General features: G+C 38.6%; 4 protein-coding genes across 8 annotated transcripts; all 4 read right to left on the reverse strand.

Annotated features, from left to right (window-relative positions):
* Positions 1-10,854: 10,854 nt before the first annotated feature.
* Positions 10,855-85,404, reverse strand: LOC104443950 (cation/H(+) antiporter 18). Of its 2 annotated transcripts, none has more exons than XM_039312790.1 (4): positions 85,385-85,404; positions 13,867-14,133; positions 12,383-13,384; positions 10,855-12,281 (listed from the first exon to the last, which is right to left on the reverse strand). In XM_039312790.1, the coding sequence occupies exons 2-4, from the start codon at positions 14,068-14,070 to the stop codon at positions 11,073-11,075; spliced, it is 2,415 nt and encodes an 804-aa protein (XP_039168724.1). In that variant the 5' UTR covers positions 14,071-14,133; positions 85,385-85,404; the 3' UTR covers positions 10,855-11,072. The 2 variants fall into 2 exon arrangements, with proteins under 2 accessions (XP_039168724.1, XP_010055811.2); XM_010057509.3 differs by lacking the exon at positions 85,385-85,404 and adding an exon at positions 15,762-15,947.
* On the reverse strand, positions 18,498-26,462 carry LOC104443951 (cellulose synthase A catalytic subunit 4 [UDP-forming]). Of its 3 annotated transcripts, none has more exons than XM_039312791.1 (8): positions 25,638-26,462; positions 23,518-23,616; positions 20,666-20,797; positions 20,345-20,557; positions 20,108-20,207; positions 19,842-20,014; positions 19,392-19,739; positions 18,498-19,273 (listed from the first exon to the last, which is right to left on the reverse strand). In XM_039312791.1, exons 1-8 carry the CDS (start codon positions 26,238-26,240, stop codon positions 18,689-18,691), a joined length of 2,253 nt encoding a protein of 750 aa, XP_039168725.1. In that variant the 5' UTR covers positions 26,241-26,462; the 3' UTR covers positions 18,498-18,688. The 3 variants fall into 3 exon arrangements, with proteins under 3 accessions (XP_039168725.1, XP_018729713.2, XP_039168726.1); XM_018874168.2 differs by having other exon boundaries at positions 19,842-20,023; XM_039312792.1 differs by lacking the exon at positions 23,518-23,616 and having other exon boundaries at positions 19,842-20,023.
* LOC104443952 (cellulose synthase A catalytic subunit 4 [UDP-forming]) lies at positions 62,096-69,852 on the reverse strand. 2 transcript variants are annotated; one of them, XM_010057512.3, is made up of 8 exons: positions 69,016-69,852; positions 66,886-66,984; positions 64,233-64,364; positions 63,913-64,125; positions 63,679-63,778; positions 63,418-63,590; positions 62,968-63,315; positions 62,096-62,849 (listed from the first exon to the last, which is right to left on the reverse strand). In XM_010057512.3, exons 1-8 carry the CDS (start codon positions 69,616-69,618, stop codon positions 62,289-62,291), a joined length of 2,229 nt encoding a protein of 742 aa, XP_010055814.2. In that variant the 5' UTR covers positions 69,619-69,852; the 3' UTR covers positions 62,096-62,288. The 2 variants fall into 2 exon arrangements, with proteins under 2 accessions (XP_010055814.2, XP_010055813.2); XM_010057511.3 differs by having other exon boundaries at positions 63,418-63,599.
* An 8,726-nt stretch (positions 85,405-94,130) lies between the features above and the next one.
* Positions 94,131-101,563, reverse strand: LOC120293597 (cellulose synthase A catalytic subunit 4 [UDP-forming]-like). Its single transcript, XM_039313289.1, is given in 9 exon segments — positions 94,131-94,786; positions 94,905-95,252; positions 95,356-95,537; positions 95,617-95,716; positions 95,855-96,067; positions 96,176-96,228; positions 96,231-96,306; positions 98,860-98,958; positions 100,961-101,563. Coding segments are annotated over 9 exon segments (2,235 nt in total). The 3' UTR covers positions 94,131-94,225.
* Between the last annotated feature and the right edge of the window lie 9,221 nt (positions 101,564-110,784).

Raw genomic sequence — 110,784 nt, forward strand, 5'->3', positions numbered from 1 at the left:
AGACAGCGTAAGCGAACCCGAAACTCACGTCCCAACTTAGTAAACCATGCAAAAAAATATGAGGGAACATGACAAAAGCAGGGCACAAAGAGAAGAATGTCTGCGGAGGTCCCTACCTGGCTCGAGGGTGGTGAATGGCGGGCGAGATCGATAGATCGAACAATGTCCGTTTGCCTCGCATGCCCCCGAGCCGGAATCCTTGGGAAATCGACACGAGCTGAACCAAAAACCAGGGAAACTCACCGCGAAAACTTGAATTCAAGGAAAAGGAAGCTGCGGCTTGGTGGTTCCGGCTTGGAGGCGCAAGCTCGCGTCAGGGGGTGGCTGAGCGATGTTCGGCTGAGGTGGATTCCGGGCCTCCTTCTTCGCGGTCACTCTTCGCTTCTACCCCTCTCCTTCCTTCAAGCTCTCTCGCCAAAGGCCCTCTCCAATCTCTCCCGGCCAAAAATCCCCCCTTGTGTTGCTGTTGTTGGTCCCTCTGGGCCAAAACCAACGTCGGAGGACATGGAAAAGGGGGGAAGCGTGAGCTCCGTTGCACTGGTTTGCGCTGAGGACGGCTGGGCGACACCCACCCGGGGCTAAATTTCAACCCTCTCGCTCAAACTCCCTCAGGCTCTCAAAGACCAGCCGAGAACCCCCCTCGCTTTGCGTCTATCTTCTCCCCCCTTCTCTCTCCGATTCTCCCTCGTTTTATACCCGGCCAGCAAGTGCGCATGGCCTCTGCGGCTGCCAGCTTGCCGGCCGAACTGCCCCCTCCGACTCGCGGATCATGCTGGTTGCCTGCAATCCCGATCCCCTGCTCCCGGTCGCTGCTCCATTTTTCTGTTCTCTGCAGGTCGTCGCGCGAAGGACAGCAGGAGGGAGACGACCGGTTCGTGCGTGGATTGGGCTGAAGGGAAAAGGTGGATGGGCCGAGCTGGTGGGCCACGTGAGGGAAAAGGAAAAAGAAAGGGAGGAAGAGGCCAGCCTAGGGTTTGTCTAAACCCAGGCCCAGCTACCCCTTTTCTTTTTCTTTTTTTCTTCTTTTTTTCTTTTTTTTTTTTTTTAATTTCGAAATTTTCTGATACTAATTTTTTTTGATAAATTTTTTTGATTGATTATAAGACTAGTGACACAAATTCTCCTAATGTCTATGTGTGATGCAATTTTAACGAAATTTTTTTTGTTGAGGGGTTGAAAATCAATCCCCAATTTTTCAATGCAATTAAGAAACACTTAAACAAATCGCCAAAATTTAGGTGTCAACAAAACTAAAATATTCATAAAATTCAAAAAAACCATACACAATGACACCAATTGTACTACCTAGGATAACTGACATCCATGTCACTGATTATTAGGTAAAATTAGCTCAGAAGACTATATCGACAAATTATTTAAAAATTTAAGATTAATTGACATAATTGAAAGCTTTATGATTATATTGTTGCGACCCGATCTCGCCGCCCTCGAATGTCAATGGTGGGAAAAGTTAGGTTTATGGGGTACTTGATCACGAGAGTTCCCTCATGAGATCACGAGCTCTCCCAAGCTCCTACCCTGCGTGACAGCGGGTTTATTTATGCGATCTAAGTATTTAACAACCTAAGAATATACAAGAGTCACCACTAGCCTTTTTTTTTTTTTTTTTTTTTTTTTTTTTTTGGGTCGGCTAGAAAACCCAATCGAGGGTCGGGAGAATTCCCTCGATTCCTATGCAACCAAATATCTAAATTTGGGACTTGGGTTACGCTAATATAGCTATTAGCGCCCTTTCGGTACCTAAACAATATGTTGTGTTTTTCCTAACATGTCCATGTGTCTCTTTTTACATTTTCGGGATCATCAATTTTATACTAAGTAATTATGCGTGGTGGATTACTTTCATTCTATTCTATTCCTAAAAAATGAAAGGAAGACAATCAATGAAATTGAAATTGCAAGACATGAAGTAAACAATCAATAAAAGCAGTAAACCTAATCATGCAATCCTAAAGAATATAAAAGAAAAAACAATTGTGAAAGAAAGGAAACCCACAACTCGTCGGGTTTTATACAACGCGTGGAACCTGAGACATATGTCGGGAAAACGAATGGTACATGATAAATGGTTGGAATGGACATCGACCTCTACCATCTTCACGCTTTATCCATGTTCAAGGCCCTAATCTAAACCTAATCTAAGAAACATGGATAACTAGGTACATACAAATGAAAAAAAGCAATCATCACATATCAAAACAATCAAAAGCGATACATCTTTTGTATTAAAAAAGAGTGACTAAAGTCACAAAGTCTCTGGATCAAATTCTAGGTGACATCCCAAGATTCAGCATTATTATGCGTCACACTTAAATCATTCATCTAATGATCACATGCAAAGCATATAACATGACATGTATTTATGATATATGATAGTGATTCTTAATCAATCCAAACCAGTAAGTGAATCAACTAAGGATCACTTATTCAAACACATGCACCATTGAATACACTCATGCAACATATATATTCAAGACAAATGAAGCAGTCGATATGTAACCCACATGATACCTAAAGCCATCTTGTAGACATTTGACAAAGGACGTCATTTCATGAAGGAAGCGTCTCAAGATTCCTAACGTATGAATTTCTAAAAAAATACTAGAACATGAACTAGTCAGTCTATAATAGAACAGGGCAACATGAAAAATAGGCATTCTACAACATATTGAAGGCAATTGGAAACATTTACTATCTCATTTCAAGACTAACAACAACTAGCCACAGAAAAGACAACATTTCCCTAATCGAATCAACTTCGAAAAAATCTAAAAGAATTATATGTTGTAGCCAAGAATATGTCAAGAAAACTTTCTTGATCCATTGACCTCCGAATCCAAGCAAAAATTCAGAAGAAAATCAGAAAACAGCAAACAACGACCACAGCAGCTAGTAGATCTCAAATCAAATTTCCAGCAAAGTGCGCAAACTTTCGAGATGGTTTTGAGCTAGCAAATGACTTTCGTTTAAGCCTTTTAATATATCAAATCGAAGTTTATCGAATGTAGATCGATTGTCCAGAACACATCAACTCAAGATTTCGAAGTTTATGACCTCAAATTTGCCATAGCAAAAACTAAGTCCTGAAAACCTACGAATTTCCAGAGAATGCAAATGACCACAGTCAACATATTGATCATCTATTATCCATTGCGTCATCTATAATCCATGATTTTAGCATGCAATCAGAATTGTAACAGAGCACACAAGACTGCAAATTGTGATTGTTTGATGACAAATTGTCATGAAATTGAGGCCATATATTCTCACAAGCACGTATGAGTTTACTTGATCAAAATAGCATCAATCCATAACCAAACTAGCCTCAAGTTGGAATCAAATGCACACCCAATCATGGGATATCAAGACATGGTCAGCATCAATGGATTGATTTTTAGTAAACTTTGATTCATCTCTGACATAATATCTTTTCCAAGCGAATACGAAATTCATCATAACACAATCTTATGTCACTACACATGCTTACTTAAGTAGAATAGCATCAAATGAAGGATCAATGGACATTAGTTCAGGGCCACAACATCTCAATAACAAAGATGTGAATGACGGAAAGAAAAGAAGAAACACAAGTAATGAAAACAACTAAATGCACAGAGTCCATAGTTAATGATTGTGGTCTTGTCAACCACTGTCAGTGAGCTTCTATTTCAAGAGGCAAGCTCTCACTCGATCACCGGCCATACCTCATACACAGTGATGATACATCAGAGTAACATGGACAGGGGAAAATGAGATATAATAGAGAAATCTGAGCATATAAGCAACGATTCCAACACTGAACTCCGTTTGTATATAAGACTCAATTAAAACCTGAGAAATCAAGACGCAATTTCCAACATGAGAATCATAAAGCCAATTCAATAACAAATGAGCATCGTATTCTAACTCAGTCGGCCACAGTAAGATTTCACAAGTCAAGAATGAGTTGAGTTGATGCATTACGACTTTCAGCTCAATGATCTAATAGAAACACACTCAAATCTAGTTCCAGCATTTCATCAAACATGTGATAAATCGACAATTCACTTTTATTACCATCACAACAACATTAGAGCAAGTTTATATCCTTACTAGAACCTCAATCGTGGCTGATTTTCACAGAAACGGTGGCAACAATTCCCAGTCTCTACTTCGTATATAAAACGCACAAGCACGCCTGACTAAGGAACCGATTTTGGAGCTAAGATAGAACAGAGTAGCTCGAAACAAAAACCTAACCACGATCCCAATCTTCTAACTCCAAGCCCGCAAAATCGTGGTGCCAAAAAACAAACTAATCCGCTCTAATAGATCGCTGCGACCTCAGTCTTTTTAAAGCAGAGAAATGCCGAGACCTAAAATCTAATACCGAGGACAACGCACCGAAACCTCAAGAACTCAAAAATGTCATCGCACCAGGAAGCTACGTGACGTCATGGAATCAAGAAAAATTCAGAAAGAGAGCGAGTTTTACCTCCTTCCAGTTGCCTAACAAACCAGCGCCTCCATTTCGGAGGTCGATTCTGCAGTGGCGGAAGAGAACTTGCGTCAGCGCACCGGACAAAGAGAAACAAAGAACCGAAGGCGATCTGCAATCCCGAAGCGAGGAACCGGGATAAGGAAATGATCGGAAACCGATGTCGCCGCCGCCGTCGCTGTCACCACCGCTGATCGGCTTCGGATCTGAGCCCCTCACCTCGAGCTCCTTCACCGGCGGTTACTCTGTTTTCTAGGGTTTTTAGAAAAGTGCAGACAAGGAGGTCGAGATTCCGAGAGCAAGAGTTCGTTCGGCCGTTTAGCCGAGAGAGCGGGAACCCAGGGAGAGAGAGAAATGAATCTCAAGAGAGAGATCCTTCGTCGAATGGCCCCCTCGCGCCAAAAAAATCAGCGAGCCCCTTTTATATTTTTTTTTTTTCTTTATTTTTTCTCTTCTTTATATATATATATATATATATATATTTATATATATATATATTTATGTTTTCTCTCTTTCTTTTTCTTTTTTTCGTTTTCCTTATTTCTAATTTTTTTATCTCTTCATTTCATTTTTTTTTATTTTATAATTTTGCAAAATATTTGTTTAAAATATCGACGAGAATTTCAGGTGTCTACATATATTAACGGCTGTATAATAAGTTTAGGACTTTCTAAATAATTATCTCATATATTTTGTTAAACTTATTATCTTGCCCCTCAACTTAAGGATTTATTTCTTTAACTTCTGAAAAAGGATCCCAACTTTTTAATGTTTTCAATAGGATCTTAAAGTACCTCTTATGTTGTCTCTAGCCAAATTCTCGCCGAAAAGTTGGTTACATGCTCTCGTTTCAATTGGCGATGCTCACTTGAGAGGGGCAAAAATCTTCCTATAAATTTAGGAGATCTACATTTTGACTCTAGATTTTACATAAATAATATTTCAAAATTTTTGTAATGTGCCCCTTGGTATTTTCAAACTCGCAATGTTCCCACTATAACAATTGTAAGATGAAAAACTAATTACAACTAAGGAAAAATTACACTCGAAACTCATGTCACCCCTCTATTAGCAAAAGGAGAATCATTCGAAGAAGTTGTTATTAAACCTTCAAAGAAGCGATTGTCCTCGCGAATACGTATAACTATCATGGCATTGTAAGTATACAACTGAAGAAACAATGAGGTCCAGAGTAAGTAACTAAATCTTATGACGAGTTATCACCACGATAAAATCCCTTATTCCTGCAAGAAATACAAGTTCTCACTTGGGCTAGCATGAGATCATAACAATTTCCATCATACGACATGCGACAGCACAAATAAAAGCACTTTAAAATTTTGGCGCTGTCGCGACCTCTTTTTTCGGCACCCGCAATCAGGTACGAGCGCCTAAGGAGGCTAATGGCTCGGCTGAATTTATTAAGCCCGGACTCTCCCATGTCCACCAATTCACGACTTTAATAGTTTAAGTTTTTTAACCTATAAATCAATTTTTAAAATGGAGTCGCCACTAATCGATTTGGGGTGGGTTGATTAGAAACCCAAGTGAAGTATCGGGAGAAATACTCACTCCCGCGCAAGAACCGCAGAAATTAGGATCGGGGACTTGATTACACTAGTTAATCACTAATGCCCTTTCTACCTAATCTTGTTTAAACCATGAGGTTTTTTGGATGTTCTAGGGATTTTCCATGCATTTTTGGGAGGAAAAACATTTTTGAGTATTTTTCTCATTTTTTGGACATAAAAGGGATTTTTTTTGGTATTTTTTGGTATTTTTGGGAAAATACAAGTCTTTTTGGCTTTTTTCTGAATTTCTGGCTTTTTTTCATGAATTTTTGGCTTTTTTTTGGATTTTTGGTATTTTTGGAAAATATGAAATATTTTTGATTTTTTTGATTTTTCGGAAAATAAAATATTTTTTTAATATTTTTGGATAATAAATTATTTTTTGATTTTTCTCGATTTTTTTAGAAAATAAAACATTTTAATATTTTTTTAATATTTTTCGATTTTCTGGAAATTAAAACATTTTTGATTTTTTTGAAAATAAATTATTTATTTATTATTTATTAGAAAAATATTTTATATTAAAATAATAAAACAAAACCGGCCCGGGTCGGATCCGCGGGTTGGGTCCGACCCGGGCCGGCGACCCAAACGCGGACGGGCCCGCAACGCGGGCCCGACTCGGATTTTTCTCCTTTTATTTTTTTATTATTATTTTTTTTATTTGCTGAAACGGCGTCGTGGCCCAAGAGCCCGTTTTCGAAAAGAACCGGGTCAACCCGCCGACCCGGTTCGGCGAAACCCTACCCGACTCGCCGACCCGGATTTCCGCCGCCTAAAACCGCGGAAACCCTACCCGACTCGTCGACCCGGCTCCGACTCCACGACCCGGTTTCCAACCTCCCTTGACCTCGCGGAACCCTACCCGACTCGTGGCCCGGGTCCGATCCGATGACCCGAGGCCACGACCCGGAAAATCGGGAACCCTAGGGTTCCCGATTCGCGGCGCCGAGGGAGGGGGACGGGGCGTCCCAGCGGCAGCGGCGGCGACGGCAGTGACACGAACGGAGGGCGGCAGCGGCAGGAGGACGTGGTGCGGCGGTACTTTACCTGTCCGTGAACGGCAGCTTGAACGGCGAATGGTGGCGACGGCGGCGGCTACGGCGGAGGGTGCCCGAACTCTGCTCCCTCCCTTTGATCTGGGCTCGCGAGCGTCGAGCCTCCCCTGAAGTCTCTCGGGGGAAGCTTGAATGCTCGCGGCTTCGATCTCTCTCCTCTCTCCGGCGAAGCCCAGATCCGAAGCCGCGAGCCCTCGGCCCCCCTGAAGTCTCTCAGTGGGGTGTCCAAGGGTCGCGACCTCGATCCCTCTCCGGCCGACCTTGGATCTCGGCGTGCTCGTCCTCGGCCCCCCGTTCTGAAGTCTCTCAGTGGGAGGTTTCGAGGATCTGCGGCCTTCGATCCTTCTCGGCGTGCTCTTCGCTGTCGGAAACGGGGGCCTATTTATAGGCGAGGGGCAGCCGGTCGGCGGAGCTTCGACCGCCGGTCCCCGTGCACCGAGCGGCCTCCGCCGGCCGAACCGGCATCCCATCCGACGCCAGCTGCTCCCTGCACGTCCTTATCCGACGCCAGGCCTCCAGCTGCCCCCCCTTTCTCACGCGCGTCGCCGTCCGTCCGTCCGCTCATCCGGCATCGCGCCCTCTGCGCGTGTGTTGCAGAGCGGGCGAATGAGGAAGAAGACCGAAAAGGGCTGGGCCGGAGGAGAAGGAAAGTGGGCCGTAGAGGCCCATGCGGAGGGGGAAAAGAGGGAGAAAAATGGGCTGCTGGCTTCTGCTTTTCTTGCTGTTTTATTTTTTGTTTTTTTCTTTGTTTTGTTGTTTATTTTGTTTATTATCCGAAAAAGGAAAAACAAAGATTAAAAGAAATTAAAGCCTAACTAACCAAAATTTTAGGTGTCAACAGGCGCTAGGACCTAATAGCATTCGTATAGCTTGATATCCATCTTCAAATGAAAATAATCTAGTCCTTCGAAAGGATCCAACTCCACCACGACGATCCCTCTCGTCATGAAAAAGTCTCCGGTGCCGCCAACGACCGAGAAAAACCTAACCTTGTCTGCTATAATGTCTGCGCCCATTATGTTCAATGTGCCCCGGTGCTCCGTTGAATTGAACACCAAGCTGAATCCAACCACGCATTGTAGAAAGTCTTCAAGTCCCAGATATAGAACCCCTGAGCTCAAGCGACCGGGGTCAAACGGAACACACGGCCTCTCGTCACCGGGTCGTTGAGTACAACCATCTTCCCAAAGAAGAAGTCGCCGAATCTGTCGATCTTCTTCGTGACCGTAGCCGACGTCGCATTGGCCGCATCGGCCCCGTTGAAGAGCTTGTCGTGCAAGAAGAGGACGAATCTCTTGCAGGGTCTGTCCTCTTTCAATATCGTCTTGGATTCGAAGGCGTGTTGGAGTGTGAAGAGGACGACGAAAATGAAGAAGAAATTGTGCGAAATGTTTCTCATGGTTAAGATGTACGATGGACTGCGCGTGCGAGCTCTTTAAGACAGCTTCTTGATGGAAATTAGTGAGGACTCACTTCAGTTTTTATAGAGATTAAGTGCAATGTCTTTGGAGGCATTGTTGCACTTCGTCTTGCAAGGTTTTTGTCATTGTGCATGCATACATTTTAAGTAAGATTCATCTCCGGCCATTTGCACATAAAGAATCTGTGTGCATCGTACTTTGTATAATATAAGATGTTAAGGTGCAAAAAGAGAAGGAAAAGATCTACGCAATATCTCTAGCTAATTCTAATGAAAATTTAGGTATCGACATAAGGTGATGATTCTTGAAGCTTTTATCGTGTGTATGTGGGGATTTTGCCTTTATAAGTCAAGTTCGTACATGTGATACGTTTCGATTGAACCATCACATCCTTTGAAAAACAGTGATGCTATATCCATACTTTTTATTATGGAATCATTTTGTTTGCACAAACGGGTATATTACTTTGAAAGGACATGTATTTCAACGATATGTGAGGACTAATAAATCTTTGCACTACTGCTCGTTCAATCGGAATGAGATGTAACCTAGACACTTTAAGGGAAATTATCCTGCCATGTGGCTGCTTTATGAAGATAGTTACAGATGAGCAACACTATCATTAGCACATTCGGAGTCGGTCTTCTCAACACAGTAATCCCGAGTGATTTCAAGCTAGCAAATGGTTTAAGCTCCATGTGGAGATTGCCCTGAAGGAAGCTACCATTCTCTTCTTGATCGTCGCCCCTTTCGCGATGCTTTATTGCGATGTTCTTCCCTTAAACCCTAACCAGGCATTTTTCTCAATTACTGCGATAAAACAATAGCCCTCCCCATAGAAATCCGAGAATGATTAGTTTTTACGTCTTCCCTTAAACGATCATGTAAGCTAATTGTTTACGATTCTAGGAAAACTTATTTCATAAATTGATTAATTTTTAATCATTCAAACATCGGAAATTCGGAAAATAACTTATTGGAAACAATTTTCTTTCAAACAATTGAACCTAAGGTTTTTAAAGATTGACCGGATCTTGTCTCAATCGCTTTAGAATATGTCCCAAGCATTTGCATGTGGGCAAACTGTCTTTCCAAGGAGTTGCTCCTTCAAGCTACTTACTGGACAAGGGAAAGCACGTTGTACAGATTTTTTTAACAAAAACGCTACATTCTAAGTTATCATCCATACCGACCAAAAAAAAAAGAAAAAGTTATCATCCAACTCCTAGAAGTCAACTGTTCTACAGAGCAAGTCTGCTGAATAAACAAAAGCATAGCCGTATAACACCTACAAATAGCTTGATTCTCATGTCAAGAAAGAGAATATTGTAATTCCACTCATTTTATTATTGAAAATAACATTTTTAATTTGCATGGCTAAAAAAAATGTTTAAAGGCACTCGTTACTCAAGTGATTAAATCATTGATAGCATAACTGTGGAGTATATTTGGAATTTCTATTATCTGGTCAAATCAAATTATTAGCCAAAAAAAAAAAGGGAGAAAATGAAGTATCAATTGACTTATTACTGCTGACGTGATTATGATTTATGAAGGATCCTACTCAAAGTACACATCAATTTATCTACTTTCACTTTCAGTTTCTTCATAACATATTTCATCAATAGTTAAAGAAAATGCCACAACAAGGGTGACATCCACTTGATATGATAATGCACAATTAATTTGCTTATGAAGTTCACTTCTTCTCTTTTACTTGGCAATCGCAACCGAATTAGTAATTATCGAGATATGAAATGGGCAATAAAGCGAAGAACAGCAATCCGTGAATATATGTTGTTCGACAGGGGAGGAGATGTTTTCACCGTGCGAATCAAGAAGAGCATGGGGAGGGCGCCTTTTGCACAATTTATTGAAACAATAGTATTTAATAGAAAATCAAGTTGATTGGTTATGTAAAGCTCTTTATTTTTCCATACTGCCCTCTTCATAGGAATGTGCAAAGTAAACTGTCCGAATCAAAAACTACCTGGACTGATTTGTTCCGATTTCTGATTTCTAAAAGTGAAACTGGTACTTATTTTTATTATTTCTTTAAAAACTTAGTAAAATATGAATTAAACACTATCTTGGTTTGATTCCAAGTAGTGAGAAAAAAATGGCAAAAATAAGTTACTAGTTCCATAGGACCTCATCGATATTGGGTACGGTTCTAAATTTTGGAAATTGGTTTTCCTAGTCCAGTTCTTAGTTCCACTTTGAACCGGACCAAATCAAGAATCGATCACCTCTTTTCATGACATTAGAGTTTCTCTTAATGTTGGAAAAAAAAGCCATAAGCCTACTAAAAGAAAACTTCACAAATTTGGCAGGCAATCATAGCTCACAGAATGCAAGGATTTCGATACTACAGCTATCCACCTCAGCAACTATGAAGGTAATTGATCACCAGAAGACATACAGAATGAAACCGATCAGTTCGAACTTTGCTACTAATTTTTCATCACCTCTTATTACACGTCCACATCGCGTTCAGCACCAGTTTATGGACAACCTGACCGAATCAATTGGCTTCCGACTCTTCGCCCCGCCCCGATCCGACATGCTCCACTGACTCCGAGTCGAGAGAAATCCCTCCTGCATATTGCTGAACCACCAACACCGAGGCCGTGGTGAACTCCGATGAAGACAGTAAGCTACCGACTGGCCCCAGCTCTGGGGTCTCGCTCTTTGTGTCCATCGCCGCAGCTATCTGGCCCTCCGGCCTCCGACCGACCAAAAACAGATTGCAGCGGCTAAATTCCTTGATCACGTCAATGGCTTCTCCTGGAGTTTTTACTTGTCTCTCTTCATACTTAATAGAATCCGCATCCGGATTCTTGAATTCAGTGAGGAACAACTGATCCCCTGACATTGACTTAGTGTGGGAAGAAGCCTCGTCATTGATGCCGACTCCGACAATTTCCCCAGCAATCTCAGGGTTCACGACGAACGAGACCACCGATAGACTAATCCCAGGATGCTCTGCCATACGCTTGCCATAAGCCAGAGCTTCACAATCATCTTGGCCCCCAAAGAACAGGACAGTGATGGTCGAGGAAACATCGCTTGCGGGCACGTGGGAGCCTCCTCCAAGCCCGCGGTCCACTAAGATCCCGACCGAGCATGGAGCGTGCTCGAGAACCTTCTTGTTGACGAACCGAAACTCGGTCCTTGTTGTCTCCATCACCCCATCGAGCCTCTGGTGCTTGTGGAAAGGCAGGATTATGATGGCTGCCCTTTTCCTCTCGGCACTGGCGCAGATATCCTCATGTATGGTGGACATCGGGGAAATCGCAGTCATTGGCCGGATCAACACATGGCTGAGCTGCCGGAAAGCCTCAAAAGCCACGACGATCTGGTTATCAGGGTCCTGCCCCTTGTTCCAGAAGGGAAGGCCATTCTTCCGCGCCTTGTGAACCATGAGAATCGCAGACGACCTCTCGGAGAGCTCCATGAGGTGCATGGCATAGACGCAGAGCCCTTCCCTCTTCTCTGTGCCGCGCGAGGCCTCGATGAGGTTGATGAACGTAGGGATATTCTTGATGCTGTGAAAGCAGGCCAAGATACGGAGCTGCGACTCGGGATTTTTCCTCTCAGTCTTTCTGTGCTTGTAAGTGCCTTTGCTTTTCATCTGCGCAGGCTTGTATACCGCCACCACTAGGGGCGTCGTGATGAAGGTCGTGAACACGGCCATCAGGACCATGATGGCGAACGTTTGATCATTCAGCACCTGCCAGATAGATTTTGCAACAGCAGAACACTCAAGAGAATAGCTTTAACCAAGTGCAAAATTCAGATCAAGATCGAACGAAACGAAAAGATTGATTTTACCTTCCTGTCTTTTCCGATATTGAGGACGATGAGCTCCACCAATCCTTTAGTGTTCATCAGGAACCCCAGAGCTAGAGCCTCCTTAAAGGGGACTTTGAACGCAAGGGTCGCAGCCAATGTGCCCACGATCTTCCCGAAACAGGCCGTGCATATAACCAGAACAAGGAGACCCCAGGACTGAGCGCCCCGGATCGCCGCTATGTCCGTCTTCAAACCACTCGATACGAAGTAGAGCGGAAGGAACAGGCCCGAAATGAGGTCCTCAACTTTCTCGACGAGGGCTACAGCAAATGGCCCCTCTTTCGGGACAAGAACTCCGATGACGAAAGCGCCGAAAAGGGCGTGAATGCCAATAGCATCAGTCGCGAAACCTGCGGCTAAAACACCTGCCAAGGTAGCGCATACATACATCTCGTCGACTGGCTCACCCTCGGGGCATCGCTTCGCCATCCACCTGAAAATAGGTGGGACTAAGAATATGCAGCCGACAACGAAAGCGATGCCGCACAAGAAAACCCATAGAGAAACAAGAGGAGAACGGCCGGTTCCTGAAAGTGAAATAGCCAGGGCAAGTAGAACCCAGGCAGCTACATCGTTGACGGCAGCTGCCGACATGGCCATCCGGCCAACGTCGGTGGTCAGAAGCTTGAGTTCAGCCAGGATACGTGCCAGAACCGGGAACGCCGTGATGGAAAGCGCGACGCCCATGAACACAAGAAAGGGCGGTCCATCCACCGATTTGGAAATCGTCCCCCGGAGGACGAAAGACGTGCCAATTCCCATTGCAAAGGGGAGGCTAATCCCAGCAGCCGCAATGCTCAGGGCTTTCTTGCCTGTCCGGCGGAGCGAGCTCGGGTCGAGCTCGAGGCCCACGAGGAAGAGGAAGAAGAGGAGGCCCAGGTTGGCCAGAGTGTCCAACACCGTGAGGCTTCTCGCCGGGAAGATCCTCTGCAGATAGTGGTGATTCCGACCCAGCGCCGAGGGCCCGAGCAGTATCCCTCCCTGCCATAAGCACGACGAGATGCGAAAGCGACATTACTCGTTCAGTGCCTTCGATTGCTTTAAAAAATGTCACGGACTTTCATCAACGAAAACACCATACTTTCACTTTCAAAATCTCCTGGGAATTTACCAAAGCATAGCGCTCAGCAGCGTTCATAACGATTTCCATTTCCAGGGTCAAAAGAAGCTCCAGACACGATCTAACTAGTCCTCTTTATCAGTACCATAAATTAAAGCCAACACTACCAATCTTCTTTCTCCAAATGAAAATATCTCTAGCCAAAATCCTTAGCAGATTAGCATGATTCGAAGCAAACAGAATCAACTCTCGCACTGTAATTCCGAAACGAACCAAGCCAAAGTTTTCATTTTTCCTTTAATAAGTAGAGCGCCATTCATTGAGAAAACCCGAAGATGGCAACAGGAAAATAGAGAAATTGAACAGAGGGAGACTCCACCGTACGGCGGGAGGAATAACATACCACGATCTCAGCAATGACGCGAGGTTGCCTGAGCGGCCTGAGGAGGAAAGCCAGGAAGCGAGTGACCAAGACGACGAGGCATATCTGCAGTATCGCCAGCGGAAGGGCGAAGTCCAGTGGGTTGTCGCCTTGGAACACCCCGTTCGAGGTGGCCTTCATCGCCGCCGGACACGAGGTCGCGTTCGTCCCGTTCGTCGTCGCCATCGCCCCCGGCCCTCCGCCGTCGCCGATCTCTCTCTCCCTCTCTCTTACCCACTCGAAGTCTCACTGCAGAAAACCGAAAATCAGCAGGCGATTTCACGTACAAATCCCGATGTAATCTCGAGAATTTTTAAAGGGTTTACGAAGAGCTTCATCGCCATCGCATGTTTAAGTGCCAACTAAGCTCAAAAGTAGGAAAGGCGCAACATTTAAGGTATCCAGTCTAATGCTAACTGAAAAGGAGGAAGTAAAGATGGAATTTTTCAACGAATTATGGAAAAATTTTAATATGACACTATTGGAACAAGGTGATACAGATAATCACTAATCACACCTTAACTTTCGAAATATGGACCATTTTTTTTTATCTCCAAATTCAAAATGCCGAACGAAAATAACAATAGGGCGATCGACGTGCGGACGTGGCGAGGCTCTTGCATGGCGTAGCCAAACGTGGCAGGTGAGAACCCATCGAAACCAAATCATAATAAATGCGGTGGGATCCGTGAGTTCCGCCAAAAGGAGAAAGAATTCGAAACCCATCCTGGCTCCTGCCTATTTTGAAGTGACATTATTACGTGCCGATTTATTTCTTTCTTTAAAAAAAAAAAGAAGAAGAAAACTTTAGGAAAGTCAAACGGCTATTTTTCAGTACCGAAAAATGAAAAAAGAAAAATAAGAAGGTAACCATAGTAGCTCGAGGGCGAAGTCAATAAAACATCGCACCAACGAGTTTTCTATCGCATCATGGGATGTCGATTTCAAAGACTTCTTCTAAGGAGCGAACGGGCCGCTCATGGGCCCCAGTTGGCCCCAATTAAATGAGAGGTGCGGTGCAGTTGACTTTGAGATTAGATGACAGCGTGACGTTCTTCTTTAATCCTAAGAAAATTGACTCGAAGATGACCCCACACATGCTTCCCGATAACACACGCTAGCATAAGCCCGAAGGGGGCGGCGTTCGTTCATGTTGGTTGGAGTGTCTGATGAGATGCATCAAGAAGAAGAAAAAAAAAAAAAAGAAGAGGAAAATCATTAGATAAATCAAATATATCAATGAATTAAATTTGATGGATCTCATGTGATAAAAAGTTTAAACTATGCTAGATTAAAATGATTGGAATATATTTAGTCACGAGTGATCTAGGAGATGGATATGGCACCGTGGCTTTTGTTTTTTTTTTGGGAAATCTTATTTTTTGGCAGATTATAAGAATCCGAAAATAAATGTGCTTCTAACTACCTGAGCTGCATACTTAGAGGCTACAGCTGAACCACACCCACGTAGTTTTGCTGGAATTGAATGTGCTTTTGCTTGATTGACGCCTTTGAATTTTAGACGCCTCGAGAGAGAAAAGGAAAGGAGAACCGCGTGGAAAAAAGGAAATAGTAAAATCTCGAACGATCGGAACCCTCATCCTCCGCGCTTCGTTACAAGAGAAAAAGAAGGTCTCCTTTATCCGTTTCGAAACGCCAAATCGAGTTGTAAGCCATGTCAACGAGCCACCCACAAGAGAAACCTCATCTCACTCAACAAGCAAGGGACGTTCTTTCCTCTTCTCTCTCTCTCTCTCTCTCTCTCTCTCTATTCTTCTACGTGAGTTTTCCGGGAAAAGAATGAAAATCAGCAAGAAAACATCTCCGGGAAAAGAATGAAAAACAGCAAGAAAACAGAGAGAGAGAGAGAGAGAGACCTGGATCAGTCGGACGAAGCTTCGCGGTGCCTTTCGCGGGTCGTGTGTTTTCTACTCTGGGCGAAAGGACGCTACCAGTAGATCACTATAGGCGCTCCGTTTCAGGTGCTACTGTGTATAGTAATGGCGGAATCTTGGCGGAGTTATAGCAGTGCGCAGAAAGGGGAGTGGATATGAATGGAGGAGGACGAGGTTGAAGACGCCCCGAACCCGAATTGCCCCACCCCCGTATTAATAGGATCTTCCTCGTCGCACCCAGAAATACCGATTCTGCCCCCTTCCTTCTTCTTCTTTTTTTTTTTAATTTCTTTTGGGTAATGATCCTTTTTTTTTTTTTTCCCGAATTTCGTTATTTGAATTTCTTGAAGGAGCCCCGCGATTTACTCCACTGCCTAGCGTGCTTATGCACAAGCGCAAGCAACTGCAAACGTAGGATTTGGATTTGGATTTGGACAGACACGTTAGGCACTTTAGCTAAGTAAGGAGCGAAGTATATTTTTATTCAACCTTGAAGTGTGTTTATCATTTATTCAAACCGAAATTATCTAGAGAAATTAAAACATAATTTAGATGAATACACACACACACACATATATATATATATATATATTTATCTCAAGATAGAAATAACAATTATCAGGCAAATAAAGAGATAGAGAGAGGAAATTATAATCTTCCAATCTAGAATAGAGAAGGCTATTTGTGTAAAATTCCTTTTATATGAGTGCGTAGGAGCTATTTGTGCATGAGGCACCAATTGTAGGCGAGCAATTGCTTCCTTGGGAGTAACCAATCATAATAATAATACTTGCGTGTCGAAGAAAGTCAACTAAAAAATTTATGACAACATAGAAGTTTGTCAAAGGAGTAACTTGAGACATTTCACACTCAGCAAAAAGATAAAAATAAAAGGTTTTCTTTTATTGTTTCTATGCAGAGTCCTCAAAAGCAATTTCTAAAAAATGCGGAGCTATATTGGGTCAAAGGGACTTCCCTAAAAAATTGTGAAATTACGGGAGAAAAGGTTATGTATTCAATAAATTACTCATATTTACACCATTCTAATCTTATGTGGTGAGCCCTTGACCAATTTCCAAGCGATTAGAATTTTAGAATAATTTCTTCACTTCTCGACGGTTGTTTCATGATAAATTGATTTGCTTATCGCAAATTATGAAATCTAAAATTATATATGAACACGCATGTTCATATTGAGACATCTTGAAAATTTCTATGCGTTCCCACCATCATTTGTTAAAATGAAAATTGAAAGCTCAAAAAGTAGGAATTATTCTATGCAAACTTTTAGTTTCTAATGGATGGACGGTGGATTTCAATGTTTAAAATAAAAACTTAATGAGTGATGCTAATGTTTCATGTTCGTGGACTTTGATAGGATCATCTTTATGGGACCAATCCATTTTAGGACCAATATAATTCACTCGATGTGCGTCATCAAGCGATGATGATCTAAATATATATATATATATATATATATATATATATATATAATTATTATTTATTATATATAATAATGGAGATGTCATTTGAAATTTCAGATCTTGATGTATGCACTGGGATAACTAATCATATTCCTTCTGTGAAAGTTTTAGCTGGCTCAAAAGTCTTGGCCTATGCTCAAAAGTCTTGGCCTATGCCTTATTCTTGATTAAGAGGACCTTTTGTTAAATGGTGCCTTGAGTACTTAACGTGGACTCCCATTCATAGAATAGTCCTTTATCAAACATTTAATATGAGTAAATCATCATAAGATTCTTACGCATTGTCAAGAATTTAAAATGTGGAATCTAACTTTTATAATTCTTAAGTATGTTAATTGCGATAAAATAAGTCCTATGGTACTTTCTTTGTTGTAGAGCCAACTTTATGTTACAATAGAAATACATTAACCTTTATCATGCTGTGCATCCACATTATGCGACCCATTGATATGGTGTCACCAATTGATAAAGTGCTATGGTTTAGAAAATTACGAAATAATTCAGGCTAAGTACTGTAGGTAGGTCTTTACTTAGGAGTTACTCAAGTGGAAACCCCATTTCAGTTATGTGAAAGTGGGGTACACTTTAGTTGATTGCTATGTTTTAGGGTTCATTTCAAAAAACTAGTTATAAAATGGATTACATATTAATACATAGATTCTTATTAAATGCTTAGGTGTAATGTTTTGATATGAGCCTCTTTTCTTTTTCTTTTTTTGGTAAATATTCATGATGATTTGCCACATCTGACATCACTTCGTACACTAAGATCATAAAGGTTTCTATTTATAAGGCTACATTACTATTTTCATTGTGATACTAAATTCATAGTTATGTAGTGACAACCACAAAACTTTTTATATTGTATCACTGCTACAGTTCATGTGGTTTGACTAAATCTTGACCATGCTTTTCTCTCTGATGTAATCTTCAATTTGTGCGATTCTTGCTCCGCCAAAAAGTTATTAATTTTATTTATTGATAAGTTCCTCGTGTTCTCTCAAGCTTTACCTAAAAACATTAAGAAAATAGAAATTATAGATTGGGAATGGAGAAGGCTTCCCACAACCACTCTTTGCCAAAAAAAGAAAAAAGAAAAAAAAAGAAAGGGAAATAGACCCCACAAATTTGTGGTATTAAATAAATCCATAACAGAACAACTAGAATTGATGATGTCAGACGCGACTATTTTATTCGATAAGAACGTATCTTGAAATAAATATAAATTACAAAATGAAAACTTAAATAAAATATGACATGACATACCACGCTTAACTTCATATTTGAATACAAACTCACAAATATTAATGTGGCTTCATCATATTATAGTTATATGGCATATAGAATCAAAATCTATATGTTTCTAGGTCTACATAAATTCGAATTATAATAATAATCATGACATATCAACACGAACTGTCACCCCTAATACCAAGAGTAACTTGCACGTCTACCATTCATCTCTCGGTACACAAGAAGAGCTGAACCCAACCACAGCAGTGCCGAGGAAAGTAGAGCCGACTGTACAGCGGCTGACAATGGAATGCGTCCTTTATCCGACCTTACCATCCCTTCAATCACAGGGTAGCCCATCACCAGGATGAAGAACGACAGAGCAATCTGCCCAAGCAACTTGTCCCAACCTCCCAAGACGAGCACCCGAACGATTCCTCCGACAAAGGAAGCCATGCTCAACATCACTAGAGCCACCATCGGGGCCAAGAACACGATCGATGTTCGGAAATCAAACACGCCCTTTTCGTACATCTCCATTTGCTCGTCATCGGCAACCTTGCTAGTAGGCAAGAAGCTCGCTCTCCTCACCCCGGTTTTCGTCAGAACGGCATTTATGCTCCCGTATAGATAAGTGGTCACCGAGTGTATCATCCATATCCGTTGCTCGTTTATAAACGTCCGGACCGAGTGACCACTCACGACGACCTCGTAGAGATGCTTGGAAAGTGAAGATAGGAAAACGAAGCAATACACGAGGAACAATGAGCTCGAAACCTGGCGTGCCAAAAGAATCGATGTTCATGAGTCATGATTATTTGTTACTCGAGTTCAATAGCATCAAAGACTTGATTGATTCACGGGAATGAAAAGCCTACATATGAGAATAGCTTACCTCCGGATAAATGGGGACGCCATTGAATAGACATATCTGGGGAATGATGGCTAAGCAGCAGAGAGGCAAGCAGTAGAGGGGGAAGAACGCAAGCTCGGTATAACACATGCTCTGAAGAATGCTCATTCTCCATGGTCCATAAATCGGAGGAGAGAATCTGGAGAACCCGACCTGAGCCCACCCGGAACTCCATCTTGTGATTTGAACCAGTAGGTCATTCAAATTTGTCGTGGAAGCCCCCAAAAATTGAGGCCGCGATGGGCAACAGTACACTGATTTCCATCCTTTGCAGTGCAAGGCGAAGCTGGTGAAGAAGTCTTCGGTCACAGATCCATACTTGAAACCGACCTGGAGCAAGAGCGACCACGAGCTAAATATAGAGGAAATGGAGTCACTAATTGCAGCAAATTACAAGGGTTTTGGTTATTTTGTTCTTTTGATTGTACTTGCCTCTTGACCCCATTTTGTTCCGTTTTCATAGTGACAAGAAGCTAAATGTTCGGTGTCTCTGCAGACTGCTCCCAGTTCGCTGAGAATGTTCTTATTAAGCTTGTCGCTCCAGTGAAGATGTTTAATAAACTCATTGGAATGGCCAAAGATTGCTTTCAAATCCATGAGATTAGCTGTAGTACCTTTCCAATCAGCAAGATAGTTGATTACATTGCATGGATTTGCTATCCAAGATCCTACCTTAACATATGGCTATTTTGACTTACCTTCTTGCATGGGTTTGCTGTACAAGGACTCTCTCTTAACATAAAAGCCAGTACCAGATATTAAAGGTCCTTGCAACCCGTCCATTCCACACCATAATATCTGAAAGAAAGCCAAAGTTATCGGTTAAAAATGGATTCATCAAAATAATTTCACATGTACGATTTGCTCAATAAGGCTGAGGAACTAGTAAGTGCATAATAAAAAATTTGATTACTATTATAGTCTTTTTCTCTCACCCCAAATGGCGATCTGTGTTTACTGTCGTAGATGTCGTTCTTGCTGATATTATGGAACGATTGAGGGAATTGAACGAATGAAAGCGATGGAGACAATGTCGGGTCCAAGTGGAAGCAGATTGCCCTCCTCGCCGAGGATGGGTCGTTGCAATACATGTCACAGTCCAGCACTAATACATACGGCGAGTTGCTTATCACCCCCGACACGCGAAGCTGTAAAGGAGGAGCAACATCGAGTAGTGTGATCGATATTACAAGTACATATTATATGTATTTATGCTGTTCTCTCCCCAGTGAAAATGCGAAACTTGAGTAGCATACCAGAACATTGAGAGCTCCAGCTTTGAAGTTATGAGGGTAAGAAGGCCTTTTTTCCCTGGAGACGTAAACAAGCAGAGGCATTTGCTGTTGGTCAGCTTGCACAACTTCGTCTGAGGAATTTCCATGGATCACCTGAAGAATAATTTCAATATTTTATGTCTCTTGATAAAAAAATCTTGACTAGAGCCTTTTCTTTTGCTAATCAAGTGGAATGGAATGGAACCAAAGAACTAAAATGGGTCAGAATCCCACGTGTCAAAATGGGTTCGAATCGTAAAGCGAATGTCCAAGATTAATGATCAAATCTGTATTTATGGAAAAGTTAACACTGCAAAAATTTCAAACTATATCCACTATGATATAAATACTCTGATCTTTTTTTATGTGTCATTAAAAATCTTAAATTTGTCCATAATGACACAAATACCCTAAACTTTCTTTTATGATATAATACCACGAATGAAATTGAAATAGATGGTATATATGTCACATATGATAAGCTTAGGTTTCTTCATAACACAAAAAAAATTGGGGATATTTGTGTTATAGTAGTCAAGTTTAGGATTTTTGATGATACAAAAAAAAAAAAAAATTGGGTTGTGTGCCACAAGGGGCATAGTTTGGCACTTTATTGTGGTATTTGTCCTTTATGGAACGAAAAGGAACAATTGCACAACATAAGCTTGTACTTTCGAAGTAGTATATGTTAATATAAACTTATATTTTGTTACAACTATTAATCATTTGGTTTTTTAATTAGCATGAGTAATACACATGGCTTTTGAGGTGTATTACTCATGCTAATTAAATATCTCTCTTACCCTTAATAGCTGTAAAACCGACAAATATATAAAAATGGGTGAAAATTAAATTAACTGAAATACTTATATAGAAAAATAAATATTTGTTAAATTCAATGAATATAGCCAAATTATTAGAACTAAATGAGGTATTTTAAGAAAAAGAATAAAAATTAAATAAAAGGCAGATTGTCTTGATTGGAAAAAGGTCAAATGACAAAAATTATTTACTTATTATCTATATTTAAGGGTTGAGCTAATGTAAAAAATATCGGCCAACAAAAAACTATAAAAAATCATAAAGAATGATTTCCTAGACTTGACAAAACATTAGTAAAGTTATTTTATGATGCATTTGGTAATTATACAAGATTTATATACTTGGAACAAGAAAAGAACATAAATGCATTCGGTACAACCCTAAAAAAAATTATTACAATTTTTTCATTTATTATAAAAATGTCAGTGGAGACTTAAACAATTCATGTCTGAATAAATTGGACTTTTGTAAGGATTTAACTAATCAAGATATTCTAAGATAGCCTCAGAAAATCCAATGTAATAATTAGTCAAAGATAGATGGTTGAAAATAGTAGTAGAGAGTCATACTGGTTTATAACTCACAATATGAACAAATTGATAATAAACCTTTGGGTATTACAATAAACAAATATATAGACCTTTTGAATTTTTTTAGCTGCAAGAAGAAGAGCAAACGTTGATTGGAAAAATGGGCAAGGACGAAACAACTGAGAATGAAGGCGATTCTAAAGTTGGTGTGCTTATTTGCATAAACTTATCAGACCTTCAAGCAAATGACATTGGAAATTCATGGAGCACAAGCTTATTAGACTACTATGAAAAAAAGACAAATGGTGATGCAAAAAATTTCTCAGAGCATCTAATTTTTATTAAAACAAAATTGCAGATGATCTTCAAAGATGTCTATAATAGAATCTTAAGGGAATGAGATATATTCTTTCAGTGGAGTTGCCAAGCTGTCATAACCTAGTATTGTCTTTTGAAGATAATGGCATTAAAAAAAAAATCCATATGGTAAAATTCTAAGAGCTTATTCAATTTTGAATCCAATTTTCACCAAATGATTTTCACATTTTTTTGTTAAATTAATTCCAAACTAGAATTAATACTAAAATCTAGTAAAACATTCAAAATCTAATTTCTAAATTTTCTCCTAAAATTTTGATTTTTATTTTATTTTTTAATGGGGACTTGGATTGGGTCAAGAGACCCGGTCAGGATGTGAGTCTTACCCAGACCTTATGTTGATTGTGTAAAGAGGAGCATTAGATTATGCTGAGGTTGTTCCTCTAAAATAACCTTATTTCTCCTTTTGTTCTCGAGAATAAAAAAGTAGATTTTTTTTTTTACTTCTTGTTTTTATTGCAAATCTATTCCCTAACTATTTTTATTTTATTTTATTTTGAGGAATAGAAAAATTAATCAACATACACAAACAAATTTATGTTCTTTTTAAATTATGGATAATAAAAGAATAGAAAAATAGATAAATACAAACATAACCAAACGCGCTATAAATGACTGATCAACATTTAAGGTGATTTAATAATTTTATTGATCAACCATATTTTGCATAAATGAACTATTTAAAAATACATAATGAGTATCCATTTTTTGTCCATTTGACTTTTTGGTATAGGCCTTTTGTCCTGTAAACTTAATTATTTCGTTTTTCTTAAAATATCCTAATAGTTTTATAAATATATCATCAATTTCTACCAACTATTACTTTTAAATAAATTTTGGTGAAATTACTTTCTCTCCACTTTCTTTATTTTGTCTCTTTTTTTTGTAGAAAAATAAAAGCTAAAAAAATTCTATCCAAAAAAATGAGATGAAAATATGCATTTGCCCCTTAATAGTCGCGTGCGCTACACATGCTAACGAAAAATATGGAAGCTTCGTGGGGATAACGTGTGATGGTTGAAAGTTATGGGCAAACATGTACTCCCCAAAGTTCCGTGGAGTTTTGTGTAATATCTCACCAAAAAAAATAATAATAATAAATACCTCAATGGTAGATGGATGATCCAGCCTCCCATCCCATGATTCACCATAGTTCCTGTTTCTATATCCATTTATATGCGCCTCGAACAATTCATACTTCTCCTTTAAAAAAGTAAATAATGAAGTTACATCACTTTAATCGACATATACCCTTTGTCGATTCCTTTCAAATCGGAGAATTATGGCTAATCGAACTTTGTTGCGAAAGGTTTTCCTGTCCCAGAATCGTACTTTGATTTTCTCAACCCAAAAGTCCTGCTTGAACCCATCTAAACATAGCCAGATCATAAAGAAAATCTGAAATTTTCAAGCCAAGGGGCGAGTCTAAGCAACTACTTTATGGCCTAGTATCCAACCGAACACGTCCATTAATTAAATCTACTTTGAACCAAGAAATATGCGTTAATGACAACATTAGGGACATTCTAGGGGTACCATAAATTTAGCAGATTTCTGTACTGAGTCGTGTGGCATTAGATATGATATGTCTTGATTAAATACTTAAGTAGTTCGGTCTTATAGCTTGGCCAGAGACGGTAGGGAGTGTGTCGTCGGAGAGCATCTTGGGCATGGGGCGTGAAGCGGGAGGGAGGTTGATTTTTTTCATTAGTTATAAAATACATCAGCATAAAGAAAAAATTTACTGGCTATTATATTCACTGTTGATACGAGGGGTTGGTGAGAGACTAGGTTGTTAAAGTCTTCAAATGGCAGAAGAATTACATTGGTCGAGTTATTTTCATTTATGCTTACTCTAATGGTGATTTTTTTTAATGGAAATCTCAAAATTTATAAAACATTTTTGGAAAAATGATTGTCTATATTGCTTAATAAATGAATGCGAAATATTTTCATCTCCTACAAAAATAATTAGGCATGAATTGTTGTCGATATTGAAGACATTATTCGTTGACTAATTTATCTAAACAATATAACTGATTCTTTTTTCGAAAAAAGTTTTTCAAATATTGAATATTCTGTGAAACAATCGCAAAGTTCTCTCTTTTTTGATATTGTGATTTTAGTGGACAGATTGCCCAATTCTAACAGCCCAACGAACTAGTGGAGGACTTACGATGAAGCCTATTTTTTCTTTTTTTTTGGCGGGGGAGGGGGGAGGCGGTCAAATACGATGAAGCTTCAATACCTCAATAATGCCGACTATGATAAGAAAATATTGAGTGCTGCTATTACCGCAACAAAAAAGGAGTCTAAAACGATGACACGTGTCCAAAGTGAGTCCAAACATCACTCTCCTGCAAGCTCTCTCCTCTCCTCTCTCCTCTCTCTCGTCCAAATGCTGTATGCTCTCTCCTCTCTCCTCGCTCTCGCCCAAATGCCAGACTTCCTTGCACTCTCTCTCTCGAGAAAATCTCTTTGCCGCCTCCTCTTTATTCCATTGAGCCCTCCTCCTACCGACGAATTTCGTGCCAGCGAAGGCAACCTTTCGAGCCACCACGCCCTCATCCGACCGAAGAACTTCGTGGTGGCAAAGGCAACCTCGAGGTGGAGCCATGCGATGGTTTGTCAGACGAGCCACCGTACCCAACTAATGAACTTCGCCACGGTGGAGGCAGCTTCGAGGTGGAGCTGCACGGTGGTTCATCGGATGAGCCACCATGCCCTCGTCTGATCGACGAGCCACAGTGCGGATTCGGCGACAGCTCGCTGCCCTCTACTGGTTGTGCTTTTTCTCCCTTTGAGTCATGACCGAACCCTCGTCCGACGAAACACCACACGGCTCCACCTCTACCTCAAAAGGTTGCCACCGCCGGCACAAAGTTCGTCGGTTGGAGGAGAGCTTGGCGGGATACAGAGGGGGCGGCGAAGAGAGAGAGAGAGAGCGTGTAAGGGAGAGAAAAGAGAGAGAGGGTGGCAAGGGAGTTTGGCATTTGGGCGAGAGGGAGGAGAGAGCTTGCAGGCGAGTCTCACGTTTGGCTCATTTTGGACACGTGTCGCCATTTCAAGTCCTTTTTATTGTTGTGCCGGCTATAGGCACTCAATATATTCTCGATAATGTTAATGATAGAGAATATGCATTAATTGGCGAAAAGGAAAAAATGACATAATAAAGTATACAACGTCAGCACCAAGTAATATGACGTCACCGAACAAAAACTAACCTTGACCTCCTCCTTCTCGGATTCGTACCCCACGCTAGCGCTCACATCCTCGTTATCCATGAAATAAGCCTTGGGACACCTCGTCTTTAATCCATACCTCTTGCAAAACGGCAACCACCGTCTCGCGAAATCGTACGCCTCCCTCATCCCGTGCAGCGTGAGCAGCGAGCTGCCGTCGTCTGAGAGGTACACGTGGAGCTTCTCCGGTGGATAGTCGAGCGCCATTGCCGATATCACCGTATTCATCACTGCCACGGTGGGCTCCTTATCGGGGTCCGCTGTGCACACCAGCACGTCTATCGACGGGAGCTCCCCATCGCCGGGCAACCTCTCGGGAAAGGCGGTCCGCGACACGGGCCGCCATCGGAAGGCCTGGTGGAGAAGCCACGTGAGGGACAGCGTTAGCTCGCCCAGGAAAATAATGAGCCAAGCCAAAGTGGTGGGTTGGCCCGGTGAGCTAGCTTCTTCGGCGAAGAAAAAGGAAGCTCTATAGTGTATAAGGATAAGTAGAGCTGCTCCATGGATGAGCATGTGTGCGCGGTTGACGGCGATTAATTTCGGGTCGACATGGCAAAGGTTTAGAGGGCGCGAACGATGCTCCATAGCTCTTTCCTTCTCTGTCCTTGAGGCGACGCCACTAGCCTTTCCGATCGATGCTCATCAACGGTGGTCAATAGAGGAGGAGGAGGAGGAGGAGGAGAGGAAGAAGAGGCCAGCTTTATGTGGAGAGAAAGAAGAGCAAGTAAGGAACTAGGGACGATAAATGTTTTGTGGTATGGGAACGTCAGGATCGCTTTCTAACTTGGTCCGGATTATATAGTATGTACTCCATACCATGCTATATCTCCTTATGTGAAGATGGGCATCTCTTAAATGGACTCGAGAGCCCTAGCTACCGTTCATCGATAGGCTAAGCCTTCATTATGTCGTCTTCCGTAATCGAGAGGTTTCCCTGCACTCTTGTTTGACCGGTGGATGTGCGATCGCCCTCAAAGAAAGGTCAGTACGAACTTTCGTGTGTATATTATACATGGACAGCGCTAGCATGACCACGCTGTCACTTTCTATGAGTAAAAGTGCAGTTTGGGCTCTTCATTTTTGCGTAATGGGGCAACCGGATGTAAATTTGCTTTGAAAAACCATCTTTTTTTGCACGTGCCGGTATTTTAAGAAACAAATCTAATGATATTCGAGAAAGAGAAATTCATGAAGAGTTTGACTACCGATTTTAGATGGTGGATATTCATCCAAAATTTTAGAAGATGATATCATGTAGTCAAGTGTCGGAAAATCACATACTATAAATAAAAATATTCACATTTTACAAAGGTTGCACTTATAACATAAATTAGAAATTTTTCATATACTATCATAATTTTAATATTAAAATATTCTTTGTTGCACTTGGTTATAATAAAACTTCATCAAACGTCATTGCAAAATACTTGAAAATTTTGAAAATATTAAAACATCATATATTAACATGTGTAATTGGTCCGTTTATGAAATCTAGTGGTGGGGGAGCGGAGGCGGCGGTAGCAATGGTAATAGCAACAGCAGCAGTAGTATTGTCCATTTATGAAATTTAGTAGCAGTAACACTTCTTGTGGCTAATGACTCCATTACTCATGCAAAAAGTGACGGACCATTATGTGGGTATAACCCATTATACATAGACCTGTATTAGCATCTACTTCTCCCTTGAAAAGCCATTGAACTTGAATTCTCGAAAGCAAATAGTTGGGTTGAGTTACTCTGCAGTAACAGAGAAATTGTCTAATGAATCTCAAATTCATTGTATAGATGTTAATTCTGTTTTGAACTTTTTAATCGTGTCAATTTAGTCATAAACATTTGCACAAAATCCCTATGTAATCATCTCAACTAATTTTCGCTGGAAATTACTGGTGTGATGCTCCAATGAATTTACAAGTGCATTGAACAATCAACTAAAGCTGCTGCATGACATGTATAAACTCAGTAATCGATTACTTCAAATGACGTGAAGAATATACTTGTCTCTTCTAAAGGAGGCATCAAAGACTTCACTTGTAACTCTTCCCTAGCTCCGCATTCTCTACTTCATCACTTTAAAGTTTGAACTATTTAATATAAAGTTCATGGATTTTCAAACCCATCAAGATTCTTAGAAAAAGAACTACTAAACACTAATAATCTCATTAACTTATTGTCTTAATATGGAAACAAAAGCAAGTTTCCCACTTTTACTCTTCCCCTCTTCCACAAATAGACAACCTCTAATTAGGTTTGTGGTCCTAAAGAATCATGAAAGTAGGTAAATCATTTTTGATCGAATCAATTCACATTCATTAAGGACTTTCTGTCACTTTCTTTGATTTGTTCTTCTTATCAAGGATCTTAATATGGATATTTCTATGATTTTGATCGTCGAGCATGGCCAGCAGCCAAGTGTAACGGGTGATGTTTACAAGGCTCAACAGCAAACTCGTCGCTGTATAATTGATGGACAGTTTTAGCGACTCAGATTGTACTTGGATTTCATGAATTGAGATTCAGCATGCAATCTGAACTAAGAATGAGTTTTTGGATTTGGCTTATACTCGTGTGATCATGACCCTTTGTCTTAGCCTTTGCAGCATGTGTGCTGCCCAGGAGGTAAGAGGCATGAAGCCTTGACCTCATCCTCACCTTCCTCTAGCATGTCCCCCGAAGCGTTTAGGATTCCAAACTTAACGGGGACATGAGGGTTGCACTCATTTTGGGATTTAGAGCAACACCTTATGGCACGAGCTAACGACAACCATATGCACCACTTGTATCGTCCGCATTCCCAAAGGCACGCCCCTCTGGCATTGCAAATAACTTTTGTAATTTTGGAAGCAAAAATATGAGAAACAAAGGTTTAGCGAGGCACACCCCCTGGCATTGCAAATAACTTCTGTAATTTTGGACGCAAAATACAAGAAACAAAGGTTTAGCATTTCTTGAGGATCAATCACGATTGAGAAGCCGTTTCTCATGGGCATGTCCTTATACAAAGCCCCTTCTGATGGACAAGGATGAAAGTAGTTACTTGCTATTAGAAAAAGAGATATCTGAAAGTGGTATACACAAGTGAAAGATCATGAAGCAATCTCCACTAAGCTGACCTATCTTGCTGCTTCAATTGGGTTTGTCAATGATTGATTGGAGATGAATTTAGCAATAATAAGTATGCCAAGGGTAGTGCTCAAATCGGGTAGGGCCTCGATTCACTAGAGCAGTCTGTGCTGCCTAAGTTAGTACGTGTATCTAAGGGGAGAGAGATAGAGGCCATATGCCGGGATTTTATAATTAAGAATGTGTTTGTTTCATCAAAAATTTCTTGATAAAAAGTAATATTTACCATGAAAATCATTATTAAGGAAAACGTTAAATTTTCATTTGTTTAGTAGATTAAGAAAAGTGATTTCCTTCTTGCCAAAAAGAAGAAGTAATTTTCTTTCAATCTAAACTTCTTGTTTTCAGTCCATGGAAAACGTTTCCCATAACTTAATTAGTTTTCCATCATTCAAATATCGGAATGTAAGAAAACAATTTCCTACAAACGGTCTTCTTTCAAATAAATGGATCCTGGTATTATGGAAGAGGTAGACTAGGAGCTTTACCTAGTGGGCCATAAGAATTGGGCCTAAGCATCCCAATCCAATTGTAGTAAGCCAATATAAGGAGGCCCATTTACAAATAAGTGTTTGGATCATGTATTGAACATAGCAATTGGGCCATGCAAGAGTGGATGGGCTTTGCTTATTTAATATTCTGGTTTGCGTGCTACGGCAGGGTCCAATGGTCACATTTGCAATTGCATGGGCTTTTGCTTTTTTGATATTCCGGTTTGCACGTTTCACAAATCAGGGAAAATTTCAATTAAGAGCCTAAAGTAGAACCGTTTTCTCAAGAAAGGACCCAAAATGGATATTGTCTCAAACAAGAACCTAAAGTGACTAACTTAATTTCAAATAAGGGTCTCAACTTAAAAGCCAACCAAATCTTATTTGCATATAGGGGTATTTTCGTCTAAATTTTTTTTTCCTTCTTTTTTTTTTTAAATTTATTTTCTCATTCTCTTTCTTTTCTTCATCATCATCATCGTGCCTTCGCCTTTTTCACTCTTTAGATCGCTTTCTCCAAAGTCCATCTCTAGCTTCCTTACCGAATTAGCCATCAATGCCCTCAACCTCATTTGTAATTGCCCTCAACAACAATTCCAATACATTTGTTGAAAGATGGAGGTCAATCCAAGCCCTAGATCAAGCACGAGTGGACCAAGATGTGACGCTTAGGTCGATTATGATATAGCTAGTATGAGTACCTAGAGGGGGGTGAATAGGTGCCTAGACAATTTATCGATATATGGAAGCAATTCTTAACAAAATGAAATACGATCGAGGTATAGAGAGAGAGAAGATTGAACACAGGATTTATAGTAGTTCGGCTTATTTCAAGCCTACGTCCACTCTTTCCGCACCGATGCCCCACCTACTGGATTTCACTATGATCAAAAGAGAAGTTATAGCACGCTTTGCCTTGATTCCACAAAGGTGGATGTTTTATCACACTTCCTCAAGGTCTCTCACAAATATAGACTCTCTTTTTGTATACAAGTATTCGCTCAAAGGAATTGTCTAAACAAATAGGAGCTTCGACTTTGGAATTCTTCTATCGCACACACCTCGAACAACTAAGAACATCTTCCTTATATACTCCTTTATGCCATCATACCCGTTGGCACTTACCAAAGGAATTCCTCCAATCTACCCGTTGGACGGAATCAATTAGGAAGATTGTTCGAGCTATTAAAGGAACGTGTTGATAGCCCATCAATCTGTTCGCCCATACAATCAGGATCTCGGTTTCCATAAGTAGAACCTTCCAATAATAATTAGACAATCATCGAATCTTCAGTCATTGAATCAATCTTGATCAATCAAAGGATTCGATACGTCTTCTCCAGCCACGAGATCTTCTCCGATGATAAGGATAAATCTCGAACAAAACATCCGCTTACGGATAACCTTTCTTCAACGGATTAGAGACACAATGAGGATAGACTTTGAGTCTTGAGTCTCGGCTGTCCTAAGTCTTCGACTTTAACTAACGAGTCTCCGACCTTCGTACTGACTGATGGAAACGTTTTGTCAACTTTAAAACACTTCACGATGATTTCTCCAACAATCTCCCCTTTTGATGGTGACAAAACCTTCCTCGCAGATTTGGATAACTTTGACCCGCAAAACATTTCTCAACCACATATGCATATCTTATAGAAATAAATGGCTAATAGAATAACACTAGAATCTGCAACCACAGAAAATAGGTTAGTCCAAGATATGATTAAGCCATTCATAAGATATCAATATTGATTAATAAAAGCAGAAAGTCAAGTCCAAGTCTAGGCATTTCTTATCCGCACACAAAACAAAGTCAAAGTCCTGTCAAAAACAAAGACGCTTAAACACAATCCAACAAACATTAAAAAGATTGAAAGTTTTTGATCAAATCATGCATCTCTCCCCTTTTGTCATCATTTAAAAAGGATGAGATGAAATCAAGATTGCTTGGGAACGCGGACAAGCCGGAAATCTTCCATAGACGAACAATGCCTTCCGGCCTTTTAAAGTCTTCCTTCACCCCGTACAACCTCCTCACTCTTGGCATTGGCCTGATTCGAATAGAGAGGGCTTGCATCTTATCATTCAATGAACAGAAGAAGTTTGACTTTCGGTCTTCAAACTTTGAACTTCGCATCCCAAGGCATAAATCGACCTTCATCTCCAAGAGAATATCCATGATTCTCGCGAAAATCTGCTCCATTGTCGGGCCCGAGTACTTGCTTCACTGATCTCGATCTGGTGGAGAAGAGATTTCCTCGGTTCTCCTTCTTCTCTTCTTTCAGTCTTTCTTCCTCTCGCTTCTTGCTCGTTTCTCTTTCTTCTTCTTCCTTCTCCTCTCGCTTCTTTCGTCTTTTGTTCCGATTCTTTCGTGGAACAGACGACCTAAATTCTTCAAGGCCATTGCAGAGATGGTGATGTCTTCGTCATCATCTTCATCCTCAACGAGGAGAGCTCTTCTTCTTTTGATGAAGCAGCCATGGGCTCCTTCCCTTTTCTCTTAGCGGCGAAGAGAGATGATGAGATTTGGCAGAGTCTTCTCCTTGAATTTCTCCACCTCCTTGCTCGCTTCCTTCGACGCATTTTGGTCACCATTTTCAGTCCTACCACCATATGATCGCATGATCGAACACAAAAGATTTGCGGAGGCTGAATATTCAGATGTCTGAATAACTTTGTAACAAGGCTTGGGTAAGGGAGTTGACCTCTCGTCCTTCATCACCAGCTCTATACATGTGAAACATAACGTAATGAGGGAGAGAAAACTTCTTACCACGAGGATGGCATACATCAACTTTGCCTCGGAGCTTGAAACATCGCTTTTGGAAGTTGATTTCGGCCGAAGGCAATTTATCACAATCTTGTGGAGCAAGATGTTGAATGCATTCATCCGTGAGTAGGTGATCTTCTCATCCGTTCTCCCGTCCTTCACCGCTCAAGTGTGGCCCCAATGGAAACTTTGATTGGTTGATATCTCGCCTCTCAACTTCTAACACATCTCGCCAAAGATGTCCATATCCACAACATAGTCTTGATCTTTAACGCTGAAAGAGAATCTATTCGCATCCAAAAAGCTAAGATTTGAATAGAAATAAGCAAGCAATCCAAAGATAGGCCTCGGTTGAGTCGAGCAAAACTTTTCAAGTTGAAGATAACTGAACTTTTCCCTCAAGTTCACTTTCACAAAGATCCAAAATCAAAGTCCACACTTCTAGGGTTTATTACCCCACGCTTCAGCCAGCAGTACAAATCCTTTTGTTCATTTGATCTGAACAAATCTCCCTTTTTCCTTGAATTTCAGCCGCAATACCCATTTTCGGTTGAAATAGACCAACAGATTGTCATCGTCATTCCCATCTACAGATTCGGTCCCCAATCACGAGGATCACTTGGGATATTCGCAAGGGTTTCCTCACCACCCCTTTACGAGCGATTCCCATACTTTCCATTTTTCGAAAGATATATTCGTTCCTATATCCTTTGTCTCTAAGAAACTCATCAACATAGTTCAAAGGAGTACGAATTCCTTTTAAGGCACGATATAGCTTGTAAATAAAAGCGGGCTTTTGAACTCTTACTGGTCCGCATCCTCGATGATTTCTTCTTGATTCGATGAACAACGTCTTGAGGACTAGATGGAGAAGACCGACGCCGCCGAGAATGTTGTGGGCTCGGTTGCGATTTGGAGTAACTTCATCTTCGCAAGATCGAAGTGCGTAGGCCCCTCGCTCATTCTCTCGTGGTCCCCCGCTGCGATTCTTGAGGACTTTCGTGAAGATGACATCTTTCTCGGTGATTGGAAGTTTCCTTGCTTGACTTTCCCGAAAAGATGACAACTTTTTGAAGATTGAGCGAAGAAGACAAACGGGAATTGAGGATCGATGCTTTCTAGGGTTTTTGAGAGTAAAATGAATAGAAAAGTGAAGAGAAATCAACAAAGTGCACAAACGGTTAAAAAGAAGAGTAAATGAACCGTCACAAAGGAAATAAAAATATGCCTTTTTAAAATAACTGTCTTTATCCGCAAAAATAGTTATTTCAAAATAACTTCCTTTTGAAAATGAATCGATGCAATATTTACTTTAATTAAATATAGCAACAATTTAAACACAGCCTGAAGATCGTACCTTTTCAAGATAAGATTGGAGAGAGAAAGACTTACAGTCTGAGGGTCGAGCCAAGACAGTAGATAAAGTCTTGCTAGCTCCGAATCCGACGGCCTTTAGACTTTGATATCCTCATACCTCAAAATGTTGAGTCCGGAGCGTATAGACTCAAATTGATTTTTCTCCAAAGGCTTTGTGAATATATCCGCCGCTTGATTCTTTGAGTCAACAAAATGAATTGAAACATCTCCATTTTGAACATGGTCTCTTATAAAGTGATGTCGAATCTCTATATGCTTTGCTCTTGAGTGGAGAATTGGATTTTTGGTGAGGTTGATAGTGCTGGTGTTGTCGCAATTAATCTCCGTGCATGAGTCTTCAATTTCAAAATCTCTTAGCTGTTGTTTTATCCATAGAATTTGCGAACAGCAGCTTCCAAGAGCTACATACTCTGCTTCAGTTGTTGAAAGAGACACAGTGCTTTGTTTCCTTGAAAACCAAGACACTGTCTTGCTTCCAAGCAACTGGCAAGTTCTTGAAGTGCTCTTTCTATCAATTCTCGCAACCGGCCGGATTCTGCGCTCGAATATCCTTAAGATTAAAGTCTCCCTTCTTAGGATACCAAAGACCGATGCTTGATGATGAAGCCACGTATTTAATGATGCGTTTCGCAAAGACTGAGATGAGATTCTCTAGGATCTGACTGAAACCTAGCACGTATGCAAACACTCAACAAAACATCGGTCTAGAGGCGTAAGATAAAGAAGTGATCCAATAATGCTCTTGTACAGCTTTTGATCAACTTTCTTCCCATCTTCATCTTTGTCTATCTTTAAAGAACTTGACATTGGAATGTCGGTCTTTTTGCACTTTTCCAAATCAAACCTTTTGACAAGATCATTAACATATTTTTCTTGATAAATAAAAGTTCCTTCCTTCAATTGTTTTACTTGAAGACCAAGAAAGAATGTTAATTCTCCCATCATACTCATTTCAAATTCATCCTGCATAGACTTAGAAAATTTCTTGCACAGATTTTCATTAGAGGATCCGAAAATAATGTCATCCACATATATTTGAACAAGTAAGAAACTTTTGTTTTCCTTTTTGATAAATAAGGTCGTATCTACTTTACCTTTGACAAAACCATTTTGTATTAAAAACTTACTTAATCAGTCGTACCAAGCTCGGGGTGCTTGCTTTAAACCATACAAAGCCTTTTTCGACCAAGACTAAGTCCGGCTTCTTTGGGTCTTCAAACCCCGGTGGTTGTTCCACATAAACTTCCTCATGGATAAATCCATTTAGGAAGGCGCTTTTGACGTCCATTTGGAATAACTTGAAATTCTTATAACAAGCAAACGCAAGTAATAGTCGAATAGCTTCTAACCTTGCCACCGGAGCGTAAGTCTCATCATAGTCTATTCCTTCTTCTTGCGTATATCCCTTGGCCACGAGTCTTGCTTTATTTCGTACGACTTTTCCTTTCTCGTTCATCTTGTTTCGAAAACCCATTTAGCTCCAATAACAGCTTTTACCTTTTGGTTTGGATGTCAATTCCCGGACATCATTTATGCTGAACTGCAAGTTCGAGCTCTTCTTGCATAGCTTTAATCTAGCTTTCATCGATAAAGCTTCTTCTATGCTCTTTGGTTCAATTTCGTAAACGAGTGCCACAAAAGACTAGACTCTTCTCGCCTTTTGGATCTGCAGTGCGAATTCCTTCATTAATTTCGCCGATTATAAGATCTTTGGGATGACTGGACTTATGCTTCCAGTTACTCGTTGATTTGTCTGGTTAATGATCTCTTTCTTTGTTTGGATCTTCATGAACATCTTGAAGCTGGTTTTCCAGAGTCTGAGATCCTTCTTGAGTTGTAGACTTTGGAGGGTCTGGAGCAGGTTCAGACTCTTCTTGATGAGTCTGACTTGATTCATCTTGTGTTGAGTCTTGAAATTTGACATTCATTGACTCTTCCACAGTCTGGCTCTTCTTGTTATAGACTCTGTAGGCTTTGCTTGATGTAGAATATCCAAGGAAGATACCTTCATCTGATCTTTCTTCAAACTTACCAACTCGATCTTTTGCATTTTTCAATATAAAACATTTGCAACCGAATACATGAAAGTATGAAACAATAGGCTTCTTTTTTTGAATAACTCATAAGGGGTTTTCTCAAGAATAGATCTTAAGAAGACTCTATTGATGATATAGCATGCTGTTGAAACAGCTTCAGCCCAAAATCGAGAAGAAATTTTACTTTCAATTAAAAGAGTTCTAGCCATTTCTTGAAGAGATCTGTTCTTTCTTTCCACAACTCCATTTTGCCGAGGAGTATATGGAGAGGAAAACATATGCTTACAGCCGATTCATCACAGAATTTTGTAAAATCTTGATTTTCAAATTCACCTCCATGATCTGTTCTTATACTAGAGATAACACATCCTTTTTCATTTTGAACCATTTTAGCAAATTTTTCAAAATACGAAAAGGTTTCGGACTTACTTGTAAGGAAATATACCCAAGTAAAACGGGAGTAATCATCAACAATTACTAGGCAATACTTCTTACCCCCAATACTCTGAGTTCTGGTTGGTCCGAAGAGATCCATATGCAGCAATTGTAATACATGATTAGTAGAGACATGATTTATTGGCTTAAATGAATTTCTTACCTGTTTTCCCAGAATACATGGAGTGCATGAATCAGTCTTTTGGTATGGCAGTTTGGGTAGACCTCGAACAAGCCGCTTTGATGAGATTTTGGCTAATTGCTTCATGTTGACATGACCGAGCTTTTTGTGCCATAAGCTTGCTTCGTCTTGAATTGAGATAAGACATTGCGATTCATTTGGTTTCACATCCGTAAGATAGATATTTCCATGTCTTCGACCCATGAAAGACTAAGTAGAGTCTTTACCGATTCCGTAACATGTTCCTTCTTGAAAGAAGATCTTGAAACCAAAATATCACACAATTGACTAATGCTGAGAAGATTGTAATTGAGTCCTTCCACTAAGGAAACATTACTTATTGTGAGAGTTCCAATTTTCACGGTTCCAAATCCCACAATACTTCCTTTGCTGTTTCCTCCAAATGAAACTTTTCCACCATTTACTTGAGCAAGCTTTATAAAGCAATTTGAGTCTCCGTCATGTGTCTTGAGCATCCGCCGTCAAGATACCACTTTACCTGTTTCTTGACGGAGACCCGCATTTAAAATAAAGTCTCAAGCTTTCTTTGGTACCCAAATTTTCTTGGGTCCTTTGGTGTTAGTAAGATAAACAGTATTAGCCCATACTTTCTTAACAGGTTTCCATACCATAGGACACTCTTTTTCAAAGTGATCCGGGCTGTTGCACTTAGAACATCTGAGAGCATTTCTACCTACAGTTTTACAAAAACTTTCTTGAAGTGATTTTTGTAAACCTCACTCAAAGCCTTTTCTTAATTCTTTCTTTTACTTTAGGAAAATCAATCAAGGGGATTGTCTCTTCACATACCTAGACCGGACTTATTGAAGTAAGGTCTTTGTGCTTGAAAGAATTTTCTCAAGTTTTTCAGACCCTATAGAAAATTTCTTTGATATATTTGATAAGTCTGTTTTTAAAAAAGCATTTTCTTTTAAAAGATTATCTTCATTTTCTTTAAGATTGAAAACAGACAAGTCTAGACTTTTAACTCTTTCGCTAAAACATTTTCCTTTTGTTTTAGAGCTGAGTTTTCTTTTTTTCAGTTTGGAAATTCTTTTGAGAGAAGTCTTAAGACTAAAGCATAGTTCATCAATATATTTAGACACTTTGACAGGAATTTTAAAATCACTTGCCTCAAATTCACTGTCTGAGTCTAATCCTGAGTCTGATCCAGAGTCTGAGTCTGATTGTGCCATCGCACATAGATTGGCATATTCATTATCACTTTCTTCACACTCGCATCACCTGTGTTTCAGCTTTGAGAGCTTTTCGGAATTTTTCAGCTTTTCCTCTCTTCTTCTTCACAAGAGGACAGTTGGGTCTAATGTGTCCCTTTTTCTTGCATTCAAAGCAGACTACATCTTTATTTGGTTCCTCATCATCAACAGACTTGGTCTGCTGTCTTTGAAAACTTTGTTTCTTTGAGTTGAACCTTCTTCCTTTTCTATTTAGTTTTCTGAATCTTCTTATCATGAGAGCAAGTTCCTCATCGTCCATATCATCTTCAGAATCTGTATCATCGAATCATCATTTGATTTTAATGCAATGGATTTCTTACCTTTTGGATCTTCATCTTCATTGATCCTTTCCACTTCATAGGACTGAAGAGTTCCAATCAGCTCGTCGATAGATAGTGGCATGATTCTCTCGTCTCTCTTATCGAAGTCTTTATGTGATTCCAATCCTGGAGAGTCCACGTAGTAGCTTGTTTACCTTCATGGGATCGAAGTTGGTTGACCTTGATTTTCAAGACCATTCACAATATCTGTAAACGACTAAACATGTCGATATTGATTCTCCCGGTTTCATTCTGAAGGCTTCGTATTGACCGAGAAGAATGTTGATTCTTGTTTCCTTCACTCGATTTGTTCCTTCATAGGTGATATGCAATCTGTCCCAAACTTCTTTTGCTGTACCACAAGAAGATATTCTATTATATTCAGTTGGTGATAAAGCACAATATAAGGAGTAAATTGCTTTTGCATCGAGTGTCTGTCTCTTGATTATTTCTTCCCGAGACATTCCGCTGGTTTCTTCAGATTTCTTTTCCTCTTTCGAGACTGATGCAAAGGGTAGGAGTAATTCCTTTTTCTACAGCGTCCCATTCCAGAGGATCCTTTGATCGTAGGAAAGCTTTCATCTTGTTCTTCCAGATGTTGTAATCCTTTCCATCAAAGTAGGGTGGTCTAGTATTGCTTTGCCCTTCCATCAGCCCTGGTGCTAGCATACTAGCCATGGATCTTTAACTCTGAAGTAAAACACTTCAAACAATGTGAGTACACAGGCTCTGATACCAATTGATATAGCTAGTATGAGTACCTAGAGGGGGGTGAATAGGTGCCTAGACAATTTATCGATATATGGAAGCGATTCTTAACAAAATGAAATACGATCGAGGTATAGAGAGAGAGAAGATTGAACACATGATTTATAGTGGTTCGGCTTATTTCAAGCCTACGTCCACTCTTCCGCACTGACAGCCCACCGGCTGGATTTCACTATGATCAAAAGAGAAGTTACAGCACAGCTTTGCCTTGATTCCACAGTGTGGATGTTTTATCACACTTCCTCAAGGTCTCTCACAAATATAGACTCTCTTTTGTATACAAGTATTCGCTCAAAGGAATTGTCTAAACAAATAGGAGCTTCAGACTTTGGAATTCTTCTATCGCGCACACCTCGAACAACTAAGAACATCTTCCTTATATACTCCTTTATGCCATCATACCCGTTGGCACTTACCAAAGGAATTCCTCCAATCTACCCGTTGGACGGAATCAATTAGGAAGATTGTTCGAGCTATTAAAGGAACGTGTTGATAGCCCATCAATCCTCGTTCGCCCATACAATCGGATCTCGGTTTCATAAGTAGAACCTTCCAATAATAATTAGACAATCATTGAATCTTCAGTCATTGAATCAATCTTGATCAATCAAAGGATTCTCGATACGTCTTCTCCAGCCACGAGATCTTCTCCTCGATGATAAGGATAAATCCCGAACAAAACATCAAGTTCGGGATAACCTTTCTTCAACGGATTAGAGACTGTCAATGAGGATAGACTTTGAGTCTTGAGTCTGGCTGTCCGGAAGTCTTCAGACTTTAACTAACAGAGTCTGCTGACCTTCAGACTAGACTGATGGAAACGTTTTGTCAACTTTAAAACACTTCACGAGGATTTCTCCAACAGATTCGATCCCCACATCTTGCTGTCGTGGTAAACCACGAAGCATGATAAGTTGTAAGCCATTAGCTTGCTGCCCTTGTTGTCGTCGATGCTTGAATTCAAATCGGTGTTCACGCAGGCTATGATTGATCTTAGCGAGGAGAAGCTAGATTGAAGTGCCTAAGCCAAATTTATTAAAGGTTTTTGAGGAATCTCTGTGATACTCATGTGCATTGATTTGTTTAGTGAAATACGTGGTTTTGGAAATTCCTGAGCGATTTTGTACTTTTTTCATTTTGTTATTCTCTCTCAAATCTGTGTAGATAATATTTCAGAGTTAGAGAGGCAAATTTGTTTGAACATGTGTAGACCAGAGTCATTTGTTTTTTAGATTAAGTACTGTCTAATTCGAATTTCCACCAAAGACGAGTATCTTCAATCATGGGTTAGAATGATTTAGCAGCCTTTGAAAATAACCAGCATGCACGACACAATAGGACCCTCTCAAGAAGCCATATATTCCACCTCAATGAAAGCTGTGTCTATGAATGTTATGAATAATCCAACCCGGACCCAATAAAACATTCCCAAGAAGCTATGAGTGAAAGTTATCGTGGCATAGACAATTTCATTGGTGGGGAGAGCATGAAACTGTTACTTTAATTGCCATAATAAGTTTTTAAGAAAATTGAATAAAAACAAAACCCACTGATGATATTTCTTGATTCTCAAGTTCATTATTGTCATCGGAGAAGGTGAGTGGTGGCGAATAACTTAAAAACCAGCTTATGCCAAAATCAATGAGTTCTTGGGTGAGGATGCAAAATTGCATAATGTAGAGCATGCGCTTTGAAGTTTGCTAATGGGGAGGCTGCAGAACTGAAGCACACAATTTGTAGTTTTCCAAAACTGCATAACTTCTCAAATATCTTTTCGTTTTCTTCTTTTCCTAAACTGTTTAAATTGTTTTACACTTGTGCAAGCTCGTGTGTGAGGAGTCTGATGCATTTGTTAAGAAGGAGGTGAGCAAGATGAAAAAAGAAAGAAAAAAAAAAGAAAAAGGAAAAAAAAAAGTCTTTAGACGAAAATACCCCTAGCTGCAAATAAAATTTGATTGGCTTTCAAGTTGAAACCCTTATTGGAGACTAAATTGGTTACTTCCGGCCCTTATTTGATACAATGTCCACTTTAGGCCCTTTTTTGAGAAAGCGGTTCCACTTCAAGCCCTTAATTGAAATTTTCCCCACAAATCACAACCTGCAATAGTTACATATAGACTGATCTCTCCTACATTAAATGGAGTAGGCTTGAAAGATCTAACTTTATGCATGTTTTGGACCTCTTATACCTTAATTTTGTGCAAATCAAATAAATATTTTATCATCGTCACCTATACATAAACTTTTTAAAGTCCTTAATGTGATTTTTTTTTTTTTTATCTCTTTTGAGTTTCACAATTGTTGTTTCAAATGCTTATTACATTTAGTTGTACCAAGAACGATAATATACATGTGAATTGGAACTTTCTTGGGATGAGAATGTATATAACTACCGATAATTCGAAATTATTGAATGGAAACGTGCAAAACCACTAGCATTTTGAATTACTAAAGCATCCTCTTTTGGATCTTTTCCTTTGCTAGTCTTGAATCCAAATCATGGGTGTTAATAAAGAAACATAGACAGATTTCATCAACAAAACTAATAAACTAAATAAAATAGAGAAAGAGATACTAGGTAACAAGAATCATAGCTGAAATCATATAACTTTTAAAATTGGGCATCCTCTTCTGATGGTTGCTCGATGATTCAAGCTTTTTATTTTCAATTCATGCAGAATATTTTCAGTCGATTGAGTAGTTTTCCATCATCAAAACGCTGAAAAGTCCAAAAATGATTTTTCAAAAATGGTTTTTTATCAAACAAGCTGACCTTGAGGATCTTACACGTACCTTTAGTAGGAATACAATTCATCTTCATCATTGAGATACGGATTTTGATTTAGCAACTGGAAGGTAAAGAAAAGACAAAAAAGAAGAGTATAAACTCTTGACTATAAAAAGAAGAAATAAATGGGAGATGGTTAAATTGCTTCTGTCCTTTTCCATCATCAAAGTACAAGCTTGTTGCTCATTACATCCTTAAATATTGCTAAAAAGAGCTAGATAACTAATTTTTGTCACTTCAGTGAATCTTACGTAGTGTAAAGTTGAATTCCGTCGGTTTCTAATTAGAACCAATGATAAAGTACCAAGTGTGTTGGATTCCGATGTAATTGGGTATTTGGAAGTGTCTCATGTTGCCGAATATAGCATTAGGAATCACTATGACAAAAGAGAATAGAATCAAAATCAATCATGATAAAGATCGAAAGTATACGCGCTTCCGACATCAGGAGAATATTTGGATCAAAGGGCTCCTTGCTTTTGAATGAAGAATTGATAGATAAAGCATTTTGAATAAGAGTTACTTCTTCTTTTTTACTATACTTGTAAATTTGCACACGTACTGCATGTGCGCAAGAAATCGAGGTCTGAAAAATTGAGCAAATTCACTTTATTATGAAATGTTAAAATTGCTAAATAATGGGAAACGGATTATTAATAATGATACACAATTCAATTGTGTATATATTTGTGGACTAAAGAATTTCAAGATTGAAATATTTTTAAGAAAATTGTTTAAGATTGAAAATATGTATATTTTTATGTTAATGCATGTGAAGATATAAAATATAATCGTAAGTTTATGCATTCGTGCATAGACACAATATTTATAAAATAAATATCTAATGATTTTTGGGGAAAGAGAAGAACCGATTGAGATCAATATTTACAGCCCGTAAGCTTTAGAAATTGGAAGATGAAAATTATCTTTTTAATTTGTGTTTAGCTTCTCAAGAACCCATTTTGAATATTGATAATAGCTGAAGAATATGTTCCATGGTATTTCCCATTTTAGAATGCCAAAAAGTGAAATTGGTTTTTAGAAGCACTTATTTTAATATGCTTACGGGGTTCCAATGCTTCCCACCACGAACCGCTTTCAAGCCTGGTTGCGATAATCTAATTTAAGTGAGGTTGTTATCGATTATTTTCATCTACGAAGATATAATATAACACATTATATTAATCACATAATGGAAGCATGCCATATTTACTGTGACATCCCGATTTTTCAATTCTATTTTCAATAAATTGAGACGGACATTTCGTTGGCACGCATATAGTTCTTTTCCTTGAGTCGGCCACTCATGTGAAAACTAGTCTATCGGGTGAAGCCATTAAGAAATTCTAATGCATCAGACTCGGGAATTTGACCAGGAAGCGATCTTTCAACCGAGCTAATCTGCAAGGGTCATTACGGCACAATTAAAAATCGATTAGAAATCGGAAATAGGTCGACTCGACAGAGGCATGTAATCGGGTGTGGGTGATTACACCAGATTGCACAATTCTTGTCGATCGGCACTGGACCGACTTTTTTATCGATTGGGTACCCTGTGTTCGTATTTGAAACCTTGAGATTACCCCGACAACCGAAAGTCGCCAATGTTTCAAAGATGTACATTGTGGCTTGAGATGATCAACCACATGTCAAATGCATGAAAATTTCTAAAGGCTACCCGGTAGGTTGGACCGCGCTAGTATCGTGCCAAAGTGAAATTAACCGTGGAATTGAGATCGAATTCAGAAATTGGAAGTCTGGGTGTGTCACAAATCATTTCAGGATCATTGAATCATCTTTGGAAGATTTTTCATGCAATCAGAGTTTTTCAGCAATTAAATCAGAGAATGGCTAATTTGGCTCGAGAAATTAGTAGGCTCGTCTTTGGTCGCACTTTTGGGACTTAAGTCGGTTCTATGGACAAGTGAAGATGTGAATTAGAGTGTGGTGGCATTGGATTAATTTTATGGACTTCAATTTGATTCAATTGGGAGAGAATTGATTGGAATTGAAGGAATTGATGTACAAAGTTTTATGCCCCAAATGAAAATGGAATTGCAACCATTGGAATAAGGTTGTGGGAGATAGTGGAGTGTGATGTCATCCTAGGTCATGGTGGGCCATTTTTGTTGGATAAAAGAAAGAGAAAAAGAAAATAAAAAGGGCCCCCCTCCTTCTCTCTCCTCCCTCTCTTCTTCCTCTCTCCCGTGCGACCACTCTCCATCTCCATTTTCTTCTCTAGCTTCGAACCTAGCAATCGGAAGCCAGCAGCCGTCGCAGCTGCAGCCGGAGCCGTCGTCGCCTTCGCCCGTCCGCTCGTCGTCGCAGCCGCGCCTCGCCGCTCGGACCTCGGCCTCCCTCTCTCCTCTCTTCTCCATCTCCGGTTTCTGCTCCAAGACCCAGCAGATCTGAGCACGACGAGGATGGCTGCAGCTCAGCCGGACCGCCGTTCGTCGCTCGCCCGACCAGCTCGCCCGTCGCCGGAGCTCGTTGCTGTCGCCATTCGTCCGCACACATGTTGTCTTGTGCGCGAGCTGCTCCGCCCTCCCGTCTCTGCCTCGTCCGCGCGCTAGCAGCCATCGTCCGTCATCCCGAGCTGCCGGAGCTCGTCCCCGCCATTGTGAGCCGCCATTGACCTCCCCACCGGCCCGTCCAAGCCCTCGCCGGTTTCCTCCGCCCATTCCGACGCCGGATCCGCCCTTCTCGGCCCCAAATCAGCAGCTGGAAAATGGGTATGGCAGCCCATGTTTGGCCCATTTTGGCCGTCTTCCTGAGCCCGGATGCTCGGCCCGCCTTGAGGAAAGTCGATCCTCGCGTCGTCCCCGTCGTTTTGGTCCGCTCGGTTCGTTAATCCGGTGAGTTTAGCTCACTAAACCTTGATTAGAGGGTTAATGATGCTTTAGGGTGCTTAGTTTATGTTAAGTGTTATTAGGTGGTTAGTTTAATTTATTTAAGTGTACATTATATTAAGGTGTTTGATTAACTTAAATTGTGTTTAATTTAAGGTTAAGTGAGTGGTTATATTAATATAAGCATTGATGTGACATAAAGGAATTTACTTTTGAGTTATTTAAATATCCAGAAATTATTAAATAATTTAATAATATATTATTATTCGAAATTATTAAAATATTATTATTTAATTATTTTCGGAAGAAATTTAATTATTTATTAAATTCCGAAAATTTTGTCAGCACCTTAAATTCTCAAAATTTCGTGCCGGTCGCTGCTGTGTAGTCAGATTTTGAAATTGATGATTGGATATTATAAATTGAGTGTTGATTGTGATAAATAGAGATTTTATTCATAAAAACCCAAGTGTCGGGTTTGGCATTGAAATTGGATTTTTAATGGTTAATATCGTAATTGGATTATGTGAGTGAAATGTAAAGTATCCAGGGATCGGTATCGAATTGTCGTGTGTTGGTTGAAAGGCTCGGATCGCAGTAGTGGCTAGGCCAACTAGACCCTTATTTTGCTATAAATGCCGTCAAGAGAGTGACGTGGCTCGGGTCGCAGTAGTGGCTAGGCCAACTAGACCTTTATTCATTTAGAAATGCCGTCAAGAGAGTGACGTGGCTCGGGTCGCAATAGTGGCTAGGCCAACTGGACCTTTATTCATTTAGAAATGCTGTCAAGAGAGTGACGTGGCCCGGGTCGCAGTAAAGGCTAGGCCAACTGGACCCATGCTCCTTCGGGAATGCCGTCGACATAGTGACGAAGCCGCGCTCCAAGGGGGGGAGGCGATGCCTAGCATTAATATTAGAAGATAGCCGAACTGCAAGTAGGCTATGCCCTTGTGTGGCAGCAAATAATAATTGGAATGCGTGCTAAGTGCGGCTGTGATTTATATGAAAGTGATGGCGTTCCAATTGTTTGAATTATTATTACTACCTATGATTGAGTGATTTGAATTGTGCTAACCTGCAGAAAGGATCTAAGGCAAGGTAAGTTCTCTATGTGATGTGGCTAGGCCACCCTTAGGCGTATTTTCTTTCTAATAGGGGTTTAGGGGGTTGAACTTGTTGAGACATTGTCTCATCCCGGTTTGGGGATTAAAATTTCAGGTCCCTAGATGGCGGTCGTGGAGGACCCGAAGCCCTAAGTCTGGAAAGGTGGAGACTGAAGTATCGGTGAACGTGTCCTGCTAGTTGGTTTTAGGATAGTTCCCCTTTTTATCGAACTGGTCTATTTTGTAGACGGTCCAGAGTTGTATTTAAACCTATGTGTTTGTAAATGAGTGTTTGGTGTTGCGATTGATTGCCTTTTTTTCTATCCCAAGTTAAATGTTGTCAGGGGATTTGTTTCGCTTCCGCATGCGTAATGAAATGAATGGGTCGGCGACATATCCTGGGATGTCGCATATTTGATTGACCGCAGTGGGATGTGCGCGCACTCGGGGTTCAGGGCGTGACATCCCCGTTTAAGTGGTATCAGAGCATGGTTTGTGTATGGAGTGATAAGGTGCGATGAGTCACGGGATAGTTAGTAGGAAAGGCTTTTAATATACTGATGCATGTGGTTGATAGTTGTTTGGTAATATGTTTGTGGGGTCACTCAAATTCTAACATGATGTTGGAATCGGAAAACTGGCGTCTATAAAGAGCCTGTAGCATGAGTGACCAGGAGTGGAGAACTCCTTGGAGGAGGTCGATAGGACTTGTACCTCGGGGTAGGATGCTGACAAGAGTTGGTACCCGAGGTAGAGCGCAAGCTCAGTCTAGCGTGTGTGTGAGAGTACCACCGTAGGCAGGTACTAAGAGTGTAGTAGCATCGAGCGATCTTAGGTTTGTTGGGATCGTTCAGGCGCTAGTGTTCCTTGGAAGCTTGTTGGGTCAGTAAGCTCAGGACCAAGCTGCCGATGTTGCCGTTATTTCTACCACTGCCAGTGTTGTGACCGTTGTTGTTGCCACGCCTGTTGAGGCCCAATATGGAGTGGTGATCGAGGATCAAGCCATCGTATCTAGTCAAAGTTCAGCTTAAGCAGAGATGGAAATCGATTGGGGAGAAAGGCCGATGTTAGAAGAAAGGTGCCCTGTTTCACCCAACCGGAAGAGTAGAGTTGGAAAGTCAGTGTTCAACTCGATCGATGTGTGTCGTGTCTGTAAGAAAAGAAAGAGATATATTCCGTGTTGTAAGAGAGAAAGGATTTGTTACAAGGGTCGCCAGTACAGTCATTTGATCAAAGATTGTCCGTATAGACAGATGGAATCACAGCTGTTTCTATCACCGCCGTTGTTAAGTCAAAACAGAGGAAGCATGCTTCAAGATGTTCAGTGGGGTACTTGGAATGAACCTCAGTGCAAGGAAGGGTGCATGATGTTCCTTGATGGGAGATAGCGAATTCACTAGTCGTGTGCCGAGATTGTGGAAATGAGGCTTGAGTCAGCCTAGTGTTAGAGTAAAAATGGGGACGTGCTTTGAATGTGGCCAGCATGGCCGTCAGGTTAGGAACTGTCCGTGTAAGTTCAGGAGAGTGTAAGCACCTTTACTGCAGATAGAATGCCGCTAGGATGGCGAAAGGAATAGGAATGGATTGACTATGCATTAATTAAGGGAAGAATGTTTTGAGGTGTTTTATCAGAGTAGCACAACAGGATTTTGAGTGAAGGTTATGGAGTTTCCGTTGTTGTAATAAAGTAATAGGAAGATGAGTCTTTGACTATAGTTATACCTGATGGGTTTGCTTATGTATGACTTGGAAGTCATTTATGAAAAGGTCTGGCTCGAGGAGCTTTCCGCTATTATGAATCGTAGCAGTGATATAATTCGGTTTGTTCAGTCAGCGTATGAAAGTTTTGAATTACTGAAAGTCGAAGAGGAACTTCAATCCTTGTTATTCGTCGCTGAAGATGACTTGGTTCTATTTGTTGGTTACCGAATTTGCATGGCAGCTGTAATGGGTATGTCAGTTGAGAAGCTGAATATGGAGAACATAATCGTGGTACATAAGTTTTCTAAGGTATTCTCTGAAGAATTGTCAGGTTTGTTGTCAGAATGAGAAATAGAGTTCGTGATGAAATTAGCACCCGGAACAGAGCCAGTCCCTAAGGCTCCTTACCAGATGGTGTTACCCGAGTTAAAAGAACTGAAGGTGTAGATGCAGGAAGTGTTGGATAGGGGATTCATACGTTCCAGTGCATCATCTTGGGGAGCATCTTTTCTATTCGTGAAGGAGAAATGTGGTTCGTTGTAGTTGTACATCGATATTCTTCAAGATCGACTTGAGGTCAGGGTATCATCAGTTGAGGATCAGGAAGAAAGACATATCGAAGTTAAGACCTCGCACTCGATACAGTAGTTATGAGTTCACTGTAATGCTGTGTGGTTTAATGGACACCCCAACTGTTTGTTTGGGTTTGATGAGCAGAATGTTTAAGGACACTTGAATCAGTTGTGATCGTGTTCATTGAAGTTATCCTAGTGTGTTCGAAGAGTGCCGAGGGGCACAAGAGACGTTTGAGGATGGTACTTCAGACCTTAAGTACTCTTGGATTTTACAATAAGCTTAGCAGATGCGAGTTTTGGATGACTCGTGTTGCGTTCCTAGGTCTTGTGATTTCAGGAGAAGGAATCTCCGTAGGCCCCGTCCAAGATTGAAGCAGCGACCAGTTGGCCGATATTGACTACAGTGACAGAGATTGGAAGTTTCTAGGAATTAGCAGGATATTACAAAAGTTTTATGGAAGGGTTTTCAACGTCAGCATTGCAGTTGATTCGACTACTGAGGAAGTAAGAAAAGTTTGTGTGGTCAGATGAGTGCGAGCGTAGTTTTCAAGAGCTTAAGCAGAAGCTGACTACCGCACTTGTGCTGACCATTCCATCTGATTTTGAAAGTTATGAGATCTGCAATGATGCATCATTTAAAGGATTTGGTTGCTTGTTGGTGCAACAAGATAGGGTTTTGCATATGCGTTCCGTCAGTTAAGACCTCGGGAGTTGAATATGAGACAGCGTCGTTGGATGAAACTCATTAAGGATTATGACTATGATATTTTGTATCACTCTAGAAAAGTGAGCAAAGTCGCAGATGCACTGAGTCGAGAGTCCTTAGTTGCACAATTGGTACTCAAGGATTGGATCTTATTTGAGAAAGTTTGAAATTCGGTTTTCAAATCTAAGGTAGGCCACTTTTGAATCTTATGACTACCCTCAGAATTGAGCCAAGAGTACAGATCAGAATCAAATCGCTTCAGTGGACAGATTTAGAAATTCAGAAGACTTTATAAGAGAATGCAGATGAGGGAGAGGTTGAGTTTCAGATCTCTGAAAACATAATGCTAAGGTTCTGAGGACGATTGTGTGTAATTGACGATGCAGAGATTAAAGAAGAGATCTTATGGGAAGTTCATCATAGCAATTTCAAAGTCATCTAGACAGTGCGAAGATGAGTCAGAATCTACATCATCGGGATTGGTAGATCGGTATGAAGATAGATATCGCCGAACACGTTGTAAGTGTTGAATGTATCAATAAGTGAGAATTTGGTAATGTAAACCAGGAAAGCTTTTTCAAGCATTTGAGAGAGTCATGTGTAGGAATGGAAGTATAGCATGATGGAATGTTATGACAGCTTATTAAGGAGTCGGGAAGAGTATTGATTCCTTATGGGGTTGTGGTCGACAGATGAACAGAGTCAACTCACCTTAGTGCAACACGAAAAGATCTCGATTAGAATAGATATATCGAAGTGTGTGTATATCATATAAATCATCTGCATGGAGTGCCGGGGATGCATTGTATTTCAAATCTAGATCAGATTCCAAGCTGGCAGAGCTTTTAGATGGTTCCTTCTTAAGTAGCACATAACAGAGAGTGCAGAATTTCAATTGCTGAGATGAAGTCAGGGAAAGAAAGATCACAGGCCAAGGTTAGTACAACAGTCAGTGATTGCAGTTGCCGAGATCAGTGTCAAAGTTATATCAAATCTTGACCAGAGGTTCCCAGTTTCAGCAGATCAGTCAGATAGTTTCTTTTTTTTATCAGTGCAGAGCAGAGTGTTCAGGACTTCAATCGGTTGAGATGAGATCAGAGATCAGAAAATCGCAGGTCCAGAGTTTGTCCAGAAATCAGTGATTCAATCGCGATTATTAGAGACAGTTTAGAGACTGCTCAGAATCGCCAGTTTAGTTTCGCAGATTTTGTATTGAAGACCTTTTGAATTTTAAGTGGGCAAGTGTTTAGTATTGTGCATCCGAAGTGGTTTGGGCAAGATAGCAGTGATCTGGCATCACTGATATAGAAAGAGCAACCTGAGAAAGAGAATTCTAGATGAGACGAGTGTACCCCCACCTTTTTGTTTAAGAATTGGTAAATGTTTAAATTTCGATGAAGAAATTTTTATAAGAGGGTAAGAGTTGTGACATCCCGATTTTCCAATTCTATTTTCAATAAATTGAGACGGGCATTTCGTTGGCACGCATATAGTTTTTTTTTCTTGAGTCGGCCACTCATGTGAAAACTAGTCTATCGGGTGAAGCCGTTAAGAAATTCTAATGCATCAGACTCGAGAATTTGACCAAGAAGCGATCTTTCGACCGAGCTAATTTGCAAGGGTCATTACGACACAATTAAAAATCGATTAGAGATCGGAAATAGGTCGACTCGATAGAGGCATGTAATCGGGTGTGGGTGATTCCACCAGATTGCACAATTCTTGTCGATCGGCACTAGACCGACTTTTCTGTCGATTGGGTACCCTGTGTTCGTATTTGAAACCTTGAGATTACCCCGACAACCGAAAGTCGCCAATGTTTCAAAGATGTACGTTGTGGCTTGAGATGATCAACCACAGGTCAAATGCATGAAAATTTCTAAAGGCTACCCGGTAGGTTGGACCGCGCTGGTATCGTGCCAAAGTGAAATTAACCGTAGAATTGAGATCGAATTCAGAAATTGGAAGTTTGGGTGTGTCACAAATCATTTCAAGATCATTGAATCATCTTTGGAAGATTTTTCATGCAATCAGAGTTTTTCAGCAATTAAATCAGAGAATGGCTAATTTGGCTCGAGAAATTAGTAGGCTCATCTTTGGTCGCGCTTTTGGGACTTAAGTCGGTTCTATGGACAAGTGAAGATGTGAATTAGAGTGTGGTGGCATTGGATTAATTTTATGGACTTCAATTTGATTCAATTGGGAGAGAATTGATTGGAATTGAAGGAATTGATGTACAAAGTTTTATGCCCCTAAAAATGGAATTGCAACCATTGGAATAAGGTTGTGGGAGATAGTGGAGTGTGATGTCATCATAGGTCATGATGGGCCATTTTTGTTGGATAAAAGAAAGAGAAAAAGAAAATAAAAAGGGCCCCCCTCTTTCTCTCTCCTCCCTCTCTTCTTCCTCTCTCTCGTGCGACCACTCTCCATCTCCATTTTCTTCTCCAGCTTCGAACCCAAAGAACCGGAAGCCGCCAAATGCCGCAACCGCAGCCGGAGCCGTCGCCGCCTTTGCCCGTCCGCTCGTCGTCGCAGCCACGCCTCGCCGCTCGAACCTCGGCCTCCCTCTCTCCTCTCTTCTCCATCTCCGGTTTTTGCTCCAAGACCCAAAGCAGATCCGAGCACGACGAGGATGGCTGCAGCTCGCCCGACCGCCATTCGTCGCTCGCCCGACCAGCTCGCCCGTCGCCGGAGCTCGTTGCTGTCGCCATTCGTCCGCACGCACGTTGTCTTGTGTGCGAGCTGCTCCGCCCTCCCATCTCTGCTTCGTCCGCGCGCCAGCAGCCATCGTCCATCGTCCCGAGCTGCCGGAGCTCGTCCCTGCCGCAGTGAGCTGCCATTGACCTCCCCACCGGTCCGTCCAAGCCCTCGCCAGTTTCCTCCGCCCATTTCGACATCGGATCCGCCCTTCTCGACCCCAAATCAGCAGCTGGAAAATGGGTATGACAGCTCATGTTTGGCCCGTTTTGGCCGTCTTCCTGAGCCCGGATGCTCGGCCCGCCTTGAGGAAAGTCGATCCTCGCATCGTCCCTGTCGTTTTGGTCCGCTCGGTTCGTTAATCCTGTGAGTTTAGCTCACTAAACCTTGATTAGAGGGTTAATGATGCTTTAGGGGTGCTTAGTTTATGTTAAGTGTTATTAGGTGGTTAGTTTAATTTATTTATGTAGATTATATTAAGGTGTTTGATTAACTTAAATTGTGTTTAATTTAAGGTTAAGTGAGTGGTTATATTAATATAAGCGTTGATGTGACATAAAGGAATTTACTTTTGAGTTATTTAAATATCCCGAAATTATTAAATAATTTAATAATATATTATTATTCGAAATTATTAAAATATTATTATTTAATTATTTTCGGAATAAATTTAATTATTTATTAAATTCCGAAAATTTTGTCGACCTTAAATTCTCATAATTTCGTGCCGGTCGCCTTTGTGTAGTCAAATTTTGAAATTGATGATTGGATATTATAAATTGAGTGTTGATTGTGATAAATAGAGATTTTATTCATAAAAACCCAAGTGTCGGGTTTGGCATTGAAATTGATTTTTAATGGTTAATATCGTAATTGGATTATGTGAGTGAAATGTAAAGTATCCAGGGATCGATATCGAATTGTCGTGTGCTGGTTGAAAGGCTCGGATTGCAGTAGTGGCCAGGCCAACTGGACCCTTATTTTGCTATAAATGCCGTCAAGAGAGTGACGTGGCTCGGGTCGCAGAGGGCTAGGCCAACTGGACCTTTATTCATTTAGAAATGCCATCAAGAGAGTGACGTGGCTCGGGTCGCAGTAGTGGCTAGGCCAACTGGACCTTTATTCATTTAGAAATGCCGTCAAGAGAGTGACGTGGCCCGGGTCGCAGTAGAGGCTAGGCTAACTGGACACATGCTCCTTGGGGAATGCCGTCGACGTAATGATGAAGCCGCGCTCCAAGAGGGGGAGGCGATGCCTAGCATTAATGTTAGAAGATAGCCGAATTGCAAGTAGGCTATGCCCTTGTGTTGCAGCAAATAATAATTGGAATGCGTGCTAAGTGCGGCTGTGATTTATATGAAAGTGATGGCGTTTCAATTGTTTGAATTATTATTACTACCTGTGATTGAGTGATTTGAATTGTGCTAACCTGCATAAAGGATTTGAGGCGAGGTAAGTTTTCTGTGTGATGTGGCTAGGCCACCCTTGGGCGTATTTTCTTTCTAATAGGGGTTTAGGGGGTTGAACGAGTTTGGGGATTAAAATTTTAGGTCCCTAGATGGCGGTCGTGGAGGACCCGAAGCCCTAAGTCTGGAAAGGTGGAGACTGAAGTATCGGTGAACGTGTCCTGCTAGTTGGTTTTAGGATAGTTCCCATTTTATCGAGCTAGTCTATTTTGTAGATGGTCCAGAGTTGTATTTAAACCTATGTGTTTGTAAATGAGTGTTTGGTGTTGCGATTGATTGCCTTCTTTTCTATCCCAAGTTAAATGTTGTCGGGGGATTTGTTTCGCTTCCGCATGCATAATGAAATGAATGGGTCGGCGACATATCCTGGGATGTCGCATATTTGATCGACCGCAGTGGGATGTGCGCGCGCTCGGGGTTCGAGGCGTGACATTTACTTTCAATCACAACCTAGCTCGAATCATCAGGGGCCGCCGGAATCGAACCGGCATCGACCATAAGAACGCGTGGCAACAAGGCACAATCCGCAATCGGCGACAAGGAGGGAAGGGAAAGAGGGGAGGGGAGGAGCAATCGGCTCGCGAAGGAACATGGGCGGAATCCGCCCGATTCTCTCTTCTCGATCTCCCTCCACATTCTTCGAGCATCTTCGTCCTCTCTCTCTCCCCCCACTTCGCCCCTCCGTCCTCAAAAGCCACGGACGAACTTGGGAAGAAGGAGATTCAGGGCGTCTGCGAAATGTTCTGGTTCGAGCCCAGGAACAAGAAGGAAAAGACGACGACGACGGTGAAGAAGAAGCTGATCCGAGAATTCCAAAATTTGTGTTTTTTCCTTTTTATGTGCTGAGATTTACCGGCCCAATTCGGGGACCGTTGGGAGATTTGAACTGGGCTCCCGAACTAGGTTATGATCGAAAGTGTTTTTCGATACCCGAACAAGCAAGGGACGTTTTTATCTTTTCTATCCTTCAACTCCTCCCCCCCTCTCTTTCTCTCTCTCTCCTCCTCCTCCTCCTTCTTCTACGTGGGTTTTCCGGGAAAATAAGGAAAACAGCCAGAAAGCACAGGAAAGAGAGAGGCAGAGAGAGACCTGATCGGTCGGACGAAGCCTCGCGGTGCCTTTTGCGGGTCGTGTGTTTTCTACTCGGGCGAAAGGACGCTTACCGTAGATCACTATAGGCGCTCCGTTTCAGGTGCTATTGTGTATATTAATGGCGGAATCTTGGCGGAGTTATAGCCGTGCGCAGACAGCGGAGTGGATACGAATGGAGGAGACGAGGTTGAAGACACCTCAAACCCGAACGGCCCCACCCACGTATAAATAGGATCTTCCTCGTCGCAGCCAGAAATACCGATTTTGCCGCCTTCTTTTTCTTTTATTTCTTTTGGGCAATGATCCTTTTTTTTCCCCGAATTTCGTTATTTGAATTTCTTGAAGGAGCCCCGCGATTTACTCCACTGCCTAGCGTGCTTATGCACGAGCGCAAGCAATTGCAAACGTAGGATTTGGATTTGGACAGACACGTTACGCAATTTAGCCGAGTTAGGAGCGAAGTATATTTTATTCAACCTTGAAGTGTGTTTATCATTTATTCAAACCGAAATTTTCACACACACACATATATACATATATATCTCAAGATAGAAATCACAGTTATCAAGCAAATAAAGAGATAGACAGAGGAAATTATAATCTTCCAGTCCAGAATAGATAAGGCTATTTGTGTAAAATTCCTTTTATATGAGTGCGTAGGAGCTATTTGTGCATGACGCACCAATCGTAGGTGAGCGATTGCTTCCTTGGGAGTACCCAATCATAATAATAATACTTGCATGTCAAAGAAAGTCAACTAAAAAATTTATGACGTCATAGAAGTTTGTCAAAGGAGTAACTTGAGACATTTGACACTCAGCAAAAAGATAAAAATAAAAGATTTTTTTTTTATTTTTTTTTTTGTGACCTAGGAAACCCCGAAAGCCGATAGCCGGCAGGAAGAACCTGGGGGCAACATGGGAAACCACCACCCCATGCCACCGGATAAGTCACCAAGTAACTCCACTAGCCCCCTTGCGTTGCAAGGGCTTTGAACCTCTCCCCTCCCACGCAGAAGATCACTAAAGCCTACCCAGCGGAGCCACCACGGCCAGTGGTAAGATTTTCTTTTATTGTTTCTATGCAACGAGTCCTCAAAAGGAATTTCTAAAAAATGCGGAGCTATATTGGGTCAAAGGGACTTCCCTCAGAAATTGTGAAACTACGGGAGAAAAGGTTATGTATTCAATAAATTACTCATATTTACACGTCACTCTAATCTTATGTGGTGAGCCCTTGACCAATTTCCAAGCTATTAGAATTTTAGAATAATTTCTTCACTTCTCAACAGTTGTTTCATGATAAATTGATTTGCTTATCACAAATTATGAAATCTAAAATTATATATGAACATGCATTTATTGAGACATCTTAAAAATTTCAATGCGTTCCCACCATCATTTATTATTTATTATATATAATAATGGAGATGTCATTTGAAATTTCAGATCTTGATGTATGCACTGGGATAACTAATCATATTTCTTCTATGAAAGTTTTAGCTGGCTCAAAAGTCTTGGCCTATGCCTCTCTTGATTAAGAGGACCTTTTGTTAAATGGTGTTTGAGTACTTAACGTGGACTCCCATTCATAGAATAGTCCTTTATCAAACATTTAATATGAGCAAATCATCATAAGATTCTTACGCACTGTCAAGAATTTAAAATGTGGAATCTAACTTTTATAATTCTTAAGTATGTTAATTGCGATAAAATAAGAGTCCTACGGTACTTTCCTTGTTGTAGAGCCAACTTTATGTTACAATAGAAATACATTAACCCTTATCATGCTGTGCATCCACATTATGCGACCCATTGATATGGTGTCACCAATTGATAAAGTGCTATGGTTTAGAAAATTACAAAATAATTCGGGCTAAGTACTTTAGGTTGGTCTTAACTTAGGAGTTACTCGAGTAGAAACCCCATTTCAGTTATGTGAAAGTGGTGTACACTTTAGTTTTTTGGTCGAAAGGATGAGTAATATTAACATAACGGAGAGTAATTACAAACAGCACAACCAGCCGCTAAAGCATCAAAACAAAGTAAGGTAAGCAAAAAGGAGGGCGGCGAGGTAGCCCAATCTTGAGAGAGGAGCCCATTTCGATGAGCCTTTGCGGCCCAATCCACAACAGAGTTCGCTTGCCATTTGCAATGCGTTACCCTAGTAGAAAAGAAATCGAGAGAGGAAGTTGACGGCCTCTGCAGCGATTGCACGAGCTTCCCATGGCAATGGCGTAGAGGCATTGATCGATTCTACTAAAATAAGGTTGTCTGACTCGATGATCAACCGATCTCGTTGTCTTCCAGTGTCTAGCAGATGGTAAAGAGTGATGGTAAGAGCCATGAACTCTACTTGTAGAGCTGTCGAGGCGTTGAAATCTCTGGTGAGTCCATCAACCAACCTCCCATTTTGACCCCTACAAATACACGCCATAGTCCCTGTTTTGCCGTGAGGTCGAAAAGCTCCATCTATATTTGTTGGAAAAAGTATTAGAATACATAAAATAATAATAATTATTGGAAATACATTACAAAAGATTAGAAAATAAAAAGAAATGTCTGAGGCGTGCAAACACTGTCCTTAAGGATAATTCCGCCCCTCGGAGTACGTAACTCGGTGCGTAAGGCTTCAGCAGCTATCCTCCCAAGATACAACAGACCTTCTTTTATACTCCGCACTGAATATTAGAAGGAAACAGAACAACTTTTGTGTATAACCCAACAAAAAGAAAATGAAAGCTGTGAGAACATATTGTATCTACTACGATTGTGGTTTGAAGTTTAATTTATATTTAAAAAAGGAAAAGAGAGAGCCGTTAAGAGATTATCATAAATCAATTGGTAATTAAAAAGATGACTGTTATAAAATAATGAAGAGTTTATAAAGTAATAAATCAAAAGTTATAAAGCCGTTAGATGACCATTATATAACCATTAGAAAGCCATTATATGACCGTTGAAAAAGCCATTACAAAAATGATAACTTTCATGACGATCATAATTTCTAATTAATATTTCAAAACTACTGAAATATCCAACAATCCCCCGTATATTTCAAAAAGTTCTGACAAGAAAATAAAATAATGCTAGGTTATTGAAGAGTAATGCATCGGAATAGGTGCTTATTAGGCTATGAACCAACCCTAGAAAGAATGAAATATAATTCATGAAATCATTGGTGAAGTTTGAAACTTCTATGAACCAAGAATTTCTTTTTGTGAATTATAATTTTCACCAATCACATTACACTCCCACAAACTTTGTTGTTCAACGCGGTTTTGCGCTAATAGGCCATGCGCGTGCTTGGTTTATTCATAAGTGCTTTAGAGATTTTCGCCAAAAATTCTCATAGGAGCGGCCCCACCCCACACTTATATAGGTGATTCCATCAAGTGTATTCTGCAGTTTAATACACCACCAATAATGGCTATAGAATTTCATTAAGAGCTTAGTTCAACCTCTTTTTCCTTGCAATTTTGCACTATTTTCACCTTAGGATGGACAATAATTTTTAATAGTGCACTAGATCAACAAAGGACTTGTTATTACCCATATGAATCTAATTCATGAGATCGTCAATCACATAGGTTGGGTTACTATTATTGTTGATTTTCTTCAATTGACTTGTCCATTCCCCTCAATGTATAGTCAAAGGATTGGCCAAAATCCATTTTTGATTTCATATAATTAATGGACATAATTCCATCATTAAGCAACTGCTTTACCACGTCATCCCTCAATCGGATTTGTCAATTTTTATCATATCTATGCATGGCTATTGCCTCTTGGCAATCATGATATATAAACACAAAATGTGTCATTTTCCCAAAGGAATATCTGCTGAGAGTTTCTCAATTACTCGGCCTCATTTTCATATATGAGTTTGAGAAAAAAAAAATTCCTTTTCCTCAAGAACTTGAATAGTTCACAATTTACCAAAAAAATAGTAAATATTTTCTTCTCCTTCACCCATTGGAACCTAAGAGGATAAGGCATTTTGTTTACACATATATGCCTGGTAGCACTTGAGTCTACCACCCATAATTTCTCGATTAGCCACAATATTGGCATGGGAATGACCACATCAATTACTTCATCAAATCATCTACTTCAACCAAGTTGACTCTTGGTTTAGCAGGATTGCCATTTCCCCCACGATTTCATTTGATTGATTTCCACCGGGTGAACACATATTTGTTAGTGGATTTTATCTAATATGAATTCAAGATCCAGTTAACATCACCGTATCCTTATAATACAGTGGAAAATCCACTATAATAAACTTGACAATAATCACCTTTTAACAAAATATTTCACAAAAGACATCAATCTTATTCAATATAGATCTATGTTGGCTATGGATGCAAAGAAATAAAAATAAATTTCATCTCCACAACATTCACTAAAGGAGATTCTCTTTCCCAATACAATAGCCAATCAAGTCTCTAATTATCATCATGCATGAATGGACATTCAACATAAATTGACAAAGTAAATATTCTTACAAAGAACATTTTTTTTTTTACATCATTACTGCTGTCAATAATACATGTTATTCCAAAAATGTTAACCAAAACTTAGAGGTTAGCATAAATCCAAAATGAATTAATAATTTCACAAAATAACTATAAGACTTCCTTTGAGTGTTATATACGAATCACCAAAAATGTCTCAACAATGCATACTCAATACAAAACATGTAATCAATTTAATTATGCAATAAAATACTATTTAATAATTCTATCAAAAGTTATGCGTGAAAAATTCGATCGTTGCAAAAGAGACATTACAATCTTTAACCCATAAATTTGTGGCTATTATTCTAATAAATTCAAGAATAGAATCACAGCAATTTTGACAAGAAAAATATTTGAACTAAAACTTTAGTAGTCATAAATATAATGCCAACAATGTTTTACACTTGTAAAACTCAAAGTAGACTTTAACTCTTTAAGCAACATTTAAATGTCTGAAATGTGAAATATAAAAAATATCACAAAAGGCAGGATGCAAAAGGCATACTCACTAAATTGTCGATTACGCTAATTTAGCTAGAAAAGTAATTAATGGCAAATATTGGGGTGTATCATTAGTCAATTGAATAGTAGTCGCCCAATTATTCTTTCAGCTTGTGCTTGCTAAATTGGGTCTCCATTCTATTCTCTTTCTATCAAGCATAATTCCATGTCGTTGAGAAGGCAAAAATCTGCCACCATTCTAATGCTAGAGAAGTTCTATATGTGCGTGGACGAGAGAGAAGTACCATATCTTCATGTATTTATCAAACATACACATTGTCATGCAGCAAATACCAACACATGTATGAGCATATACATAAATAGAGGCCCACGCTGCACTTCCAAGCAAGCATGAATAAAGACATGCCACCAAATGCCAACACAAGCTCGTGTCTACACTTACTTGAGCATATTGGCATGGACATCACCAACCGAATAATGATTGTATGCACTCTAGCATATTCCCAAGAATGACAAGACAAAACTGTGAGGAATACTTAAGAATTTTGTTCCATAGTCAAATGGCACCTATTTTCAAAATCTATAAGCACAATAATATAAGGTAAAAAGAGCGTAATTTTAGTGGTAAAACACAAAAATCCCACATGACAGCATCCATTGTTTCGCTAAAAATAATTATATATAACCTGGTCCAACATGGGCGAGCTCGATAAGTTTCTGTAGAGATGGAGCCAAAGACAAATTAAATAGCAGGCAAAAACAGTTATAAACTGGCTTCATGAATGTACATTAAACAAATTTTAGCAGGAGAATAGGAAGAATTAAGAACAAATGGAAACTATTTTGAGTAACAGAGAAGCGCCCCAATTTCTAATCCTAAATGGATGATTATTAAAATAATCACGAACTTGAGAGAGAAAGCACCTACACACGTCCGACTTTCTATTGGAAAAACAAGTATAGGTATTAAAGCCCCAAAATAAAAATAAATATATAAAAGAAATATTAGCCCGATTTCTTTCCATTTCTTTTATGGTTTTCCTTTTCTATTTCTTTTTAAGTACCACACGGAATCACTATGTCATTTTTAAAGATTTTCTACATAGGTAATTTTGAAAATTTGTAAGCATCTTCCGTAAAAGTATAAGACCACACATTCATGGAATATGTCTAACAAGATCAAATCAAATCTAAAGAGAACACACAAGCTCGTAATGCCAAATTTCACATATTAGAATGAAAGGATCATGACCTGTGTGATGATGATTCCTCAAAATGTGGAAATAGCGCGCCAAAATGGCAATTACACCTTTCAAGTATTAATTTAGAATTTCCAAAAAAAGACTTACTTGAAACTCAATAACCTTTCCAAAACGACCAAAAGCTATATTGTGTTAATGCTTGATACCGTCCCATGACAAACCACCCAAGAATATGTGATACTCGTCCTTCACCATCTCCAAATCCTTGTTTAATTCCAACGTCAATGGAAGCACCAGCAATTCCAATTTTGAAAGCTATAAGGGAATTATCCTTAAGATTGTTGGAAAAAGTATTAGAATACATAAAATAATAATAATTATTGGAAATACATTACAAAAGATTAGAAAATAAAAAGAAATGTTTGAGGCGTGCAAACACTATCCTTAAGGATAATTCCGCTCCTCGGAGTACGTAACTCGGTGCGTAAGGCTTCAGCGTCTATCCTTCCAAGATACAACAAACCTTCTTCTATACTCCGCACTGAATATTAGAAGGAAACAGAACAACTTTTGTGTATAACCCAGCAAAAAGAAAAGGAAAGCCGTGAGAACATATTGTATCTACTATGATTGTGGTTTGAAGTTTAATTTATATTTAAACAAGGAAAAGAGAGAGCCGTTAAGAGATCATCATAAATCAATTGGTAATTAAAAAGATGATTGTTATAAAATAATGAAGAGTTTATGAAGTAATAAATCAAAAGTCATAAAGCCATTGGATGACCATTATATAACCATTAGAAAGCCGTTATATGACCATTGAAAAAGCCATTACAAAAATGGTAACTTTCATGACGATCATAATTTCTAATAAATATTTCAAAACTACTGAAATATCCAACAATATTCACCTTAATGCAGCCTGGATCTTTACCAGGGGGTTTTACATGGTCAAAAATAATTTGGGGTAAATTTGTCAGGTCTCCACAGTTCCAATTTTAGGGTTTTGCAGTCGAATAAATTAGTTTGGGGTAAATTTGTCCAGGGTTTTTTATAGTTAGTCGGGGTAAATTTGTCACAAGTTTACCGGTTTGGGGTTTTACATGGTTGATTTGCAGCTGTCCTATTGCTGCTCTTGTTCCCAAGGTTGATTTGCGCTTGTCCTGCTTCCCTATTCCCGATGATTTGCAATGGGATAAACAAGTAGCTCTGGTGGTGGCGAGGGCCACTTCGACAACTTGCATCACATCCAACGCTGGCGACGAAATATAAAACCATTACGCGCTTTCCAGATTTGCCAAAGGACAAAGGCCACCATTTCTAGATCGGGTGAGGAGTAATTTATGTTGAAACTATCTGCAATCCATTCGTCAAGTCTCTGTATTCCCTGCAGATCTATTTGAAAGTTGATTTTCAAGTGCGACCATATAGATTTCGTCCATGGACAAAGTAGGAAAATATGCTCTACTGTTTCTAGTATTTGGTTTTGGCAGAGAGTACATACATCGATGATATAGATTGGCTTTAGTGGGAAGGGCATTGTGACATAGCGACCATAGAAATACCCAAACTTTGGGCTCTATCTTCAGCTTCCATAGTTGTTTCCATAGAATCGCCAAAGTCTGGTAAGAGCATATTGTTGTATGTTGATTCTTCGTGACCTCGGCATTTTTTATTGCATGGTAGCCGCTTTTAACGGTGTAATCACCATCAGTAGTTGCTGTCCAAATGAGCTTATCTCTGACATAAACAAGTCTAACCTGAATTGCGAGAATTTCTTGGACAATAGATTCATCGTATAAGTTATGAAGCAGTGGAATATTCCAGTCATGTGTCTGCATGTTGAGCAATTCAGCAACCTTAGCTGGTTCATTGCAGTTTGCAGGTCCTCCCAAAATGGATTACATATTAATACATAGACTCTTATTGAATGCTTAGGTGTAAGGTTTTGATATGAGCCTCTTTTCTTTATCTTTTTTTGGTAAATATTCATGATGATTTGCCACATCTGACATCACTTCGTACATTAAGGTCATAAAGGTTTCTAATTATAAGGCCACATTATTATTTTCATTGTGATACTAAATTCATAGTTATGTAGTGACAACCACAAAACTTTTATATTGTATCACTGCTACAGATCATGTGGTTTGACTAAATCCTACCATGCTTTTCTCTATGATGTAATCTCCAATTTGTGCAATTCTTGCTCTGCCGAAAAGTTATTAATTTTATTTATTGATAAGTCGCTTGTGTTCTCTCAAGCTTTACCTAAAAACATTAAGAAAATAGAAATTATAGATTGGGAATGGAGAAGGCTTCCCACAACCACTCTTTGCCAAAAAAAAAAAAAAAAAAAGACCCAACAAATTTGTGGCATTGAATAAATCCATATCAGAACAACTGGAATTGATGATGTCAGACGCGACTATTTTGCGCGATAAGAATGTATCCTAAAATAAATATAAATTATAAAATGAAAACTTAAATATAATATGACATGACATGCCACACTTAACTTCATATTTGAACACAAACTCACAAATATATATATATATATATATGGTAAGTACAAACTCACAAATATTAACGTGGCTTCATCGTATTTTAGTTATTTGGCATATAGAATCAAAATCTATATGTTTCTAGGTCTACATAAATTCGAATTATAATATTAATCATGACATGTCAACACGAACTGTCACCCCTAATACCAAGAGTAACTTGCACGTCATCCATACATCTCTCGGTACACAAGAAGAGCTGAACCCAACAACAGCAGTGCCACGGAAAGTAGAGCCGACTGTACAGCGGCTGACAATGGAATGCGTCCTTTATCCGACCTTACCATCCCTTCAATCACAGGGTAGCTCATCACCAGGATGAAGAACGACAGAGCAATCTGCGCAAGCAACTTGTCCCAACCTCCCAAGACGAGCACCCGAGCGATTCCTCCGACAAAGGAAGCCATGCTCAACATCACTAGAGCCACTATCGGGGCCAAGAACACGATCGATGTTCGGAAATCAAATACGCCCTTTTCGTACATCTCCATTTGCTCGTCATCGGCGACTTTGCTAGTAGGCAAGAAGCTCGCTCTCCTCACCCCGGTTTTCGTCAGAACGGCATTTATGCTCCCGTATAGATAAGTGGTCACCGAGTGGATCATCCATATCCGTTGCTCGTTTATAAACGTCCGGACCGAGTGACCACTCACGACGACCTCGTAGAGATGCTTGGAAAGTGAAGATAGGAAAACGAAGCAATACACGAGGAACAATGAGCTCGAAACCTGGCGTGCCAAAAGAATCGATGTTCATGAGTCATGATTATATGTTACTCGCGTTCAATAGCATCAAAGACTTGATTGGTTCACGGGAATGAAAAGCCTACATATGAGAATAGCTTACCTCCGGATAAATGGGGACGCCATTGAATAGACATATCTGGGGAATGGTGGCTAAGCAGCAGAGAGGCAAGCAGTAGAGGGGGAAGAACGCAAGCTCGGTATAACACATGCTCTGAAGAATGCTCATTCTCCATGGTCCATAAATCGGAGGAGAGAATCTGGAGAACCCGACCTGAGCCAACCCGGAACTCCATCTTGTGACTTGAACAAGTAGGTCATTCAAATTTGTCGTGGAAGCCCCCAAAAATTGCGGCTGCGACGGGCGACAGTACACTGATTTCCATCCTTTGCAGTGCAAGGCGAAGCTGGTGAAGAAGTCTTCGGCCACAGATCCATACTTGAAACCGACCTGGAGCAAGAGCGACCACGAGCTAAATAAAGAGGAAATGGAGTCACTAATTGCAGCAAATTACCAAGGTTTTGGTTATTTTGTTCTTTTGATTGTACTTGCCTCTTGACCCCATTTTGTTCCGTTTTCATAGTGACAAGAAGCTAAATGTTCGGTGTCTCTGCAGACTGTTCCCGGTTCGCTGAGAATGTTCTTGTTAAGCTTGTCGCTCCACTGAACATGTTTAATAAACTCATTGGAATGGCCAAAGATTGCTTTCAAATCCATGAGATTAGCTGTAGTACCTTTCCAATCAGCAAGAGAAGCAGTTGATTACATTGCTTGGATTTGCTATCCAAGGATCATATGGCTATTTTAACTTACCTTCTTGCATGGGTTCGCTGTACAAGGACTCTCTCTTAATATAAAAGCCAGTACCAGCAATTAAAGGTCCTTGCAACCCGTCCATTCCACACCATAATGTCTGAAAGAAAGCCAAAGTTATCGTTTAAAAATGCATCAAAATAATTTCACATGTACGATTTGCTCAATAAGGCTGAGGAACTAGTAAGTGCATAATAAAAAAAATTGATTACTATTATAGTCTTTTTCTCTCACCCCAAATGGCGACCTGATTTTACTGTCGTAGATGTCGTTCTTGCTGATATTATGGAACGATTGAGGAAATTGAACGAACGAAAGCGATGGAGACAATGTCGGGTCCAAGTGGAAGCAGATTGCCCTCCTCGCTGAGGATGGGTCGTTGCAGTACATGTCACAGTCCAGCACTAATACATACGGCGAGTTGCTTATCACCCCCGACACGCGAAGCTGTAAAGGAGGAGCAATATCGAGTAGTGTGATCGATGTTACAAGTACAATTATATGTATTTATGCTGTTCTCTCCTGAGTGAAAATGCGAAACTTGAGTAGCATACCAGAACATTGAGAGCTCCAGCTTTGAAGTTATGAGGGTAAGAAGGCCTTTTTTCCCTGGAGACGTAAACAAGCAGAGGCATTTGCTGTTGGTCAGCTTGCACAACTTCGTCTGAGGAATTTCCATGGATCACCTGAAGAATAATTTCGATTTTTTATGTCTCTTGAAAAAAAGTCTTGACTAGAGCCTTTTCTTTTGCTCATCAAGTGGAATGGAATGGAACCAAAGAACTAAAATGGGTCAGAATCCCACGTGTCAAAATGGGTTCGAATCGTAAAGGGAATGTCCAAGATTAATGATCAAATCTGTATTTATGGAAAAGTTAACACTGCAAAAAATTTCAGACTATATCCACTATGATATAAATACTCTGACTTTTTTATGTGTTATTAAAAATCTTAAATTTGTCCATCATGACACAAATACCCTAAACTTTCTTTTATGATATAATATTATGAATGAAATTGAAATAGATGGCATATATGTCACATATGTATTAGCTTAGGTTTGGGGATATTTGTGCTATAGTAGTCAAGTTTAGGATTTTTTATGATAAAAAAAAAATCTGGGTTATGTGTGCCACAAAGGGCATAGTTTGGCATTTTATTGTGGTATTTGTCCTTTGTGGAACGAAGAGGAACAATTACACAACATGAGCTTGTGCTTTCAAAGTAGTATATGTTAATATAAACTTATATTTTATTACAACTATTAATCGTTTGGTTTTTTAATTAGCATGAGTAATACACATGGCTTTTGAGGTGTATTACTCATGCTAATTAAATATCTCTCTTACCCTTAACAACCGTAAAACCGACAAATATATAAAAATGGGTGAAAATTAAATTAACTGAAATACTTATATAGAAAAATAAATATTTGTTAAATTCAATGAATATAGCCAAATTATTAGAACTAAATGAGGTATTTTAAGAAAAAGAACAAAAACTAAAAAAAAAGGGCAAATTGTCTTGATTGGAAAAAGGTCAAATGACAAAAATTATTTACTTATTATCTATATTTAAGGGTTGAGCTAATGTAAAAAATATCGGCTAACAAAAAACTATAAAATAAAAAAAATCATAAAGAATGATTTCATAACTCAACAAAACATTAGTAAAGTTATTTTAGGATGCATTTGGTAACTATACAAGATTTATATACTTGGAATAAGAAAGAACATAAAATGCATTCGGTATGACCCTAAAAATTTTATTACAATTTTTTCATTAATTATAAAAATGTCAGTGGAGACTTAAACAATTGATGTTTGATTAAATTGGACTTTTGTAAGGATTTAACTAATCTAGATATTCTAAGATGGCCTTGGAAAATCCAATGTAATAATTAGTCAAAGATAGATGGTTGAAAATAGTAGTAAAGAGTCATACTAATTTATAACTCACAATATGAAAAGATTGATAATAAACCTTTGGGTATTACAATAAACAAATATATAGACATTTTGAACTTTTTTTTGGCTGCAAGAAGAAGAGCAAACGTTGATTGGAAAAATGGGCCAGGACGAAACAACTGAGAATGAAGGCAATTCTAAAGTTGGTGTGCTTCTTTGCGTAAACTTATCAGACCTTCAAGCAAATGACATTGGAAATTCATGGAGCACAAGCTTATTAGACTACTATGAAAAAAAGACAAATGGTGATGCAAAAAACTTTCTCAGAACATCTAATTTTTATTAAAACAAAATTGCAAATGATCTTAAAAGATGTCTATAATAGAATGTTAAGGGAAGGAGATGTATTCTTTTAGTGGAGTTGCCAAGCTGTCATAACCTAGTATTTTCTTTTGAAGAAAATGGCATTAAAAAAATCCATATGGTAAAATTCTAAGAGCTTATTCAATTTTGAATCCAATTTTCACCAAATGATTTTCACATTTTTTTAAATTAATTAAACTAGAATTAATACTAAAATATAGTAAAACATTCAAAATCTAATTTCTAAATTTTCTCCTAAAATTCTGATTTTTATTTTTATTCCAAAAAATGGGAACTTGGATTGGGTCAAGAGACCCAGTCGGGATGTGAGTCTCGCCTAGACCTTATGTTGATTGTGTAAAGACAAGCATTAGGTTATGCTGAGGTTGTTCCTCTAAAATAACCTTAATTCTCCTTTTGTTCCCAAGAATAAAAAAGTAGATTTTTTTTTCTTGTTTTTTTTTTATCAACCATATTTTGCATAAATGAACTATTTAAAAATATATAATGAGTATCCATTTTTGTTCATTTGACTTTTTGTTATAGGCATTTTGTCCTTTAAACTTAAATATTTTATTTTTCTTAAAATATCCTATTAGTTTTATAAATATATCATCAATTACTACCATCTATTACTTTTAAATAAATTTTGGTGAAATTAATTTCTCTCCACTTTCTTTATTTTGTCTCTTTTTTTTTTTTTTTACAAAAATAAAAGCTAAAAAATTTCTAAAAATGAGATGACAATATGCATTTGCCCCTTAATAGTCGCATGCGCTACACATGCTAACCAAAAATATGGAAGCTTAGCAGGTTGTAACAACATAAAGGTTCATGGGGATAACGTGTGATGGTTGAAAGTTATGGGCAAACATGTACTCCCCAAAGTTCCGTGGAGTTTTGTGTAATATCTCACAAAAAAAAAAAAAAAAAAAACCTCAATGGTAGACGGATGATCCAGCCTCCCATCCCGTGATTCACCATAGTTCCTGTTTCTATATCCATTTATATGCGCCTCGAACAATTCATACTTCTCCTGCAAAAATGTAAATAATGAAGTTACATCACTTTAACCGACATATACCCTTTGTCGATTCCTTTCAAATTGGAGAATTATGGCTAATCAAACTTTGTTGCAAAAGGTTTTCCTGTCCCAAAATCGTACTTTGATTTTCTCAACCCAAAGTCCCGCTTCAACCCGTCTAAACATAGCCAAATCATAAAGAAAATCTGAAATTTTCAAGCCAAGGGGCGAGTCTAAGCAACTACTTTATGGCCTAGTATCCAACCGAACACATCCATTAATTAAATCTACTTTGAACCAATAAATATGCGTTAATGACAACATTAGGGACATTCTAGGGGTACCATAAATTTAGTAGATTTCTGTACTAAGTCGTGTGGCATTAGATATGATATGTCTTGATTAAATACTTAAGTAGTTCGGTCTTATAGCTTAGCCGGAGATGGTAGGGAGTGTGTTGTCGGAGAGCATCTTGGGCATGGGGCCTGAAGCGGGAGAGAGGTTGATTTTTTTCATTAGTTATAAAATACATCAGCATAAAGAAAAATTTTACTGGCTATTATATTCACTGTTGATTCGAGAGGTTGGTGAGAGAATAGGTTATTAAAGTCTTCAAATGGCAGAAGAATTACATTGCTCGAGTTATTTTCATTTACACTTACTCTAATGGTGATTTTGTTTAATGGAAATTTCAAAATTTAAAAACATTTTTAAAAAAATGATCGTTTGTATTACTTATAAAAATAAATGAAGCTAAAATATTTTCATCACCTACAAAAATAGTTAGACATGAATTGTTGTCGATATTGAAGACATTATTTATTGACTAATTTATCTAAATAATATAACTGATCATTTTTCGATTTTTTTTTTTTCAAATATTGAATATTCCATGAAACAATCGCAAAGATCTCTTTTTCTTTTTTGATATTGTGATTTTAGTGGACAGATCGCCCAATTCTAACAGCCCAACGAACGGCTGGAGGACTTACAATGAAGCCTTTTTTTTTTTCTTCTTTTTGGTCAAATACGATGAAGCTCCAATGCCTCAATAATGCCGACTATGATAAGAAAATATTGAGTGTAGCCACCGCAACAAAAAAGAAGTAACCTAAAATGATGACACGTGTCCAAAGTGAGCCCAGACATCACTCCCCTGCAAGCTCTCTCCTCTCTCCTCCTCTCGTCCAAATGCTGTATGCTCTCTCCTCTCTCCTCGCTCTCGCCCAAATGCCAGACTTCCTTGCGCTCTCTCTCTCTCTCTCTCTCTCTCTCTCTCTCTCTCTTTGCCGCCTCCTCTTTATTCCATTAAGCCCTCCTCCTACCGACGAATTTCATGCCAGCGAAGGCAACCTTTCGAGGCTAGTTCGTCGAACGAGCCACCATGCCCTCATTAGACCGAAGAACTTCGTGGTGGCAAAGGCCACCTCGAGGTGGAGCCATGCGATGGTTTGTCGGACATGCCACCGCACCCAACTAATGAACTTCGGGACAGTGGAGGCAGCTTCGAGGTGGAGCTGCACGGTGGTTCGTCGGATGAGCCACCATGCCCTCGTCTGATCAATGAGCCACAGTGTCGATTCGGCGACAGCTCGCTACCTTCTACCGGTTGTGCTTTTTCTCCCTCTGAGTCACGACCGAACCCTCGTTTGACGAATCACCACACGGCTCCACCTCTGCCTCAAAAGGTTGCCTCCGCCGGCGCAAAGTTCGTCAGTTGGAGGAGAGCTTATCGTGATAGAGAGGGGCGGCGAAGAGAGAGAGAGAGAGAGAGCGTGCAAGGGAGAGAAAAGAGAGAGAGGGTGGCAAGGGAGTTTGGCACTTGGGCGAGAGAGGAGAGCTTGAAAGGGAGCCTGAGGTTTGGCTCATTTTGGACACGTGTCGCCATTTCAAGTCCCTTTTATTGTTGTCCCGGCTATAGGCACTCAATATATTCTCGATAATGAAAGAGAATTTGCATCAATTGGCGAAAAGGAAAAAATGACATAATGAAGTATACAACGTCAGCATCAAGTAATATCACATCACCGAACAAAAACTAACCTTGACCTCCTTCTTCTCGGATTCGTACCCCACGCTAGCGCTCACATCCTCGTCTTCGATGAAGTAAGCCTTGGGGCACCTCGTCTTTATTCCAAACCTCTTGCAAAACGGCAACCACCGTCTCGCGAAATCGTACGCCTCCCTCATCCCGTGCAGCGTGAGCAGCGAGCCGCCGTCGTCTGAGAGGTACACGTGGAGCTTCTCCGGTGGATAGTCGAGCGCCATTGCCGATATCACTGTGTTCATCACTGCCACGGTGGGCTCCTTATCGGGGTCCGCTGTGCACACCAGCACGTCTATCGATGGGAGCTCCCCATCGCCGGGCAACCTCTCGGGAAAGGCGGTCCGCGACACGGGCCGCCATCGGAAGGCCTGGTGGAGAAGCCACGTGAGGGACAGCGTTAGCTCGCCCAGGAAAATAATGAGCCAAGCCAAAGTGGTGGGTTGGCCCGGTGAGCTAGCTTCTTCGGCGAAGAAAAAGGAAGCTCTATAGTGTATAAGGATAAGTAGAGCTGCTCCATGGATGAGCATGTGTGCACGGTTGACGGCGATCAATTTCGGGTCTACATGGCAAAGGTTTAGAGGGCGCGAACGATGCTCCATAGTTCTTTCGTTCTCTGTCCTTGAGGCGACGCCACTAGCCTTTCTGATCGATGCTCGTCGACGGTGGTTAATAGAGGAGGAGGAGGAGGAGGAGGAGGAGAGAGAGAGGAAGAAGAGGCCAGCTTTATGTGGAGAGAAAGAAGAGCAAGTAAGGAACTAGGGACGATAAATGTTTTGTGGTATGGGAACGTCAGGATCCCTTTCTAACTTTGTCCGGATTATATAGTATGTACTCCATACCATGCTATATCTCCTTATGTGAAGATGGGCATCTCTTAAATGGACTCGAGAGCCCTAGCTACCGTTCATCGATAGGCTAAGCCTCCATTATGTCGTCTTCCGTAATCGAGAGGTTTCGCAGCACTTTTGTTTTGACCGGTGGATGGGCGATCGCCCTCAAAGAAAGGTTAGTTCGCTTTCCCTTCTTTCTCATGGTCCTTTTTTGGCTAGTAGTGGGGCGGTCTTCGAATCAGTTGTCACTCACCTCGACATGTCCCCGATCTCGACAGGGACGGTGGAGGGCTCAATGATACAGCCACCGACCATCTGTTTATGAATGATAGTCCTTCGTTTAAATCTTTTGTAATTTGGTCTTTCCTCTTCCGTTGATTCGTCACTAAAATTGTCGAGCAAATGCCTTAGTTGTGATGTAGTTTTTTTGGTCAGATAATTGTGACGTCCTTTTACAGGAGCAAGTGCGTCCTGAGAAAGTGAGGTGGGAAGAGCGTAAGCGTGTATTGTCAATTTTTTGGCAGATGGGAGCCATGCATTTCATTTATGAAACGGTATTAGAATTATATGTGTACGTAAAGGAGTATGGTCGCGAACCTATCTTTTCGAAATAATTTTATAATATACATGCGAAGCGACTATAACATTTTACTTGACAAAAATTTGTTGGATATATTATTAATATAGTCCAAAATAATATGTTCACGTACAAAACCAAAAGGTAAAAGCATAGTTATTTGGGTCCATATGAGCCGGAGCCCAAATAACTTTCATATAAAAACTCTAGGGTTTCCAGACACGCTTGGCGTAGTAACACTGTTGAAGATTCCAAACTCGACGTTTCTTGGTGTAATACTTCAATACTTCAAGTAACTACTTTTTCTCTCTCAAACCTATTACCTTCAACAATCTTGAAGTATTAAGTTCGTGTATTGGATTTCAGCAGTAAAGTGTCTTCTTGAAGATTTCGTCAAAACGAACTCGCGGCTGTAATTTACTTTCGATTTTGACGGTGATATTGGCCGGGATCTGAGTTTGAAGATTTGGGTGACCGAAATCTTTGATTCAAAAACCCAAAAACTATAGCAAATTTTAGAAGGTGAAACCACTTGGGCTTTGTTCTACTCATTGATACGAACGTTTTGAGTGGTCACTCACATCAACCAGAGGTCGGACGGAGAAGTTACGGCACCCGGAAGTTTCCATATGAATTTCTAGCGAATTTCGAGGGCGAAATTTTTTAGCGAGTTTCAGTGACAAGGGCAGTCCATCTTAAGGTTTTGGGCGCTCCAGATGTGTTTTTGGGGTTTGTTTTGACAAATTCCATCTCTACAGAGCAGTTTGATCAAGGTTAGGGGACTTATTCGACTTTGTTGCTCTTAGGACTTCAAATTGCACTCTTTCTAACACTTTGCTTTAATTAAAATGGCAAAGCGTAGTTCCTATGATATTATAAAGTTGCAATCTTTTGATGTTACTGAATTTCATGGCTGGAAATTACATGTTCAATTTGGCATGAAAGAACGTGACATATTATATACTGTATTGAACGATTTTGCATCTACCACTGAAGATGTGAATGAATATCAATGGAACAAAGATGAGGATTTTTGTAGAGATTACTCGTTGAACTCTCTAAATCCTAATCTGGTTATGACTTATAGTGAGTATAAGATGGCGAAAGAGATATGGGATCACTTGAATGCTCAGTTCCAAAAACAAGAGGGGCTATTTAAAACTCTCCTAGCGGAGAAATTCTTTGACTTTAAATTCACCATGAATTCAAGCATCACATCTCAGTTAGTTGAATTTGAGAACATAAGGAACAAGCTGAAAGATGATAATTATGATATGTCCGATAATCTCTTTGTCGGTCTTGTGTTGAGCAAACTACCAACTGAATGGAGTTCTTTCAAGACTGAAATGCACAGACTGAAGGTACAGATGGGACTAGATGAATTAAAAAGGTATATTCACATTAAGGATCAAAATATCACTAGGAAAAGTTTAAAACAAGTGGGACAACAAAAGTCAGTTGCCAACTTAGTTTCACACTTCAATTAACCTCAGAAAAAGTCCAAGTCACCAAAAGGTGAATCATCTTTACAGTTAGAGGCCAAAAAAGCTATCTTCAAAAAGAAGAAGAAGGGCAAGTGCCATAACTATGGAAAGTGGGGTGTAAGTTGCCGAAGAAGTCAAATAATAACACACCATATAATGAGGCTAATATGCTAATTAGAGGATCTGAGCCTCGAGCCTTCATTGGAATAATGAAGAATGGAAAGGTTAGCATCTCTTTTGAGTGGTGGTTGGACATTGGCGCTACTTGGCATGCTACAAATGACAAGAAATTACTCACTGAGATCACAAAATTGAAAGATACTGTGAAAAATTGCAATGGTGGTGAGACAAAGGTAACTCATGCTGGAACTGCAAATTTGGTGCTTTCTTCAGGTAAATTACTAACTCTGAAACATGTTAGAGTAGTACCTTTACTTAAGAAGAATTTGATATCTATGAGTTTACTTGATAAAGCTGGTATGTCTTTTTCAACTATGAATGATAGAGTAACTTTATCTGTTGACTCATATTATTTTGGTTGTGCATTCATGGTTAATGGTATGTATAGGTTGAGTTTAAATGTTGATAGCATAAACCATGTGAATTCTACTTTGATTGATCCAAAGTTGCTACACAATAGACTTGGACATGTGAATTACAGGAAAATGCAACATCTAGCTAAAACTCATAACATTCCATTAGATACTTCTATTCGATTTGATAAGTGTGAAGTGTGCACAAGCTAAAATCACTAGAAAACCCTTTAAGTTGGTTTCTAAAGCACACAACTTCTTGAGCTAATACATTCTAACATTTGTGATCTTAGAATTTACATTACTAAAGGTGGTCGAAGTATCTAATAACATTCATAAACGATTTTTCTAGATATTGTCATGTCTATTTGTTGAAATCGAAAGATGAGAAAATCAACTTAACTTGAAAATTAAGAGGTTTAGGAGTGAGAGAGGAGGAGAATATACTATGTCAAGGTTCAAGGAATTTTATGCTTCAGAAGGTATAATACTTGAAACCACTACTCCTTATTTACCCCCAATCAAATGGTGTTGTAGAGCATAAGAATATAATGTTAACGAAATGTTAAACTCTATGTTACTTACAATTGGCATGCCTTCCTCCTACTGGGGAGAAGCAGTTCTAACTGCTAATCACATCTTGAATAGGTTGCCGCACTCTAAGTTGTCCATGACACCTTATGAAATATGGTATAAGCGCCCTTGTAGATATGATACTCTTAAGACTTGGGGTTATATTGCTTATGTAAATATACCAAATCCTAAGAAACTTAAGGTGGGATCTAGAACTCTTACTTGTGTATATCTAGGTAGTGCAGAAGATAGAAGATAGCACTGCAAATAGGTTTTTAGATCTATCTACTAACACAGTGATGGAATCTAGAGATGCAGTGTTCTTTGAAAACAAGTTTCTCAGAGATCAAGGCTTGAATGTTTCTGGATCTACAAATATGATTTCAGAATCTCCTGTAAAATCTGAAGCAGGCCCTTCTGACACTAATTCCATACAATTGGCTATTGAACCAACTCCAATTAGAGTATCTACAAGAGAGAAAATTCCCAAAAGTTTTGGTGAGAACTTTGTTGCTTACCATCTTAAGAATGATCCATTCTCCTATCATAAAGCAATGAGATATAGGGAATCTCTACTGTGAGCAGAAGCCATAGATGATGAAATGAGCTATCAACTGCAGAATTACACTTGGCAGCTGGTAAATTTGCCAAAATGGGCCAAAGCTATAGGCTGTAAATGGGTGTTGAAGAAAAAACTGAATAGTGGTGGATCAATAGCTAGATACAAAGCACGTTTAGTAGTTAAAGGCTATAAACAATAGAGTAGAATAGACTATTTTGATGTTTATTCACCAGTGTGTCATCTATCAACTATAAGAATTCTTCTTGCTTTGGCATTTATTGAACACTTTGTAGTGCATCAAATGGATATAAAAACAAATTTCTTAAATGGGGATTTAAATGAGGAAATTTATATGGAACAACCGGAATTATATGTTATGAAAGGTCTTAAGGACAAAGTTTGTAAATTAAATAAATCCCTATATGGTCTTAAACAAGCACCTAAGATGTGGCATCTTAAATTTGATGAAGTGGTTAAAGAGTTATGGCTTTCAGTCTAGTTATTCAGATAAATGCCTTTACCATCGTTCTATGTCAAATAAGATAGTCATCATTTACTTGTATGTTGATGACATGTTAATTCTTGGTTCCGATGATTCTGTAGTGAGTGACGTGAAAACTACTTTAGCTAAAGAATTTGATATGAAAGATCTTGGTATTGCTAATACCATTCTTGGTATGAAAGTAAGCTTTAAACAGCAAGTTATCTCCCTTAGCCAGACTCATTATATTGAGCAGCTACTTTCTACTTGGGGATACGATAAGTGTAAACCGAATGAAACACCATATGATTATAATAACAGACTGAGTCCTAATGAAGGAACTAGTGTGGATCAATTAAAGTACTCGAAACTGATTGGTAGTCTCATAAATGCTATGAGTTGCACTAGACCCGACATAGCCTTTACAGTTGGCATGCTAAGTCATTTTACTAGTAATCCTAGTTAAGAGCATTAGGATGCCCTCAATAGGCTAATGAGATACCTTAAAGGTACTAAATATTATGCTCTTTATTATTCTAGTTATCCTCCAACTATGGATGGATATTCTGATGCCTCATGGTGCTCAAAATTTTGGAAATAGTAAGTCCACTAATGGGTATGTATTCACTTTGGGTAGAGCTGCTATTACTTGGAAATCCAAACGACGGACTTGTATTGCGTTGTCGTCTATGGAATCGGAACTTTTTACTTTAGCCTTAGCCGGTGAAGAGGCATAGTGGATAAAGAATCTGATTATGGATATTCCTTTGACTCGGCTAAAGATTAATTCTTTAAGCCTATTCTGTGATAATTGAGCAGTTGTCCAAGTCATCAAGAATTCTCCCTTTAATTCAAAGAGAAGACATGCGAGACTAAGACATGCGTTGTCGAATTATCTGAGAGAACAATGGGTTATCACCTTGATTGATGTGAGATCAAAGGATAACATAGTCGATATTCTCACCAAAGGTATGCCTAAAGATCGATTATTCAAAACAGTGGGGGAACTGGGGTTCAAGATTATTTGACTTTAAGGAATCAGTAATTGTGACATTCCAAATTGAAACATAGAAACAATTGGTTACATAAGAAGCCTATTGGTCTTGTTCTTAATTGAAACTTGATATTACATGACTAGGTTATTGTAAGTGACTTGACTATTGGTCTTGTTCTTTGAAACTGGACAATAGTTATTCTCCTACAAATAAACTTAAGTTGATGGCTCTTTGCAAATCACATTGTTTAGGTCTTGTTCATAATTTATGAAACGGCTTGATACTTATGACATGATATTATGATGCTTTATGACATCAATATATGTTCTTCTCTGCCTGATGGAATGTTGCTAAGTTTTTATTCAAATGATTGAATTCATGATAATATGAAATTCATATTTGACATTCTATAGGGGATGGCAAAGATGGAGGAGAGATTAATGAGTGGGATCCTGACCAGGATGACCTACTTGATGAATGAATATATATCACTTAGAGCGTGTGGGGACTTGATAATTTACCTGCTATTGCCTATTTTGATAAAGTCCATTTACTTGAGACTTACATTTTACTATTTCTATTTTGTGAACATTATTATGCTTGTAAGGTCTTGGACTATTTTGATTGGCCTAGTTATACTTGATTAATATGCATATATTGGTTGTGAACTGAGTCTGAGATTTATTTTGAGATTTAGATTTTGTTAATCTCATAACAAATTCATGATAAGAATGATTCACTTATTTAGATTGTATATGATGATTTAGTTTAATACTTTATTGCTGAAATACTCTTTGACCGATCCGAGTTGATTGTCTTGGACTGAATGTTTGTATGAACATTACACTGACTACCTTATTGGATTATACTGTATGGTGAACATAGGAGAAGATTGTTGGATATATTATTAATATAGTCTAAAATAATATGTTCACATATAAGCTCAATAGGTAAAAGCATGATTATTTGGGTCCATATGAGCCGGAGCCCAATAAATTTCATATAAAAACTTTAGGGTTTCCTAACGCTAGAGGTAACACTGTTGAACATTCCAAACTTGACGTCTCTTGGTGTAATACTTCAAGTAACTATTTCTTCTCTCTCAAACCTATTACCTCCAACAAAATTAACCTCTTTCTCTCTCTCACGCGTGCGCGAACTTTCATGTGTATATTATACATGGACAGCGCTAGCATGACCACGCTGTCACTTTCTATGAGTAAAGGTGCAGTTGAATGTGAACTTCCGTGTGTATATTATACATGGATAGCGCTAGCATGACCACACTGGCACTTTCTATGAGTAAAGGTGCAGTTTGGGCTCTTCATTTTTGCATAATGGGGCAACCGTATGTAAATTTGCTTTGAAAAACCATCTTTTTTACACGTGCCGGTATTTTAAGAAACAAATCTAATGATATTCAAGAAAGAAAAATTCATGAAGAGTTGACTACCGATTTTAGATGGTGGATATTGGTCCAAAATTTTGGAAGATGATATCATGTAGTCAAATGTCAGAAAATCACATACTATAAATAAAAATATTCACATTTTACAAATGTTGCACTTATAACATAAATTGGAAATTTTTCATATACTATCATAATTTTAATATTAAAATATTCTTTGTTGCACATGGTTACAATAAAACTTCATCAAATGTCATCACAAAATACTTGAAAATTTTGAAAATATTAAAATATCATATACTAACATGTGTAATTGCTCCATTTATGAAATCTAGTGGTGGTGGTGGAGGCAGCGGTAGTAGTGGTAATAGTAGCAGCAACAGTAGTATTGTCCGTTTGTGAAATTTAGTAGCAATAACACTTCTTGTGGCTAATAACTCCATTACTCATGCAAAAAGTGACGAACCATTATGTGGGCATTATCCATTATACATAGACCTGTATTAGCATCTACTTCTCCCTTGAAAAGCCATTGAACTTGAATTCTTAAAGCAAATAGTTGGGTTGAGTTACTTTGCAGTAATAGAGAAATTGTCTAATGAATCTCAAATTCATTGTATAGATGTTAATTATGTTTTGAACTTTTTAATCATGTCAATTTAGCCCTAAACATTTGCACAAAATCCCCATGTAATCATCTCAACTAATTTTCGCTGGAAATTACTGGTGTGACGCTCCAATGAATTTACAAGTGCATTGAACACTCAACTAAAGCTGCTACAACCTGCAGCTTCCTCAAAGCAAAAGTAGCTATACAACATGACATGTATAAACTCAATAATCGATTATTTCAAACAACGCGAAGAATATACATGTCTCTTCTAAAGGAGGCATCAAAGACTTCACTTGTAACTCTTCCCCAACTCCACATTCTCTACTTCATCACTTTAAAGTTTGAACTATTTAATATAAAGTTCATGGATTTTCAAACCCATCAAGATTCTTAGAAAAAGAACCACTAAACACTAATAATCTCATTAACTTATTGTCTTAATATGGAAACAAAAGCAAGTTTCCCACTTTTACTTTTTCCCTCTTCCCCAAATAGACAACCTCTAATTAGGTTTGTGGTCCTTGTTGGGAATTACTGATTCCCTAAAACGGATTCGACACTAAATCGAACCCTTGAAACGAATGCGGAAGACGAGCCCAAGAATAACATGTATCACTGATCAAAGACACACCACAGAATCGGACGTACTTTATTATCCACGGATTAAACACCAACATTGAAGTTCGAGGAAGAATCTGATCCCGGTCTACCAAGGAGCGTACTGTTGGTTCAAGAGGGGAGAAAAGTTACGTTGGTTTTAAGAGATGGAGAAAAGAAAAGTGTACGTTCATCCAAAAGGTGTGTTTTCTTTTTCTTTTCTCCCCTTAAATACGTCTTCTCCAAAAAAAACGCATCCCCTCAACGTAACACCTCTTCATATCTTAACCCTTCATCCATGGGCCCTTATCTTGCGAGCCGGGTTTTTAGGCCCAACATGGGCGGACGGGCCAACTTAGATCTATCTACATAAATAAAACCATCATCTCTCACTTGCACATGTGGGCCAAACAGGATCTTCTTTACCTCTCTACAACGTTCATACTGGTGAATAATCCGTGCGACCAGCATACTTTAAGAGCTCGTTGGTATACATCTGTTAGGAATATATAACAGCTCATAATGGGCATCATACTTTGAGTAGATTCAGTATGCAGTACCCTAGATCGATCGATCACATTTATATTTCTCTTGATCTCTTTTTAAACAATAATATATTGTATTCACAATTATGATTATCCCAAAGATAGTTATAAATGGTCGACCAGTTAATACAAAACTAATATGTGATTCTCCAAATTTGATCTTCCTTTTTCCTTGAAACTCTCAATCTCAGTTCAACTTGCTTTTCTAGAAATGTCCCATTAGATCGAATCAATTCATAATTATTTGCAACATTCTAAGATAGCAAACATTGAATAGAAATCTTGAAAATAAGTAAGAGTCATGAAGGCACTTAATTGAGGAACTCTTTCCTCAAGAGTCTCACACGGCATAAAAGTTGAGATCAAAACTTTTGCCACTCTTATTGGTCGTCTCATGCATACGTAGTATGAAATATGTATTACGGTATTTAACTTCTTTCCCATTGAGTATATGTCTACATTTTTAATACCGTACAGATGATGGTTCAGACATACTTAATGTCTAACTTGAGTTCACGTATCTACTCATTCACATAATTCATCAGAACTCACATCTGGCATTATAGACAGATCAAGTAAAATATGTGGGTTACTTTACTTTCGGATATAGAAAATATTATTTCATCATCTTAACACTCAGTTAAGGCGACATATGTATTTTAAGCTTGAGCTCTCAATTATCACCTAGATAATAAACTTAAAAAACCGTCTCATCTCTATTTATCACATAGTAAATAGAAGCGATTACCCGTGTAAGTGGGCTAATCTCTTATCTGTCAAACATACTTTTTCAACTTAATATATGATTCACTAAGTATTAAGATGCATAAACGTCAAACAAAGATTCATAGGCATTAATGATGAAAACACAAATTCATCAAATGTGAACACTTAGGGAAATTACAATATTCAGTACATCAGCCTCTACACAATCTTATAAATTTCACATGGCCACAAAACACATCTCCAGGTATTGGCTTTGTCATAGGATCTGTTACCATTATATGCGTAACATGTACTGTAAGTTCACAGCTTTTTGTGCAACCATATCTTTGACAAAATTATACTTGGTATCTATATGTTTGGTCTTGTCATGATATTTTGGATCTTTAGTATACACTATTGCTACTTGGCTATCACAGTTAACCAACAATGAGTCTGCAGCACTTTTAATAACACCTAAATGATCCAAAAATCTCTTAAGCCAAACACCTTCTTGTATTGCTACTGATAATGCCACGAACTCAGCTTCCATCGTAGACAATGCTATACACATTTGTTTCTTACTGCTCCAACATATGGCGCCATTATTCAGTAAAAAAAAAAAAAATCTAGAGGTAAATTTCCTTTCATCTAAATCTCCTCCCCAATTAGCATCTAAATAGCCTTCGAGTCGCAAATCCTTTTCTTGATAACTCAGCGTATAATCAACAGTTCCCTTTAGATACCTCAGTATTCTCTTAACGGCTTTCCAATGTGCTTGACTTGGATTGGATTGGTATCTACTCACCATTCCAACTGCAAAACATATGTTAAGTCTTGTACACATCATAGCGTACATCAAGCATCCCACAGCACTAGCATAAGGAACATGTTGCATTTGTTCATTCTTTTATGAAGTCCTTGGACACAATATGTGACTCAATCATTCGCCTTTTACAACAGAAGTATCTATGGGTTTACAATCTTGCATCAGAAATCGTTCAAGAACCCCATTTATGTATATTTCTTGCGAAAGAGACAATGATCTCTTCGAACAATTTCTTGAAATATTAACTCCAAGAATGTATGCAGCATCACCCATGTCTTTTATCTCAAAGTTGGAAAATAGCTAACTTTTGACAATATTAACAAACTCCTTATTGCTTCTGGCAATCACAATATCATCAATATATAATTATATGATCACAAATTGATTTTTGGATCTTTTGATATATACACAATAATCATCATCAATCATTGTAAAATCATATCCCATTATGGCATTATAAAAACGTATATACCATTGTCTCGACGACTGCTTAAGGCCATATATCGATTTCAAAAGTCGACATACCTTTTGTTCTTGGCCTTTCATAATGAAACCATTAGGTTGTTCCATATAAATTTCTTCGTCTAATTCTCCATTGAGAAAAGTAGTCTTTACATCCATTCGATGTAACTCAAAATCCATACTTACTACTATTGCCAGAATAATGCAAATCGAGATAAATCTCACGATAGGAGAAAATGTTTCCTCATAATCAATTCATTCATGTTGATTATACCTCTTCGCCACAAGGCGAGCCTTATGCCTTTCTATCGAGCCATCATCTTCACGATTAATTTTGAGAATCCACTTGTTCCCAATGGCTTTGCGTCCTTTTGGAAGATCAACCAATTCCCAAACATGGTTTGACTTCATTGACTCAATTTCCTCTTTCATTGCATGAATCTATTTTTCCTTATTATGGCAACTTAGAGCCTCATTTACATCCTCATCTTGTGGAGCAATCATAAAATTTTCCCTTTTAATGTCAAAACGTTGATGGGGAATACTTTTGCAACTTATTCGCCGTATGGGAGATTGTACGTGTGCGTTGCACACGCCGACGACACCAATTCCTTGCGGCTGCGCGTGGCTACGCATCCGGCGGCCTCCGGCGACGATCCGCCACTCGTTTTCTCGTATTGACAAGAGCTTCGACCCTGCATTATCAAAAATGAATTTTGACTTGCAGAAAATCACAAAATAGGACGAACAGTGCGTGGGTGTCGGGTTTTTCGTCCCCGATTGACCGGCAGCGACTTTTCTCGAATTCCGACCACAAAAATTATTCAATAACATAAAAGGGGATCGGGAAACATGAACTAGCGCTCTGATACCAATGTTGGGAATTACTGATTCCCTAAATTGGGAATTACTGATTCCCTAAAACGGATTCGACACTAAATCGAACCCTTGAAACGAATGCGGAAGACGAGCCCAAGAATAACATGTATCACCAATCAAAGACACATCACGGAATCGAACGTATCTTATTATCCACAGATTAAACACCAACATTGAAGTTTGAGGAAGAATCTAATCCCGGTCTACCAAGGAGCGTACTGTTGGTTCAAGAGGGGAGAAAAGTTACATTGGTTTTGAGAGAGGGAGAAAAGAAAAGCGTACGTTCATCCAAAATGTGCGTTTTCTTTTTCTTTTTCTTTTCTCCCCTTAAATACGTCTTCTCCAAAAAAACACATCTCCTCAACGTAACACCTCTTCATATCTCAACCCTTCATCCATGAGCCCTTATATTGCGGGCCGGGCTTTTAGGCCCAACTTAGGCCCATCTACATAAATAAAACCATCAGTCCTAAAGAATCATGAAAGTAGGTAAATCATTTTTGATCGAATCCATTCACATTCATTAAGGACTTTTTGTCATTTTCTTTGATTTGTTCTTCTTATCAAGGATCTTAATATGGATATTTCTAAGATTTTGACCATCAAGCGTGGCTAGCAGCTAAGTGTAATGGGTAATTGGACAAGGCTTAATAGCAAACTCGCCGCTGTATAATTGATGGACAGTTTTAGCGACTCAGATTGTACTTAGATTTCATGATTTGAGATTCAGCATGCAATCTGAACTAAGAATGAGTTTTTGGATTTGGCTCATACTCATGTGATCATGACCCTTTGTCTCAGCCTTTGCAGCATGTGTGTTGCCCAGGAGGTAAGAGGCATGAAACCTTGACCTCATCCTCACCTTCCTCTGGCATGTCCCCCGAAGCATTTAGGATTCCAAACTTAGCGGGGACACGAGGGTTGCACTCATTTTGGGATTTAGAGCAACACCTTATGGCACAAGCTAACGACAACCATACGCACCACTTGTATCGTCCGCATTCCCAAAGGCACACCCCTCTGGCATTGAGAATAACTTCTGTAATTTTGGAAGCAAAATATGAGAAACAAAAGTTTAGCGAGGCACACCCCATAGCATTGCAAATAACTTCTGTAATTTTAGACACAAAATACGAAAAACAAAGGTTTAGCATTTCTTGAGGATCAATCATGATTGAGAAGCCGTTTCTCATGGGCACGTCCTTATACAATGCCCCTTCTGATGGACAAGGATGAGAGTAGTTACTTGCTATTAGAAAAAGAGATATCTGAAAGTGGTATATACACAAGTGAAATTTTCATTTGTTTATTAGATTAGGAAAAGTGATTTCCTTCTTGCCAAAAGGAAGAAGTAATTTTCTTTCAATCTAAACTTGTTGTTTCCGGTCCATGGAAATCTTTTCTCCATAACTTAATTAGTTTTCCGTCATTCAAATATCGGAATATAAGAAAAGAATTTCCTGCAAACGGTTTTCTTTCAAATAAATGGATCCTGGTATTATGGAAGAGGTAGACTAGGAGCTTTACCTAGTGGGCCATAAGAATTGGGCCTAAGCATCCCAATCCAATTGTAGTAGGCCAATATAAGTAGGCCCATTTACAAATAAGTTATTGGATCATGTATTGAACATAGCAATTGGGCCATGCAAGAGTGGATGGGCTTTGCTTATTTAATATTCTGGTTTGCGTGCTACGGCAGGGTCCAATGGTCACATTTGCAATTGCATGGGCTTTTGCTTTTTTGATATTCCGGTTTGCACGTTTCACAAATCACAACCTACAATAGTTACGTATAGACTGATCTCTCCTACATTAAATTTTGTGCCTACTCACAAATAGAGTTGGCTTGAAAGATCTAACTTTATGCATGTTTTGGACCTCTTATACCTTAATTTTGTGCAAATCAAATGAAATATTTTATCATCGTCACCTATACATAAACTTTTTAAATTTTTTAATGTGAATTCTTTTATCTCTTTTGAGTTTCACGTTATTGTTTCAAATACTTATTACATTTAGTTGTACCAAGAACGATAATATACATGTGAATTGGAACTTTCATGGGATGAGAATGTATATAACTACCGATAATTCAAAATTAGTGAATGGAAACGTGCAAAACCACTAGCATTTTGAATTACTAAAGCATCCTCTTTTGGATCTTTTATTTTGCTAGTCTTGAATCCAAATCATGGGTGTTAATGAAGAAACATGGACAGATTTCATCAACAAAACTAATAAACTAAATAAAATAGAGAAAGAGATACTAGGTAACACGAATCATAGCTGAAATCATATAACTTTGATAATTGGGCATCCTCTTCTCATGGTTGCTCAATGATTCAAGCTTATTATTTTCAATTCATGGAGAATATTTTCCGTCGATCAAGTAGTTTTCCATCATCAAAACGCTGAAAAGTCCAAAAATGATTTTTCAAAAATGGTTTTTTATCAAACAAGCCGACCTTGAGGATCTTACATGTACCTTTAGTAGGAATATAATTCATCTTCATCATTGAGATACGGATTTTGATTTAGCAACTGGAAGGTAAAGAAAAGACAAAACAAAAGAAGAGTATAAACTCTTGACTATAAAAAGAAGAAATAAATGGGAGATGGTTAAATTGCTTCTGTCCTTTTCCATCATCAAAGTACAAGCTTGTTGCTCATTACATCCTTAAATATTGCTAAAAAGAGCTAGGTTAACTAATTTTTGTCACTTTAGTGAATCTTACATAGTGTAAAGTTGAATTCCATCTGTTTCTAATTAGAACCAATGATAAAGTACCAAGTGTGTTGGATTCCGATGTAATTGTGTATTTGGAAGTGTCTCATGTTGCCGAATATAGCATTAGGAGTCACTATGACAAAAGAGAATAGAATCAAAATCAATCATGATAGAGATCGAAAGTATACTCGCTTCCGACATCAGGAGAATCTTTGGATCAAAGGACTCCTTGCTTTTGAATGAAGAATTGATAGATAAAGCATTTTGAATAAGAGTTACTTCTTTTTTACTATACTTGTAAATTTGCACACGTGCTGCATGTGCGCAAGAAATTGAGGTCTGAAAAATTGAGCAAATTCACTTTATTATGAAATGTTAAAATTGCTAAATAATGGGAAACGGATTATTAATAATGATACACAATTCAATTGTGTATATATTTGTGGACTAAAGAGTTTCAAGATTGAAATCTTTTTAAGAAAGTTGTTTAGGATTGAAAATATGTATATTTTTATGTTAATGCATGTGAAGATATAAAATATAATAATAAGTTTATGCATTCGTGCATAGACACAATATTTATAAAATAAATATCTAATGATTTTTGGGGAAAGAGAAGAACCAATTGAGATCAATATTTACAGCCCGTAAGCTTTAGAAATTGGAAGATGAAAATTATCTCTTTAATTTGTGTTTAGCTTCTCAAGAACCCATTTTGAATATTGATAATAGCTGAAGAATATGTTCCATGGTATTTCCCATTTTAGAATGCCAAAAAGTGAAATTGGTTTTTAGAAGCACTTATTTTAATAGGGTTGCGATAATATAATTTAAGTGAGGTTGTATCGATTATTTTCATCTACGAAGATATAATATAACACATTATATTAATCACATAATGGAAGCATGCCATATTTACTTTCGATCACAACCTAGCTCGAATCATCAGGGGCCACCGGAATCGAACCGGCATCGACCATAAGAACGCGCGGCAACAAGGCACAATCCACAATCGGCGACAAGGAGGGAAGGGAAAGAGGGGAGGGAGGAGCAATCGGCTCGCGAAGGAACGTGGGCGGAATCCGCCCGATTCTCTCTTCTTGATCTCCCTCCACATTCTTCGAGCATCTTCGTCCTCTCTCTCTCCCCCCACTTCGCCCCTCCGTCCTCAAAAGCCACGGACGAACTTGGGAAGAAGGAGATTCAGGGCGTCTGCGAAATGTTCTGGTTCGAGCCCAGGAACAAGAAGGAGAAGACGATGACGACGGTGAAGAAGAAGCTGATCCGAGAATTCCAAAATTTGTCTTTTTTCCTTTTTATGGGCCGAGATTTACCGGCCCAATTCGGGGAACTGTTGGGAGATTTGAACTGGGCTCCTGAACTAGGTTATGATCGAAAGTGTTTTTCTGATACCTGAACAAGCAAGGGACGTTTTTATCTTTTCCATCCTTCGACTCCCCCTCTCTTTCTCTCTCCTCCTCCTCCTCCTCCTTCTTCTACGTGGGTTTTCCGGGAAAATAAGGAAAACAGCCAGAAAGCACAGGGAAAGAGACAGACAGAGAGAGACCTGGATCAGTCGGACGAAGCCTCGCGGTGCCTTTTGCGGGTCGTGTGTTTTCTACTCTGGGCAAAAGGACGCTACCAGTAGATCACTATAGGCGCTCCGTTTCAGGTGCTACTGTGTATAGTAATGGCGGAATCTTGGCGGAGTTATAGCAGTGCGCAGACAGGGGAGTGGATACGAATGGAGGAGACGAGGTTGAAGACGCCTCAAACCCGAACAGCCCCACCCACGTATAAATAGGATCTTCCTCGTCGCAGCCAGAAATACCGATTCTGCCTAGCGTGCTTATGCACAAGCGCAAGCAATTGCAAACGTAGGATTTGGATTTGGATTTGGACAGACACGTTAGGCAATTTAGCCGAGTAAGGAGCCAAGTATATTTTATTCAACCTTGAAGTGTGTTTATTATTTATTCAAATCGAAATTATCTAGAGAAATTAAAACATAATTTAGATGAATACACACACACACACACACACACACACACACACACACACACACACACACACACACACACACACATATATATATATATATATATATATATATATATATATATATATATATATATATATATATATATATATCTCAAGATAGAAATCTATATATCTCAAGATAGAAATCACAGTTATCAAGCAAATAAAGAGATAGAGAGAGACATAGTTGTTACGATTTTATCTCTGTTGTTACGATTTTATCTCTTATATAGTTGATTTGGAATGCGAGGAAATTATAATCTTCCAATCTAGAATGGATAAGGCTATTTGTGTAAAATTCCTTTTATATGAGTGCCTAAGAGTTATTTGTGCATGACGCACCTTGGGAGTACCCAATCATAATAATAATACTTGCATGGGAGTACCCAATCATAATAATAATACTTGCATGTCGAAGAAAGTCAACTAAAAAATTTATGATGTCATAGAAGTTTGTCAAAGGAGTAACTTGAGACATTTGACACTCATAGAATTTTTTTGGTGACCTAGGAAACCTCGAAAGCCAACAGCCGGCGAGAAGAACCTGGGGGTAACATGGGGAAACCATCACCCCATGCCACCGGGTAAGTCACTAAGTAACTCCACCAGCCCCCTTGTGTTGCAAGGGCTTCGAACCTCTCCTCCCACGCGAAGATCACCGAAGCCTCACTGCAGCGAGCCACCACTACCGGTGGTAAGATTTTCTTTTATTGTTTCTATGCAGAGAGTCCTCAAAAGCAATTTCTAAAAAACGCGGAGCTATGTTGGGTCAAAGGGACTTCCCTCAAAAATTGTGAAACTATGGGAGAAAAGGTTATGTATTCAATAAATTACTCATATTTACGTGTCACTCTAATCTTATGTGGTGAGCCCTTGACCAATTTCCAAGCTATTAGAATTTTAGAATAATTTCTTCACTTCTCGACAGTTGTTTCATGATAAATTGATTTGCTTATCGCAAATTATGAAATCTAAAATTATATATGAACATGCATATTCATATTGAGACATCTTAAAAATTTCAATGCGTTCCCACCATCATTTATTATTTATTATATATAATAATGGAGATGTCATTTGAAATTTCAGATCTCGATGTATGCACTGGGATAACTAATCATATTCCTTCTATGAAAGTTTTAGCTGGCTCAAAAGTCTTGGCCTATGCCTCATTCTTGATTAAGAGGACCTTTTGTTAAATGGTGCCTTGAGTACTTAACGTGGACTCCCATTCATAGAATAGTCCTTTATCAAACATTTAATATGAGCAAATCATCATAAGATTCTTACGCACTGTCAAGAATTTAAAATGTGGAATCTAACTTTTATAATTCTTAAGTATGTTAATTGCGATAAAATAAGAGTCCTATGGTACTTTCCTTATTGTAGAGCCAACTTTATGTTACAATAGAAATACATTAACCCTTATCATGTTGTGCATCCACATTATGCGATCCATTGATATGGTGTCGCCAATTGATAAAGTGCTATGGTTTAGAAAATTACAAAATAATTTGGGCTAAGTACTTTAGGCAGGTCTTTACTTAGGAGTTACTCGAGCGGAAACCCCATTTCAGTTATTTGAAAGTGGTGGACACTTTAGTTTTTTGGTCGAAAGGATGAGTAATATTAACATAATGGAGAGTAATTACAAACAGCACAACCAGCCGCTAAAGCATCAGAACAAAGTATGGTAAGCAAAAAGGAGGGTAGCGAGGTAGCCCAATCTTGAGAGAGGAGCCCATTTCGACCAGCCTTTGCAGCCCAATCCACAACAGAGTTCGCTTGCCGTTTGCAATGCGTTACCCTAGTAGAAGAGAATCGGGAGAGGAGGCTGACGGCCTCTGCAACGATTGCACGAGCTTCCCATGGCAATGGCGTAGAGGCATTGATCGATTCTACTAAAATAAGGCCGTCCGACTCGATGATTAGCCGATCTCGTTGTCTTTTAGTGTCTAGCAGATGGTAAATAGTGATGGTAAGAGCCACGAACTCCGCTTGCAAAGCTGTCGAGGCGTTGAAATCTCTGGTGAGTCCATCAACCAACCTCCCATTTTGACCCCTACAAATACATGCCATAGTCCCTATTTTGCTGTGAGGTTGAAAAGCTCCATCTATATTTGTTGGAAAAAGTATTAGAATACATAAAACAATAATAATTATTGGAAATACATTACAAAAGATTAGAAAATAAAAAGAAATGTCTAAGGCGTGCAAACACTGTCCTTAAGAATAATTCCACCCCTCAGAGTACGTAACTCGGTGCGTAAGGATTCAGTGGCTATCCTCCCAAGATACAACAGACCTTCTTCTATACTCCGCACTGAATATTAGAAGGAAACATAACAACTTTTGTGTATAACCCAGCAAAAAGAAAAGGAAAGCTGTGAGAACATATTGTATCTACTACGATTGTGGTTTGAAGTTTAATTTATATTTAAACAAGGAAAAGAGAGAGCCGTTAAGAGATCATCATAAATTAATTGGTAATTAAAAAGATGACTATTATAAAATAATGAAGAGTTTATGAAGTAATAAATCAAAAGTTATAAAACCGTTAGATGACCATTATATAACCATTAGAAAGCCATTATATGACCGTTGAAAAAGCCATTACAAAAATGATAACTTTCATGACGATAATAATTTCTAATAAATATTTCAAAACTACTAAAATATCCAACAATCCCCCATATATTTCAGAAAGTTTTGACAAGAAAATAAAATAATGCTAGGTTATTGGAGAGTAATGCATCGGAATAGGTGCTTATTAGGCTATGAACCAACCCTAGAAAGAATGAAATATAATTCATGAAATTATTGTTTGAAACTTCTATGAACCAAGAATTTCTTTTTGTGAATTATAATTTTCACCAATCACATTACACTCCCACAAACTTTGTTGTTCAACGCGGTTTTGTGCTAATAGGCCATGCGCGTGCTTGGTTTATTCATAAGTGCTTTAGAGATTTTCGCCAAAAATTCTCATAGGAGCGGCCTCACCCCACACTTATATAGGTGATTCCGTCAAGTGTATTCAACAGTTTAATACACCACCAATAATGACTATAGAATTTCATTAAGAGCTTAGTTCAACCTCTTTTTCCTTGCAATTTTGCACTATTTTCACCTTAGGATGGACAATAATTTTTAATAGTGCACTAGATCAACAAATGACTTGTTATTACCCATATGAACCTAATTCATGGGATCGCCAATCACATAGGTTGGGTTACTATTATTGTTGATTTTCTTCAATTGGCTTGTCCATTCCCCTCAATGTATAGTCAAAGGATTGGCCAAAATCCATTTTTGACTTCATATAATTAATGGACATAATTCCATCATTAAGCAACTGCTTTACCACGTCATCCCTCAATTGGATGTGTCAATTTTTACCATATCTATGCATGGCTATTGCCTCTTGGCAATCATGATATATAAACACAAAATGTGTCATTTTCCCAAAGGAATATCTGCTAAGAGTTTCTCAATTACTCGGCCTCATTTTCATATATGAGTTTGAGAAAAAAAAAATCATTTTCCTCAAGAACTTGAATAGTTCACAATTTACCAAAAAAAATAGTAAATATTTTCTTCTCCTTCACTCATTGGAACCTAGAAGGATAAGGCATTTTGTTTACACATATATGTCTGGTAGCACTTGAGTCTACCACCCATAATTTCTCGATTAGCCACAATATTGGCATGGGAATGACCACATCAATTACTTCATCGAATCATCTACTTCAACCAAGTCGACTCTTGGTTTAGCAGGATTGCCATTTCCCCCACGATTTCGTTCGATTGCTTTCCATCGGGTGAACACATATTTGTTAGTGGATTTTATCTAATATGAATTCAAGATCCAGTTAACATCACCGTATCCTTATAATACAGTGGAAAATCCACTATAATAAACTTGACAATAATCACCCTTTAACAAAATATTTCACAAAAGACATCAATCTTATTCAATATAGATCTATGTTGGCTATGGATGCAAAGAAATAAAAATAAATTTCATCTCCACAACATTCACTAAAGGAGATTCTCTTTACCAATACAATAGCCAATCAAGTCTCTAATTATCATCATGCATGAACGGACATTCAACATAAATTGGCAAAGTAAATATTCTTACAAAGAACATTTTTTTTTACATCATTACTGCTGTCAATAATACATGTTATTCCAAAAATGTTAACCAAAACTCAGAGGTCAGCAGAAATCCAAAATGAATTAATAATTTCACAAAATAACTATAAGACTTCCTTTGAGTGTTATATACGAATCACCAAAAATGTCTCAACAATGCATACTCAGTACAAAACATGTAATCAATTTAATTATGCAATAAAATACTATTTAATAATTCTATCAAAAGTTATGCGTGAAAAATTCGATCGTTGCAAAAGAGACATTACAATCTTTAACCCATAAATTTGTGGCTATTATTCTAATAAATTCAAGAATAGAATCACAACAATTTTGACAAGAAAAATGTTTGAACTAAAACTTTAGTAGTCATAAATATAATGCCAACAATGTTTTACACATGTAAAACTCTTTAAGCAACATTTAAATGTCTGAAATGTGAAATATAAAGAATATCACAAAAGGCAGGATGCAAAAGGCATACTCACTAAATTGTCGATTATGTTAATTTAGCCAGAAAAGTAATTAATGGCAAATATTGGAGTGTATCATTAGTCAATTGAATAGTAGTCGCCCAATTATTCTCTCAGCTTGTGCTTGCTAAATTGGGTCTCCATTCTATTCTCTTTCTATCAAGCATAATTCCATGTCGTCGAGAAGGCAAGAATCTACCACCATTCTAATGCTAGAAGTTCTATATGTGCGTGGACGAGAGAGAAGTACCATATCTTCATGTATTTATCAAACATACACATTGTCATGCAGCAAATACCAACACATGTATGAGCATATACATAAATAGAGGCCCACGCTGCACTTCCAAGCAAGCATGAATAAAGACATGCCACCAAATACCAACACAAGCTCATGTCTACACTTACTTGAGCATATTGGCATGGACATCACCAACCGAATAATTGTATGCACTCTAGCATATTCCCAAGAATGACAAGACAAAACTGTGAGGAATACTGAAGAATTTTGTTCCATAGTCAAATGGCACCTATTTTCAAAATCTATAAGCACAATAATATAAGGTAAAAAGAGCGTAATTTTAGTGGTAAAACACAAAAATCCCACATGACAACATCCATTGTTTCGCTGAAAACAATTATATATAATCTGGTCCAACATGGGCGAGCTCGATAAGATTCTGTAGAGATGGAGCCAAAGACAAATTAAATAGTAGGCAAAAACAGTTATAAACTAGCTTCATGAATGTACATTAAACAAATTTTAGCAGGAGAATAGGAAGAATTAAGAACAAATGGAAACTATTTTGAGTAACAGAGAAGCGCCCCAATTTCTAATCCTAAATGGATGATTATTAAAATAATCACGAACTTGAGAGAGAAAACACCTACACACGTCCAACTTTCTATTGGAAAAACAAGTATAGGTATTGAAGCCCCAAAATAAAAATAAATATATAAAAGAAATATTAGCCCGATTTCTTTCCATTTCTTTTATGGTTTTCCTTTTCTATTTCTTTTTAAGTACCACACGGAATCACTATGCCATTTTTAAAGATTTTTCTACATAGGTAATTTTGAAAATTTGTGAACATCTTCCGTAAAAGTATAAGACCACACATTCATGGAATATGTCTAACAAGATCAAATCAAATCTAAAGAGAACACACAAGCTCGTAATGCCAAATTTCACATATTAGAATGAAAGGATCTTGACCTGTGTGATGATGATTCCTCAAAATGTGGAAATAGCGTGCCAAAATGGCAATTATGCCTTTCAAGTATTAATTTAGAATTTCCAAAAAACAACTTACTTGAAACTCAATAACCTTTCCAAAACGACCAAAAGCTATATTGTGTTAATAATGCTTGATACCGTCCCATGACAAACCACCCAAGAATATGTGATACTCGTCCTTCACCATCTCCAAATCCTTGTTTAATTCCAAGGTCGGTGGAAGCACTAGCAGTTCCAATTTTGAAAGCTATAAGGGAATTATCCTTAAGATTGTTGGAAAAAGTATTAGAATACATAAAATAATAATTATTATTGGAAATACATTACAAAAGATTAGAAAATAAAAAGAAATGTCTGAGGCGTGCAAACACTGTCCTTAAGGATAATTCCGCCCCTCGGAGTACGTAACTCGGTGCGTAAGGCTTCAGCGGCTATCCTCCCAAGATACAACAGATCTTCTTCTATACTCCGCACTGAATATTAGAAGGAAACATAACAACTTTTGTGTATAACCCAGCAAAAAGAAAAGGAAAGCTGTGAGAACATATTGTATCTACTACGATTGTGGTTTGAAGTTTAATTTATATTTAAACAAGGAAAAGAGAGAGTCGTTAGGAGACCATCATAAATCAATTGGTAATTAAAAAGATGACTATTATAAAATAATGAAGAGTTTATGAAGTAATAAATCAAAAGTTATAAAACCGTTGGATGACCGTTATATAACCATTAGAAAGCCATTATATGACCGTTGAAAAAGCCATTACAAAAATGATAACTTTCATGACGATCATAATTTCTAATAAATATTCCAAAACTACTGAAATATCCAACAATATTCACCTTAATGCAGCCCGGATCTGGAGGTCTCCACAGTTCGCCAAGGTTGATTTGCAGCTGTCCTATTGCTGCTCTTGTTCCTGTTCCCGATGATCTGCAATGGGATAAACAAGCAGCTCTGGTGGTGGCGAGGGCCACTTCGACCACTTGCATCTCGTCCAAACGCTGGCAACGAAATATAAAACCATTACACGCTTTCCAGATTTGCCAAAGGACATAGGCCGCCATTTCTAGATCGGGTGAGGAGTAATTTATGTTGAAACTATCTACAATCCATTCGTCAAGTCTCTGTATTCCCTGCGGATCTATTTGAAAGTTGATTTTCGGGTGCGACCATATAGATTTCGTCCATGGACAAAGTAGGAAAATATGCTCTACTGTTTCCGGTATTTAGTTTTGGCGGAGAGTACATACCAATTCTGCGCATATACATCGATGATATAGATTGACTTTAGTGAGAAGGGCATTGTGACATAGCGACCATAGAAATACCCAAACTTTGGGCTCTATCTTCAGCTTCCATAGTTGTTTCCATAGAATCGCCGAAGTCTGGTAAGAGCATGTTGTTGTATGTTGAATCTTCGTGACCTCAGCATTTTTTATTGCATGGTAGCCGCTTTTCACGGTGTAATCACCGTCAGTAGTTGCTGTCCAAATGAGCTTATCTCTGACATAAACAAGTCTAACCTGAATTGCGAGAATTTCTTGGACAATAGATTCATCGTATAAGTTATGAAGCAGAGGAATATTCCAGTCATGTGTCTGCATGTTGAGCAATTCGGCAACCTTAGCTGGTTCATTGCAGTTCGTAGGTCCTCCCAAAATGGATTACATATTAATACATAGACTCTTATTGAATGCTTAGGTGTAATGTTTTGATATGAGCCTCTTTTCTTTATCTTTTTTGGTAAATATTCATGATGATTTGCCACATCTGACATCACTTCGTACATTAAGGTCATAAAGGTTTCTAATTATAAGGCCACATTATTATTTTCATTGTGATACTAAATTCATAGTTATGTAGTGACAACCACAAACTTTTTATATTGTATCACTGCTACAGTTCATGTGGTTTGACTAAATCCTGACCATGCTTTTTTCTATGATGTAATCTCCAATTTGTGCGATTCTTGCTCCGCCGGAAAGTTATTAATTTTATTTATTGATAAGTGGCTTGTGTTCTCTCAAGCTTTACCTAAAAACATTAAGAAAATAGAAATTATAGATTGGGAATGGAGAAGGCTTCCCACAACCACTCTTTGCCATTAAAAAAAAGAAAGAAAGAAAGACCCGACAAATTTGTGGCATTGAATAAATCCATAACAGAACAACTGGAATTGATGATGTCAGACGCGACTATTTTGTGCGATAAGAATGTATCCTAAAATAAATATAAATTACAAAATGAAAACTTAAATAGAATATGACATGACATGCCACGCTTAACTTCATATTTGAACACAAACTCACAAATATATATAATTTTTTTTGGTAAGTACAAACTCACAAATATTAATATGGCTTCATCGTATTTTAGTTATTTGGCATATAGAATCAAAATCTATATGTTTCTAGGTCTACATAAATTCGAATTATAATATTAATCATGACATGTCAACACGAACTGTCACCCCTAATACCAAGAGTAACTTGCACGTCATCCATACATCTCTCGGTACACAAGAAGAGCTGAACCCAACAACAGCAGTGCCACGGAAAGTAAAGCCGACTGTACAGCGGCTGACAATGGAATGCGTCCTTTATCCCACCTTACCATCCCTTCAATCACAGGGTAGCTCATCACCAGGATGAAGAACGACAGAGCAATCTGCGCAAGCAACTTGTCCCAACCTCCCAAGACGAGCACCCGAGCGATTCCTCCGACGAAGGAAGCCATGCTCAACATCACTAGAGACACCATCGGGGCCAAGAACACGATCGATGTTCGGAAATCAAACACGCCCTTTTCGTACATCTCCATTTGCTCGTCATCGGCGACCTTGCTAGTAGGCAAGAAGCTCGCTCTCCTCACCCCGGTTTTCGTCAGAACGGCATTTATGCTCCCGTATAGATAAGTGGTTACCGAGTGGATCATCCATATCCGTTGCTCGTTTATAAACGTCCGGACCGAGTGACCACTCACGACGACCTCGTAGAGATGCTTGGAAAGTGAAGATAGGAAAACGAAGCAATACACGAGGAACAATGAGCTCGAAACCTGGCGTGCCAAAAGAATCGATGTTCATGAGTCATGATTATATGTTACTCGCGTTCAATAGCTTCAAAGACTTGATTGGTTCACGGGAATGAAAAGCCTACATATGAGAATAGCTTACCTCCGGATAAATGGGGACGCCATTGAATAGACATATCTGGGGAATGGTGGCTAAGCAGCAGAGAGGCAAGCAGTAGAGGGGGAAGAACGCAAGCTCGGTATAACACATGCTCTGAAGAATGCTCATTCTCCATGGTCCATAAATCGGAGGAGAGAATCTGGAGAACCCGACCTGAGCCAACCCGGAACTCCATCTTGTGACTTGAACAAGTAGGTCATTCAAATTTGTCGTGGAAGCCCCCAAAAATTGCGGCTGCGACGGGCGACAGTACACTGATTTCCATCCTTTGCAGTGCAAGGCGAAGCTGGTGAAGAAGTCTTCGGCCACAGATCCATACTTGAAACCGACCTGGAGCAAGAGCGACCACGAGCTAAATAAAGAGGAAATGGAGTTCACTAATTGCAGCAAATTACCAAGGTTTTGGTTAGTTTGTTCTTTTGATTGTACTTGCCTCTTGACCCCATTTTGTTCCGTTTTCATAGTGACAAGAAGCTAAATGTTCGGTGTCTCTGCAGACTGTTCCCGGTTCGCTGAGAATGTTCTTGTTAGGCTTGTCGCTCCACTGAACATGTTTAATAAACTCATTGGAATGGCCAAAGATTGCTTTCAAATCCATGAGATTAGCTGTAGTACCTTTCCAATCAGCAAGAGAAGCAGTTGATTACATTGCTTGGATTTGCTATCCAAGGATCATATGGCTATTTTAACTTACCTTCTTGCATGGGTTCGCTGTACAAGGACTCTCTCTTAACATAAAAGCCAGTACCAGATAATAAAGGTCCTTGCAACCCGTCCATTCCATACCATAATGTCTGAAAGAAAGCCAAAGTTATCGTTTAAAAATGGATTCATCAAAATAATTTCACATGTACGATTTGCTCAATAAGGCTGAGGAACTAGTAAGTGCATAATAAAAAAAAATTGATTACTATTATAGTCTTTTCTCTCACCCCAAATGGCGACCTGATTTTACTGTCGTAGATGTCGTTCTTGCTGATATTATGGAACGATTGAGGAAATTGAACGAACGAAAGCGATGGAGACAATGTCGGGTCCAAGTGGAAGCACATTGCCCTCCTCGCTGAGGATGGGTCGTTGCAGTACATGTCACAGTCCAGCACTAATACATACGGCGAGTTGCTTATCACCCCCGACACGCGAAGCTGTAAAGGAGGAGCAATATCGAGTAGTGTGATCGATGTTACAAGTACAATTTATATGTATTTATGCCGTTCTCTCCTGAGTGAAAATGCGAAACTTGAGTAGCATACCAGAACATTGAGAGCTCCAGCTTTGAAGTTATGAGGGTAAGAAGGCCTTTTTCCCTGGAGACGTAAACAAGCAGAGGCATTTGCTGTTGGTCAGCTTGCACAACTTCGTCTGAGGAATTTCCATGGATCACCTGAAGTATAATTTCGATTTTTTATGTCTCTCGAAAAAAAGTCTTGACTAGAGCCTTTTCTTTTGCTCATCAAGTGGAATGGAATGGAACCAAAGAACTAAAATGGGTCAGAATCCCACGTGTCAAAATGGGTTTGAATCGTAAAGGGAATGTCCAAGATTAATGATCAAATCTGTATTTATGGAAAAGTTAACACTGCAAAAAATTTCAGACTATATCCACTGTGATATAAATACTCCGACTTTTTCTATGTATTATTAAAAATCTTAAATTTGTCCATCATGACACAAATATCCTAAACTTTCTTTTATGATATAATACCATGAATGAAATTGAAATAGATGGTATATATGTCACATATGTATTAGCTTAGGTTTGGGGATATTTGTGCTATAGTAGTCAAGTTTAGGATTTTTGATGATACGAAAAAAAAAATCTGGGTTATGTGTGCGACAAGGGGCATAGTTTGGCATTTTATTGTGGTATTTGTCCTTTGTGGAACGAAAAGGAACAATTACACAACATGAGCTTGTGCTTTTGAAGTAGTATATGTTAATATAAACTTATATTTTATTACAACTATTAATCATTTGGTTTTTTAATTAGCATGAGTAATACACATGGCTTTTGAGGTGTATTACTCATGCTAATTAAATATCTCTTTACCCTTAACAACCGTAAAACCGACAAATATATAAAAATGGGTGAAAATTAAATTAACTGAAATACTTATATAGAAAAATAAATATTTGTTAAATTCAATGAATATAGCCAAATTATTAGAACTAAATAAGGTATTTTAAGAAAAAGAATAAAAATTTAAAAAAAAAAAAGGCAAATTGTCTTGATTGGAAAAAGGTCAAATGACAAAAATTATTTACTTATTATCTATATTTAAGGGTTGAGCTAATGTAAAAAATATCGGCTAACAAAAACCTGTAAAAAAAATCATAAAGAATGATTTCGCGGACTCAACAAAACATTAGTAAAGTTATTTTAGGATGCATTTGGTAACTGTACAAGATTTATATACTTGGAATAAGAAAAGAACATAAAATGCATTCGGTATGACCCTAAAAAATTTTATTACAATTTTTTCATTAATTATAAAAATGTCAGTGGAGACTTAAACAATTGATGTTTGATTAAATTGGACTTTTGTAAGGATTTAACTAATCTAGATATTCTAATATGGCCTTGGAAAATCCAATGTAATAATTAGTCAAAGATAGATGGTTGAAAATAGTAGTAAAGAGTCATACCGATTTATAACTCACAATACGAAAAGGTTGATAATAAACCTTTGGGTATTACAATAAACAAATATATAGACCTTTTGAACTTTTTTTAGCTGCAAGAAGAAGAGCAAACGTTGATTGGAAAAATGGGCCAGGATGAAACAACTGAGAATGAAGGCAATTCTAAAGTTGGTGTGCTTCGTTGCGTAAACTTATCAGACCTTCAAGCAAATGACATTGGAAATTCATGGAGCGCAAGCTTATTAGACTACTTTGAAAAAAAAAGACAAATGGTGATGCAAAAAACTTTCTCAAAGCATCTAATTTTTATTAAAACAAAATTGCAAATGATCTTAAAAGATGTCTATAATAGAATCTTAAGGGAAGGAGATATATTCTTTCAGTGGAGTTGCCAAACTGTCATGACCTAGTATTGTCTTTTGAAGAAAATGGCATTAAAAAAATCCATATGGTAAATTCTAAGAGATTATTCAATTTTGAATCCAATTTTCACCAAATGATTTTCACATTTTTTTGTTAAATTAATTCTAAACTAGAATTAATACTAAAATCTAGTAAAACATTCAAAATCTAATTTCTAGATTTTCTCCTAAAATTCTGATTTTTATTTTATTTTTTATTTTAAAAATGGGGACTTGGATTGGGTCAAGAGACCCAATCGAGATGTGAGTCTCACCTAGACCTTATGTCGATTGTGTAAAGACAAGTATTATGTTATGCTGAGGTTGTTCCTCTAAAATAACCTTATTTCTCCTTTTGTTCCCGAGAATAAAAGTAGACCTTTTTTTTTACTTCTTTTTTTTTTTTTTTTTGCATGTCTATTCATTCACTATTTTTATTTCATTTTAAAGAATAGAAAAATTAATCAACATGCACAAAAAAAATTTATGTTCTTTTTAAATTCTAGATAATAAAAGAATAGAAAAATAGATAAAGACAAACATAACCAAACGGGCTATATATCATCAATTACTACCAACTATTACTTTTAAATAAATTTTGGTGAAATTAATTTCTCTCCACTTTCTTTATTTTGTCTTCTTCTTCTTTTTTTTTTACAAAAATAAAAGCTAAAAAATTTCTATCAAAAAAATGAGATGAAAATATGCATTTGCCCCTTAATAGTCTCGTACGCTACACATGCTAACGAAAAATATGGAAGCTTAGCAGGTTGTAACAAAATAAAGGTTCATGGGGATAACGTGTGATGGTTGAAAATTATGGGCAAACATGTACTCCCCAAAGTTCCGTGGAGTTTTGTGTAATATCTCACAAAAAAAAAAAAAAAAAATACCTCAATGGTAGCCGGATGATCTAGCCTCCCATCCCGTGATTCACCATAGTTCCTGTTTCTATATCCATTTATATGCGCCTCGAACAATTCATACTTCTCCTGCAAAAATGTAAATAATGAAGTTACATCACTTTAATCGACATATACCCTTTGTTGATTCCTTTCAAATTGGAGAATTATGGCTAATCGAACTTTGTTGCGAAAGGTTTTCCTGTTTCAGAATCGTACTTTCATTTTCTCAACCCAGAAGTCCCGCTTGAGCCCGTCTAAACATAGCCAGATCATAAAGAAAATCTGAAATTTTCAAGCCAAGGGACGAGTCTAAGCAACTACTTTATGGCCTAGTATCCAACCGAACACATCTATTAATTAAATCTACTTTGAACCAAGAAATATGGGTTAATGACAACATTAGGGACATTCTAGGGGTACCATAAATTTAGTAGATTTCTGTACTAAGTCGTGTGGCATTAGATATGATATGTCTTGATTAAATACTTAAGTAGTTCGGTCTTATAGCTTAGCCAGAGACGGTAGGGAGTGTGTCGTCGGAGAGCATCTTGGGCATGGGACGTGAAGCGGGAGAGAGGTTGATATTTTTCATTAGTTATAAAATACATCAGCATAAAAAAAAAAAATTACTGGCTATTATATTCACTGTTGATTCGAGGGGTTGGTGAGAGAATAGGTAATTAAAGTCTTCAAATGGCAGAAGAAATACATTGCTCGAGTTATTTTGATTTACACTTACTCTAATGGTGATTTTGTTGAACGGAAATCTCAAAATTTAAAAATATCTTTTAAAAATGATCGTTTGTATTGCTTATAAAAATAAATGAAGCTAAAATATTTTCATCACCTACAAAAATAGTTAGGCATGAATTGTTGTCGAAATTGAAGACATTATTCATTGACTAATTTATCTAAACAATATAACTGGTCATATTTTGAAAAAAGTTTTTCAAATATTAAATATTCCATGAAACAATCGCAAAGTTCTCTTTTTCTTTTTTGATTTTTGTGATTTTAGTGGACAGATCGCCCAATTCTAACAGCCCAAGAACGGGTGGAGGACTTACAATGAAGCTTTTTTTTTTTTTTTTTTTTTTTTTTTTTTTTTTTTTTTGGTCAAATACGATGAAGCTTCAATGCCTCAATAATGCCGACTATGATAAGAAAATATCGAGTGCTGCTTGTGTAGCAACGACAACAAAAAAGAAGGAACCTAAAATGATGACGCATGTCCATAGTGAGCCTAAACATCACTCCCCTGCAAGCTCTCTCCTCGCTCTCGCCCAAATGCCAGACTTCCTTGCACTCTCTCTCTCTCTCTCTCTCTCTTTGCCGCCTCCTCTTTATTCCATTAAGCCCTCCTCCTACCGACGAATTTCATGCCAGCGAAGGCAACCTTTCGAGGCTAGTTCGTCGAACGAGCCACCACGCCCTCATTAGACTGAAGAACTTCTTGGTGGCAAAGGCAACCTCGAGGTGGAGCCATGCGATGGTTTGTCGGACGAGCCACCGCACCCAACTAATGAACTTCGCGACAGTGGAGGCAGCTTCGAGGTGGAGCTGCACGGTGGTTCGTCGGATGAGCCACCATGCCCTCGTCCGATCAACGAACCACAGTGTCAATTCGGCGACAGCTCGCTACCTTCTACCGGTTGTGCTTTTTCTCCCTCTGAGTCACGACCGAACCCTCGTTCGACGAATCACCACACGGCTCCACCTCTGCCTCAAAAGGTTGCCTCCGCCGGCGCAAAGTTCGTCAGTTGGAGGAGAGCTTATCGGGATAGAGAGGGCGGCGAAGAGAGAGAGAGAGAGAGAGAGCGTGTAAGGGAGAGTAAAGAGAGAGAGGGTGGCAAGGGAGTTTGGCACTTGGGCGAGAGAGAAGAGAGCTTGCAAGGGAGCCTGAGGTTTGGCTCATTTTGGACACGTGTCGCCATTTCAAGTCCCTTTTATTGTTGTGCCGGCTATAGGCACTCAATATATTCTCGATCATGATAGAGAATTTGCATCAATTGGCGAAAAGGAAAAAATGACATAATAAAGTATACAACGTCAGCATCAAGTAATATGACGTCACCGAACAAAAACTAACCTTGACCTCCTCCTTCTCGGATTCGTACCCCACGCTAGCGCTCACATCCTCGTCATCCATGAAGTAAGCCTTGGGGCACCTCGTCTTTATTCCAAACCTCTTGCAAAACGGCAACCACCGTCTCGCGAAATTGTACGCCTCCCTCATCCCGTGCAGCGTGAGCAGCGAGCCGCCGTCGTCTGAGAGGTACACGTGGAGCTTCTCCGGCGGATAGTCGAGCGCCATTGCCGATATCACTGTGTTCATCACTGCCACGGTGGGCTCCTTATCGGGGTCCGCTGTGCACACCAGCACGTCTATTGATGGGAGCTCCCCATCGCCGGGCAAACTCTCGGGAAAGGTGGTCCGCGACACAGGCCGCCATCGGAAGGCCTGGTGGAGAAGCCACGTGAGGGACAGCGTTAGCTCGCCCAGGAAAATAATGAGCCAAGCCAAAGTGGTGGGTTGGCCTGGTGAGCTAGCTTCTTTGGCGAAGAAAAAGGAAGCTCTATAGTGTATAAGGATAAGTAGAGCTGCTCCATGGATGAGCATGTGTGCATGGTTGATGGCGATCAATTTTGGGTCGACATGGCAAAGGTTTAGATGGCGCGAACGATGCTCCATAGTTCTTTCTTCCTCTGTCCTTGAGGCGACGCCACTAGCCTTTCAGACCGATGCTCTCGACAGTGGTCGATGGAGGAGGAGGAGGAGGAGGAGAGGAAGAAGAGGACAGCTTTATGTGGAGAGAAAGAAGAGCAACGTGGGGAACTAGGGATGATAAATATTTTGTGGCATGGGAACGTCAGGATCTCTTTCTAACTTGGTCCGGATTATATAGTATGTACTCCATACTATGCTATATCTCCTTATGTGAAGATGGGCATCTCTGAAATGGACTCGAGAGCCCTAGCTACCGTTCATCAATAGGCTAAGCCTCCATTTTGTTGTCTTCTGTAAACAAGAGGTTTCACAGCACTCTTGTTTGACCGGTGGATGGGCGATCGCTCTAAAAAAAAATAATCGTTTGTATTACTTTCAAAAGTGTGAAATATTTTCATCACTCACGGAAATAGTTAAGCATGAATTATTGTTGATATTGAAAATATTTTTTTAACTAATTTTTCTAAACAATATAACCAATCCTTTCTTGAAAAAAGGTTTTCAAAAATTAAGTTTTCCGTCAAACAATCACAATTTGATATTGTAATTATAGTGGACCCATGGCTCAGATCTAACAGCCCATTGAAAGGATGGAGGACTCATGATGAAGCTTCAATGCCTCAATAATGCCAACTATGATGGAGAATTTGCTTTAATTGGCGAAAAGGAAAAATGACAAAATAAAGTATACGCCGTCAGCATAAAGTAATATGACGTCACCGAACAAAAACTAACCTTGACCTCCTTCTTGTTGGATTCGTACTACGCGCTAGTGCTCACATCCCCTTCATCCATGAAATAAGCCTTGGGACACCTCGTCTTTATTCCATACCTCTTGCAAAACGGCAGCCACCGTCTCGCGAAATCGTACGCTTCCTCATCCCATGCAGCGTGAGCGGTGAGCCGCCGTCATCCGAGAGGTACAAGTGGAGCTTCTCCGGCGGATAGTGGAGCGCCATCGCCAATATCACCGTGTTCATCACTGCCACGATGGGCTCCTTATCAGGATCCGCCGTGCACACCAGCACGTCTATCGACGGGAGCTCTCACTCGGGCAACCTCTCGGGAAAGGCGGTCCGCAACACGGGCCACCATCGCAAGGCCTGGTGGAGCAGCCACGTGAGGGACAGCGTTAGCTCGCCCAAGAAAATAATGAGCCAAGCCAAAGTGATGGGTTGGTCCAGTGAGCTAGCTTCTTCGGCAAAGAGAAAGGAAGCTCTATAAGTTGTGTTTGGCAGTCGAGATAAAATTCAGGATATGATATGATTTATCATATCTTACGTGTGGTGCTTATTTATGATAAGATAAAGTCGAATATAAGGGAGATATAGACATGATAAAATTATCCCATGGGGAGGTAAGATAAAGGTGGATAAGATTTCTAATGTCCATAATAAGAAAGTTATTTTTATCAAATAACAAACGTATTAAATTAACAAAATTGAAATTATATTTTAATATAAATTATATTTGAATTCTAATTTAAGAAATTAAAAATAAAAAACAAAATTTATTTTTAATTAATCTTATTTTAATTTATATATTCAACTTTAATTCTATCTTATGATAAACATTCAATCTATAAATTAAATATTTATATTTATTATATATTTTAGGTAATTTTGTATTTTAGGTATATTAGTACAGTTTACTATTTGATAAAATTTTATTAAAGAATGATGAAAGAGGAAAAAGAAATAATAAATAAAATAATATAAAAAGGAAAAAATAAAATAAAATAAAATAAAATAAAATAAGGAATAATGTTACGAGAGATTTTCACCATCTCCGTTTATGAACATTTAGGTTTATTTATAATGATATGTTGTTTATATATAAAAAAAAAAATGTACATAATATGATGTAAATATATCCGACTTGAATATTATAATTTGCCAAACAATGGATAGGATATAAAAAAATCCAAAGATTTCATATCCTACCCTATCTAATCTTATTCCGATTAAAAATCTTATTCCAAACGTATTAAAAATAAGTAAAGCGGCTTTACGGAAAGCATGTGTGCGCGGTTGATGGCGATCAATTTCAGGTCAACATGGCAAAGGTTTAGAATAATGATGCTCCATAAGTAGAGCTCGATCAATTTCGGGTCAACATGGCAAATGTTTTGTGGCACGGGAACGTCAGGATCCCCATCTAACTTGGTCTGGATTATTTATGAAATGCCACGTCGTCCAACTCGATCCTTTGCGTATGTACTCCCGTACTATGGTGTATCTCCTTCTGTGAGAATGGGCCTATCTACCGTCCGTAATCGAGAGGTTCGGTAGAATTCTTGTTTGACCGGTGGATGCGCGATCACCCTCCAAGAAAGGCTAGTGCGCTTCCCCTTCTTTGTCATTGTCCTTCGGCTAGTGGTCCGGAGGAGCTGGGGATTTTACTCTTGAAGCGCGTCTGAAAATGACCGAGCCTATGGTCATAAGGAGAGAAGCGAACCTCTTGCCATCTAAGCCAACGACTTATCGGTGTATGCATCTCTTTATTAAAACCCGGCGGCCGCTGCCTAACTCCTTTTGCCAACGACACGTTGGCATTACCATTTTGATTTTGAATTCTTTGGATATAGAAGCATTTTACGCGATCAAGTTGCCAAGTGGACCAAAATCCCCATGAATTTACATCAACCAAACCCTAAGCATAGCCGTTCAGCCCCACTCTCTCTCGATCTTGACAAGGATGGTGGACGGCTCAATGATACAAGATACAACCACTATATCTGTTGCGAAATAATGCGGAAGATAACGAATCCTGCCGTTCAAATTTAGTGAATGGGCTGTTTATGAATGATAGTCCTTCGTTTATTTATTTGTTTAATTATTTATTGTAATTTGGTCTTTTCTCTTCCATTGATTCGTCACTAAAATTGTCGGGCGCATGCCTTAGTTGTGACGTACTTTAATCCGAATAATTGTAACATGAGAAAGTGAGCTCGGAAGAGCGCGTATTGTCAATTTCTTGACAAATGGGGCCATGCGCTTCTTTTATGAAACAGTATTAGAATTATATGTGTATGTAAAGGAGTATGGCCACGAACCTATCTTCTCGAAGTAATTTCACAATATATACGCGAAGAGACTATTACATTTTATTTGATAAAAATCTCTCTCTCTCTCTCTCTCTCTCTCTCTCTCTCTCCTCTCTCAAAGGAGTATGGCCCCAAAGCTGTCTTCCCAGAGTGATTTTCGAAGTATATATCCCAAGGGACTATTACATTTTACTTGGTAAAAATCAATCTCTCTCTCTCCCTTCCCCCTCCCCACTTCGTGTGTATATTATACATGGATTGCGCTAGCATGACCACACCATTACTTTCTATGAGTAAAGGAGGTGCAGTTTGGGCTTTTCACGAACCTTCGTGTGTATATTATACATGGACTGCGCTACCATGACCATGCCATTACTTTCTATAAGCAGGTGCAGTTTGGGCTTTTCGGTTTGTATAATGGGGCAACCGGAGGTAAATTTGCTATGAAAAACCATATGTTTTGCATGTGCTGGAATTTGAAGAAACAAATCTAATGATATTCAAGAAAGAGAAATTCATGAAGAATTGACTGCCAATTTTAGACGGTGCATATTGGTCCAAAATTTTGGAAGGTGATATCACGTAATAAAATGTCTGGAAAATTACATATTATAAATAAAAATATTCACGCTTTACAAATTTTGCACTTATAATATAAATTGGAAATTCTTTGTATACTATCATAACTGTAATATTGAAAAATTCATTATTGCACTTGGTTACAATAAAAATTTATCAAACGCCATTGTAAAATACTTGAAAATTTTGAAAATATTAAAAAAAAAAATCATATACTGACATGTATAATTGGTCCGTTCATGAAATCTAGTGGTGGTGGTGATGGTTAGGGGTGGCATCAATAGTAGTAGTGGCAGTAGCGGTAGCAGTAGTAGTGATAGCAGCAACAACAACAATAGTAATAGCATTGTCCGTTTATGAAATCTAGTTGTAGTAGTAACATTTCTTGTGGTCAATAACTCCATTACTCATGCTAAAAGTGACGGACCATTATGTAGGCATTTTCCATTATACATAGACCTGTATTAGCATTTACTTCACCCTTGAAAAGCCATTGAACTTGAATTGTTGAAGCAAATAATTGGGATGAGTTACTCTATAGTAATAGAGAAATTGTCTAATGAGTCCCAAATTCATTATACAAATATTAATTCGGTTTTGAACATTTTAATTGTGTTAATTTAATCATAAACATTTACACAAAATCCCTGTGCAATCATCTCATTTAATTTTCCCCAAATTGCTAGCGTGACGCTCCATTGAATTTACAAGTGCATCGAACACTCAACTAGAGCTGCTGCAGTTTCTTAAAAGCAAAAGTAGCTATACAACATGACATGTATAAACTCAGTAATTGATTATTTCAAACCGTGCGCAATATAACTTCTAATTAGGTTTGTCGTCCTAAAGAATCATGAAAGCAGGTAAATCATTTTTAATCGAATCCATTCACATTCATTAAGGACTTTCTGTCATTTTCTTTGATTTGTTCTTCTTGTCAAGGATCTTAATATGGGAATTAAAGTCTTTCTAAGATTTCCATTGTCGAGCGTGGCCAGCAGCCAAGTGTGATGGGCGGTGTGTACGGGGCTTACCAGCAAACCCATCGTTGTATAATTGATGGACAGTTTTAGCGATTCGGATTTTATTAATTGAGATTCACCATGCAATCCGAACTGAGGATGAATTTTTGGAATTGACTCATACTCATGACCTCTTGTCTCGGCCTTTGAAGCACGTTTGCTGCCCAGGAGGTAAGGGGCATGAACCCTTGACCTCATCCTCACCTTCCTCTAACATGTCCTTGGAAGCCCGTTTAGGATTCCAAACTTAATGGAGACACAAGGGTTGCACTCATTTTGGGATTTAAAGCAACACCTTGTGGCACGAGCTGATGACGGCCATACGCACCATTTCTGTCGTTCGCATTCCCAAAGGCACATCCCTCTGGCATTGCAGATAACTTCTGTAATTTTGGAAGCAAAATACGAGAAACAAAGTTTTAGCATTTCTTTTGAGGATCAATCACGATTGAGAAGCCGTTTCTCATGGGCATGTCCTCATACAAAGTCCCTTCTGATGGACAAGGATGAAAGCAGTTACTTGCTATTAGAAAAAAGAGATATCTGAAAGCGGTATATACGCAAGTGAAAGATCATGAAGCAATCTCCACTAAGCTGACCTATCTTGTTGCTTCAATTGGGTTTGTCAATGATTGATTGGAGATGAATTTAGCAAAAATAAGTATGCCAAGGGTAATGCTCAAATTGGGCAGGGCCTCGACCCGCTAGAGCAATCTATGATACCTGAGTTGGTACGTGAACATAAGGGGAGAGAGATAGAGGCCATACGCCGGGATTTTATAGTTAAGAATGTTTTTGTTACATTGAAAATTTCATTATAAAAAAAAAAATTCCATGAAAATCATTATTAAGAAAAATGTTAAATTTTCATTTGTTTAGTGATTTAGGAAACGTGATTTCCTTCTTACCAAAAGAGGAGGTAGTTTTCCCTCAATCTAAAATTCTTGTTTTTGGTCCATTAAAAACGTTTTCTATAACTCAATTAGTTTTCCATCATCCAAATTTTGGGATGTCGGAAAATAATTTCTTGCAAATGGTTTTCTTTCAAACAAATGGATCTCGGTATTATAGAAGAGGTAGACCAGGAGCCTTACGTAGTGGGCCATAAGAATGGGGCCTTAGCATCCCAATTCAATTGTAGTGGTCAACATAAGTAGGCCCATTTACGTCTAAGTGATTGGATCATGTATCGAACATAGCAATTGGGCCATGCAAAAGCGGACGGGCTTTTGCTTGTTCATTATTCTGGTTTGCAAGCTATGGCAGGGTCCAATGGTCCCATTTGCAATTGCATGGGCTTTTGCTTTTTCGATATTCCGGTTTGCACGTTTCACAAATCATAACCTGGAATAGTTACATAGACTGATCTCTCCTACATTAAGTTTTATGCCCACTCACAAATAGAGTTGGCTTGAAAGATCTAACTCTATGCTCATTTCAGACCTATTTTATCATTGAAAGATCTAACTCTATGATCTCTCCTTAATGTTGTGCAGATCAAATGAAATATTTTATCATTGTCATGTATACAAAAAAATTTTAAAGTCCTTAATGTGAATTCTTTTTTATCTCTTTTGAGTTTTATAGTTGTTGCTTCGAATGCTTATTTGCAATTAGTTATACCAAGAATGATATTATACATATGAATTGGAACTTTTACGGGATGGGAATGTATATAACTACTGAAAACTCAAAATAAGTGCATGGAAACGTGCATAACTACTAGCATTTTGAATTACTAAATCATCCTCTTTGTGATCCTTTCCTTTGCTAGAGTCTTGAATCCAAATCATGGGTAAAAATGGAGAAACATAGACAAATTTCATCAACAAAACTAATAATTTAACTAAAATAGAGAAAGAGATACTAGGTAACAAGAACCATAGTTCAAATCATATAACATTGATAATTGGGCATCCTTTTCTGGTGGTCGCTCAATGATTCAAGCTTATTATTTTTCAATTCATGGAAATTACTTTCCGTCAATTGAGTAGTTTTCCGTTATCAAAATGCCGAAAAGTCCAAAAATGATTTTTCGAAAATGTTTTTCATCAAACAAGCCGACCTTAAAGTTCTTGCATACATTTTTAGTGGGAATACAATTCATCTTCATCATTGAGATGCGGATTCTGACTTAGCAACTGGAAGGTAAAGAAAAGACAAAACAAAAGAAGAGTATAAACTCTTAACTATAAAAAGAAGAAAAAAAGGGGAGATGCTTAAATTGCCTCTGTCCTTTTCCATCATCAAAGTACAAGCTTGTTGCTCATTACATCCTTAAATATTTGCTAAAAAGAGCTAACTTAACTAATTTATGTCACTTCAGTGAATCCTACATTATTAAATTCAGATGGTTCTCGACTTAAAATGCACATCAAGATTTGTGGTTTCAACAGTGTAAAGTCAAATTCTGTCAGTTTCTAATAATAACCAATGATAAAGTACCAGGTGCGTTGGATTACGTTGTAATTGTATCTTTGGAAGTGTCTCATGTTGCCGAATACAGCATTAGGAATCACCATGACAAAAGAGAATATAATTGAAATCTATCATGATAAAGATTGAAAGTATACGCGCTTCCGACACCAGGAGCATCTTCGGATCTAAGGACTCCCTGCTTTTGAATGAAGAATCGACAGATAAAGTATTTTGAATAGGAGTTACTTCCTTTTTTTTTACTATCCAAACTTGTAAATTTGCATAGGCGCTGCATGTGCGCAAGAAATGTTTAAATTGTTAAATAATGGGGAACACATTATTAATAATGATACACAATTCGATTGTATATATATATGTGGAAGAAAGAGTTTGAAGATTTAAAAAAAAATTAAGAAAGTTGTTTAGGATTGAAAATATGTATATTTTTATGTTAACGCGTGTGAGAGGCACAAAATATAAATCATGAGTCTATGCATTCGTGCATAGACACAATATTTATAAGATAAATAACTAAGGATTTTTTAAGAAAGAGAAAAACCAATTGAGATCAATATTTACAGTCCGTAAGCTTTAGAAATTAGATAATGAAAATCATCTCTTTATTTTGTCTTTAGCTTCTCAAGAACACATTTTGAATATTGATAATTGCTGAAGAATATGTTCCATGGTATTTCCAATTTTAGAATACCATAAAGTGAAATTGGCTTTTAGAAGCACTTCCATGGATGTGCTCATTGGACAATATTTTAATATGCTTATGGGTTCCAATGCTTCCCACCACGAACCGCTTTCGTGCCTGGTTGCGATAATCTAATTTAAGTAAGGTTGTATCAATTATTTTCATCCACGAAGATGCAATATAAAAACTATTATATTTATCACATAATGGGAGCATGGCAAATAGAATATTAAAAGAAAAACTTACTCATGCGACACTTTTGTCATCTGTTCATTATAATTTCTTCTTCCCATTCTTTACATAAAAAACACAACATCATAAATAATTTTAAAAATGAAAATAAAATCTCTTTATTGGTCATCTAACACCCATTTCTTTTTATCTTCTTTTTTATGTAACGGTGCGATATTTACTTTGTCATAAAATAATTATTTTGTCATTAGATGGTTAGAAATATTGTGGGTATGATGTCAAATATTAATTTAATACATTATAGATAAAGCGTAACTTTCAATTCTAAAGTACACTTCGTTTGTGTGTTAAGGCTAAGGGTTCATTCGTTTCACAAAAAATGGGCCATTTCGGGAAAATATTTTCCTAGAAATTATTTTCCAAAAAAATGACAATATTTTCTAGTGTTCGGCTAAAACCTAAAAATGTTTTGAAAAATATTTTCCAGTGTTCGGTAAGGAAAATATTTTCTAAGACTTCACCACTTAGTAGTACATCACTTACCGATCTATAAATCTATCAAATATGAATTTACCTTTAAATCCAAGCAAACTTGCTTCATATATTTGTTTCCTTATTGTCACCAAACGCTCATCTACTCTAAAAAATGTTCGTATGGATTTTTTTTTAAAAAGGAGAAAAGAAGTAAAGCATGTACAGCCCTAATGAGAATCATTCAGTTGAGTGGCCTGTTTTCCCCTACATCTTTTGTGTTCCAATAAACAAAAGAAAAAAGAAGTAAAGCATGTAGAGCCATTTGCTTGAGCAATGTATAACTATAGGGTAGAGTAAATAAAGAAAAATATAAGCAAGAGTGCAAAAGGCGAGCTTGAGATCGACAAGCTCAAGATTCACCTGGCAACGGTCGATGACTATCCAAGAAAGAAGAAGATGGGAAACAAAGAAAAGAAAAAAGAAATTAAAAATAATTCGAATAAAAAAAAAAAAGAAAAGAAAAGAAGAAGAAAGGGGAGGAGGAAGTGAGGATTTGTAGATGTGTGAGATAAGAGAGATCAAGAGAGGAAATTGTTTTCCACTTTTAAAAAGTGGAAAACATTTTCTTCTAATTTAGAAGACTTTTTTTTTTTCATGGAATTTCCCAAGCAATTCATTTTCCGTGAAACGAACACCGGAAAATCCGGAAAACGTTTTCCCGAATTTTTTTTCCATGAAACGAATGGAGCCTAAA

Source organism: Eucalyptus grandis, chromosome 5 (genome assembly GCF_016545825.1).
Source record: "Eucalyptus grandis isolate ANBG69807.140 chromosome 5, ASM1654582v1, whole genome shotgun sequence".
Classification (NCBI taxonomy): Eukaryota; Viridiplantae; Streptophyta; class Magnoliopsida; order Myrtales; family Myrtaceae; genus Eucalyptus; species Eucalyptus grandis.

What these genes read in the sequence shown, in the direction of transcription:
- LOC104443950 (XM_039312790.1), bottom strand. Translation starts at nt 14,070, where the DNA reads ATGGCGACGACGAACGGGACGAACGCGACCTCGTGTCCGGCGGCGATG. An exon ending in GCGTCATTGCTGAGATCGTG is followed by an intron (nt 13,385 to 13,866) that starts GTATGTTATTCC and finishes TGCTTATGGCAG; the next exon opens with GGAGGGATACTGCTCGGGCC. An exon ending in ATATCGGAAAAGACAGGAAG is followed by an intron (nt 12,282 to 12,382) that starts GTAAAATCAATC and finishes TCTATCTGGCAG; the next exon opens with GTGCTGAATGATCAAACGTT.
- LOC104443951 (XM_018874168.2), bottom strand. Translation starts at nt 26,240, where the DNA reads ATGGAGCATCGTTCGCGCCCTCTAAACCTTTGCCATGTCGACCCGAAA. An exon ending in AACACAGATCGCCATTTGGG is followed by an intron (nt 20,208 to 20,344) that starts GTGAGAGAAAAA and finishes GCTTTCTTTCAG; the next exon opens with ATATTATGGTGTGGAATGGA. An exon ending in GCGTCCCCATTTATCCGGAG is followed by an intron (nt 19,274 to 19,391) that starts GTAAGCTATTCT and finishes TTGGCACGCCAG; the next exon opens with GTTTCGAGCTCATTGTTCCT.
- LOC104443952 (XM_010057511.3), bottom strand. Translation starts at nt 69,618, where the DNA reads ATGGAGCATCGTTCGCGCCCTCTAAACCTTTGCCATGTAGACCCGAAA. An exon ending in CCGAGAAGAAGGAGGTCAAG is followed by an intron (nt 66,985 to 69,015) that starts GTTAGTTTTTGT and finishes ACATTTTTGCAG; the next exon opens with GAGAAGTATGAATTGTTCGA. An exon ending in CTGGAGCTCTCAATGTTCTG is followed by an intron (nt 64,126 to 64,232) that starts GTATGCTACTCA and finishes CCTCCTTTACAG; the next exon opens with CTTCGCGTGTCGGGGGTGAT.